Genomic DNA, 144,179 nt, shown 5'->3' with positions numbered 1-144,179 from the left:
CCATAAAATTATTTTCGTTGCTACTTCATAACTGTAATGTTGCTACTGTTATAAATCGTAATGTAAATATCTGATATGCAGGATGTATTTTCATTGTTCGCGACCCACAGATTGAGAACCGCTGGTGCCGTAAAATTGGTTTCATCATGTGCTGTTTTGCTTAAAGCCATCCAGCCTATCAACAACACTGAGTAAGGACTTCCTGTATTTTGTGGTCAATATTAAACTGATCTGTTCAGAGGTTGGTAGGGACATCTTCTATTCATAAGGCATTTGGTTTCTAAAGACGAAAGTGACACAATACACTCCCTTACCCTTAAATTCATATATTGAAATCCTAACTCCCAGTACCTCAGAATGTGACTGTATTTGAAGACAGGTCTTTTAAAGAAGTAATTAAGGTGAAATGAGGCTACTAAGGTGGCCTCTAATACAATATGAGGCTGTTAAGGTGGCCCCTAATACAATATGACTGGTATCTTATAAGAAGATAAGATTAGTCCTAGATGGTTTGGCTCAGTGGATAGAGCATCAGCCTGTGGACTGAAAGGTCCCAGGTTCGATACCGGTCAAGGGCACATGCCCGGGTTATGGGCTCAACCCCCAGTAGGGGGCATGCAGGAAGCAGTTGATCAATTGTTCTTTCTCATCATTGATGTTTCTATCTCTCTTTCCCTCTCCCTTCCTCTCTGAAATCAATAAAAATATATTTTTTAAAAAGTATTATACCTTTTTAAAAAAAATAGAAGACAAGATTAGGGCATAGATACACACAGAAGGAAGATCATATAAGATATAGGGAGAAGATAGCCATCTACAAGCCACAGAGAGAGGCCTCAGAGGAAACCAACCCTGCCAACACCATGGTGTTGGACTTTCAGCCTCCAGAACTGTGAGATAATTTCTGTTGTTTAAGCCAGCCATTTTTCTTCACATAGATTTGAGTTACTGTCTAATGTCCTTTGATTTCACCTTGAAGGATTCTTTAGTATTTCGTGTATGGTAGGTCTCAACTTCATTCATTAGTTTCTAATTTACTTCTTTATAAAAGACGACCATGAAACCATATGAGTGGCTATGAAAATCATTAGGAATTACTGATAAAATGATAAAAAATAATTACCTTGTGGTAGAAAAAATATTTCACATTCTTTGGAAATACTGTAGTTCTTTTATTTTGAACCAATTTTAAAGGTTTTCCTGTTTTTAAAACAAAAAATATTTTCTCTAAGAGTGATGGAAAAACTCTTCCTTAATGTAGCAATACTAATAATTAAATTATGAAAACCACTTTAGTCTTACATTATGAAATAAATTCTTTGTGAAATCAAATCTGGGTCTGTAAACAATGGTGTTTGTTTAAAAAACTGAACAAATAATGGAAAGTTTGAATAAAGGCACATAATTCTTGAATGTTGAGTAGTAGGCCTGTCTTTCATAACTCTCTTCAAAGTGTTTCATACATGTTAACTTAAACTTTACAAATGTTCACCGGTAGATCATTTATCTACAAGTATTTGCCAGTAGATCATTTATCCAGAGATAGGAGATGGAATTGAAGATATAACTGAGAGAGTTTGGAATCATCATTTTCTTACCAGAAGCAAATGTTTTTTCCCTCTGAATAGCCCCGGACTTTTAGAAAGAACTAGTAGGCATTTGCCTAATAACATTTGCATTTAATCATAGGCCAAGAAGACTCTAAATTAGGCTCCGGCACATGGCGAGAGTGTTCAATGGCCTTGCATCATAGAAACATGTTCATTGCAGTGTACAGTAATCCCGCTCTATTTTTGATGGTGTCCATTACAGAGGCTTATTTCCTTGGCCACATAGGCAGGGAGGCAAGTCCACTCCTTCAGGCCACTGAGAAACTGATTGCTGTTACAACACATCCGTTGATAATACTGGGCCAGGCATGCACTGTAGATCTTACTCAATGAGCCTATGGAGCCTCCCCTTTCAGCATGACTCATCAGGAAGTTTTTTTCAGAAACTTAGTGACTGTCTGTGAGGTCCAGCCACTAATGATCTACCTTCCTATGCAGGCAGAATGTTATCCCTTAGCCAAGGAAAGGAATCCCCTCCATCAAGAGTCCTCCTGCTGAGTTTTTGGAGGGTTAAATGCCTAGCTGAGTGTCCACTACCAGGGGAAGCTGAAGGGGATTTGGTTTATTTCTCCACTCTGTGGAATCCATTTTGAAAACTATCAACCAAACAGATTAACAGAACGAGTTCCATAAGCTATTCGTGGATTCCACTCATAGGCCTGAGGGCTTACACTGAAGTCTTTCCTATCTTGAATGTGATGCATGTGAACAGGGAAGAGTAAAACGACGCATTTCTATGAATCTTGGCATGTTATGAAAATCAGGTCTAAAGCTAACCCAATATGATCTGTCAAGGGAAGTCTGGTGGATAGAGAAGCTATTTTTCTCAATGTCTCCTCATCTAGAAGGTTACCTGAGGTCTAGTTTATTTACTTCTTCCACTAGGTGGCAGGACTTTTAAGCATTGTTGCAAATGTGTCCCAGAAAGTTCTCTTGTTCTAACAGAGAAGTTAGAATTGTCAACATTTGATGCAGGTCAAGCAGTTTAACTGGATTATGCCTCTGGGTGTCTATGATGACCTTGCTCTACAGTTTATTGTTCCAGGCAAACATGCATTAAAAATGTGTTTTTGTTTTTGTCATCATGTCTCAATTGCAGAAATGATTTAAATCGCAGATCTTTGAAACATCTGTGGTTTCTTATTTTCAAGAGAAGAAAGGAGTGCACGCTTGACTTTGAAATGACAAAGGGTAGAATCTTTTGTTTCCATCCAAAATGGCAAGGGAGAAAGATGGAATGCTAGTGTTGGTGGAAGAAGGTTGGAGGGTTTGGGCCTGAGTAAAATGAAAATACTTAAAAGCAAATAAGAATGATAATTAGGATGTCACAAATACTACAAATATAAGAGAAATTCAGTTGATTCTGTGAATTAGGATCTTATAGATTATTGGTTCAAATTAAGCTTTGCTTAAATGTCACCACTGAATTATGGCCTGTTGGGCCAATGATTCAATGTAAGAGGCATTTGGGGTGATCCTGGCTAATTGAGAAACTAGTCAGGATGCTTTAGAAATCATGTCATCAAATACAAGTGGAAAACATTTCCCCAGCTATCTGAAAATAAACTGGTGAAAAATGAAAAGGTCCAATTGCCATAAGCCCTTTGCTTTTGTTATGGGCAGATGTGAATAGCATCTCTCCTTCTCAGATAACTGGAGCTTGAGTTACATGAAATGAACCTTTGGAATTAAGTTGATGGGTGGTCTTTACTTTGGTTTGTTACTCTAGCACTTGAGTACCAATACTTAATATTCATGATTAAATCCAAGGAGGAACATGCTTGAAATTACAATCTCCTTTTGTGTTTGGGGAAGAATCTAGTTTCAGCCAAACTTTTCATTTAACCAACATGTTTTAACCCTTCTGAACGGAGAAGGGGTGGATTTCCAAGTACTATTAAATATTTACCTTTGGTTCACTTACCATAGAATGTGACAGGTTTGCAGATGTGTTTCCAATACAAAGACAAGGAACCAGTTTCTCTCTCTCTTTCTCTTGCAACACAAAACCCCACAAAAGTCTACATAGTGCAGATACAGCTTTTGGGAAAGTTCAGGCTCAGAAACTCCCCAAACATGTAATCTATTGTCTCCTTGGCCACTCCTGTGAATGTCTGGCTTTCACAGACAGGTGCCCTTATTTATAAACACCTCCCATGAAGACAGCTAAGGGTGTAAGGTGTGCCTGTCAGGGTGAGTGATGGGTGCCTTATGAGTGAGTCAATGGGGGATGGGCGGGGGCGGGGGGGGGGGGGGGCGGGCGGGGATGGTGGTCAGGTGAAACCTGAGCTCTTCTAATCCCTTGGAACAGGACCTGGAAGCTCCTCCTGCCACTTCCCCCTTACAGCCCCTGGTTTTGTCAGTTTGGGAGGGTGGAAAGAAGTAAGTAAATAGTGTGTGTTTGTGGAGGGAGGGTGGGACAAGGAGTTGTTTGGGGAATTTAATCCCAGCCAGTGAACTTCGAAAAGCTTTTCATGGCCAAAAACAAAGCTATCAGGGTGGTTCTTTGATTTTCATGTCGGTGGTCCTTACACTCTACTAGGCAAGCCTTTGACCCACTGCCCTGCATCCATGTTTCTTCCTCCTGCTCCTTTTGCCCCTTTGAAACTTTCTGGGTGGAAGTCAGGGTGAGTTAGGGAAGTACTATATGACATGAACAACTTGTGTGAAGTCTTCTCAGCCCGCTGTGAAATCCCTTCGCTGGCTTTTGAAACATTGGGTGGATCTTCCGCAAGGGGGAACATAGGTTGCTTTCATACTTACAAATAAGAGTATTCTTTTATCCTTTATTTGGAATTTCTGTTAGTACCCACCAAAGCCAACACTTTGTGTCTGACAGTTTAAATAGTGTTATAAGTACATGCCTCTGTATTCAGTTTATCTCAAGAAAGGAAACTTAATTTAGATAGCATTAATAAGCTAAGCTTCTCTGAGAGGCAAAGCACTGTGTAAAGAAGCTCAAATGTTGTAGAGGAAAGGCTGAGGAAGTAGTCACATTTGGTTTAAATTTCTGTTCCAGCACTGATTGCATTTAAGTGAACTTAGACAAGTGATTATACTTTGGGCCTTAGTTTTCTACCTCTGTAAGATGGGGATACTAATATCTCTCTTTTTAAAAATATATGTATATATTTTTATTGATTTCAGAGAGGAAAAGAGAGGGAGAGAGAGAGAGAAACATCAATGATTAGAGAGAATCATCAATCAGCTGCAACCCAGGCATATGCCCTGACCGGAATCAAACCGTGACATCCTGGTTCATAGGTTGACACTCAACCACTGAGCCACACCAGGTGGGTACTAATATCTCTCTTTAAGTGCTGTGATTAGATGAGTCAGTGAATGGTGATAATAAAATCAGATTATCAGAGCTGGAAGAACGTTGGAGGACTCAGAAGGAGTTTGAGAACCTAAAGAGGCCACATAATGTGCTCATGGGGAACAGGCATGAAAATCCTGATTATTTGATTCTTAATCCATGGAAAGGGTGTCTGTCTCAGCATACGCGTTTGTTTGGCTGGTTTTCTCTCAGTTGCTACTCTTGGTTGACTAGAAAGATGAAAGCCAACACTGGGCTTTTTTGTCTACTGATTGGGAAGAGAGGAGGCAGGCGAATACAAATTGGAAAAAGGAAAATAACCAAGAATGGCCTTTCCAGGGTGAAATTTCCACAGCAGCTTCTGTTTGGGGCAAATATTGGAATATTGACTCTTGAATTTGTCCTTTATCCTGCCAAGTAATGATAAGCACAGACTCACTGATTTGAGGAGCAATTAGTTCATCTAATTTGTGGGAAATTGGAAGGCATATTTCTTAAAGCTGTATAAGAGACTGTCTCATATCTGGATTTGTTTTGATTATTGTATAAACTAACTCATAGTGAGATTCCTTGGACTTTATAACTATGGATTAAAAATTAACAACCAATCTCTGGCCCATATCTTCCCTCTAACCTGTGTTTTGCATCTTGTTCCAAGAGCCATGTCCCTGCCAAGCATACCAGACACGGCATCTGCATCAAGGATTGGAAAGGAGTGTTTTGCCCTGAATTTGAAGGTGTTATTTTTCCCATGATTTGATTTGCCTGGCATTCTTTGCCGGGCATTTTTTCCCCCTTTTCCTTTGCAAGGAAAGGGCGAAATGAGGAGCGTTGGTTGCTGACGAAGTTGAGAGGGCGCTGAGGCTGGCTGGCTTTATTACTTTTGGCAGATGCATGGTGTGATGTGGTTTTATTTCCTATTTGCAGAGCCTTTCTAGAAATCTGGGCTCTGTTCTCCAGTGAGTCCTCCTTGTCAGCTTATATATATTCAAAAAAGAGAGAATGCAAGTCCCAAAGAAGGAAAGGAATTTTAAGAAGCAGATTCTTAAACAGAGGACCCCATAGAAAAGCAGTGGAATCAGAAAGGATAGAGCAGAAGACGATCGTTGGCATGTAAAAATGTCCTTTCTTTCCAGTTTAGAATTTATAGAATTTGCATGCATCATGCCTCTCTCACAGGCCAATGTGTGGATAATAATGATAACAACAGCATCAAATACAAATGACCTGTGTGTGGTACGTCCCGGTTTATAAATGAGATGTTTGCACATTGCTGTTTCAGAAGGAATGAAGGAATGAAACCCAAAGGCAACTTTTTGATGATTCGTATTAAAAGCCCTGGAGCTAGGGCTGTAGGATGATGGGCCATCGTGGCACAGAGGCGATGACACTGGACCTGGCATTGGGTGTCTGCATTTGGCTCAGCTCAGGCATTAAAGCCTGGAATAAGGCATAAGCCCCACCCAGGCCTTTTGTCCTCACCCCATATAATAAAAGGCTAATATGCAAATTGCCCCTCGGGAGTTCAACCGACCGGGAGTTCAACTGCTTGCTATGATGTGTGCTGACCACCAGGGGGTGGTGCAGAACAAAGGAAACCCCAGCCAGCAGCGGGCAGCTGGGGGAAGGAAGGCCCCGATTGGCCCTGATGTCTGGGCAGGCCTAGGGACCCTACCCGTGGACAAATTTCATGCACTGGGCCTCTAGTCTTTAATAAGATAAAATGATACTAGATGATCTCTAAGCATGCTCCAGGCACTAATATTCTAGTTCTGTGACTCATTCTCCTGGATGGGGAGAAAGGTCCATCCTAAATGAGTGCCCTCTGGATGGCAGAAGGTGGCTCTGCTCTTCGAGGACATCCTCACAGTGGCAGCAGCTTATTGGGAGGGTCACAAAGCCATTATCTTGTCAAGTATGCAGCTGGTTTGAAAAAACACTGCTTTCATCACCGCCATTTTAATTTTGAGATGGGAAATCCTCCCTGATGAGATTTATACAGGAGCATGTAGGGCACCTGTTGTGTAACTGCCCAGCAGTGTAACTAACTAACTAACAAAACAGGAGTTGCTTACTGGCTGCCGTAAGGCACATCTTCCTGAACAGCTTCAGCCTGCACAGAAATACTTGTTATGTTACTGAAAGAGAAGTTTCTGCATGGGCAGGCGAGTGCAGGGAAATGAAGAGCGTGGGCACAGACAGCAAAGGACAAGCTAGCTGTGCTTCAGTAGTGATTTGGGGGGTGAGAGTGTATGTGTGAGTGTGAAAGAGTGTGTATGAGAGAGTGTGTGAGAGTATATGTGCGTGTGTGTTAGTGTGAGTGTGTGTGAGTATATCTGAGAGTGTGTGAGTGAGTGTGTGTGAATTAGGGATGGAAAGAACAAGTGTTGTACATTCAGAGTTAAAAAATAAAAAGATTGGAATGTTGATTCTTTAACTCAGGACATATGATTCTTCTACACATTTGTGCCTTTTACACACACCTTTAAAGGATTTCTTAAAACCGATGAGAACAACTAAAAGTAGCATGAGAAAAAGAGGGAAATATACAGTGAAAATATTTCTTTAGTAAAGTGATTTTCAACTGGTGTGCCGCAAGAATGTTTAAAACATGCAATACGTGACTATTTAGTCAGAGGCACTGACCTCTTCCCCCTTAGATTGCCAAATAAAAAAGTGACAACAGCCAACACAGCCATCTTGTATGAATGAATCAGAATTATACCAATGTTTTTGTCAGATTGGCAAACAATATATTTTTTGTCGTGCCACAGAATATTAGTAATTAGTTTATGTGTTCACGAGATGAGCAAGGTTGAAAATTGCTGCTTTAGTAGAATATCAGCTCCTGGGTTTTGGGTTTCTAGATACAGTATTTCTCCTTAGTTTCTTTCTTTCTTTTCTTTTTTTAAAATATTATTTTATTGATTTTTTTTTTTTACAGAGAGGAAGGGAGAGGAATAGAGAGTTAGAAACATCAATGAGAGAGAAACATTGATCAGCTGCCTCCTGCACACCCCTCACTGGGGATGTGCCCGCAACCAAGGTACATGCCCTTGACCGGAATCGAACCCGGGACCCTTCAGTCCGCAGGCCGACGCTCTATCCACTGAGCCAAACCAGTCAGGGCTCTCCTTAGTTTCAAGAACAAAAGTGTAGCATGTCGTTGGGAGCTATATCTTCCCCTCTATGTCTACTATGTGCTTTTCTAAAAGTAGCTTTTTATTATTCATTTTAAGGATCCTATTTCAGAAGCAAACATTTTAAAAATAAGCTTTTATTTTGGAGTAGTTTTAGAATGAAAGAAAAGTTGCCAACAGAGCATTCCTACATATCCTCCCCCCTTTCCCTTGTGTCGATACCCACATTGCCACAGCACCGCGGACAAAACTAGAAATCGGTATTGGTAGATTTCTATAAACTAAACTCCCAACGTGTATAGATTTCACCTGGTTTTCCACTCATGTCCTTTTTCTGTTTCAGAATGCCACATTGTACTTAGCCTGCCAGGTTCCACAGAGGCAGATGGAAGGGCCTGGGGAAACGCCTGAAAGAGGGGCTGCCTTTTACCTGGATTTTCCACACTGATCTAGAGGTAGCGTGGCAGAGTGATCAGCTGGGCTCCGCTTTTCTGACCAGGCACTAGTTGACCCCAGGCTGGCTTTGGCTGCTCCTCCTTGGTAATGCCATTTACAGATCTCTATCAAGGCGTTCATCAAGCTGTATGCAATCTCACTTACAGATCATGGGAGTCATTTAGCATCAGAGCGACATCGACATCGGGGCGGGGGAGAAATGCTGCCCATCCGGCCAAGGTAGTCGTTTCGTAAGGGTTTGGTGGTATTGAGTGAGAGTCTTGGGGGCCTTTATTTGTAAGTAGACCTAAAAGTGTAAGCCACATGAAGCAAGGGGTTGTTTCTGTTTTGGCCACTACTGTCTTTCCAGGTCCCCCTGCTGCCTGACTCAAAGTAGGCTCTCAATAAATATTTGTTGAATGAACAAAGGCGTGAGAAGGCGAGAAGCTGCAGAGCTGTAGGAACACCAGCAGAGACAGAGCACACCACATTTGGCAGAGGAAGGGCCTTTGGCCCTCTCGGTCCCCACCCAGGTGGCCTTGGCCGTGAAGAGGAAGGAATCCTCTCCAGTGGGGGGCAGTTGGGAGTTCTTCAGCTGTTCTCAGCTGGAAGGCTCACTTCACTACATCACACCTGGCTATATTTCAAAGATTAATGAACGGCGTCTTGTCAGGTTTAATATATTGCGCTTGGGGAGTTTACTTTGACGATGTAATCATAAATTCCCTGAGCTGCGAATTACACCTTAAGGACTTAAATGAAGTTCTAGTGAGAACCGAAGAAACAGGAATCACCGTAAAATGTAAAAAGTGCCGGTTTTGAGAGAAAACTGTAAATTTTCTAGGACATTAGGTTTCAAAAGAAGGATCACACACAGACTAAACAAAGTAGAAGTCATAAAAATTTAAAGACACCACAAAACATAACAAAAATAAGATCCTTTTTAGTTATGACAGAATTCTAAAAGGAAACTTATACCAAATTATGCCACCCAAGCAGAGCCATTAATTAACCTAATGAGAAAATATGTTCCATTTCCATGGCCAGAGCATGTCAGGAAGCCTTTGACATTTTAAAATAGAAAAGAAAAAAAGAAAGGCCATTGCACCATTCTAAAAAGTTTTAAATATTAACTTATCAGTGAAGGAAATCTGAGGTACTTTTGATAGTATCCTCCGTGACCCCCTCAGGGAGATTTTTGCAACTGTTGCATAAATAAAATGTGGATTACAAAAGCAGTATTGGGAAAAAGAAGTTGGAATCAGGGAACAGTCAGGAAACTAAGGCTCAGAATCTTAAGTGGAAGCTTAGCCACTGGCTTTGGGCAGAACTTCACAAGATGAACTTGAGCAATGTGGGGAGATAAAGCAATGACTTCCCTTCAACCCTGTCCCCCCAAACCTACGCTGACCCGAATAAAGACTAAAGCAAAGCATGGAGATATAAAAGTATGTATTCTCAAACAAAACAATAGCAGCAAACATTCCAAAAGCCAACCCTCTTTCTGTTTTTCAGTAATTCTATTGGTTCCACGATGAATGTTGCTTACATTACAACCACAGTTGTTTCCTGTCCGGATGGGCATTCTTCTATCCTCCTCCTTCCTGAGCCCCTTCAGTGCCCCACTTTCTGAGTGCAGGTGAGATCTGCTCTTTTTTCCTTCTGAGAAATGGAGACAATAACATTTCCCATATATTTCCCAGAAGTGGTTTTAAGGATTTGTGAAGTCATCTGAGCAGAGTGCTTTGAGGTCTTCATATGAAAGGGGCTGTAGGAGTCTAACATATTATTAGTCAGCGTTATTCCATTGCTGCGCAGTCTCGTGCTCGCATAGTTACCGTCAAGAAGGTATTAGTCAGGGGTTTATGTATTTCTCCCCAAGATTACTCTTAAAACTGAAATTGCAAAGTGGTCCCAGTTGTGAAAGTTGAAACCAGAGTAGGTACGAAGCCTGTAGGCCTGAATCACAGGCGTCCCGGAGGTGTGTTGTGGCCTGGACAGGCTCCAGGTTCCACCTTCTCTGGTGACCTGTGGGGCAGCGTGCCCTTTTGCACTTTCAGAGGTGATAGACAGTTAACAGGGGCCTGGCAGCCCTGGAAATTTTGCCTCAAGGTCTGAGGTCAGAGATGTTTTTCCAGCCTGTGCTGGGAAGGTAGTCTAATTATTACTAGCCCGTTGGTCCTGCCGGTCACATTAGGAGGTTAGCCATTTGGTTCACTCTATGTGAGTAGAAGGACTGACTCGTAAGACCACCATTTTTCAGTCTGAGATATCACTGAGCTGTCCCTTTGCCTCCCTTCAGGGGAAACCATAAAGCCACTGGAAATGTTCAAAGATATATCTAGACTCCAAGAACTCAGTGCTTCTTGACCTGGAGTCCATATCTGTACATTAAGAGCCTGGCTTTCAGAATTTTTGACTTGTCCAAAGATCATATTATTGAACCAGAAAATTAAATGAAGGCTGAGGGGATTTAATCTTTTTAAATGTGAAAAAATGCTGAGGATTTTTATGTGGAAGTTGCATCCTGATGATGAGGATGGAACATTTTTAAATGAATTTAAATCCTAAACTCTAGATTTGTGTTAAGTACATCAAACTTATTGACTCTAGAGTTGTGGATTATTAGATCTAAGTTTGGAGACAGTGGCTAAAATTCTTTAGTTCATCTGACTGAATCTTAGTTCTCAAACTTCAGGGTAATTAAGAATTCCCCGAGGGCCCATGACAACACTGAATGCTGAGCCTCATCACTGGAATTTCTGGTCTGGGTGGGGCCTGAGGATTTTCATTTTTAACAAGTTCCCAGGTGATATTGATGCTGCTGGTCTGGGGATCGTGTTAGAAACATGGGCTGTAAAATCTGGGGTCTAAACTAGACTCTTACCACCCTAAACATGGTCCCAGACCAGGGGATCAACATCACACAGGAGCCTATTGGAAATGCAGAGTCTGGGGCCCCGCTCCAGACCCCTTGTATCTAAATCTGCCTTGGATAAGGTGCCCAGGTAATTCGTGTGGACATAAATGTCTGAGAAGCGCTGTGCTCGAGGCCCCTGTGTGTTTGTGTTTGTCCAGTAGCCTGCGATTGTTCTGGATTCTTGGGATGGGAAGCTCTGATTCATGTGACCTTCACTTTGAATACAGCTCCGGTTGAACATGACCAGGCTTTTCTTGAGAATCAGCTTTAACACAAGATAGCCTAGGATTCTACTCAACTCTCACTCATGTCTCAGCAAAGAGTGGACTGAGACCTATACAAATGGCCAATGAACAAAATCAAGCGGCTTAAGCACACGGACTTGCTTTTACCCACAGGAGCCAAAGGCACAAGGAGGGTCTCTGGTACTTCTGTCAATATGGATAGGGTGACTCCTTTTGAGCCAGAATGCTATGAACCAGACAGAAGCTTGTGGGTGTCCACCTTCTAGCCCCGTTGTCCAGTTCTATAGAGCAAACACGTCCATGTTGCTCTTGGCAGGGCTGGCTGCTGCTCTCCCTGTGTGAAGGCAGGTGTTCCACATCAAATAACACTGCTCTGGACCTGAGCAACACAGAGAAAAATGTAAATGAAACTAAACAGTTATGATAAGAACCAGTCGGCCACCCGGTCCACCCTGCCCCGACTCATCCCACCCCCCTCCGCTGCCCTTCTTTGCTCACTGAGCTGAAATGCCTGGGAGTATCTTTAGAATTTCAAATGCTCTTTAAAAAAACCAGACTCAACAGACGTGGGAAACAAGGGCAGATTTATTGAAAACCTGGGCACAAAGGACTTTGCCCAGAACAACCTATCAGGATATACAGTTAAGGACAGGTTTAGAGATTATAATTTACTAAATGTGCAGGATTTGGCTACAAAATCAAACATTTGGTGTGTCTTTCATGGTTTTGCATTGTTTTAGCAAGTCATTCATTCAACAAGTGAAAAATAGTGGTAGGGTCTGTAGAGAAATTAAAAAATGAAGTTTCTTATAGGGGACATAACTGTGAAGATTAAAAAAAGGAGTACAAAGCTGAGAGAGTTCAGGACCAGATGTCCTAGTCAGCAGGAAACTCTGTAAAGAATAGAGTGTCAATCTCTGAGCTAGAGAAGTCATGGGCTACAACAGTATGAGCAGAACCTGGTGATTGGGATTGTTGACATGCTTTCACTTGATGTCACTCAATTTCACTCATTTGTGGGATTAATGATCATACACCAACGCCTGCAGGGAGAACCTCAAAGCCAAGGCAGCTGGAGAAATGAGGATGGACTGGTGGTAGTGGCTACACATCACACAAGGCCTTCCCAATGCACTTAAAGTGAAACCCCCAACTCTTTATCAGTGCCTACAAGCCCTTACATAGTTGTCTCCTGCCTACATCTCCAACCTCATTCTTCCCTTTGCTTCTAAATTTCCTGCTAGTCTGGCCTCCATGACCGTGACCAGTCATTACTGCCCTCCGGGTCTTGATTTTTGCTTCTGTTTGGGATGCCTCTTTCCAAACTCTTCCCCTCCTCCTCCTGAGATGGGAGTTCTGTGGCTCCCTGTTTAAAGCAACTCTCACTCCCAGGTTCCTCTCTATGCCATCACCATGTTCATTTCCCTCTTAACTGTTCGATTTTTCAATTACTATGCAATGAATAACTCCAAAAATTAGTGGTTAAAAGCAATTATTTCATTATATCTCTAAGTTTCTTTTGGACAGAAATTGAGAAAGGCTCAGTTGAGTGGTTTCTGCTTGGAGTCTCTCAGGCGACTGCAGTCAGGAGGTGACTGAAGCTAGAACAGCATGGGGCCAGAGGGCCGGACCTGGCTAGACACCAGTGTCATTCATGTAGTCTCATGGTCTCTTCAGGAAGAGCAGTTTTAGTTTCTTCTCAGCAAGTGACCTTGGGGGAGTCCAATTGCTTGTATGGTAGCTGAAGCCATAAATTCTTGTGAGACTCAGCATCATTTCTAGTTTTTAATGGCCCTGATTCAAGGGTAGGGGAAGAAGACCCTACATCTTGATGGAAGATGACTCTAGGAAAGCATGTGGGAGGGGAGATCTTGCTGCACGCAACCTTGAAAAATACAGTCTGTCACAATACCATTTATTACCATGTGTAAGTATAGTGTTTATTGTTAATATCTCAATTATATCTCTCTCCTTAGAATGTATGTTCTCTGAAGGCTAGAGCCTTGCCTGTCTTGATTATTCCTGAACCACTAGCCTAAAGTGATGTGTAATCATTGTTTAATCAAGTGTTGAATGAATGCCCCAATAACCAGGACAAGTTGATTCTCCAACTCAATTCTTTCATGAAACTAAAACACATCATTTGTGTAATGGTCTTTCCCCTTTGACCCACCTGCTTTCTAAAGGATTCACCAATAACTACACAGCAGCAGTAAGACGTCTCCCCTACTTGTTCCTTTTAAGTTGACACTTTTCCAATGCTGTTGAGTTCTCATTTGAAACAGATATTCTGAGGCTCTGGCTGTGTTCCTTGGCCTTCTTGTCCTAGGAGCCCATGACCCAGACCTAATTCTTATAGATGCAACCTTTGCTAGTTGGGTACCTTCCTTCCTCTAGAGTTCTTCTGCTCTATCTAGTGTTACTAACACTCTAAGTCCTCTAGTATAGGGCAGTGGGTATGTCAAGGGCCTTTTCCCTACAGATAACTAGTTGAATAATTATTGGATCACATTTTTACCTGATCATATAGTGAGACATTTGGCCACTGATTAGCTTTCCTTATAATTTTCCACACCTCAATAAGGAACTATTTGCTGGGCATTTTTTTTGGCTCCCTTTAAGTTTTTTTCTTCAGTGAGCTCAACTTTCTATAACCTGTACCTCAAGTGTTTTGTTAAATTGCTTAGAAAGTCATTTGGGGACACATGGAATTGAGGTTGAATAGGTCCAAAGTTTTTCAGGTGGATTTTTTTTGTGGGATCTCATGAGCGCATTTTAGGGATGCTGTATGTAAAATGCACTTAGATAGTCTCCAGAGGAAGTGTAATGAGTGTCTTCACATGGTGGTTTTCAGATGAGGATTCTTTACAAATATTAGCATTGCTGTTTTTCTTTTATAACGAAGATATAAGCAAACTGGACAGTAAAGTAAGACTGACAGTGTGAAGTTATAACCTTGAAAATCACCATATTCCTGTTTTGCTTTTGTAGCAACATTCAGGTTGTATTTTTTCATTAGGAATTCAACTTTATAGAACATTAATCGGAGACATTATGTTTGGAGCAGTATGACAATACCATACCATCACAAGCCCAAGTTATCTGCCTGCTAATAACCTTTTCTGAATCTGGTTTTGTATTTTGTTGCAGCTGCTTCTACCTCTAGTGAAGTAGTTCATAAACACAATAACAAAAAGAAGAGCAGGAATTTTGAACTGCAGTTGAATAGCAGGCCGACCAAAGAGATTGAAATCAGGAGCTAGTGACACGAGGTGGTGGTGGAAGATATTGTTTGCTGGCCCAGTGCTCCAGTAGGCCTGAAGATGAGATATGGGAAGAGCAGGGATCTTAATAGTGCTCAGATGACAAGTAATAATGCATTTATTTAAGGGACTAAGTCAAAGTCTCACCTGGAACCTTGACTGTAACACAAGATCTCACCCTTTTCTCTTGGCCCAGGCCCCAAGCACAGATCTTAAGTAAATAACCAAAGGGGATTGGATCGAACAAAAAAATTTGCTTGCCTGATAAGTACTTTTAGACACCAGCAGTGTTATCTTTAATATCTGCACATTATTTCTCCTCCCATGTTCTCAGCATCTGGAGAATGGAGAACCTGCTCTATATACACCCCACAGGGCCCAGACTCATCTTCAGTAACGACTTATTAATTGATTGGTGGATTATTGTAAGTGTTCTTCCTTAATGTGATTGTGTGAGGAAATCAGTGTTTCCTGGTCCCAATGTCAGGTTTATTGTGTAAATACAAAGAGAGAATGTATATAGAAAGAAAACCTCCAAATTTCCTCTTCTTTCCCTCCTTCCTCCTCTTCCTTCTCTTTTTTTCTCTCTCTCCTCCTCTTTCTTTCTCACTCTCTCTTTCTACCTCTTCCCTCCCTCCTCCTACCTTCCTTCTTTGATTTTTCTCTCATTATGGAGATGAAGGATTGGGTTTATTTTATTTTTGTTTTTTCTCTAACTCTGCTGGTCAAACTTTCTTCCGTTTACATTTGTGATAAGTATAGCACATTGATATGAATGTTTTTTTTGGAAATCCAATACTGTAGAGGAAATCAATTAGGGGAAGCACATCAATATGAGATCCCAGGTCAAAACAAGTGGAAGTGAAATACTTTAAAATAAGCTCCTAATAAACCAACAGAAACAATTAAAATTATTTCTTACAACGAAACAAGGAAGTATAGCGGCCAGTCTTCACATATATTCATGGTGGAAGGGGAGTTGAAAGTAGGTAAAAAGTGTGAGTTCAGGCCCCGAATGATAGCACAATACCCTGTGAGATGAATGCAATAGACCCTCCACATGACTGCCGTGCTTGAGATGCTGCACGCCTCGAAAAGCCCTGTGGACTCTGTTTTTACCAAAGTTGGTAACAAAGCAAGTCCAGCTAGATAATGAGCAAACTTACCAACAAAGCATGACTGCATTGTGAATTAAACTCATCATCAGAAATAAATGTTTGAAAACAAGATGAGGATAAATATTATCATGAACTTGGCAGTCTCATTGTGGGAGGCAACACAAATACCTAGAAATTTGAAGTAATTAAGTCATTGTAATTTTAATTTGTGTTTTTTAAATGAATAGACAAATTTAAATAAACTCCAAGTCTCTCTTCTTTTCTCCTTACCAGAAATAACCAATATTGTCTATTTTGTCAAAGAGATTCTGGGACAGTTTGGACCATCAGACTTCTAATACATTGTATTCATATCCATGAAACACTATTTTTTAAAATATATTTTTTAAATATATGATTTTAGAGAGGAAGGGAGAGGGAGAGAGAGATAGAAACATCAATGATGAGAGAGAATCATTGATCGGCTGCCTCCTGCATAACCCCTACTGGGGATCAAGCCCGGAACCTGGGCATGTGCCCTGACCGGGAATTGAACCATGACCTCCTGGTTTGTAGATCGACATTCAACCATTGAGCCACACCATGAAACACTATTTTGAAAGCACTTTACTGTGGTATCTCCTTTGATGTTGGCAAAAAATGTGGCAGTTATCCTTATATCCAGTTTACCAAATATGAAATAAGCTTAGATGACAATTTCTATCAAATGTTAGCCTTCTAATTGACTTTCAAACATGACATTGGAAAGACCATGATCAGTGACTACAAGATTCTGACTCAGTTTCCATTGTTGGTCCGGCAATCCCACCCCCATGCCATTATATAGTCCAAATTATCTTGGGGTATGACCTATGAATACAGATTAATTTATATGGTTATCATTAATCTATAGATAGTCTATATTATTGGAATAGCACATGGCCTTAAATTACATTCTTAAGTCAAGTAAGTATGAGAATGCCCATACTGACCCCTTTACTGTCTCATTGTCTTGCTCTCTTTGAAGCCATCCTTAAAGTTCAGGTGTATTTCAGCTTCAGTCTCCATTTAAGGCTTTTCCTCTTGTACATGTCCATAGAAGAAAGAAGACAACATTTAGTTTAATCCTGTAATTCCTTATCTAACAACTTGTAGGTTAACTTTTGAAAGAGTTGGAATAATGGGTAAAATTTCCTAAAATTTTGGTACTCACAGTGGGTCTGTGGGGCAGGAGCTTTGAAATGACCTGGGAACTGATTGGAAATGCAGACACTCAGGTTCTGCTTCATATCTGTGGATCATACACCGGTTTCCACAGGACCCTCAGGTAACTGTTAAAGTGCCAGAGGGACTGGCCCAAAAGACAGAGTGCTAGTGACCAGTGCTAGTGACTAGGACTGGGGGTTGGGGACCTGGCTCAGACATAGCATCTGAGGTTAAGAAATGAGCACAGCCCCGGTTGGTTTGCTCAATGGTTAGAGCATCTGCCCAAGCACCGAAGGTCGCAGATTTGATTTCCAGTTAAGGGCAAGTACTTGGATTGCAGGTTTGATCCCTGGCCCTGATCAGGCACTTGCGGGAGGCAACCAATTGATGTGTCTCTTTCACATCGATGTTTCTCTCTCTCTCCCTCCCTTCCTCCCTTCCTCCCTCTACCTCTCTCCCTTCTGCTCTCTCTGAAAAGCAATGGAAGAAATATCCTCAGATGAGGATTAAAAAAAAAGAAAGACATGAGCACAGTCTTTCAGAGGTTTGGTCTGGAGTTTGGTGGGTGATGCCTGCTGTTCAAGGTTTGGGGCACTAGAGGGGGGCATTGGGCTGCACAGCTAAGTGAGCCAAGCCTCTCTCCAGGAAGCAAATGGATATCTTAAAATGGTGCACTATTAAACTTTGTTTGGATCTCTCATGTTAGATTGACTCTAGTTACCAAGTAATGACTGATATTTATTTAGCAAGAATTGTGTGCCAAGCACTGTGCCAGACCCTTTACATGAATGGCTGCATTGAATCCTCAGAGCTGCTATTATTGCCTTCGGTTACAGATGGAGAAACTGGGCTCTGGGAGGTCAGGAAATATGTTTATGGCCACACAGCTGAGTAGTGACTGGAAGTGGTGGAGGATGGATTGGTGGGGGCTCTGGCTGAGCCTGTGCTCTGCACCTCCACACGCCTCAGCCTTCTCTCAGCTTCCCTCCTCAGCCCTCCAGGGCAGGCCCAGTGAAATAAACAACTGTGACTGTTAAACAATTAAAATGGAAGAACAAAGAAGGAAGTTAACATGCTGTACATTCCTAACGCATGTTCTCTGTGAGGTGGGAGAGCACAGAGGGCATGTGCACAGGCTGGAAAGTTATCCTGTCCAATAGGGGAGCCATTCGCCAGGTGTGGCTACAGGGCACCTGCAAGGTGGCTGCTATGACTTTGAACTGAATGTTTAATATGCTCATTCTAATGCGTTTCTCTTTAAAACTGATACTTGAGTCAGTTCTTGGAAGGCTTTTAAGTATGTCTGGAACACCTTGGGTATGTGAATCTACTTTTTCAACTGTCAAGTGTTTTGATAAAAAAATTTCCTGGCTGCATTAAGACATGCTGTAAGTGTAGAATATACACTGGTTTTCAAAGACTTAGTATTAAAAAAAGAATATAAAATATTTTGTTAATGATTTATATATTGATTACATGTTGAAATGATCATATTCTGGGTACCTGGAGCCATATAAAATGTATTATTAAAATTATCTCCACCTGTTTCTTTTTACTCTTCCAGTGTGGCTACTAGAAAATTTAAAATGATACACGTGGCTCACATAATATTTCTGTGGGACTGACTGTGCTGCTTCAGAGCCAGATTGTCAGGTTCAAATCCCCACTCTACCACGTAGTAGCCATGGGAACTCTGTGTCTCTCCCCCGCCCCCCATTTCTTCCTTTGTAAAATGGTGCAGGAGTAGCTGCCTCACATGTCTTTGAGAAGGTTAAATGAGTTAGTGTTTGTAAAGTGCTCATTGGATGGTAATTCTCCGGGAGTCTTTTGTGTTTCTGCACATCTTGTAAGCAGAAGCACCGAATGCCTTTCTTCTGAACTCTTTTTTCAAGGATACTTGTATAGCAAACAGCCTGGGAAGACAGAGGTAGCTTCTCCCTCTAATGCAAAGGTCAGGCAGGTCTGTCTACTGTCCATTATAAAAGATTGGGTATCCTAACCTCAAAGTTCCTCTTTTGTAACTCACCCACAGCATGTGCAGGTATCACCTGGTCCTTTCTTTGGGAATTGGGGCTCAGAGAACTAGTTACTGGTTATGGCTACTGCTGTGAGGAATAAACTCCTCTGAACCAGGAGTCTTGTGTCCTCTGCCAGCATCCTTGAGCTCATGGCAGGCTAACTTGTTAGCTACGAATTACAGTGATATCGTAGACCCTTCACAGTTTTTGGCAGCACCTAGAAGAGGTGCCTAGTACACAGTCCCCTACAAGTGTTGGGTTTTATTACCGTGACCCCCACTTATTTCCACTGGTTTAGCTGAATCACTACTGTCTTATGCCTTTTGTGTCCACTTCCATTTAGGGATAGATCTTTTCTTCACTCTGTCTTTAGCCCTCCGACACCTTCCTTAGCTGTACCTTCTCGCTATGATTACTTCAGGTGGCATGTGGTAAGATGGTTAGGCAGCCAAATGGATTTTATTTTCTCCCTTTAAATAGTATTTGTTATTGCTCCGAAGTCTTCTCTTCCAGGAGAACTTTATAGCACGACATAGAAAGGCACATAGTGGCACTCTCCTGCCCTGGTTCCTTATCTGTACTTTCTCCAAGGCAGAGGAGAGATTGGCACATGATGAGTGCCAGCCACCATCACTTCTGTCTGCCAGCGCCTCTCTCTGTGTGTGGCGGTTCCTCTGCACTTGTTCACGCTCAGAGATGTGTGCACACGTGATCACAGTGCAGTTTCCACACATGCGCGATGGATTTCAACTGTACTATAAAACTGTACCTGGAGTGAAGCACTTTATTGGTTTTGGTGAAAGGCCAATGTGAGAAATTTCAGAGCAAAGAGTATGTTTAGTATACCATTTGGAATAAGCTGCAGGATCAAAGCAAAGTCAAAGGGCATGGGAAGCCTTTCACTGTGAATTATCTGTGAGGGATTATCAGGCACACACATCACCAAAACATCTTAACTGAACTGTCTGAACTGCCTTTCGTGCTGATTTATGAAGAAGCCAATATAAAAAGATACTCTTGTTTTTACGTAAACAACTTAAATTTAATTAAAATCAAGTAAAATTCAGCATTCAGTTCCTCAGTCACACCAGCCACCTCTCAAGTGCTCCATTGCCTGCTGTGGCCATTGGCTACCGTGCTGGCCAGTGCAAAGGCAGGGTGTTTCCATCATCACAGACAGGTCTTTGGGCAGCCTTGTTTGAAAACAATACGTAAATGTTTGAACCAGATAGGCAGTATTGTTCTATAGTAAATAGCACTAAAAGTTGCTTCCAGGCATTTTGATATAATTCTCAATGTGTTTACAGCTTTAAGTTACGTGAATATATCTTGGTGTTAAGATAAAGGTATAAAATTTTATTTCTGAAAATTCAGTATAACACAGAAGTTCATTTTCTTTTCCCCCCCAAGGTTTATATCTTTTAAGAATGTATTTATTCATAGTGATATTTTTCTTTCAAACTTTTTTCTCTTGGTAGGGGTTGTTCCGTTTCTGTTATTACTACACACAATTTTGGCAGAATTTACACAGCCTAAAACAAACATATATTTTATTTTATGGTACATATTGCTTTAGCAACCCAGTTTATTTTGAACAGATAGATGGATTCCAACCTCCATGAAAATATTGTCCTTGTTTGGTGATTATGATGCTGTTGCCGAAAATAAAAACAGCAGCTGTAGTAACAGCAGCAAGTAGCCTCATGACGATGACGGAGCACCACACACAAGGAGTTACTCTGTGTTGTGTACATTCCACTCAACTGAGCACAAGCCTGGAATGAGGATATAGGACACATCACTGTTTGCTTTGGAGGCTGACAGTCATGTGTCCATCAAGTCTTTTCCATGTTCCTGTTCTGTCCTTGAAGTTAGCACAGTCTATAAACCATGCTCTAGAGCAGTGGTTCTCAACCTTCCTAATGCCGCGACCCTTTAATACAGTTCCTCATGTTGTGGTGACCCCCAACCACAAAATTATTTTTGTTGCTACTTCATAACTGTAATTTTGCTACTGTTATGAATTATAATGTAAATATCTGATATGCAGGATGTATTTTCATTGTTACAAATTGGACATAATTAAAGCATAGTGATTAATCACAAAAACAATATGTAATTATATATGTGTTTTCCGATGGTCTTAGGCGACCCCTGTGAAAGGGTCGTTCGACCCCAAAGGGGTCGTGGCCCACAGGTTAAGAACCACTGCTCTAGATCCTGTTCTTCAACAATTGGCCCAGGTACCAGCAGCATGAGCCTCACCTGGGAGTGTATCAGAGACATGGAACCTCAGACCTCCTGAATCAGGGTCTGTATGTTAGCAGAGTCTCCAGGTGACAGGTGACAGGAGGCATACTGAAGTTGGAGAAGCACTACTTTAGACAATAAAAATGAGGCCTCTTTGATTTCTGGGCATGGCATTATGGGTTGAATTGTGTCTCCCTCCCTCCCAAAATTTATATTTTGGAGTCCTAAGCCCCAGTATCTCAGAACGTGTCCTTATTTTGAGATGAGGTCTTTACAGAGATATTCAAATTAAAACGAGGTCATTAGGCTGAGCCCAAATTCAGCATGACTGGTGTCCTTATAAAAAGGGAAAGTTTGAGCACAGAGACGTGTACTAAGGAGACTAAGTGAAGACACAGAGAAGACAGATATCTATAGGTCAAGAAGAGAGGCCTGGAACAGGTCCTTCCCTTATCACCCTCAGAAGGAACCAACTCTGTGGACGCCTGGATGTCAGCCTTCTAGCCTCCAGCGCTAGGAGACAATCAAATTCTGTTGCTTAAGCCACCCAGCTGGTGGGACTGTGAGGGCTGCCCCAGCAGACACGTGCTTACGCTTTCTTCTCTATCATGAATTGTCCACCTTTTAGAGAATATTTCCCAGGAGTTTATGCCCTGTATCTGCCCAGAATATGGTATCTATCTGTCAGGTAGGGTGCCTACAATAGTGCTCTTGGGAACACAGTTCATGGAAGGAACAATGATGTTTCTGACAGTTGCAAAACTAGGCACTAAGGACCCTGGAGGGAGTGGTGGCCTTCTTGCAACAGTGCACTTCTCCAGCACAAAGGATACCCACGATAGATCAGAAAGTGTTTCATAAATGTAGAATGAAAGTTTTAGGAGACATTAAAGGGTTCAAAAACTGCCTTATGACCCAGCAATTCCACTCCTGGGTATATATCTGGAGAAATTCAAAATGCTAATTCAACAAAAATGTATGCACCCTTATGTTCATTGCAGCATTATTTGCACTAGCCAAGATATGGAAGCAACCCAAGTGCCCATCGATGGATAAGTGGGTAAAAGTGGTGGTACATTTAATTTAGACAATGAAGTATAACTCAGTCACAAAAAAGAATGAAATCTCACCATTTGCACCAGCATGGACAGACCTAGAGGATATTATGCTAAGTGAAATAAGCCAGACAGAGAAAGACAAATGCCATATGACTTCACTTACATGTGCAATCTAAAGAACAAAATAAAAGAAAAAACAAACAAAATAAAATAGAAACAGACTCATAGATACAGAGAATAGACTGATGCTTGCCAGAGGGAGGGAGGGGTGTTGAGGGACTGGGTGAAAGAGGTGAAGGGATTAAGAAGTTCAACTTGGTAATTACAAATAGTCAGAGGAATGTAAAATAGAGCATAGGAATATGGTCAATAATATTGTAATAACTATGTGTGGTGCCAGATGAGTACTTGAAATATGAGGAGATCATTTTGCAGAGTATATGATTGTCTAACACCTGAAACTAATAGAAAATAATATTAAATGTCAACTGTAATTGAAAAAAAAAAAGAATGACAGTATGTGGATAGGAGGACCAGAAAAAGACTCCAAGAACAAACACATCAGAGAAAGTAACAAAGAACCACAGAGAGCAGAGGAGAAGAGGCTGGGAGACTAGAGAAAAATGACTAAGACTGTCTTTTCTCATTGTTTAGCCACCGCCCATTAATGCAAAGGAGTAGTTAACGGGCTCCTGTCTGAGATTTGCAATTTCAAATTTGCAATACAGATGTATCCTGGGATTAGGAATATCTAATAACAATACCTGTCAGAGCGGGCAGGAACCTCAGTCTCAATTTATACATAAGGAAGCCGAGTGCCAGTGCAGTGAAGGACTTACCCAGTGTCACCCAGTTAGTTACTTGGGAACACGCGGCCAGGAGCCACATCTGACAGTCTTGGCCCAGGATTCTGCAAGTACACCTGGCACGCATGGCTTTGGTAACTGTAGATCACAGAACAGGGTATCTATGATCATCTAAATTGCTTTACATGAAGCACATGGATTTTGCATCAAGTAGTTTTAATTATAAGGCTATAAATATATGAAAGGGATCTGACGACATCTTATTAAATTGCAAGAGTGAGCTCAAGTAGTTTCTGCTGTGGGCACAGTCCCAAGAAGAATGAATTTTATAGTCAGGAGCCACCCGGGCTTCTTCCTCCCTCTTCCTGCCTCCTCCTTTCCCCCTCTTAAATTCTGTTTGTTTGTTTTAACCATAGAAAATATTGTATAGAAATCAAACATAAATTATGAAAATGCAGAAGAAATATTTCATCCAAGTTGTTTTTCTTCCTTTTATTCTGTCATTTATTTGAATGATGGTAGGATTTAATCTCCAGAGAAAACTCTTTGGAACTCCAATAGAAAACAACAACTATTTTTTTTCTGATCAGATACTAAGTGTGGCTGCTACTTTGAGTTCTATTTCCATTAGAAATAGTAGATTATTCTAAAAAATTCTTTTTAAAAAGTGTGTGTAAAGAAGCAATTTCATCGAACTCTCTCACATTAACTATCAGACTCCTGGACAAACTAGAAGCTGATAGTTTTAATAACACAGAAGTGAGTATGGCTGAAACCGGTTTGGCTCAGTGGATAGAGCGTTGGCCTGCGGACTGAGGGGTCCCAGGTTCGGTTCCGGTCAAGGGCATGTACCTGGGTTGTGGGCACATCCCCAGTGGGAGGTGTGCAGGAGGCAGCTGATCGATGTTTCTCTCTCATCGATGTTTCTGGCTCTCTGTATCTTTCCCTTCCTCTCTGTGGAAAATCAATAAAATGTATTTTTTTTAAAAAAAGTGAGTATGAAAATTCTTAGGGACAGCTGTGGGAGTAATGGCCTCTTCCATGGGGAGCCATGTAAGCAATTTAAGGGTTACATATCAGGTTCAGAGGTAGGGTCCTTCTGACTACATCTTGCTGTGATCACGTTGGCATTCAAGGCAATGGTTTTCTCTCCTGTTCTCCTGAAGATGATCTCCATGTCCCTTTGTAATTCTACCATGTTATCTCCCTTTTCATCTGTGTCTTATTATATATGTAGCTCAATAAGTCTAAAGGAGGAAAACAGAAACCACTTCAAATGTTTGCAATGCAGGGAATGTAATGCAGGGAATTGATGACACTGGTGAGGGCAGAGCTAAGTCCATCAAGGGACACGGAAGAAACCCAGGTCAGCAGCAGCCAGAGACCACTTCTGTCCCTAAGCTGTGACACCTTGCCATTATTTTCTTCATGGACAGTATGCAGGAGCTGCTCTGAGTCTGCCAGGGATTCTAAAAGCAGGAGATATGCCCTCTGGAGATTTATAATCTGGTTGGAGAGCCAGATATGCACAGGAAACCAAGAGCGTGATTAAGGACTAACTGGCTGGGAGAGATTCTAAGACCTGGGAGGGCAGAGCCTCAGGAAGAGAGTCTCTGGTGTTTCCTGTGGAGGGAATGAAAGGAAGCTTCTCATGGTGTCACATTGCCTAACTTAAAGCTTCAAGAGTCACCTGAGCGAAGAGACTCTGTCTGTGAATAAGCTTGTAATACATTTTTTTTCTCTTAGACATAGTCATCTCTTGTAGAGAAATAGCTTCTCCTCTTGACGGGTCAGAGCTGTATTTATTCAGGGAGAAAGGAGACCTAGATGAAAGTATTTGGTTCTCCTAAAGAATATTGGCAGAGTTAATATTCATGTTCAAAAGAGCATATCTGAGCTTATAGAAATACTCTCGGTGGGGCTAACTGGAAGCTAAGTGGCAAGGTCAACAACATTTTGGGGTATCTGCCACCCCCTTTTTTGTGCTCCTCCCCTTCCTACATGCTTCTTCCCTTCAGGTTGGGTAGTCAGGGCTCTCAACTGCTCTTCTACACTCTTTACTTATTAATTCTTACTTACTTCAAAGGATCAGGTTGAAGTCACTTACAATTTAGAGTAAATTGAAATCAATATAATATCTATGGCTACCTAATCTATCCATACAGTGAAACTAACCCTTAACATTGGCATATATTTGGGGGATTAACATTTTAAAATTAGAATATGAAAAATGACAAAAGGCAAGAATATTCTGAAGTAGTTTGGGTACAGAATATAAAAAAATTGATGTTCATATAGTCAGTATGAATATTTAGGAAAACTTTTAAATACTAAAATAAAAAATTTTAAAATAGCACATGTATATCAGGTCATAAGATAAAGTTTAATACATTTGATCACGTTAAAGGGCACAAAATACAGTCAGTCTAACCAAATTTCAGGCATGCATTTACATAAATATATTAAATTAAGAAAAGAAATTATACACTTAAACATCCTTTTCACCTAAAAAAAATCATTAAATCCACAGATCAACAATAAAAACCAATTCTCTGCATTTACCACTTCAAGATACAATTGTTCTATTTTAAAGATAACACAAATACACTTGTTAGAATTTATATGCATTATACATATATTATATATTACATAGATAGTGTGTATACATATGTAGTGTTTGTACAGATAGATAAATATATATACATGGGTGTGTGCACATGTACAGATACACACAGATGTACTTTAGGCCATCTGTACTATTATTGCTTGATTCTAGTGCTGAGCTGAATTAGAGTTGGTTGGGTGTGATCAGGGTCTTTTGCTTCAAACATATTCATCATGCCCATTGGGCTCACAATCCCCCACTATCAATGTCCTTGTCTTTTCTATATCACATAGTCATACTAGGCACTTCAATAAATATTTGCTGAATTAATGAATGGCTGGTTGACTGAATAATAGAAGGTTGGTTAAAAAATCAAATTAATTCAGATTTAGAGGGATTATCTGAGCCAATGACACTGCATGTTACTTTTCAGAAGAACATTCATAGAAATCCCAACTACTACATATATTAACTCTGCTGCCTCAAACCTGTACCTGCTTTTATACTTGCTCACATAGCCTTCTGCCTCTTATTAACAGGAATTCCAGCAAGGATTGGTTCTGGTAGCTTCTGTGTGTGAGATTACAGACGAATTGTTGCTCTAATTGTCAACAACCTGAAGGAAAATGAACAACTAGAAAAACTAAAATGTATTAGAAGGATGATAAGTTCTTTAAAACTGCACAAAATTCTTTAAAACTGCACAAAATCAATCACAGATAAAGCCTCGAAAGATAAGGGAGTTTCTTTTCAGATTTGTCTTTTGCTTAGTAAGGATAATAATTCAGTAAATTTTTTCATTTTAATTAGATGGGTTTCTTTTAAATAAATAGTTGTCTTTCACATATCCTAGGCAATCAAGCTCCAAAAATTCCAATATACCTCAGTGTCATTTATCCTATTACTACATAGTTCTTGGTGAAATGCATGTCCAAAAATGTCCTGTAAGTGTAATGAGATATGGGAAATATCTGATACCTGATAAGGTCATCAACTTGATTTCTCAATAATAGTATTACAAATAGACTGTATTAATGTATTAAATCATATTAGGCTCTACTATAAATGAAATCTTACTTTATTCTAGGAAAGTCATGCCTCAGATTTTAAGAATATGAGGTAAAGAAATATCCAACATATATTTTGGGCATAGAGTATACCAAACCTGATTATACATTGTTCATCTGAATGGAAACTATTGGCTAGCTATTTCTTAGTTCAAAAGGAAATGTACAAGAATTAGTTTTTAACTGTGAAGACAAAGTTTATTTTATAACTTTGTCTTCACAATTAATTAACTAGCTATTATGAATTTCCCATCACTGTTAATGTTCTGTTCTTCTTATCTTATGTGCTAAAATGAAATGTCTTTTGAACTTCAAAGATTATAGCCAATTGAAATAACTCACCAAACTTTTAAGTAAATTTGTATATATAGGTATATATGTGTTTTGATTTTAAGTAAATTCTTCATCTACATATGCAAAAACATCTTGACTGAAACATGGTGTTTGACTTTGGGATGTGAGATATAACTTTAGAATTCATATTGATATTTTGGGGGATTTTTTGGTAAGCCACTATGTAGTCTGGCTTAAAAAAAAAAAAAGCAATAACAGGTTTTAAGCCTACTTTTGTGTTGATACAAAGGATCCATTGCTTATTTTTTATTTTCCAACCAATTTATATATGAGCTATATCAAAGAAAGCAAAGTAAATGATGGACCTATCTTGGGTTTGCATTCAATGAAAAATTTAAGAAAAGTGCTAATCTTCTAATTGAACAAATCTCCTCATGGCAGCTGGAGAAACTACTACTGAGATTGACAGGAAATCGGCACTACGCCCCTCCCTCCCGCTTTCATGAATACATCTTACTCGCCTGCACACCTATTTTAAGGCAACTTCCAAAACTTATGAGGAGATATTTAAGAGAAAGGAGTGTTGAAGTTGGCTAGGACTAGCGTTTGACAGGTTCTATGATCATGTTTTCAATATTTTTAATATTGAAATGCTTCTATTCTTAGGTTTCCCGCCTTCTTTGACATCTTATGAAATATTGGAGGTATGACTAATTCGTGTTGGTGTGATGAAGAGAAAGAAGGTAAGAAAACAAACATATATTTCTTTTGGCTATTCTAAAGAGGAACTTTGCAGCTAATGCCAGCGTTCGCGATAATAGGCCCACTAACTTCCTGGGGGTGGTATAGAAAAACACACATTTCCTGGGCATGGAACTGTTGTTTGAGTTCCCTGCAAATTCAGGTCTCAACTGGGGTGGGGAAAGGAGACTCTGCCAGAGTTGGCGACCTGCTCCAAAGGCTTCTTTAAACCAGCAGTCGCCAACCTTTCGGACCTGAAGGACCACCAGGGGTCCAGGGACCACCGGTTGGCGACCGCTGAGTAGATGTTAATGGTTGTTGCCTGAATAGGAAATAGCTACTAACTTTCCTTACTGTCGGCTGAAGCTCTCTCCTGGGGATATTTTTGTGTCTTTCCTGCAGCTGTGATGGAACACCAGCTGAACTGGAGCATCTGGGCTGGTAGTCATTTTTGCTTTTGGTCACTTCTTTCAATTATTGTAATAGATCAGTCTTGTATGTTTATCTATTGTTCTTCATGGTACAGAGTCTGAGCAAATGTGACATCAGGAGACAGTATTTTTTCAGAAAATTAAATAAAAGTCAATAACCAGCAAAATCAGTAGCAGCCTACCCCAGGACATCTTCATTATGGGTGTATTGGGGACGTCTGTTTTGTTAAAAAAAAAAAAAAAAAAAAAAGAGACAGAGAAAGAGAGAAGGGAGAGGTTAAAAGTTAGAAAGCTATATGGGGGAAGGGGCAAAAGGAAAGAGAGGAGAGAGAGAGAAGAGAGAGAAATAGTTATCATAGGTAACATTCTGTAGAGATGCTCAGAAACTTTATTGATCAGCCAACTACAGCTGCCTGTGGTATACTTTATTTTTCCTCTTACAAATTTGGACTTGGTTTTTCTTTTATGTTTTAAAGCTAAGAAAGTTTGACTAGTAAAAGTTTAAATTTATGTATACTTTAGAAGACTCTTGTTGTGCCATCTAACCTCATAACTTATACCTAGCACGCTTCGTTGTATAGTACATGATTCAGAGATAAAAACAATCTTAAAAAGAAATACAGGGTGTCCCCCTCAAATGTATACATACCTTGGCAGCTAATAGCTCAATTTTGAAAACTTTAATAAATACTGCCTTTAAAATTATTCAAAGTGTGGGTATACATTTTTTGGGACACCCTATATATTAAAAATTGTTAGTACATCATTATGTAATTATTTTCAAAGAAAAAAATCAGAAGAAGCGCCTGTTCTGAAGTATGTAAATGAAAAAGAGTTTTCTATTTAGGTTGTGTGCATATATTGAATGTGTAGGTTTCTTTGCTCTTTCTTTACAAGATAGTCCATTAATCTGAGAAAACATCTAAGTATTCTTTGTGATAAAATAAAAAATATATTTTACAAAAGCCGCACTGAAACAAAATTCAAAGAAGAAAAGTGCTTTTTATCATCACTCAAATTTCTGAAATTATCTGTTCTTTTTCACTTTAATGATGTGCCAATTTCATTTTCTTCTCATTACCTTATATAATTGGCAAGAAAACAAAATTTTATTAACTAGGACAAGAGTGTGGTAGAAGCAGTGGCAGGAAGTTTTTTTTCCAATTCTTTCTAGTCTACCATAGCAGCGTTTCATATTAAACTGACACCCACATATTAGAACAGATAAAGGCATAACAATATATATATTTCTATTTCACTGTTTCATCTTGATCTCACACGCCTGCGTTCACAAGGACATTTCTTCCATTCTGACTGTGTGCTTTATGAACTGAGTTGGTGGAGATGCTGCCATTTGTGGGAAGAAACAGTAACTTTTCCTTAGCTCCCACTTTTTAACCAATTCCTATCTGTCTCTCATTATGAATCATTTAAGACAATTCTCCGGTCACATATTTAAAAAATCTACTTGAAATAATAGTTCAAAAAATGTTTGAAATGACCACTGAGTTTAAAATATGTAGCTATCCATATGTCCAGTTTGTGTGGCTCAGTGGTTGAGCATCTACCCATGAACCAAGAGGTCCCGGGTTCGATTCCTGGTCAGGGCACATGTCCGAGTTGCGGCCTCAGTTCCCAGTGAGGGGCAAGTAGGAGACAGCTGATCTATGTCTCTCTTTCTCATCTATGTTTCTATCTCTCTATCTCCTCTCTTACTCTCAAAAATCAACAAAAAATACTTTAAAAATAAAATAAAATCTGTAGGCATCCATTAATCACTGCTACTTATGTCTCTCCTAAGAACAGAAAGAAATGACTCCAATGAGTTTCCTTTCTTTGCTTGGGTATGATATCCACAGATCTTGTTATCTTCTTTTTAGAAGATTGTGTTCTTTCATTCTAATGACTCAAAATAGAAAAAGCACTGACACTTGGGGTACATATGTTTTTCTAAGTCATCTTCCACTTAGGAAAGGACTGTATAAAAAACCGGGGTCTGCTCAATTTAATATAGATATTTTTAAATAGGAGAACTAATGACAATATAACACCTTGTCTATGGGAAATATTATTTTGGAAGAGATGGAAAGATTCAGGATGTAAGAAGAAACACTGGATTTTCCAGATTTTACTGAATATATAGCAGTATCCTTATTGTTTTCAGTGAAACTATGACCAGGAGAATGTGTAATAAAACTGCACAATTTGACAGATTCAGACAGCCGGCTCCCTCACAAAAAGTTCACATTTTGTTAATGTCACCACATTGAATAAGGGATGATTAGATGGTAAGGTCCATTTACAAAAATGGTTGTCAGGACATTTTTTTTTAAATTGTAAAACTTTCTGTGATGGAATTCAGTAAAAGGGCTATGAAGAGAAAGCAATGGAGACAAAAGACTGCTATTAACCTACAGATGCAGGCTACTGCAGGGTTCATTGCAAGATTTGTCACACTGTTGGGCCAATGCAGTGTTAGTGTGACTAGAAGGGACCACCCCTTTTCTGGGGTAAGAGGGCAATTTGGTCTCCATGCTCATTTAATTCTGAGACTTCTTTGAATAGACTGTCAATTGAATCTAAATTGTGCAAAATTATGCATGCACTTTTTAATGCAGCTATTGTTCACTAAGCACTGAACCAAGATTTCTCAACCCATTTCCATGTGGCATGAGGTCACTTGAAACTTAAGTAATCATATATGGAAGACAAGAGCAGTGTGCTTAACCAATCTTTCCACATTGTGGCTTCTGTATAAATGCTCACTGTGCTTTCACTGCAACCCTTCCTGCTTTAAATCAGTAGAGAAATACTAGTTACAAGATTTTATTCTTTTTCACTGAGGTTCCTGTTCCTGAAAGGAAGGAGCAGGTTTGGGAAGTCAGCCTGCGCTGTATAATCTATACCACTCTCCAATTTAGATTCTGCAGGAACAGCTGTTTGCTGGAGGGCAGCCTGTCGTGGGCGTGCGCATGTCACGGGTAGGTGTTTTTTTCAGTAGTGCAAAGAGGCCTTATAATTTTGTTATAATCCAGACATGGAGAGCTGGCCTTGAAAACCATTAAGAAAAATGTCTATCAGACTTGTTACAGTTGTGAGTGAGAACAGCATTTCTTTGAAAACCTGAATAGAACATTTACAGAAATTTATTCATACATTAACCAAAGAGGAACTTCATTGAGATCTGGAGGAACATATACATGAAAAGTCATATTTGGCAAGAATTATTATATGAAAAGTTTGTACAAGGGACAGCTTACATAGCCAGGATTTGTTTAAAAGCGAGTGAACTCTTCTCCAGTGAGGTTCGGTTGATGTGCAATCTGTTACGCTCTAATCGCATACACGGACAGTCTTGCTACGGTGAAAAGCACTTTACAAACGTTTAATGCTGGCATTTTATAAGGACTGGTTGTTTTCTTGCTTTTTCATCCGTCGTTAAGGATTACATGTTGGCACAAGGATACATTGCTAGATTAGATCCACAGCACATTTAAGACTGTTTGCTTTCTCACTCCCCTTCTTTCCAATTAAGATGGTGAAAAATGTAACTTTAGTATTTTACAGGACAGGGTAAAGGTGTTTCATCTAGGTGATGTCTATATTATAAAAATAAAATAAAAAATATAAATATGTAACACAAACCCAGTGCCTATTGTTAAATAAAATATACAATAAAAGCAGACCTTTTAGGAAGATTGGTTTTAGAATATGCTGTTATGATTTAATTATAAAACACTTGAGAACAATCTTAATATTAAGCTAGAGTAACCAGATTTCTCCGCCAAAAAAAAAGGAAGTGCATAACATTTTGTAATTGGATACAATGATGAAAATGAAGATTACAGTTTTAAATCAAGTTGCCCATTTAGAAATTCATCAGGGAGTTCTGAAACATTCTCACATTATAGTCCTTTAATATAAAAATATTGCCTTTTTTATTAGATCCATCAGATTGCACAGTAATGGTTCAAAACTCCATTAAAGTTGACTTTAGTTATTACAGACAGAAAATTCCTGGGAAGTCAAATAATCTCTTCTGGTAATATAAAAAATCCCGTTATCAATTTACAATGGAATTTCTGTGTAAATTACTCCACACAAGGAAATATATATATTTTTAAAACCCATCTGTTATGCAACCATACATATAGGGGTTGTGAGTGTGTGTACGTGCGTATGTGAACAGACGTGCCAACATACACACACAGAATCTGCACATTTCTGGAAACTATTTTTAAATTAATAAAAAGAAAATGAAATCACAGGAGTGTGTAGCAGGATAACAGTCTTTCTTTTTAATGACAGGATAAAAAATAAATGCCCATTGGAAAGGAATAGTCAAACAGTCCCAGAAACTATACAATGTAACTTGTTAGATCCAGCAAATAAGATGTCATGTCAATGATCTGATCAAGAATACCTGCCCTGGTCACTCTGCGGATGTTTCTGTCCACTTGTTCACACTGAGGACCAAGGTATCCTTTCTTACAGAGGCACTTGTTGGGTCGAACACAGACACCTCCATGACGACAGGCTGGCTCACATTTTGCTGGGAGGAAAAGAAAAGAGCAATACAATCACACTCAACGTCGTGTATGTCAGAAACAGCACAAGTCGTCGTTGAGTAAGGGAAGGGAGGGAGAGGAGGCAGAAGCCAGTCACAGAATAATCCAAAAGATAATAAAGACAAGAAGGGAAGAACGCTTTCAAACCCAAAGTTATTTGCAGACCAGACCTCAGCAGAGAATGGGAGACCTTGCCATAAAAGCATAGATCATGGGAAACAATTTTAATCCCTTGCAAAACAGACTCTTTAAAACAAGGATTTCAGTTCTTTGCAAGACTCGGCCCCACTAGGGCATTTCCATGTAATTCTATGTTCCTATTCCCCCAGGGAGGACCTCAGTGTGGGAAGGGCCTGGCCCATGAGGGAGGCCATGGCTTGAGCATCTCCAAATAACATAAAGGGATGGTCAGGTGTCAGTGTCGGTTTTGATGCAGTAGTGAGCACTTGGACTTCCTAGGACCCCTCCTCATTGCTCTTACGAGGTACCCAGCATATGCTGCCTCTCAGAACACATGGAAGGTCCTTCCTGGATCAGTGCAGTTGGCCAGTGAAGGATGTTCTTAGCAATCCTTTTCAGGGCTACTCTACAGCACAGGATCTCTCCATAAAAGGACTTTCACCACTACAGTATTGGTGGGAATGTAAAGATTTACTGCTAAAATGAGATGGAGAGAGAAAATTGGGTATATAACTTAATTGTCTTTTGCTGATAGGATAAATCTGGGATGTACAGCCCTGTAGGCAGAATCAAATTCCTTGAATACATTTCCTTATACTTTTAGGGGACAGGGTCATTTTAACCTTTGCAACACATTAATCAAAAAGGGGTCTGTCCATTATAAACTTATGGACAATAATAGATACAGAGGCAGAGCTGCCTCAAACAGATTGTCAAACTGCAGCGGGAAGGCCGGGGAGGGTTGGGGGGCAGGAGGGAGGCGGGTAAGAGATCAACTAAAGGACTTGTATGCATGCATATAAGCATAACCAATGGACATAAGACACTGGGGGGTAGGGGAGGCCAGGGGATTGTCAAGGGCGGGGGAAAAAAAAAAGGACACATATGTAATACCCTTTGTAATACTTTAAGCAATAAAATAAAATAAAAAAAGGGGGTCTGTGGTTGACACATGGAAAAGGGAGAACAAAAAGGAAATAGACTGTTCTCTCTTTTAAATTTGTGGGAGATGAGTAAACTATGTGAGTATAGGAATAAAATTCTTGCTTGGGTCACAAATATCACAAATGGTTTAATCTTATGAAATGGTTCTGATTTATCTTATATGTTTAAATTATTTAAATTGATTTACTGGGAAGATTAAAGTACTTTATTGAAATAAAACTTAATGTTAGCTCAAAGAATATCTATTTTCATTTATATCACATATTATTATTAACTAGGGGCCCGGTGCATGAAATTTGTGCATGGGGGTGGGGAGGAAGGGGGGGAAAGTTGGGTCCCTCAGCCCGACCTACACCCTCTCTAATCTGGGAGCCCTCAGGGGATGTCCTACTGCTGGCTTAGGCCTGCTCCCCATGGTTCTCTGCTCTCTGCGGACCTGCCTGCTTGATGCCACCGCTGGCCCTGGTGTCTGCTCTCTGTGGGGGCCTGCTTGCCCTTCACCACCAGGGCCAGGGGCAAGCAGGGCCCTGCTGTCTGCTGTCTGCTCCCTTGCTGCGGAGGACGTTCCTGCCCCCGGCCGCTTGTGCGCATGCCGACTTGGAGCGCCTGAGTCCTGGGGATGTTCCCACCCCACCCCCAGCTGCTCGGCACCTGTGCGCATAGGCCCGGAGTGGCCAGGGGTTGTTCCAGGACCCCAGGCACTCCGGGCCTACATGCGGGCCTACAGGCTCAGAGCAGCCTGGCTCCTGAGGACGCCTGTCCCCGGGACCCAGGCTGCTTGTCACCGGTGCACACGCAAGCGGCTGCCCTGCCCCTGGGCACTTGGTGCCTGTGTATGCAAATTAATCTGCCAGCTTTGTTGGGTTAATTTGCATAATCACTCCTGATTGGCTGTGGGGGTGTCACGAAGTATGGTCAATTTGCATATTTCTCTTCTATTAGTGTAGATACCTATTATGGTATATGTATAATGTCACCCATATAATTTGTTTGCCATCAGTTTAAATGTACTGTTGCTAGAAGGCACTAAATAAATATTTGTGATCTAGTAGTTTGAGAAGTTAGGCAAAATGCAAAGTAAGGAATAAAACAGAATGGACACAATATAGAAGAAGCAGAGAGAATGCATATTGTCAGGAATCAAAGGGAGCAGAGGGGAGATATAGTCTCAGAAATTAGAATATTAGTGCATTTGAACATTGATAGTATAGTAACCATAGTATTAATCAATCATGAAATGTTATTAGTGCTGAAATAATTTAAGCTTAAAATATAGGCTGTATATGTAACTTTAAATATTGGCTACTTTTTGTCATACAATATACAAAGTAGACAAGTTATGGTTGTAATTTTTCTGAAACAAATACATGTTTAGGGTAAAGAAAAAAGTTAACATTTATGAATTAAGAATGGGGCTTTTAATTTTCATTGGCAAGAGATACTTTAATACTTAAAATAGCAGAGGTCAAAATTTTTATTGTACGTAATATATATATATATATATATATATATATATATATATATATATATATATGCTGGTTGTTGAAAATTCATTTTTCATCCTTATGGCAATCTTTTCCCCAGTTTTATTGAGAAATAATTGACAGACATCGCTGTATAAGTTTAAAGTATACAGCATGGTGCTTTGATTTGCATAGATTGTGAAATGACTACCACAATAGGTTTAGTTAACACCCTTCATCTGATATAGACATAAAGAAAAGAAAGGGAAAAAATATTTATCCTGAAAATGCATTTTCAACATAGATATCTTAAACTCAGTATCTAAAGTTATGTAACTTTCTTACTTCATACCAAGTAGGATTTGAACATCATGGCACGTAACTGAGGAAACCCCTCGTTAAAGGATAGAGGAATTGGAATAAACCTCCTTCCTCTCTCTCTGAGCATCTGCACACCTAGTTGATGGTTCACAAGGGAGTGGCCAAAAGGATTAAAAAATCTCATATATGCCTCTAGGCAATTGTGTTTCCCCCTTTTATTTAATAATGCCCACAGAAGAACCCTATTTTTAGTGCACTGTAGCCAGAAAACAAGCAGTTAAGTTTGAGAGGCATTTATGGGGCGTCTGGAAAATGCTGACACTGGGAGAGGGGCTCTGCGAACACGAAGTCCTTGGCTGGTGGGAAATCTCAAACTCAGGACTGGGAGTCTAGATGATCTGTTTTTAATTTTTACTTTTGGAAAGGATGCAATTATTTAAAAGTCTTTTATGTTTATGACTAACGTATATATGTGAAATGTTTACATTAGGAAAATGGGAAAGCTTTCATTTGCTAGTTCAGGAGCAGAGTGAGCATTAATATTATTGTAAATGACTGAATGTTGAATACTCCATAATTCAAGAAGAAATAACCTGGTGTTAAGTTCTTGAGTTCCCAAGGACTGTCCCCTGCCCAGTCTTTCGCTGGGACAATGGAAGTACTGACCGATTCTGCAGAAGTCGCCCTCCCATCCTGGGCTGCAGCAGCACACCCCCGTGGGGGTACAGTAGCCGTTCCGACAGAGCCGGGAGCATTCGGAAGTCAGCATCTGGGCCGGTTGGACCACTGCTCGGCACTCCTCGGGCACTAGAGGTCTGAAACAAAAGACAGAAATTGGTTGAAAATCAATACTGGAGTGAAATCTAGTGATTCTGTAGCTCACAAAGTATATCTCTTGCTTTCTAAGCAGACCCTTTTTTTAAGTGACTTGGAAAGATTGACAACTTTTTGGGGGGACAACTTTCTAGGGATAGAAAATACACACCAGAGAGGAAACAAACTAGCCAGTTTGAACTAAAGAGGACATTAGCAAACATTGTAAGAAACTTTGTCATGATCAAAATTCATTGATTAAAATATAATTATGCTACAGTGATATTTTATATTTGCTGGCTAAAACTTCCTAGCAATTACAACTTTAACAATATAGATGTATAGACATTAAAAATGTTTATTTCCAGATATACAAAATTTTTTTGTAGTATCTGAGATACGTTTCACTTGTTATTGGAATATTTGGCATTATCACAAGGCTGAGAGTATTTAGCAAAACAAATGCTTGTAGCTTAAAAAGCTTGGAAATCCATTTTTGTTTCAATTTTACATTTATTTTGAGATACATTTTTAGGCTGACTTTTTTGCAAAGGATATTATATTACACTGTGTATTTGTATGAGTGTGTATCCTACTGACTCAAAATTTCAAGTCTTTATGCAAAGAATTATATATATATATATGTTTACAGTAGGTCCTCGGGTTACGTCGGAGATCCGTTCCTATGGCGCGACATAACGTGATTTTCGCTGTAAGTCGGAACCCCCCTACATAAGCACCTACGTCACTCACATGAAGCACATACACGAAAGTAATGCAGTGAAACAGTAAAAAAAATTTAAAAGAAAGATAACAATTCCTGACCTTTACTTGTGGTAAATAAATTATCAAAAACATAAAGCACATATGCACATACGTTGAAATGATGGAACTTTTTTTTTTTTAATAAATGGAGATGGCGACATAACCACGAAAGGATGTTCGTCCTAACCCGAGGACTGCCTGTATAGACACAGATGAATGTGTAGATACACATTTTAAAATGTTTAATTTTATCCTGCTATGAAGGAAATGAATGCTATTAGTAGCGAAGAGAAACATCTTATCTGCTGAGTAAGAAGTCGTAGATTTTTTTTAATTGCTCTATAACTGCCATCATTTAGGGAGGGATCAAGACGCCTTCCGAAGATTTTTATGGTTCTCGCTGCTTTTGAAAGAAGAGGCTGTCTTTCAAGCTGAGTCAGGCTGGAACCATGATCACAACTAACTACCCACTGTCTAATAATCTTTGGGGAAAGACATGTGGTGGTACACTTCTCATCAGGAACTGTTACCTGTGCCCCAGTGTGATGAGAAAGCTCTTGTTGGTTAAGGAATGTAAATAAACGCACCATCACCAGTCAAATGGCCATCATCAGGATGGCCAAAGCGGTGGGACTCCTTCAGTAGCATATCAAAGAAAGTGATAATTATAGGTCACAACCACCACAAGAGGTAATGAGGTAGCTTTCTGAGAGAAGCAAATAATTAGGCCCCTTAGAGTCTCCCCGTTCCTGAGATAGGTTGTCTTGTTATGCCCCTGTGAACAGCAATAATTTGGAGGTTGACCTAAGGCTGTTTCTACAATGACTCAAAATCATATTAAAAATATATAGTGACTTCTTTTACTTCTCTCAGTAAAAGTTCCAATCTGAGTTGAAAGTACTGTGCTTTACAACTAACATGACAATTCAGAAAACCCCCTTAAATCTATTCAATCCCTTATTTAAATCTAGAAATGGTCAATTTCTAGAAAGACCCCTAAGGCATTCCATGGACCGAGCATATTTTTACTCAGAAAACATTAATGGATATTTTCCACGTGCTTCCCAAGGGTGTCTTTTGGGGATGAAGGGCAGGGCTGGATATGGTAGAGAAAATACGAAAAGATTATGCCAAGGGAAGTGAGAGCATGATCTCTGACTTTTTCTTACTGTTGTTGACTAGTCCAAATCTGCTCTCTGTCTTCCTCAACTACAGTTCTTAATCTGTGAGACAATGGTGGTGTCTTTGACCATCAGTAGAGCCATTTGTTCAGTAGCCAGGAAGTTCTTCCAAGTCATAGGCCACGGTCATTTACCAGGTGGCACTCAGTAAGCAGTGTTGTTCAAATTTTACTGGTAACTAGAATTCTGTTATCCAGTTCCACTTGTTATTCACTTGTTCACCCTTTTTTTGACCCATTAAAAAAAAGACCCAGAAGTAGAATGTATCAAAAATATATTACATGTTATACGTCATGCAAAACATGGAGGCACACAGCTCATGTACTACTCGACAGTATGGCTTATGCCTGAGCAGCTGAATCTAAAGAGAAGACACCATTTAGATCAGGAATGTAAGTGGCTCCGGTTAAAGGACAGCAATCAGAAGATGCTGCCTGTTTGAGGCAGAGTGCAGGGAAGTTGATTCCCGTGGGAATTTGGCGAGGAAAGGAAGGCAGGCATGAGAATAGGGGTCCAGTTCTGAAGTGCAGTTTTTCAGGGTGGGTATCCGACCCTTGTTTCCACACTGACCCTCCAATTAGATGCTTTGACTATTTTTCACCATATATTCATATATGCGGACATAGAGCTTATGCGCAGAATTCTAAGTTGTTTTTCTGCCTAAGATTTAGTGAATACTTATCTACCTATGGATGAAAATATTTCATATTTGGGCTGGTTTACTTTAGCATATATAAGATGGTATGGTTGTCATATATATAAATGTTATGACTCCCTTAAGTTTTTATTTAAATGCCTAGGAAAATCATCTTTTTCTTCTTTTATAAAGTTGACAACTAACATTCCTCACTTAGCATGTCCAATAAATCCTCTCTCTTTTAAACTGTTAGTCTATTGGGAATACCTTCACTCAAAATTACATAAAACATAGCCCGTTTCTTACAGAACTTCACTTCTCTTAAGGAATAGATTATCCTCTCCTTTTCCCTTCCCAATTAGAATAAAGCTTTGAGGACAAAAACTACATATTCCAACCTCTTCAAGTCCAGTCATTACTCAGGCAAATACTGTGCTCTTCACGGGGATAAGATATAAACAAAACAGAATCCTGATCCTCATGGACAAACCATGGGGAAGACAGACATGCAAATGCAGACTAAACCAGTGTGAGCTTTGTTACGATACAGGCACAAATGAAGTAACACAGGAATACAGAGGAGGCAATAATTAGCTTACGATTGAGGGATGTTATAGAAAGATGACATTTAAGCCACCAAAGTATTTTATCTCCTTCAACTACTTATATTCATAGGTGCTAGGAAAATACCATATAGGCATTCAATGGATGTTTATTAAATTGAACTGAATGCATATAGTAGAAACTTTCTCAAATACTTTTTCTGATATATAAACTCCATGAAGATAAACTCCCAAATTTTGATGTTAACACTTTTTGATTCATTTGTCAATATTGAAAAAAGCAAGTCATTTAAGCAACAGATTTTTAAAAAACCCAACTAAAACAGATGAGTGAAAAAATGATAATATGCAGTTTTTTTCTTTAAAAATTATACCTTCCTCTAGAAAATATCTTTTTCCAAATATATGTGACTGTTTCATGCAAGATTAAATCTGCCTTTATCTTTAGTACTACAACATCTGGTGATACTTTCCTTGCAATAGAAGTATAAGGTATTGAGAAGGTTTAGACATCTCCCACCATTCCAGGCAGGGGAGAAATGTGGGAATTCCAAGAAATGCTTTTAAGAGTTTTAACTCTTAACAAATGAGTGTCATCTTGAAGAATATGTTCTTCACTATTTATATTCTCCATTTTATGTCCTTTTAACAAATGCCATTTGTAAGTGGTAATTCAATCAAGTTTTCATAGCAATCTATATAATTATTCTAGGAACTGGTATTCCAACATTTAAATTTGGTAATTTAAGAAAGACTATAATACACAGTACAAAGCAGAAAATTCCTTTGAATGCTGTGGTCATAGATCATATCTCCAGGAAATAAGATATACATATAAGAAGAATTATATAACCATTTAAAAATAACATGGTCATTTAGATATTTCTTTCCATAAATTATTATATAACATTTTCTATTTATTTTGGAATTTGTGATGGCTCCACGTAGCATTGTATGGATTCCATAAGCATGGTTTACTCAAAAACATAAGCAAATCTTGGTAAAGTATGAATAAAATTCCAGTTATGTTTTGGCTCTTACCATATATTATGTATGCATGCTTATCCATTCATTAGAAATTTTGACTTTGCTCTCACCCCATTTTTTGGTAATATATCTTTAAAATGTCTTACAGCTTAGAAAGGATTTGCTGGTTAAAAAGATATTGTGCATCACAACATAAAATGTAGTACATTAAGAGTAAAATATACCCTGGTAGATATATCCACTTTTTAGTTATTGGATAAGTAGAAAAATAACGATAGCCAAACTGTGGGACATGCTTCCTTGTCTTTAGATTTCAAATCCACCATGCTGAATGGATTTTTATAGGGCATATACTTGTTCATGACCTCTAGTGTTAAGAAATTCTGTCATGTTTGAAAACTAGTCCCTAGCGGAGCCTGTGTCCCTGTTAATAGCTGAAAGGTCAATGGAGCTGCTAAACAGTTTGTATTACTGTCAGGGTGGCCATGAAAACACCGCCTGCAGCAAGAGACTTGGCAGCTGGGTCAACAGGCGCTGTGGGGATTTATCAACCTAGGGGGGCCACTTGCATAAAACTTTGACTGATGAATTGGGACTAGACTGGCTTATTGGGCTAAAGCCTCTCTATTATGCATGACTTTCTTTGGGATGGCAGAGCTGCCTGCCGGCTCCCTGAGACGTATGCAGAGGGTAAACAGAACCGATTTCCTCTTACAAAGTGATTTTTTTTTAAAAAAAGCACTCTTCAGCATCCAGTATTAATAAGGAGTAGGATGAAGATATTTTAAGAAAATAAACAAAGGGCAGTAAGTGGGGCCGTGGAGGGGAGCGGCAGGGAGCAGGCAAGAGGAGCAGGTTTTGATATTGGTCACATAGGAGTCTGAGGTACAGCATTTCTGTAAAATGACCTCTCAAGCCTGGAATTTGCATTGTTCATTTATAGACCCCTTAAGGGAACGGTCTGTGGGACTTGGTTGGGTAGCAGATAAGCAGTATGTTAAAATACAGCACAACTGGGTACATGGTAATTAAACCAACATGATTAGAAATGATTTTGTTATATAAATTCCTGGAGAAAGAACCCCAGAAATGTTTCAAAATTAAAAAAAAAAAGTCATTTGCTTTCAGTTCATCTGAAACAAAAATGGAAGAATTTTTATCAAAAGTGCAAAAAACCCCAAAACATAATAAAGCTTGGAAAATGCATAACTCTTTTGGAATTCTCTAGTTTCTATCCCCCAGGAGCACTGTTTGCCTCTGAAAAGATTTCATAAAGAACAAGCATCCAAGGCATGTCTTGGATATTTGAAAACTAGGTATGAAGAGCTCTTTACAGCTCCATGGACACCTTTACCCTAACTTTGGAACTAACACAAACTTAAATGTTGAGAGATCACCTGAAAATAATCCTTCAGGGCATGGAACGAATACCAAAAATACTCAGAGTTTAATATTTTAAATGCAGTATTTCATGACCTCCATAGCACTCTGCAGAAAGGATGTAGGGCAGCATGAACTCAGGACCATATCAAAAGCGAAGGGACACACCACGGGAACCCACTTGGCCCAGGGCCCACACTAAGGAAGAGTCAGAGACGAGACCAATGGACTCCATGTCCTATCAGGCTAGATCTGCTGCTGCTCTCGGCCAGTCTCAGGGGGCACGACAGTGTGAAACTAGGATTGTGGCCCAGCTCTTGTGCTCATGGGGTTGGAGTCTTTTCTGGAACTGCTGGCCGAAAGAGCTCCCAGATAGGGCACACAGAACCCATACTACAGACTTTGGGGGACCCAGTGTGTGGGCCCAGCAAGCGGGTGGTTGGGGTGGACTTGATCCTAATGCGACTCCACCATGAGATGTAATGCTCCACCTCAGAGGATACCAACACAGAGGCAAAATGTTCTGCTTTTTCTTTAAATGACTCCAGAGTTCTGGTGAAGCCTTAGAGAAACCTGGTTGTGTTCTCATTGAAGTTTCTTTCATGATAAATAATGGCATTTGATTTTTTTTTTTATCCTCACCCAAGGATATTTTTCCATTGATTTTGAGAGAGAGAGAGAGTGGAAGGAAGGGGGAAAGACAGAGAGAGAGAGAAACACTTATGTGAGCGAGACACATCAATTGTTTGCCTCCTGCACATGCCCTGACCAGGGCCAGGGATAGAGCCTGCAACAAAGGTCTGTGCCCTTGACTGGAATCGAACCCGGGACCCTTCAGTCCGTAGGCTGACACTCTATCCACTGAGCCAAACTAGCTAGGGCAGCATTTGATTTTTATAAGAGGTTATCTTACCACGCTCTTCTGAGAAGGCCGCCCCCTGGAAATGATTTAGCACGTATGTAAGTGACTATGTCGCATACCGCCTCAGACCACATTGTCCTTAGGGAAGTTTGCCTGCTTTTGCCAGAGTGACTTAAGAATATTGCCGAAACCGGTTTGGCTCAGTGGATAGAGCGTCGGCCTGCGGACTGAAGGGTCCCAGGTTCGATTCCGGTCAAGGGCATGTACCTGGGTTGCGGGCACATCCCCAGTAGGAGGTGTGCAGGAGGCAGCTGATCGATGTTTCTCTCTCATCGATGTTTCTGACTCTCTATCTCTTTCCCTTCCTCTCTGTAAAAAAATCAATAAAATATATTAAAAAAAAAAAAAAAAAAAAGAATATTACAAATGGCCAGAACCGGTTTGGCTCAGTGGATAGAGCGTCGGCCTGCGGACTGAAAGGTCCCAGGTTCGATTCCGGTCAAGGGCATGTACCTTGGTTGCGGGCACATCCCCAGTAGGGGGCGTGCAGGAGGCAGCTGATCGATGTTTCTGGCTCTCTATCCCTCTCCCTTCCTCTCTGTAAAAAATCAATAAAATGCATATATATAAAAAAAAGAATATTACAAATGGTTTATAAACTCCCTCATCTTTCTTAAATGTGAGTGTGCGTGTGTGTGTGTGTGTGTAGGGAAAAATAGAAACAAACAAATCCTATGGTAAGAAAGTAACTTCTGTGACATCTAATATAGAATATAAAATTTTTATCATTTGTTGTTCCTCTCTTCCAGGGCCAGGAGTCAATTCATGTTTGAAAGATATTCTGAAAACATTACAAATCTGGGACTCCTCCACAAGAAGAGAGTTAACCTGACATGGATTTTGGATATGACAAGAAATGTCTATATATTGTTTTTTCAGTTGATGAGGCTCTTTCTTTCATTTCTCCCTCCAAAGTTTTAGAAAAACACTTTTGCTTTGAAGCAGACACTCTGAACACTGTGAGGCCAGTAATTAGCCTGTGTTTGCAAAATAATCCCGCTCACATACACGAAACTGTCTACTTATATAGAAATTCAATTCATCTAGGCCGAAATACTGTAATAATAAACGTTGGCATCCAAATCAAAACAGAATGAGGCTCCCAACAAATGTTTATGAAAACATTTGTTTTCTTACAGTCAGTTTGATTTGGAAATGTGTGCCTCTGCCTGTGTACAAGGACCGTGTCTTTGGGGCTCTGTTACTCCCCCAACCTCCTGAAAACCAAACACACATCTTAACCCTGGCCCCACACATGACACGACTCACCAGAAACAGGCACCATAATGAGAAGTCAGGCCTTTCAGGTATGTCACTCGGAGACCACCCTATGAGAGGGGGCCCTCAGATCACAAAGCCAAGGTCCCTTATGGCAACCCTGGTAATTAGACACTAATAATGGGTTGAAGGTGTAAAATTCACCTCCATGCACCACCAACAGACTAAACAATCCAGACGAAGAGAGAAAGATTTTCCGGAGGAGGAGGAGGGAGAATTCATTATACCACTACCAGGAAGCTTGCAAATGCAGACCAACTTTGACAAACATAATGGAATAACAATGGCTATTTTGAAACAAATGGCGTTAGATCTGAGTGAAACCCCCAGACCTCATTAGGAATCATTAGAATGCTGGCATTTTATGAATTAACATGAGTTTGAATTCCGTTCTTCATAGTGCCAACTTCAACAGTTACCGTGGTGTCTGACATTTTTTTTTTCATTCATTACTTTGCTTTTCACAAAGAGAACATTGGTTTCACACTCAAGGAGGAAGAGAACCCCTGCTGGGCACAGAGGGTCCTTGTCTTACTGTGAAAGCAAACGTGTGCCTTACGTGGAGAAGGGATGCTATCACGGTGGGACGATGCCTAGATGCGATGCTTCGGACAGACAGTTTAGAACTGAGTATTCTTCTTTTTGTTCTGAAGTACCTCTATTTTTCTCGGAAAAGACAGTGTTTTGTGGTAAAAGGACAAGGATCTCCATTTTGTTAGTGACTTTTTCAGAAAAACATACACAATTTACAACTTGGGAAAATGTTTCTAAAATAGAGCTAAATTACTGCTTTTAGTAAACTTTTCAGGTTACTAGAATTTATTCTTCTAAAAGACTTGAAACAGGAATTGAAGTGTGTAAATGGGCTTATGAAGATAAGTTAGTGTAGAACTAATCTGAAGTTCGTCACATGGGGTAGCAGGGCTCCCACGACTACTGGTGTCCAACAATGGTCATGTCCGTGAGGATACCTAGGTTCTGTAATAGTTGTTTCCAAATTTGTGACCAATTTCTATTTGACCGTATATAGTGTTAGCAGCTTCTGAGAGTCCAATTTTATCCATGAAATTAACGACTGACTAATTATGATTCAAGATAATTTGAACGCTGTGTGTGTGTGTTGTGATTGGTGGGTGGAGAGGAGCAGGACAGGGATAAATATACTCTTTAAAGGATTAAAACATGCAAGTCTCCTTTTTGCTGAGGTAAATAACAAAACACATTGTCAGTTTTCATTTGTTTAGTCACAGAAGCCTGCACGCGAGCTGTGAACTTCCAGGGAGTTTTGAAATGAGGCTCAGATGTTGAACAGCCAAAATAACTTATCCTGATTACCTACCAAAAATCACAGTGAGCAGCTGCAATGTCTGCCAGCATATTTCTAGTTTTCTCAAAAGACAAGGGGGCAGGAGGGGGGGGGTTTGGTTTCATTGTTTCTCCCAGGAGAGCTGAAGCCACTTCCTCATACATCCAGGTCCTCCTCACATTTAACTGAGGACTCAACTCATTCCACAAACATAATGCTGCCCTCCCCCCCCCCCCACCCCCCCGCCCCGACAACAAGAATGACCTGAATGTGTGATAGCAATAAGGCTTTTGAGTTTCAGCATAGTCCAGTCTAGCTCTCACAGACTGGGGCTGAGGGTCCTCTCAGGACAACTGTAGCATGGGGACAAGGCATAGGCAGTCATCTTTCTCAGTTGTTCATTGTAATTTGTCTTTCACTAATTTGAATGCACTAAAATAATGTGGAGAAGAATATTTCTTGACTCAAAGGAATACAAAAAGAAATCTCACCTTTTGGGATCTATAATTTTGTAGAGTTTTCCATTGTGAGTCTGGGTCATACTTTTGCTACTTGATAGAATGTAAATTTCCCCTATGTAGAGAGAAATGCAATAAATTAATCCACAGTATATGTATTTGTACATGTGTATGTGTGTGTGCTCCAATGCGCGTGCACACACCTACCCATACACACACACACACACACACACACACACACACACACACCCTCAGGAAATCACCTGCCTAAAATCTATGACAGAGTCTCACACGTCTGCCTTCACAGCGCACCCAGATTCCGCCCACTTCTCTCTGTAGTCCACTGCTACTCGCCTGCAAACAGGTATTAATTTCTCACCTGGATTATGGCAACAGCCTCCTAAATGATCACCCTGCTTCTAGCCTTGTCCTTCTGTGTCCTCTCTCAACATACCAGCCACAGTGATTCTTGCAAACCAATTAGATCCTATGAGCTGGATCACACTCTTGTTTCGATAGCCTCCAATGGCTTCTGATCTTTCTCAGAGCAAAGCCAAGTTCTGACAGTGGCCTGTGCTGTCTCCCCTCACCCCTTATTGTTCTGCCTCATTTGCAATGCTTTGCCTCCTTGTTCACTCCTTTCCAGCTTCACTGGCCTCTTGGCTTTGACCACACAAGGCAGGTTCCTGTCCCAGGCTCCTGCCTCAGGCTCCTGTCTTTCAGTAGATCCCCAGTGGGTTCACTCCCCCTCCCTCCTTCAAGTCTGTGCTTAAACATCATCTTTCTTGACTATACTACTTAAAATTCCACTTGTCCCAATCCCCAGCAATCTATATCCTTCTCCACAACTAGATTTTTCTCCTAAGCACTTATTACCAATTGACACAGTATATATTTTTAAAATTTACTTTTATTGTCCTCCTTTAGAATATAAATTTCATGGCAACAGTTTAGATTTTTCTAAATCTGCTGCTGTATCTGCAACACCTAGAACAGAGCTTTGCACAGAATATATTTGTAGAATGAGTGTTGAATGGCAAGTTTTATCTTGATTTATTCTGCCCAAGACAGAAAGGTTTGATTACCCTGTTGTCACTGTTAATTGATAATTTGAGGCTAGATGGAATTGGGGTACTCGTCTTTTTAATGTTTAGCTTTTTAAACAATATAAATAAAAATTTGGAAAAACAGAAGGAGAGAGACCCGGTTGCTCAATCCCAACTCTGCCTCCCTAACTCTCAGTGCTAGGCTATGTTCATGATGGTGAAATACAACAGACAGCAGACCCTGTCAGGAGAGAACCACTCTTGTTTACTTATTACCAGTACCTCCATGTAATTCAGTGTTCAGAGTGGATCACATGAATAGGGAACTAGAATCTATACTTACGATTACATGTTTATAACATTTATATTTGGTTCTCATTCGTGAAATAGTTCTTGATTTATTCTATACTTCTCTATTCCCCTCTATTTATTGTGTATTAAGAAAACCCTACTACTTTCTTACTTCTGAGATGGATGTGACATGGCTTGTGCTCAAAACTTACACACAACAGAAAAAGTAAAAATGAAAAACAAGGTAATGTAAGTAAAAAATGAATATTTATCTTATCAAGTTCTTTAGATAGTTTACCTCATTTGATCCTTCTTACAAACCCATCCTGATTTTATAATAAAAAAAACCCGCACATAGGCCTGGCCAGTGTGGCTCAGTGTTTGAGTCTTGACCTATGAACCAGGAGGTCAAGGTTCAATTCCTTGTCAGGGCACATGCCTAAGTTGTGGGTTTGATCCCCAGTGTGGGGCGTGCAGGAGGCAGCCAATCAATTATTCTCTGTCATCATTGATGTTTCTATCTCTCTCCCTCTCCTTCCTCTCTGAAATCAACAAAAAAATATTTTAAAAAACTACATAGGAAAAACAGACTTTTAATACTTTTTGTATCAAAAATTCCAAAACTTATTTCCTTAAATGGCTCTTAATTAAGCCCAGTTTCACATTAAATCAATATTCAGTGAAAGTATATTTTTAATTATAAAGTATACACGACATTGTAGCTTTGGGGAAGGAAGGATTGTATATGTTTTATTTATTGGTTCTGCTCCCAACATAGTATTAAGTGTAGACAGACACTTGGGTATTTTAACCAGTGATGCTGCTGCTTATAGGATGATTGAGGGTGAATCATTTGTAGCAAGGTCTAGGGAAATCTAAATGATTCAGTCACAGCATCTAAATATTCATCTCTGACTCTGGCACAAGCAAGTTAATCCTAATTTGTATTTTCAAATAAGAGTTGGCCAATGAAATGTAAATTATAGTACAGAGAATTTAAGAGAAAAAGGGTATCTTTCTGGGTCCTATAAGTGGGGAAGGAGAATATCAAGGGAAAATTAATTGTAAAATGCTTCTAATGCTGGAATAAGAAAAGGACAGATTGGATTTCTCTTCTTTGAATCATTATATTCCTGTGGCTCTGAAATATGTGTTCTGTGTTTCAGGAGTCTTGTCTGAGTTCCTTGTTAACCTAAGTAAATGGCGTGTAACGATTTCTGACAAATCCTTCATTTGGTGCAGGAAAACCAAGTCTGTACGGTTAGAGAAAATATTCTGATTTCAATGGGAAATGGGAAACACAACTCTTTCTTAACACTGAGAAATTCATCCTTGATGTTAAAGGGGCATAGTTGCCATTTTTCTTTAAAGGGAAGTATTATGAAAGTGACATTTATCTCTAAAACTTAAAATTAGTGGCATTTCTACTCTTTGATCACATTCTAATTTTAACTTCTTTATGTAGACATTATGATAATACTAGAGGCTCAGTGCATGAAATTCATGTACTGGGCGGGGAGTCCCTCAGCCAGCCTGTGCCCTCTCGCAATCTAGAACCCCTCTGAGGATGTCTGCTTGCCAGTTTAGGCCTGCTCCCTGTAGGGATTGGGCCTAAACCAGCAGTCAGACATCCCTCTCACAATCCGGGACCCCTCACTCCTTATTGCCTGCTTGCTCACTGCTTCTTACCCTTCTTACCACTCTGCTTGCTGCTCCTTCCTTAGTGCTGCAGCAGAGGCAGGAGAGGCTCCCACCACCACCACTGCACTCACCAGCTGTGAGCCCGGCTTCTGGCTGAGTGGCGCTCCCCCTGTGGGAGTGCACTGACCACCAGGGGGCAGCTCCTGTGTTAAGCGTCTGCTCCCTGGTGGTCAGTGCACATCATAGCGACTGGTTGTTCTGGTAGTTACACCATAATGGTCACTTAGGCTTTTATTATAGATACCAACAAATAAATTGTAAGTTATTCCATAGATCATCAATAAGAAGATCATTTCTATTCTGTTGCAAAGCAGATCTATAAACTCAGATTATTTTGCACAAATTTTATGTCCCAATGGACATAAAATAAAAATTTGGAAATAGAGGATAAGTGAAATTTGGATTGCAACAAATTTTTAATTTATTCCAAGAGGCATGGATAAATGGGAAGGTTTTCAGATAGAGAATCTAAACAAATGACTCAGATGCATCCAAAATATCCGTAGACATTTAAAATTTCCCTCTCTTCGGGACTCAAAAGTTCTCCTTTTGTTCCTGTCTCCCATTTTCCTGCTTTGGTGACTTTCATATTTCTGGAGTGGAAATCGGATGTAACAGCTCCCCACAGAAAGGTTATTGAAAGAACCCAAGAAATAACTGGACCATCTGAAATCTCTCCAGGTGGTCATCTTTGCTCTAGGTGACATTTCCAACACAGGAGGATGAGAGGGTGGTGTTTATTCTTCCGAGCAGGACAAAACCTCCAGGCAAAGGAATGAGAAGGGAACTTAATAGAAAAAGTTTGTACGGTACCTAATTCATCTTCTCCAAATCCCAATATGTGACCTGAAAAGTAGCCTCGACAGGAACCACCATTGCCGAGACAGAGTGGTTTTTCCTGCCATTGCTTGGTCCCGGGGCTTTGCTGTAGAGTTAAGAAATTCCTGCAACACAAACACACCATAAACCTACAGTGAACACACTCCTTTGCTTAAAAAACACAAGCAGTTGTCTAAATTAAAACTCAATAAATAATTGTTGTGCCATAGGCCTGGCTTCTAAAGGGAAAAATATTCTAGCCCATAATGTGTGTGAATGCTGTGAAATTCCCAGGTGGGGAGAAAGTACTGAAAGGTAGTATTTTGTTCCCCCAGGGCACTAAAAGTACCTGAGTCTGAGAAAAGCCCGCCCCTTCATCCAGAGAATGATACTTCCTCTCCAGGACTAGATTCCATGCTGAGCTATCAATCAGAGAGAGGGGCAGGGGGAGATAAAGGGGTCAGTATACTTTTCTAGTTCCTGTAGTGACCAAGCAAATCAGCTCTGTCATGCGCCTGAATGCCAGCGACTTGGGAAACAAGATTCTGAATTTGGGTTTCATCACAGAATTTCTTATAATTATCCACAACGTGACCTTAACTTTAAACTAAAATGTAATTTTGGAGTATTCCTACCACTTGAGACTAATTAACTTGCCCAAAGTCCTGAAAATCTGGCAAAAGCAAAAATTCTCAGCCTTCCAAGATTATCTTTAAAATATTTATAAACTCATATAAAACCATAGTTTTCAAGTTACTCATTATCATGGCAAATTTATGGTAAGGATGAAGGGAAGAGCCTACGTAATCTCAAAAGTCCTGAGGACTTCTCTGCACTACAGAAAATTATTATTATTATTATTATTTATAATTGATGAAGATACAACGTCAAGGTATGGTTTATTTTAAACCTGTTGCTACAATCATTTTATTATATTATTCCAAGATTTAATGTTTGTGGTGTTGGACACAAAGAAAATTATTTTAGGAACTTGATCAAGTCTGTTTAAAAAGCATCTCTTAGGTAGTTTTTCAAACCTCCATACAATAGGGGAACTAAACATAAATAATATCTGTGTGTTTGTCCCAGAGCTGACCCCCAAAGGGAGACACTCACTTGAATACTTTATGGCAGCCTGACCCCTAATCAATGTATATGTCATTCAGTATATCAAATTGTGGGATCAGGACGCCTACCCATCACGGTCTCCAAACACGTAGCTTCCATACAGCCTTTCCGACTGGCAGCCTCGGTAAACAAACCCGCCAACCAAAGGACCACTGCTAAATAGCTTGAATTCTAAAAGTGATGGCTCACTTTCTGGAAAGAAATGGACATAGCATTAGATCAGATGAAACATATTTTCATAAAGTAAAAGTGATGTCGGCCCAGCCACAATTATTCCAGTCATTTACTTTAACTCTGAAGTGTGTTCCATCATGCATGAGGTGGAGCCTTGCTATAGATACTTAGTGAAAATAGTTGCTCCCGTTGCTTAACTGGTATAAATTTAAAGGGCTTCCACGTACAGCTTAATGAAATGGGAATGCTCTGACGTGCTTGCTGTTATTGTAACTGCCAAGACTTAGAAAGTTTTTTTTTTTTTTTTTATATTTTATTGATTTTTCACAGAGAGGAAGGGAGAGAGATAGAGAGAGTTAGAAACATTAATGAGAGAGAAACATCGATCAGCTGCCTCCTGCACATCCCCCACCGGGGATGTGCCCGCAACCCAGGTACATGCCCTTGACCGGAATCGAACCCGGGACCTCTCAGTCCGCAGGCTGACGCTCTATCCACTGAGCCAAACCGGTTTCGGCGACTTAGAAAGTTTTTAATGCAATTAGAATCTGGATATTTTGAAAATCATAGTTACTTACTTTAGAACCAAAATACTTAAAAATAATACTTAATTTTTTAATATTGGATCTTTTTATAGAAATGCTTCAGCATATATTTAGTAAACTGAGCTAGACATTATATAAATTGTTTAAAAGTTCACACTTTAATGAAAATAAAAGTATAGTGCATAAAAGGTCTTTAAAACCACATTTACACATTTCAAACATTGTCACTTAGTCAAGTATATCTTCATTTAAAATATTTAATAGGGTTGTGTAGTTAACAAAGCCAAACGCAGTCATTCCCTTTGAATCACATGTATGGACATGACCTCACTTTTTTCACACATGTCATGATACACTTAAATACACATATGCTAATTGCAGTGAAAAAGATCTGTAGTTGCAAATCGATCTGAAAATTACTTATTACTCATTAAGTACATTATGTGCTTAATATAAATAAGTCACTATCAGCAGGCAGTATTTTAGGCATAAATGTGCCTGGGAAGACAGCAATTTTAAAGTCCCCCCCTTCACCATGTGATTATGATGAATATGATATTATAAGAAGTAGAAAAGATAGATTTTAAATAACCAGTACTCTGAGATGTAGACTATTTGGAAGGTAGCTATGCTCACCACTACACCACCAACGCCTTGGGGTAGACTATTTGAATGATTGAGGACATGAACTCTGGAGTCAGGCTGTTGAACTCTGGGGTTCAAATCCAGGCCCTGCCACTTTATGTTGCGTGGGATTTAATCTTTCTGTCTCACTTTCCTCATCTGGACAGTGTGGCCTAGTGCCTATCGAATAGGGTTGTTTTGTGAATGAAATGAGTAAAGTTTATAAAGTGCTTACTGCCAGGGCTGGCTTGTAGTAAGCACCGTGGCTGTGCTTACTTGTTGTTGTTTTCAGTTTTATTGAGATACAATTGACAAATAAAATGGTAAGATATTTATTTATTGTTGTTTTGTTAATCCTCACCTGAGGATATTTTTCCATTTATTTTCAGAGAGAGTGGGAGGTAGAGAGACAGAGAGATTGAAACATAGATGTGAGAGAGACACATCGATTGGTTGCCTTTGCACATGCCCCGACCAAGGCCGGGCATCGAGCCTGCAACCGAGTTACATGTCCTTGACTGGAATCGAACCCGGGGCCCTTTAGTTTGCAGGCCGACGCTTTTTCCACTGAACCAAACTGGCTAGGTCATAAATTGTAAGATATTTAAAGTGTACATCATGGTGATTTGATATATGTATACATTGGGAAAAGATTCAGTGTGTTTTTAATACATAAACATAGGGCTGCCAATATTGTAACCATTTTCAGCTGAACCCCAATTAATGTGCTTGTAGAATTTAGCTTAATCTACAAATATAGCTGGAATTCCAGCAAGCTAGTGACTCATTAGATTTTTTTTTTCCAAACCACATTATTCTTTGGTTTGGCTTTTGTAAGATGCACACACACACACACACACACACACACACACACACACGAATACCTGGAAAAAAAATAAAGTAAAATAACCGAATACCACATGAACTAACACAGCTGCTTCATTCCTGGTACTGAATATAAATATCTGTATTTAATGAGTAAATAGAAGAAGCAATCAATTTAATAATCTTAATCTACTGTGTTCCCTAAATCATAATATTTGATATGTTGCTTCCTCCAAAAGGAATAAATACTAAAACGTTGAAAGATGTTAAGTATCTTTGACTTCAAATTATCCAATTTTATATGTATCTCTAAATAACTCTAGTAGTCACGTTATTAAAAATAATGTCTAAACATCACATTTCCATGACATGTCTTTGCAAGGCTATTACCTTGTTTTCCCTAAGATAAACACATTTAAAAAATTACATTCTTATTTGAAACACTTATAATTTTCCTAATTGCTAAGACTAGCATGCTGGTTATTGAAAAATTCCTTACACTTAACACTTGTTTTTTGCTCTGCATATAAGATGTTAAGACAAGTTCCCCCTTATATATTACATAAATAGAAGTTATTCATCTTGATTCTCAGATGAGCAAATATGAACGGCTAACTTTTGAAGGTCCATTACATTTTTTGGACTGACCGAGCACCATTTAATCTGTGGGAAAGGTAATTACCCCAATGGAACCCTGGGGACTTATAAGAGTTCCTGGACCTTTAAAAAGTGAGCAATTTACTCCTTCGCCACTGTTAGGCCAGTGTTTTTATGCTTTCCCAGGGCTCTTTCTGCAGAAATCCTTTTCTCTTCAATTTATATTCTAAAATAAGATAAAACCAAACTAAACCAACAAATGATGCTCTACTCACCATAATCTTTCCCCTTTATTATCTGTAGGATTCTGGCTGATGACCTGTTCTTTCCATTGGAGTCTGAACAGAGTATTGTTAAATTGATGTTGATGTCTGTGGGATGTCGATCCACGGCACATCTGTGTAACAAAAGGGGACACCCATGAGTTCCTACCTGTGTCTTCCACGCTCAGACTGGAGAGTTCTGACCCAGAGGCCTTTGTGGGCTGGCGGATCCTTTGGGCGATTTGGTTTGGATCCGCTAGAAGAGGCCGAAGGAAACATCCTGATGTGTTTATGGACTCTGCTGAAGCTTAATGATCTCTAGAGAAGAGTTTTTAATTTCTCTGGGTATCTCCCTGTCTTGTGAATGTGCACACTGACTTCAAACACTTGCTAGTCTGTTATTAAGGAATATCACATGTACAACAAACTGGTAAAGTATAAGAATCAGCAACAGCCCACATTGGCGACACCCAACGTAAAATTAGCTGTAGTATTAGTTTTGTGTGTCTTCCATGGAACCCCTACATTCTAAAACTCAGGCTGCTCTAACAAAGGAAAGCGTACACTCCAATTTAGGGAACACAGTAAAGCTGGTCCCACAACCATTGAGGTCTTTTAGTGGACTTTAGTCTTCATGTTCTGGGCCAGAATTTTTCTGTGACTTACGTCACTGACTATAAACTCCATGAGAACAGGAGCCACTTCCACCTTCATCTCTGTATTACCTAGTTCCAACCTGGGAATATAAAGAGAGCTCACTATTTTGTTCAATGGTTAAGTCATGAGGAGTTTGGGTTGTGGGAAGAATAAAGTTGAATACTATAATTTTGAAGTTCTCACAAATGTGGAAGATGGTGTTGCATTGTTTTTAGGTTTCCCAAACTTTGTCATTATTGATACTTTGGTGGGTGGTGGTGGTGGGCAGAGTGCTGTCCTGAGTATTGTAGGACCTTTAGCAGCATCTCTGGCCTCTACCTGCTAGATATCAGTAGCATGATCCCTTCCTCCCAAGTTGTGAAAACCCAAAATGTTTCTAGACATTGCAAACTCATCCTGTAAAAACCACTGTTTTCGGTAAAAATATATAGGTATACACATTAATGACTTAAAAACAAAACCCTTGGGGAAATTAATAAATTAAGAAATAAAACAGTCTGGGAGTAGGTTCTGGGTCTTGGGCAACAAAACAAAAACTGTTGCCTCCAAATGCCCCCATCCATATTAGGGAAACTATAAGCCTGACCTGCCAGAGATGGGTTAGCTGTTCTGTGGCAACAGTCTCTTAATTTCCCTCTTTAATTCAAGGGTTCACAGAATACAGTGCCTGGCAGGGATCATGACATCCACATGCTGTGACTGAAGGCGGAACTGAATCCACGCAGGGTGAGAAAATTTTCCTATTTTGCTTTTCTTTTTCAGATGAAACTATAACATAACAATAAAAAGGTTTGTCCTGTTTCTGGTAAGAAAGAGCAAATCTGGAAGAAAAGGCCAGGTCTCCCAGTGGTTTCATTGCTGGGGGCCATGAGGCTTTTCCTCTGGCTGAATACTAGGTCCACTGAGAACCACTTGACCCTTCGAACCTTTAGTTTCTTATGTAAAAAAGAGGCTGAGAGTGAAGCTTCTCTGTATGATGCTGTAAAGGCAGAGACATGTTGTTATATACTTGTCCAAACCCATACAAGGTGAGACACCAAGTGAACCCTAGTGGAAACTGCGGACTTGGAGTGATTATGATGAGTCGATGCTAGCTCCTCCACTATCACAAATGGATCACTCTGGTGGGGTTAGCAGTAGTGCGGGAGGCTCTGCATGTGTGGCAGCAAGGGTATGTGGGAGATCGCTCTACTTTCCAATCAATTTTGTTGTGAACTTAAAACTGCTCAAAAAAAAAAAAAGTTTAAAGTCTTCAAAAAAGGGGGAGAGGGGCTTGATGACAGCCACCTCGGAGCACCCCTGAGAGGCATAAGGAGATAAGGAGCATAAGATACTTAGCTCAGTATTCTGCACCCAGGTGCTTCATGAAAGGCAGCTTAATGTGTAGCCAATAATAATTATTTAGCTTCCTTTCTGCTTTATTAAATGTTCCAACATAACCTTGGAGGGAGGCATGAGTGTGCCTCCAGCCCTCTGCCGCTGGGGGAGGGGGCTCCGCAGCACCGGCGTCCTGCCCTACGTCAGGTCTGTAAAGTGCCTCCCACTGTGTTTTTACACTGAGGGTCCAGGACCCCCGGGGAAGGTTGCACGAAAGCGCCGGCGGGACTGTGGTGACTCAGGCTGCTGGACTTCAAAGTGCTGCTTTGTGGTGGTATCTGCGAGCGCTGAGCTACAGGAATGGAATGTGACGGTTTCCTCCACATCCTGAACCCACCTTAAGTATTCCCTGTCGCCCAGATTTTAAGATCTGCTGAGATGCCAAAAAGGAAATGAACTGTAGACGTGGACTTTGATGGAGGGGAGATGAAGGGCATGAGGGATTATAAAACTAAAAAGTTCGAAAACTGCTCACCTTGCACACAGTGAACACTCAATAAACATTAAATAGCAATAATACCTTAGCCAGTAAAGGAGTCGATGTGGCCGATAGCCCTTAGCATGACCAGCAGATCACGGGTAGGACAGGGTAAAGTTTTCAGCACAGAATGACTTTAGTAGACTTCATAGCTTTTTAAAAGTGTACCCCAAGCTTCTCCCTCTACATTCTTCTTAGGGTTCCTTTCTTTATGGTTCATTCTAGTAAGTGGTCAGTATTTCATTTAGCATTCCTTTAGTATTTGTAATTTGTTTCAAGGAAAAGAATGCTAATGTTTAGTCAATTCCTTACAAGTTGGTACTGTATCATATGTATTAAGTGAAGTGATGAAAATAAGAACTCTAATTTATTTAAAATCTACCACGTGTGTCAGACACTGTGTCATGCTTTTAATCATTGCAGCATCCTTGCAAGGTACCACCCCCATCTAAAATGTAAGGAAAGCATCGTTTAGACCAGCGGTTCTCAACCTGTGGGTCGCGACCCCTTTGGGGGTAGAACGACCCTTTCACAGGGGATGCCTAAGACCATTGGAAAACACATATATAATTACATATTGTTTTTGTGATTAATCACTATGCTTTAATTATGTTTAATTTGTAACAATGAAAATACATCCTGTATATCAGATATTTATATTATGATTCATAACAGTAGCAAAATTACAGTTATGAAGTAGCAATGAAAATAATTTTATGGTTGGGGTCACCATAACATGAGGAACTGTATTAAAGGGTAGCAGCAATAGGAAGGTTGAGAACCACTTGTTTAGACGGATTTAAGGAGACAAAAGGTTTATTATCTCTGATTATTCAGATGGAGTTTGAATCATGACACAGGTCCACCAGTGCTTCTCTAATAATAGCCCTCCAAAACTTGAAGGAGATTTTTCTGCATGAAATTGTCCTTTTTCATGTCTAATCTGCCTCCTAAATCTTCTTGGTGCGTTAAGAGAGGAGAATGCTAACTCCTGGCTCGGACAGTGAGCCTGTGGGATTTCAGCGGCACAGCCTTGCGCACCACTCATGCTGTTCTGGGCCTGGACCCGTCTGTCTGTCTTTTCTCAGTTCCCGAGGCCCAGCCTGGTTCACTCAGGCCAGCGGCCGCGGGTGCTCTCACCTGCCTGGATCGTGGAGGCCGTGGGCAAACACTTCGGGGGGCTGGTTGGTGCTGTTGAAGTGCGGGTTGCTCCTGGGGATGGAATAAGGCACGTTGCACATGTCTGTGTCCACGTCCAGCCGGAGGACAGAACCCGTGAAGTCACTGAGAAATAGGAGGACGACATGAGTGCTTTCGTTTTGATTACTTATTTCACCAAAACCAAATGCAGAGAGGTTGCTCTACAGATCGTGCCCCTGTTTGAGACAAAATTATTCCCGTTCCCGTTCCATCTGGTGGGAAATAAAGCTAGGGGCAGTCTACTTTCAGACAAGTGGCCACAGACTGCACCCTCGGAGGGGACTGTTGTTTGCGTCTGTCCTCTTATTTTTCTGCTGACCCGTGCATTTTGTCTTCCGCAAGAAGCTAGCTCCACGGAGTATGTTTGTCCATGCTGCGGAGTGGTGGCCGCAGCGTGGACACGCAGAGATGAGGTGCTGTTTGCGTCTCAGGGCTGCATTAGTTCTCTGCCTTCTCCCTCTGCTTCGTGCATTACTAGAAGAGAGTGCTAAATACTGGCTCGGGGAAGGATGTCAACACAGCCGTAAGTGGTGTTAGGACATAGAAGTGCAGCGACTTTAAAAATATATCACATCAGCGTGCTCCTGAAGGCCTCTTCACGTCACCAAGGCAGGCACTGAGAACCAAGTTAAATATTTAACCAGGGGATTCAACTCAAAGACTGCCTTTCACCCCCTGGGCCCGACCCTTTCTCCTGGCATTTTCACATCAAGTGGGAACCTGCTCTTTCTTCCTCCCTCCCTCCCTCCCTCCCTTCTTTCCTTTCTTTCTTTCTTTCTTTCTTTCTTTTTCTTTCTTTCTTTCTTTCTTTCTTTCTTTCTTTCTTTCTTTCTTCCTTTCTTCCTTTCTTCCTTTCTTCTTCTTTTTTTTTTTTTTTTTTTACCTTAACCCATCCATTTCTTCCATATCATCCAGCGTGATCATCCCATCGCCGAGAATGACGTACAGCAAGCCGTGGGGGCCGAAGAGCAGCTGTCCCCCCAGGTGCTTCCTGTGCAGCTCTGCAACCTCGAGAAAGACCCGGGCGGTTCTCAGATCAACCTGATGGGGGTTTTTCCTACATCGGGGGCAGAAACAAGACCGTGACTGTTAGAGCTGGAAGGCGCAGCCCCTGGAAAGTCACGCGTACACACCTAGGGAAGCAAACACCTGGCCTGTAAATAAGGAAACACATACTTGAAATGGGGCTAATAAAAGCCACCAACAATTACGTTATTTTCCAACGTTCAGAAGTGGCGTTTAGATTGCAAGGTAATTGAGGAAAAGTGCCCAAGCTATCTTTTTTTGTTGTTGTTGTTGTTTTTTCAGTTTTCCTTAAAGACATGCATGGGGCTTTAAGCAAGATGGAGATTGTGGGGTTAATTATTGCCACCGTGTGGCTATCCATTTGTAACTTCTAAACAAAAAAAGGATGAAGAGATCGAGAGAAAATGAGATGGAAAAATAGGTTTGCCTCCGTGCACTTCAGCGATACCTGGACACCGTGTACTCCACAACGCGAAGAATGTGGTCATGCGGCCCCATAGCCCAGCGTTCCTGGTTGGTGGTGTAAGACACATACAGCTTTCCGTTCTTCTTGTAATTGGGGTGGAATGCAAGGCTTAGCAGTCCTCTTTCATCTCCTCCCTGCAGTCAAATGAAAAACACAAAGAATCGCAAAGTTAATTATGTTCTTTATTGTGTTTCAACTAGAACCCCCGAAAGAGTCTCTTTCTTTCTTTCTTTTGGATAATCTTTGCCCAAACTCTTTTCTTTTCTTCCTTGCCTACTGCACAAAAAGGGATTATAAAACATTTCACTCTGCGGAACTCTTTAAGGGTTAGAACAAGCCCCTCGTCTCGCGTGGTTATCTATGCACAAGACCGTCGCATTACTTTTGTCAAGTGATTTGTGCCTGTGATCTTGGGAAGCTAGGAAGACAAGGTTAAGTGCTGGGAAGAATTCTCTGCTGGGTTACCATGCTGCTTGTCATCCATGGAAGACAAATAAAAAGGTTCATAATCAGCAGTCACTTCTAATCCAAGTCTCCAAAACCTAAAACACAGTGTGGGCTGCCAACTCCCACTGTCTTGGCAATATGTTTAGAAAACAGTTAAATTGCTTGTGTAATATGTAAACCTTTGTTTTACCCCGGAGGCATCTGCATCGGTTGTCACAACGCTGGTGGTCTGTTCATCATCGCTAGGTAATAAGCAGCCTTGGTCTCTCTACGTAGAACAAGGTATTTTCACATGCATCCCCTCCATGCTCAGAGATTTTCTTTATAGAAGGATGGGGAAACGGGAGGAGAGCGGAAAGCCAGGGCTGGGGCGGGGGCGGGAGAAATACTAGAGGGGAAAGGGGACACTAGGAAATAAAAATCCCAAACAACTTTCTTTTGTTATTATATGAATGTCAAGGACTGTGTACATTAGGCATGCCAAATGCTGTAACAATTAAAACATCATCATGTTCTTAAATAGAAAGGCATTTTATCTTTTCTGCTAATTCAGCTTGAAACTCAATATGGTCTTAACATTTGTTTTATCCCACAAGTAGTCTAGGAATTTCTATAATGAAATCAAAGTATCTAAAATTATCTAGATCAGAGACTCGAGTCCCAATTCTAGTACGGCAGCAAGCATCTCCTCTGGAGTCTGATGAGTCATCCACAGAGGTGAAGGCAGTGACCACAGACATGGACAGCTGCTAGTACATCACCTTCCACACACCAGGTCCTTAAAAACGTGTCCTCGGGCAGAAAGCTATGCATTACTCCTTAGAAGTGTTCAAGGAGGGACAAATCTCTACCACTGCAATTACTTCACAAAGTGATAATGGAGGCACGCTGGTGCTTTTTTTGTCCCTAGAATAGCATGTGTTCCTAGCAAAGCATAAGACTGTACATAGTTTGTATTCTACATGGATTTGAGTATTTTAAGTTTTAGGCATAAAAGCTCAGTTTTAGTAAACATTGTTGATTGATTTCCTGGAATAGAGAAAAAAATGCTCTCAGATATGTGCCATCTAAAGTGGAAACACCCACACTTTAAGATGGTATAAATAAGAAAGTCAATGCAAATATCCCAGAACTACCAAATCATTGTTCAAATGTCAAAAAAGTCACCCTCCTCATTTGCATATCACAATATGCTTAATATTAATTTAAATTAAAAGAACAATCTCACTGAAGGGTAAGGATCTAATGACTATGATTTTATGTATGAGCCTCGATTGCAGGGATTATCTTGTAAAGATGATTTTAATATGGAGTTGATGTTTTTCTGTTTACATCTTCGTTACACAAATATCTCTGCCCTTTCTTATGAGACTTTGAAAGCTGGGGTGTGTAACTAAGATTCGGTTATAGAAAAGTCACTGCACATTTAAACCTCCTTGACAGATGCATAAGGAGGCCTGGGGGTGGGATTTAGTGTGTGGCTACTTCCTCTTCTGTATAGATTTCCCTCTGAAGCTATGAGTGCAGAAAAAGGGCTGCATGCCCACTTCACAACTGTTTGTGTTCCACTCTAAGAAGCTTTTGTTGAAATTAGTTCTTTTGTAGTCTCTAATCAAATCATCTGAAATACAATTGGAGTTGGATAGCAACATGGTTTAAAACTGTGCTGGTTGCTTTTCAGGAATTAGGAATGTAGAATTCCTGTACTGTGGGAAGACTGATGGGAAAAGAGATTTATACAAATCCCAAGTGTCACCTATCACAAGCAGGCAGCAAGTAATTTACAAACACATTAGGGTTGCCTCTCGGGAGTATCCAAAGCTACCATGAGACCCTGGTTCCCCTCTGCTTGGCTCCCGCAATACTGCATCTACTTCTAGACAGCCCCACACCAAGCACAAGTGACTCCTCAAAATCAGATGGTTGAATGATTTGAAAATAATGTCCCTATGCACTGTGGAACTTTGAGATTAACGCATGTTTCAGAGTAAATCATAACCACTCCACCCCTGTCACCCTTAGGGACTGTTAATAAGTAGTTAACTGCCACTCCAATTACCATTCAGCTCTCAGGAGAAATTTCACAGGGTCAACAGAAGAAAGGCAAAACCTCCCCAAAGAGTATTGGTGACTTTGGTATAAATACAAGATCAGATCTAGTCTTATAGTTTGAGGATACTCTTTCCTGGTAGACAGATCAAAGTTCTAACCAATTGGCTGAGAATATTCCTGGTCTCTGAAGAAAACAAAGTATGTAGCATTTGAAAAAGAGAAGTATTCACAAAATGATTATGCCAGAAAATATTTTTTCTTTTTAAGAGGAATTGTGGAGCATGGTCTTTCATTGTGACATTATATATTTTTAAAATATATTCATAGTGATTTCAGAGAGGAAGGAAGAGGGAAAGAGAGATAGAAACATAAATGATGAGAGTCATTGATTGGCTGCCTCCTGCACACCCCACACTGGGGATGGAGCCCGCAATCCAGGCATCAAACCTGGGGCTCAACTGTGACTTCCTGGTTCATAGGTCAATGCTCAACCACCGGGTCACACTGGCAGGGCTGTGATATTATTTTGAAGAAAACATTCCCTTCATACTTTCAGTAGGGATCAAGATAATTTTTCCTGATTGCTGGCCTCTTTAAAAATTTGCCTTAATTTCTTTTAAGGAATGTATATTTTAGGAAACAGGACTGGGCAGCACTGAACCGGAAGCAGCATTTTTCATTTTTGCGTAGTTTTTCTTAGTGACCTTTTGGCAAGTGACTGGCTTCAAGTTCAGTAGTCTACAAAACAGCCCTATGGCATTGAGAAATAAATGAAACATCCATTAAAGTAGACAATGCAGTGCTAAGTTCAGGATATTCCTTGTTACTGCCTTGTCCAAAACAAAAGTTTGTATTTGACGTTCGTTCAACAAGTATTTATTGAATACCTTACTATGTGTTAGGCATTGTGCTGGGTGCTAGGGCTAAGACAATCAATAAAAACCAGCCCTATGTGGCTCAGTTGGTTGAACACCATACAGTGCACTAAAAGGCAGTTCAATTCCCAGCCAGGTTGCGGGTTCCATCCCCAGTTGGGGTGCATATGAGAAGCAACTAATCGATGTTTCTGTCTCACATCGATGTTTCTCTCTCTCTCTCTCTCTCTCTCTCTCTCTCTCTCTCTCTCTCTCTCTTTCTCTCTCTCTCTCTCTCTCTCTCTCTCTCTCTCTCTTCCCCTCCCTCCCTCTCCCTTCTTCTCTCTAAAATCAATTTTTAAAAAACTCTGTTATTAAAAAAACACACCAACCCCTGCCCTTAAGGAGCTTAGACATGGAAGCAGATAACAAGGTACCATTCTCAGTTGTTTTATTCCCACCGCACTTTCTTACGATGCTGACTTTGGGGGCAGGCGAAGCAATGCTGCACTATGAGAAATGTGCACGACCCAAAGACAAGTAGTAAAGAGAATAAAGAAAGAATCTGGGTAACTTTGACACAAAGGCTGATTAGCATATTAACACCTGAGGTTTCTGCACTCAAAACTTGGTAAGAAAAAGAAAAAAGCTTGGCTGTATGAAAGCTCAATTACATGAAGAATTAGGCAGTTTCTGCAAAAAGTAAGACCATCTTTATTTTATGTACATGACACAGGTGAGCAGGTAGGAAGACCTCCCGTAGAGTTGTCCTCTTAATAATGAAGGAGCTTCTGAGAATTGCTGTAAGAACAGCGTGGCGGTAATTTTAATTCTCTGTGAAACACAGACTGTATTCTAAGGCAAGTCATCACATTCCCTTTACTGCTGGTCATTCCCGTGCCTACGGTTTGCTGGCACACCTCAGGAAAGGGACACGAGGACTTGGAGGCTAACACGGCCCCTCCTTGTGCACACCTTGGCTTCTCTTGGGCAGGAACTTTCTGCTGTTCAAAAAATGTGAAATAGGCTTGGTAGTTCAAACTCAATACCAGGTTGTATTCGTCTTTCTATTGCTGCTGTAAAAAAATCACCACAAACTTAGTAGGTTGGAGTTCAACGTGGGTCTCATTCTGGCTACAATAAATGTGGGAGCAGGGCTGTGTTCCTTTCTGAAGGCTCTAGGGGATCATCCATTTCCTTTTCCAGTGTTTAGAAGCCATCGGCATTTCCTTTTCGTGTCCCCTGTACTCCCTCTTCAAAGCCAGCAACAGTGGACTGAGTCCTTATCACATCGCACATCTCATGCCTCTGACCTCCTCTTCTCTCTCTCCCACTTTTCAGAATCTGTGATGCCATGGAGCTCACCCAGGTAATCCAGGATAATTTCCCTACGCAGTCTTTAACAATTTTAATTCCACTGCGACCTTGATTTCCCTTTGCCATGTAAAGTAACATAACATGTTCACAGGTTCAGGAGGTTAAGATGCAGGCATCTTTTGGAGAAGGGTATTATTCTGTCTACCACTTGGCTATCTTCATCTGTGTTTAAAAAAAGGATCTATTTATGGCTTACTTGAAGCATCTCGGCCATGCCCAAAAGTGAGCACCCTGATGAAGAGGTGGCTGATGAAGTTCACCTAAAAGTTTACAAGGAGTTACTAAGGAAAGCTGTCACTGTTAGCATTCACTTCAGAATGAAGCAAAAGCGCCTTTCAGAATGAGGAGGAGGAGGAGGAGGCAAAAGAGAAGACCATCTGGTAACATGGGCATGTGACACTTTCATATAAGAACTCTGTCAAGAGCAAGGCTCCTGTGTTGTTAATCAAGAAGGTTAAGTTCAACGTTAGTTCTACTAACTGGCAGATTTTAAGCTCATGGAAATGGTATTATTTTGCTTTGTTCCTAAGTTTTGAAACACTGTAGAGTATTAATTTCTTCACAATTACTGGAAAAGATGAGAAGCGTGGCTTTTCACTGGTTCCAAGTCTAATTTGGTCTCAGAAGAGGAGTCAATCCCCTGAGGATCCCCAGTTAGCTTGGGGAGATAATGCATGATTTGTTTCTGTGATAGAATGAAAGACATATTTGGTCTTGATCCCCAGTTTCTGAGTGAAGGGACTGTTTTTGTTACTCATAACGAACCCCTGTCAGCTTTATTGGAGTTTATGATAATGAGGTAACTCTTGGTGGGTCCCTAGAAATCTTCAGGATGGGGCTGGTAGCCAGAGGAACCAAAAAAATGTGATTACAGGATTGGAACTTTCAGCCTCACCTGCACCCCACAACCTGCTGGGAGTGGGGGAAGCACTGGAGACTGGGCCCACTCACCAATGGCAGTGATCCAATCAATCATCCCTCCATGCTCCTCCCACAAGCAATGGTGTATGGAGCTCTGGGCTGGTCAACACATTGAGGTGTGGGGGTCGGGGAGGGGGGTGAACCCAAAGAGGACATGGAGGCTCTTCTCCCCTCACCCCCTATGCATTGTTTTCACTTGGCTGTTCCTGAGTCCTAGTCTTTAAAATAAATCAATAATAGTAAGTAAAACAATTTCTATTATTCTAGTGAATTACTGAGCCCAATATGGGAAACACTGAATTTGTAGTCAGCCGGGCAGAAATGTGGGTAGCTGGGGCACCCATTTGTGGTTGGTGCTTGAAGTACGAGTTATTCTCCTTTCTTTAAAATTTCCTCTATTTTTCCAGATTTGGCTTTTCTTTCAGACAAGTCTTTCACTTATTCGAGTTATTCTCTGGTTTCCTGATAACCAAATACTAAGGATCAGCTCATCTCTTCAAGGCCTCTTTCTGATTAATTGTCTTTACTCATCACTCCGTGTGCTCTGAGAAAGTATATATGATTCTCAAATGCTGGCAGGACCCAAGCTCACCTGCACCCCCCTGTCCCCCCCGACAAAGACCACAGCCTTCTTCAAGAGGAGAGCTGCTAGAAGATACCCAGCAAGTCAGTGTTTTTAGGAAGCATCTCACGGGGTATTAATTTCTGGTAGGTAGCAATCGGTCCATGTCACGTGTGTTTAGGATCCCACATTTTATCTTCCACAGGTAGCAAATGCAAACACAGATTAGCAAAGTGCAAGTGGGAGAATGAAATATATTCTAGATGGAGACCAACTACCTGAAAGCCACACTAGCTTTCTTCACTGACTCCTGCCCACTCTTCTCAAACATGAACAAAATAAATCTGTCACCCTGGGTTTAAGTTACAACCTACACAGAGGGAAGACTTGAGAAGTGGTTATTTCCTAGAATGTCCAACTTCCCAGCTGTTGCTTATTCCCTACACTAATGCTCTTTTGACATGTCAAGCCTATGGGGTAAGATATATATGCACACTCAGTTATATACTTTAAAGTGATTATGGTCACAATAGTTGATGTATGTATGTATATGATTTATTTTACATAAGCTTTATCTTTGTCAAATGGAATTGAATTTCATAACTGTATTTTTCCCTAGGCTCTTTACCTGTTTGAACTATGATATTTGATACAGTATGGTATATTGCTTAATGGATTGCCATGTATCTCTCACCTTGTCTAGGTGGTGGTTAGCTGTGTTAGAGCCTTTACTATCTGCTGCCCAAGGAATCCAATATGATATCAGGGAATGGCTTGAACACTAGGGACTATTGTCTCAATATGTGTGAAATATTAATAATATCAGTGGTTTTCCAAAATTCAGTTCTCCAAAACATCTTTTCCAAAAGATAAAATGCTTCAATAAAGTTAAACTGTGAAACATCTATTTGCAATAATAATGTAACAAAATAATAAAATGACAAAAAGTCTAAACTTTTCTCAGAAACAAAATCCTAGCACTAAACACTTTTTTGAAGAAGGAAAAATTATAGAAAAATTGGCAACACACAGAGAAAGCAAAGCTCTTATGCTTGTGTGTCTGTTTAGGTTACATGAAAATAAAGAAAAGGTTTAGCAAAAACTACAAGAATATTTATGGGAATTAAAAATGAATACAAATGACAATTTGAAAAGCTCTGTAACTACACTAACCTCATCTATTACAACTACAGGTTGAATACTTCTTAGACCTCAGATTTTTAAAAGTGTACATTTCTAGACTGACTTGTAAAAGGGTAAAATATTGAGCAGTTATATTGTTAGACATGGCAAAATTTCAGGTGTGTAAATTAACAACTAGATCAATTCTCTTCTAGACTGTAAGCTTCCTGAAGTCAGGGACTTCATGTTGGTAATCCTGGTGCCTTACAAAGGATCTCATCAATAGTAGAAGCCATATCAGAAAAGGTAACATGTATTGAGCACTTACTATGTGCCAGAGAGGATAATAAGTAATTGGCAAGCATTATCTTCTTAAACTTTGTAACAACTCTAGAGTTTAATGCTATTTTATATTATCCTTATTTTTGGGGTAAAGTATTTGAGTAACTTTCTCAAAATGCACAATCAGAAGTGCCAGAGATTGTGATTGGAGAACAAATACTATAAATCATTGTTACATCACCCCACCAAGTGTATTCTAAATGAAGAAATGAGCTAACAAAGAATGGATTGTATTCCCCCATCAGTGCCCATTGTTCACGGACTGGGGCAGGACTGATATAGTCTCATTTGGGTTTCCAAAGCTCCACAGGGGAACACAGTGAAGCTTACACCTCAGTTATTTTAACTTGTGTGAGATATCATGAAGCTTATATCTGTTATTTTAACACAAAGGTTAATTTAGGGTTTAGGGCGATGTGCTGATAAACCGACAATCTGGCAAAGAATTGACTTGTGTGCTCTTCCATGACGTAAATACTGTCCCCACGGCCGATCTCAGATGGGCGACTTGATGTCACTGACTGGTGTGTGCAGAGCCAGGCACAGTTAGCTCTCGCAAGCCTGTGACCACCAGTGTAGAATTTCTATTCTCCTTCAAACCTCTTTGATTCTTTCCCTCCGTGATTATTCTGCCCTTTTTTTTTAACTTGTTTGTCACACCTGTTGCTTTTAACGTGAGGCACCCAAATCTTATTGTGTATTAACCCAGGGTTTAAAGAATTAAATAGATCATTAATTAAACAGGAAGAAAAAGGTATCTCTTACTGGATTTTTAGATGAAACATACATAAAAACTAGCATATCCCCCAAAAATAAAGCAGAACACTCAGCAGCCCTGACAAGGAGTTCACCTGGTTGTTTGATGGGGGAGAGAGGCAAGTGAAAAGTCCTCAGTAAGACTCTTTCTTCCCTCCCAGAAGTTCACACAGAGAATTACAGGAGGCAATGAAACCAAAGTCACTGTGTAAATTCCAATGTGGCATTTGAATTGAAGATACAGTTATTACAACAGAGAGGTAAGAGCCATCCTTAAATTCAATTGATCCATCTAATAAGATTTTGGACGGGAATGTGATTTGGAGGGAGAGAACATGTAGCCCTACATTTTAATCCAAAGAGGAATGCATTTAAATTATGTAGAAGTATTATTATCTTGCTGCCCACCACCCAAAGAACTTTTGGACTTCAGAAAATTGCAGGCATGGAAAAGCACATTTATACTTATTTTTAGCATCAGCCTCACCACATAGTTTTGATAAAGATCTGCCCCTATCTCTTTGGGAAATTTAGAGGGTATATGTTACCAGTGGCTTATTAATGAATGATTTGCAAGACTTGAGGTAATCCGAATTTTTATTTCAGAGTTGAAACATACATACCTGGCCATTGAAGGAATATTACTTTTTTTTCAGTTAAAAAAATATGGAGATTATATACTGTAAAGTTAAACATAATAATGTCTTTATAAACAAAGAAAGAGGGTAATGGAAACAAAATCAACCCCAACATTTGTGTGTTCTCTAATAATACTGATGGCAAATCGCAATATATTTTCTGCCCACCAAAAACAAACTCTATACAAAAATGCACTTCCAAGATTTATATTTGCATTCTTAATATTGGCAAAGTTGTGAAAATTATCTCAGAGAAATATTTTCACATATTTATATAAGATAGTGAATACGGATTCAGTTTTGGATATCCAATTAAAAACTAATAAAGAATAAGAGATTGCTCAAAGAGTATGTTAAAATATGTACATCCATTAAAAAACATACATATCCCCCAAGTTAGATAATGCCACAGAATAAAGAAAATATTTGCTTATGTTTGGGGAATTTCAATTTTTCTTTATCTCACTCTCTTAAGGATTTCCTTCTTAGGATCATTCTTAAAGTATGACTATTTCTAAAAATTACTATATTGACAAATATGGGGCATATCTTTTTGAAAAGCAAATAATTCCTTTGGAACAAGGAAGACAATTTAGAAAATGCATTAAATTAAATTCTTCAAACCCCCAAATTTATTTTACTTGATGGGTAAGAAGAAGAAGGTGTCCTTTGATTGTCTTACAGCTTGGAAATACCTTTCTTAGGATGATTGAGTCTATAATAAAGAAAAATAATTGTCCCAATTTATGAATAAAAGTCTTTTGAACCCAAGGACTATTAACTTGTATAAGAATAAAAGCAAATTTCTAATGTAATTATTTGTAATATTTAATTTTTATATTAAAATTAATAAAATAAAATGAACTCATATTATTTCATTTACCATCTTGATAGCTAAAATCTCTGCAGCACAAAGTCTGACCATTTTGTTTTAAATCTTAAACCCCCAAACATAAAGCATTTCCTTGATAGTTTCACCTGACTTATACCTTTGTAGTTTGAAAAACATTTTTTTCTCCTATCAGAAAATGGGATACTCAGGGTCTTTTCTATGAAAGAAAGATTACAATATTAAAGATAAACGCTTAACTATAGCAAAGGGAACAAAATTGTTTTTAATGAATTTGACCTCTTCATTTTATAAAGTTTGTTTTTTATGATGTGTGGCTAATATGGTGGTCATGCAGCTAAAAGCATTATCTTCACATCATTATACAGAAATACAACACTGGTAGACTTGAGTTTCCTAGTTGTGTTTCACTGCTCTTTGTTATTGCATATTTCCTATTGTTACTCTAAAGAAGAACTCAAATTGACTTATATGAGAACAAACATTAATCAATTAAGTAAGATTATTGCTTTGAAAAAGAAACCTTGAAGAAAAGAAAAAAAACTCCAACAGTTTAGACCACCAAGAAGCACTAATAAATTTAAGAAAATATGAGGTTTCCTCTATGTGACTTCTCTTGAGAAGTTATGCAATAGATTGCTGGAACTTCAAGGTCAAATAAAAATTATGGTACTTTTAAAATTATTTTCTGAGTAGAGTTTGTATTTATGTGATTTATATGTCAATTAAACTTGTAATTTACCAAAATAGCAAAATCAAGTTCTTTGACTCTCTGGTATTTTCATTAGTCACAATTTTACAAAATGATCAAATGCAGAGTTCTAGCAACATGAAAGGACTAACATAATGATTAACATAAATATCCATTTTTATATTAAAATTATCTTACATTAAATACCAAAATATCATTAGTTACAAGTCAACACTTAGAAATTAAACATTTGCTATGCCAGATATCCAGTTAAGCAACTCTTTTTAATGTTTGATATATTACATATTTATGCTAATTCTGAATGAAATAAATTAACATATACTTCTGAAAATGCATCTTTACATTAAATTATGTAAAATTTAAAATAGAAAGTGCTGTGGTTCCATGTTTTCTGTAATCAGGAAAGTATGATATTATTCTGCTAAGATGAACTAAGTGTGGAAATTGCATAGTACAGGTACCTGAAAAATCTGGAGTCCATATTAAAGATAGGAAAGTAATTATAAAGTCAGAGAAGGATTTATGGAGAAAGTTTAAAGGGGGAGGGGCACTTGGATTTTTTATGTTTAAAAAACAAATCTGAGTACCTTTAACTGCCTTAACCTCTTGAAGATTTATTTTAAGGAGGACAGTGTCTGGCTGTTCACCCTTTCCATGGAAATTTCACCAGTAGGTATTTTCAAAACAAAGGAAGTATGTTCCTTATACTTCTGACTATAATGGAAAATATACAGTAAGTAGCTAGACATAATATAATTTTGGACCAAAAGGAAGAATTTGAGGGAATTTCTGATATTCAAATTGCATGAGATTGTGTTCTTAGTTAACTGAGGGAAGAGCCAAACAGTGACAGATCAGTTTTCTAATATACTCATAATTGAACATATATAGCAATTTGGACAAAACTGATGGCACATGCATGCTTTCCATCTTAATTCACAGGATCGCCATGCAGAGACAAGTTCCTGGTTCTAAATCCCAGGGCAATTGAAGTGTTGCACTCTCCTGACTGCCGGCACCCACGCTCTTCGGCATCTACAGTGTCATGACCATTTGTCCTCACTTGCTGCACAGCTCCTGCTCTCAGATCCCAGCTCTCACTCAGTCATCAGGGGCAAATATGGTAAGCCAATTGCTTCCGTGACATTGTGCATCAAATTTCTACTCATTCGTGTTTACAGTATGGACTCGGAGACTTAGATTGCAACTTAGCTCCTCTACTTGTTAGCTCTCTGCGTCTCAGTTTTATCATCTTTAAAATGGGGGACATTTCTTATCTCATAGATTAATGGGCCAGACACGCTGTTGGTGCTCAATAGAAGTTAGCCATTCCAGTATTACTATATGCCATGGCTGGGCTATTGTATTCTAGGTGGAGAAAGAGTACAAAAGTCCATACACGCCCCCATTCTTGCTCTCTGACTCTGAAGAGTTCTATCTGAGGGCACATGTCAACAGAGTGGAACAAATGTGGGCTCTGTGAGAGCAGAGCTGGGTTTGCGCCCTTGCTTTTTGACTTACAGTCTTTGACTTTACGGAGGTAATTTAGCACCTTTGAGCTTCAGGGCAAATGAAGTGGTGAGAAAGGTTCCACTCTCCTGCCTTTTTCTATTGTAAATGAATTAGAACTTCTACATCATAAAGTTTCTTTTTATATGAAAAATACACAAATTGAAAATTTTAAATCACTAGCACTCAGCTGGCAGTATTAGCTGTTTACTTCTCAGCCCTTTTATTCCTCATGGTGGAGGGCGGGGGATGGGCATGTAGCTCATGGACATGACAGTGGACAGGAGTGCTATCCTTAAATGTCATAATCATTTTTTCATTTATTTTTCTGTCTATAACCCCAAACCAAAATGCCACCCTTGAAATGTATAAAGTTGGCTCTAAAAGAAATGATAATTCAATTTTTCCTCCTAAGCATTTACAGTTTTTTCATTGTGATAGGAAAAACTGTGTGTGTTTTTTGCATTTTGATGGCATCAAGTGGAACACCATAGTTGGATACAGTGTTTGATTTTTTTTCCTCATCTGATGGCACATGTGGCAAAGTGACTTTAGGAGTGACACTCTCTGTGGGGCCATTGATGATGACACTTAGTCTCCTTGGGTGTGACATTTGTAGTAAAGCTGCTTGTTTTACTGTACATTTTTAATATTTGAAATAAAAAACAATTTAAAAAGGCCTTTTTATATATAAAATCTAAATTCACAGACTTATTTAATTGTGTAAATAAACAAAGATACTTGTATTTATGAATATAAAAAATTTAAACACAAATACATTAGCAGAAGCTACATAAATATTTCAAGAATCATCATATAGTCAACAAAGTAAATTTCTAGAAGTAGTAATTCATCAGCTCAATTATGAACACAAATTTATCAGCAGTATAAAAAAACTGCCTCATTCTACTCTTTCTTAAATATTTTTAGATGCAAAAATATATTATCTTTTATGTTACACCTATACTACTATGCCTGGTTAGCGGGAATCAGGAAATGTAAAATTACCCATCAATATTAATATGCATGATATAAAACTTTTAAAGTATTTTTTTCTTACACTTATAACCAAAATGTAAGGCGATATTGATGTGACTGTTAAAAACCCAGGTTTCTGGGAACCCATATTTTACTGTTGTAAAAATGATTTTACAAGTTATCTTTTTAAATTGGAACATTGGCAATCTTTCTATCACGTGATAAACAGTAGACCATCACGGATACAGAGATATTATTTTGCATACTACCATACATCATTCCAGAACATCTAGAGCAGGAAAGGGCCTGAGATATGACAGCCCTGATTGCTGCCGGGTGACTTTGGCATCTGTGGCTGTTGAGCTGGTTACAGCACAAATTCTGCTAAGTTTTCTTTGACTCAATGAATTTCCGGATTTAAATCTAAATGGACAAGATAAAGGACAGCTCGTTTTTCTTCTTTGGCTGCAAGTCTTTAGTTTCTACTGGCTGCGTCCAATGATAAGAGCCTTACCCCACTACCTTCACACAGGTTTGTAAAAGACAAACCCCATTGTTGTACCTTGCCTCCTGAAAGCAATAACAAGAGAAAACTTTCTGACTCTCATTACCTAAAACATACGACCAAGTGATTAACAGGGAACACGAAACCCTTTCACAAGATGGCCCCAGCCTCTCTTTCCAACCTCAATGCTGCCATTCCAGCTCGTGTTCTTGTCCTGCCAGTCAGCTGACTCCCTGGGCTTTCACAGCCTGGTGCCTTTACATGCGGTTATTCCCTGTTTGGATCCCCACCTGGCTGCTCTGCAAGAACTCTTCTGCAGCCTTCTCTGACCCGAGTTCAGCACGTCCCTCTCTTTTCTTCCTAACACCTTCGGCCAGGACACCACACTAGTCTTCCTGCCCCATAAAGAAGAAATCTTGAACGGAAGTCATGTCTTATTAGTCTTTGATTATATCCCAGCACTTACCACAATGGCTGCACCTAGGCAAATATTTATTGAGTGTATGAATAAAAGACTATAAGACTTATAGCTCCATCTCATGTGATATATATCTTTATTCCACAGTCTTCTAAGGCTCAATTTTATCAATGAAGGCATTTGAAAGAGTTAATTTAGAAAAGGTGCTAGCATAAAGCTTCAGAAGTAATAGGATGTTAATGACTTTCATTTGGTATTAGTAGAACAAAGAAGTATATTGCTAAAATACACAATTTAAAAAAGGCCTTCCTCTGACAGCAACAAGTAATGGTCTATAAAATGATAATCTAAAATTATTTTTTGAATTATAGACTAATTCAAGCAGTAGTTCAGAAAAAAAGGTAATTATTTCCTATTATGAGTTTTAAGAAAATTCATGCTTACCTACCATGCTGTTTTTCATGATAGAGGTGTAAAAGAAAACTAAAGGTAATATAGTAATCTTAGAATTACTTCCTAGGATCAATGTCACTAGAAAACATCAGGTAAGGTATTAAGGGATAGCTAGACAATTTTTTTTCTTCATAACTATTTGTCTAGAGCTTCAGAGCAAAAACACTAATAAAAGCCAGTCATCATTATGATGTCATTCTCATAATTTCCTTAGAAATAAACTAGCAAGTACAAAAAATATTTATAATGTATGACATCATCAATGTGCCTTTCCATTGCTTAACCTTTGGGTTATATTTAGTGAGGCTTCCTGTTTATTATAAGGAATACTTTCTGGGTAAAGTAAAATACATTCAGAAAAGCCCTCTGAAGTAAAATTATCTTTGTAAATCACAAGTGTACTGATGTAGCTTAAACACTATGGACTGAGACAACTGTGTGACTTAATCCAGAAACCTATGAAAAGCTGGTCTCATTTTTATAACCTAAATTCTTTGGAAGGTATTTATCTGTTACTGAAATGGTTTCAGTATCCAAATGATATTTGCCTACCGGTATGGCACGGGCCCTGAGTGACACTTGCAACACACCAAACTTGTTGGAGAAATTAGTGCTCCGATGACATTTATAGTTATAGTTGTTGGTGCTCCCACTTTAAATCTATAAAACATTCACGGCAATTATCCACATTCAATTTATAAGTAATTACAACTTACACAGAATAGGAGACAGGAGAATTAAGTTTTGTGTAATGAGACTGCATTCTCAACCCTTCCATTCTTGCATATAGCCTCTTAGATGATGCACTTCCTCATTTATCCCGTACTGCAACTGTTTCATCTGGCAGAGTTAGTGAACGGCTACCAGTTTACAGTTTCTCCGACATTTTACATGCTCCCCGTGGCATGTGTTTTTTGGAGTATGACATGGACTTGGGAAAACAAAAGAACGAAGTTTCTTCACATACATTAGAAGAGCGTAATCCTTCTCCATAAGTTCTAATATTTAGACTCCCAATTTATTTTGGTAGAAAAATTCAACTTCCCACCCATCCAAGGGATTATCTCACCACAGGTGAGCCTTTCTACCAAAACTTTTATGAATAATGTATTTTCACCTGTTGACTGCCTAAGACTTAAAAAAAGAAATCTCCAATTAATTCTATAGCAGGACACTCCATCAACCAGCATCAAACTGGGGCTCCTAGCAAGCCACACTTAACTTCCTTTACAATTCATAGTGCTCGAGGCTAAATCAAGCTGTAGCTTCTTTTCTGCTTCAACAAGCTGTGCCAAGGTTGACCCACACTTGGGAACAGAGGCTGACAGGAGCAGGAACAGGATCCGGGTCTAACTTTGTGTGGCTTTACTGGGCAATGCTGGTAGAAGACAGCAGAAGTGGGAATCAGTGCTGATTCTGGAACACACTGTCTTCAAATGTTCACAGGTTGGATTTTGGATGGTTGTTGGATGGATTTGCATTACCAGAGTCAGACAGACATAAGGTTGAATCCTAATTTCTAGATGTAGATTATTAGGGCGAGCACTTAAATATTCTCATCTATAAAATAAGAATAATAATACCCAGATTATAGGACTATTGCAAGGATTAAATAGGGAGTGTCTTGTGAAGTCCCTGAAACTGGTAGAACTTCTAAAAGGTATATGGCCTTCCTTATCAAGGAAAACATGTATGCAAATAGAGTGTAAGATTTAGCTTTAGCTTTGATAATGCTAAAGTGGCCTATGGGCCAGCAGCAAAAACATTCCATAAGTTATCAGGCACCTGGAACACCTAAAGCAAGCACTAGACCCAGTAACTTGTATGGCTGTGTAGGGGGAGGATGACAGGATTGATGGTGGGAGGAAGGAAGATACTGAAGCACCAGCTTACTATAATCTAGGGCAGCTCCACATAGAACCAAAGAACTGAAAGGGGCTGAATTCTCCTTTCTTGTGTAAAGCTCAGTGATTTTTGAGCTTATCTAATAAACTTGTAGTTCTTACTTGTAGGAGGCTGAAATATCCTCCATGGAGGATCAAGCAGGACTGCAGCATTAAGTCTTATACTAGTATACAATGAATGCATCGTCTAATCTGAAGGTATATAGGAGACTGGCTGTGTGAGATTTGGATCTGCCAGCTACTACATTTAGTCCCTTGATCTGTTTGACCAGCACCATTGTGGGGTCATACTTCATACCGAGAGACAACCCTTCTCCCCTACCTCAAAGCACTCTACTTATATGAAAGCAATGTTTATGGCACTGTAGCCTTCCTGATACGTGAAGGGAATATTACTAGGATACCGAAGGAGTTACTGCATGGATGGCTGATGCCTAGACAAACACACATAAGTAGGATTACCTGGTTAGTCAGCAATAATCAATGAATGGTATGAGGACTAGCTGAATAGGACCCTTAGGTAAAGTGACAAAGCTGGGTATATTACCAAAGAATAAATCACCCTTGTCCTTGATTATAAAATAAACTTTGATCGTTCATTTTAAGCCAAACTGTCAGGGAGCCTAAGAGATAAGAGCAATGCCTTGAACAGCAATGGAAGGAAACCTAGTCGAAGCATCTTTCTTTTTGGTGTTTATGTTTTCATATGTATTATGAGAAACTCTGCCCCTGTGACTGTGGAAGCCAATCTAAAGCCTTACGGGGGTGTGGTGGGGGGTGGGGGAGAGGGGTAAAGGGCTCTGACAGCTGAGCTGCACAGGTGGCTTTGCTGAGAACGCTGTAGCCTTATGGTGAGCCAGAGTTCTCTCTACAATTTCATTCCTTTGTCCCCTTCTTTCCACTTAGTCATTTACGCCTTTAATAACTTTTTAATAGTTTATACCAAGTCTATAATTTAATAGTCCAAGTTGTTATTAGAAACTTTACTTTTAAGTACAATTTAACTTGGATAAGCCGAGAGATAATTTCTTTCCAATAATTCCTTTTAGGAACATTTCCTATCTTTCCTTTGTTTTCAGTATTTCAAGTGCATCTTGAACCCCCATTTATTCCCCATCCTAAATCTTTAATCCCTAGACAATCTACTCTTTTGAAAGATATTGACTTAACATACTCAGGATCACAGAAAACAAAATATTGTATTTTAAACAGCCTTTTTTCTTGAGCAACTTTGACTGATTTTTTTTTCTAACTTTGCAACATTTCCCCAAAGACTGCTTCTCACTAATTTCCTGGCTCTTAAAAAATTCCTTTTCCTTAAGTTTGGTGTCATAATAATACTTCTTAGGGCCTCCAGGGAGGATGCTGAACTTAATTATATTATGGCCACTGTAATTTGGTGGGTCAGCCACACTTACTTCCTCAACCAATTTATATGCTACTCAAGGCGAAACCAAGAGTAACCTCTCTTTATGCTTAAGCAACAAGCTGTTCCAAGAAAGCCGTTGTTTATAGTATTGAGAAACTGTTCCTCCAAGCCACATCCCAGTGTAATGTGCAGTTGGCAAAAAGAAGGTTGTATGTTGTTCAACAGGGAAATCTGTCTCATTCGACCACCCAAGAGGGCAGCAAAAATAAGTCACCTAGTAAAGGTGGTCTTTTATACAAAGGTCAAACAGAACTTTACTGGAAACTTTGGGTGGACTGGAAAGTCCTGGCTTAATATAGTGAACTGCATAATTTAACATGTGTTCAAGTTTGACTGTATAAGTAAAGCTTATTGAAAGATCAATGTATGCTCAATTATGCTTTTTTTATTTAAAAAGCAGTGGTTAAAGGAAGAAAAATGAAACAGGATGGCTTGTACAAGATATTGCTTCCTAATCCCGACACAACCCTACATCAGCCCTCTTCTTACTCCTGCTCCCCCTCCCCTCTGCTTTTCATGGCACTTGCCTGTCATACAGCCACCTGCTTTTCCTGATGACTGAAAGGAGGAGAAGGTATGGAGAAGGTATGGAAGTAGGAAGCAAAAGGAGGAGGCTTGGTCATCATGATGCTCACAGCAGACACAAAGTGCTAAGTGCAAGTTAACTGACATCCCCTCAATTTTTAACATAGTTTTGCTTTTAGTCATTTGGTTGCCATCATCAAGGTCATTTTTGTGTCTATTTTATGATAAATAGTTAATGATCAGATGTGGTATAGTTAAGGATATTTTATAATTTCAAAATTTATGAAACATAGGCTGACCACATATCCCAGTTTGCCTGGACACAGTTCTGTTCTACATTCTAGTAAGATGGTTAAGAGACTCTTTACTCTCACAAGTATCCCAGTTTCAGTGGTAAATTCAATGGTCACCCTTACTTTAATGCATGTTTCAACTACTGAGGGGCAAAGAAGGAAAATTCTAAACGTACACTTTTAGGTGAAAATAACAGCTTTGTATAGTAAATGGTGCCAAAGGCCGGCATGTGTGTTAATGACATTAGTATGGTCCCTGTCCTCAAGGGAGGACGTATGGCAGATGATGGCAGTTAAGGTTAGCGCCACAGTAAAGGCTCTAACTCATAAAGAGCATCCTTGAGCTATTGCATATATTGCAGAAGGATGCAGTGACACAGGCAGTGGTGCACTTAGTGGTAGAGATCAGCAGGGTATTCAGGGGGTCAAGACAACAGGATTGAGATGTGAGATACGTATGCATCAAAAGCCCAGGCATGCCAGTGACTGATGGAAATCTCACACAAGTCATTTACAGGAGAAAGTTGCAGAATGCTATCAAAAGCACCTATACCACTTTCTTTTATTAACTACCCTCATAAATGGGATGCTCAAAAGTAGTTCTTTGTGCCCTGGCTGGTATGATCAGTGGTTAAAGCATCAGCCTACTTACTGAAGGGTCTCAGGTTCGATTCCCAGTCAAAGGCATGTAGCTGGGTTGCAGATTCAATCATTGGCCCTGGTCTGGATGCATGTGGGAGGCAACCAATCTCTCTCTCTCTCTCTCTCTCTCTCTCTCTCTCTCCCCCTTCCACTATCTCTAAAAATCAATGGGAAAAATATCCTTGGGTGAGGAGTAACAACAACAAAAATCGTTTTTTGTAATGATGTTCTAAAAAATTTGAAGCCCTAGGAAATATAAACCATAAAAATATTAGGATTTTTTTGATAGAACTAAAATGTTCATTTAGAGAACTATGTTAACTTTTCAAGATATCCCTAATGTGTTCAAATATTGCTGTATAAATAATAGTCTAGTGTCTTCAAAGACTTAAAGCAACATAACTTCTTAGAGAGGAGTATATTGGGAGTAACTGATTGGCCATATAAATCTGAGGTCAGACAACTTTGTCTTAAGGTTGTGAATATTTAAGGCTTTGCAGGCCATATAGTCTCTGAATGGCAACTCCTCAACTCCACTGTTGTAGCTCAAAAATAGCCATAGATAATATGTAAACAAATGGCATGGCTGTATTCCAATAAAACTTTATTTATAAAAATAGGCAACAGGCCAGATTCTGTCTGTAGTTTGCCAATCCTTAATCTAAGTCATTACTACATAGTATGTCTTAAGTATACTTTACTCTGGCCCACAAGCTATATAATATCCATATATGTGGTATAATTTATTGCAAGGTTTAAATTATTTCACTATAATCTTAAATTTAATTTCCCCAAATCCACCATTGTAACCACAATGATCTTTTGTTAATTCTTTAACATTACTAGAACAAAAAGAAAATTATTAGCTCCGTTTTTTTTAACCATGGGTCAACTTTTATATTCAGAAAATCTTCATAAATATATTGCATTTATTCTTTATTTCTTCTATAGAAATGAAGACTAAAGTAAATAGCATTGGCTCTGATCATTTATCCCAAATGAGGATCAAGACTGAGAAAATATTTTATCTCTGTTCAATCTGATTGAAGAGTCCTTATCTTAAAAAGAGAATGAGAAACATCCATCAGATTGCATATTAACAGTCTAAGCAAATTAATGAAGTTTAAGAATTCTTAACCAAAAACATAAAATCCCATGATCCCTCAATGAAGCTTGATTCTGGAAGTTACTATTTTCATGTGGGCCAGATTACAAAACCAGAGATTTGTTTTCAGTGCCCAAACACTCTCAGGTTTTGCCTTTCTTTCTCTGCTGAAAGCTATTTTTACTTTTCTAAACCCAAACATCCTCCAGCTTTCTCCCCATCAAAATCCGCACTAGAGAAAAGAGCTGAAATTTGTTCTCACTACACTAAAAAGTCCGATAAAGATACGGTCTGCTTTCTCAGAGACATTTGCATTTTAACACAGACTAAGCTATAAAAATCAGACCGATGATCTTTAATAAAAAGAATATTTCATACCTCTTTATTTTTGTAAATAACAATTTTAACTTTTTCTTTATGTCTAAGTATCCTCCTTTAAAAAAGCGATCTTGCCGAAACCGGTTTGGCTCAGTGGATAGAGCGTCAGCCTGCGGACTGAAAGGTCCCAGGTTCGATTCCGGTCAAGGGCATGTACCTGGGTTGCGGGCACATCCCCAATAGGAGATGTGCAGGAGGCAGCTGATCGATGTTTCTCTCTCATCAATGTTTCTAACTGTCTCTATCTCTCTCCCTTCCTCTATGTAAAAAATCAATAAAATATATTTAAAAAAAAAAAAAAAAAAGCGATCTTGTCTGTATTTTGCTTCGCACATATTTTATCCTGCAAACAACATTAGTTTCTATTTCATATCGCTCTCCCTTAAGAAATCTCATCTAATTGAAATATCATTGAGCAGTGGAGACAACTCTCTTCTTTTTGATACTTGGGGGCATCTTGAAAGAAATAAGTTTCACCCGGGGTGAATAGCTTGGCAACAAGCAGTGCCACGTAGACCTTCCCTTTATGTTCATGGAAAAACACTGGTCTCCTTTGATTAAGAGCATCTGAACAACCGACAGGTACAGTCCCCCTGCCGCGAATCCATTAGTCGCGCTGTCTAGCCCTCGGGTAGGTTATGGCATGAAGTTTTTTCTCCATGCAAATCTGCTGCTGCTCACCCTGCTATCAGTTTCTACTTCTCAGAAAAGCAGCCTTGAGAGTCCCCTCTATCTCCTCCCATGTTTCTAAGCCACTGTTCCCTGCTGCTCAGAAACATGAACATGCTGGGAAAACCTATAGCAAAACATCAGGCGTGTTAAATAAGGAAGATGAATTTTACATAGCATTCCATGTCAGCATGGCTCTCTCTGTGTGGCTGACCCACCTCAAATGACCTCACCTCTGCCGGTTTTAGTTTCCTTGACTGTAGAATGACTCCAGAGGTCCCTTCGACTTCTAAAAGTTGTATGATTTTGTGACTAAAGCACTTAGTGACAGCTATTTTCTTTGAAGCTCAGGAGCTGTTTTTGCTTAATTTTGCTTTCCCAGCTCTGTCCCTAAAAGTTGATATTGAACTGATGGCCAGACAAGTGAGTTGCTGAAGCACAGCGCTGGGATCTAAGCAGTCCACAATCTCTCCTACGCAATTCTGAGCCCCAAAAGCTTTGAAAGGCTGTTTAAAAACATGTTTAGTGCAAATTCATTTGCCAGAAAAACTAGACCTGAACTGTGGTGAAGCAGTTTAAGGTCTTTATTTATCCTACTCAGTTGGACTATTCAGATGTTTTTCTGCAGATATATTAATATTAATAATAATATTATGAGGTCCTATCCCAGACCCCACCAGGGTTGTCAGGTAATGCATCCTATGTGAACCAGATTGACTTAGTATAAACCTGAAAATCCCCAAATTCTGAAACTTACCTCGTCTTAAGGGTTTCATGTACAGGATGGTGAGGAATGGCAAGCTCAGTATATATTCCTAATGATGACCTGCGTACCACAATATCTCAAACGTTTGCAGCTAAGGAGAAACAGTGTTTGGTACTGTTTTCATGAAAATTTCAAGTACGTTCTTTGAAAACTGGTATTTTTCACCATGTATCTTTTCAATTATTAGTTAATAAAAATATTCAGTTAATAAAAGGTCCCCATTCCCTGTATGGATAAATGGTAAGTTTATTCACTTTAGTATTTTGTAGGTCAACACTGGGAACAATGAGATGGCCTCATGCCAAATAAGGGAACAAGTAAATGGGGAAGTATTTGAACCTGCCTAGAAAGTAACCCTGAGACACTAACCCAAAAGCCCTAATTCCCTCCATCTTTCTAATCTCTATCTGTTTACAGTTTAATTCACTGTAATCCATCAACACTATAGAGACAGAATTTCTGGACTTTTCCCAGTTCCTCTGGCTCAGTTAGAAGTCCTATAAACATTAGCTGGATGAACAAATCCACCAATGAATGAATGACACACCTACAGTATCTCCCTCATATGGGGCTGAGCCATATTATTCTTGCAGATCCACAAAGCACAAGGCAAACAGTCAGTGCACTACTACACAGACACCTTCGGAAAACAGATGGTTTCTGAACTGGATTCCACAGCTCTGTCAGCTTTCTGATCAAACAGTATGAAGCTTTATTACTGTCTTCTGGTTTACAATCCTCTGGCTGGATCCCTACCTGGATCTTCCGTGAATGAAAAGCCGGTTTCAAAGGAAAATGCTTCCCATCAATGGACATAATCAGGTGGCAGAGAGAATACTCTGACAAGGGGCCAGTATGGTGTTAAAAAGCAGAAGGGTCAAATCATTTCAACTTTCTACACGAATACATTGAGCATTGCTTTTAGAAGGAATGACTGTGACAGGCAATGGTGTAATATATGCTAAGGAAAACGAGGACTTTAGTGAGGGATCATGAGTACATAGGCACGCTTTCAAGCAGAGAGGACTAACGGGAAAGTTTGTCATATACATAGGTAGCATCATTCCTACTTAAAACTCAGACATAAGACATAAGCTAGCTTTTTTTTTATTAAAAAGAAATTAACTTTTTATTTTTGACTGCTTATTGAATATAGTTAGCATTAATTCAAAGAATATGTTTTAAATGTGACAAAGGCTTTAATGAGAAAATAATTGACTAAAGATTTTCCTGAGATAAAAATACACACATTCTTGGATAGAGTCAGAATTTGTGCTTTTTAGATTTTTTCTTTTACTTAAGGGAATAAATAAGAACAGATTTTAATATGCATATTAAATACTTAGCAATGGCATACTAAAAGGCTTATGTGAATAAGTGACAATATTACTCTTTAGTCTACAGCACATTAATCACACTAGTATGATTAAAGACAAGTTAAAAACATATCATACTTGTTTACCAAAGTTAGTTAAATTATACATAATGGAGCTCAACATCATTGTAAAGAAGCTGTGAACTGTAGAGACAGAGGTTGTAAAATATTCCAGAATTATATGTTTCAAAAACACAAAACTTTATCATTAAATGCTTTCTACTCTCTATTTAAGCATTTGCAGGTAGACCCCTACATACTTCCGGTGTTCTTATAGGTTTGGATACAAACTTGACAGTACTCACTAATTAATATGATTAATGGATGTGATTGAAATAGAAACTTTACAAAAGCCTTTCAAAGTAAAGAGAGAACTGGGGTTATATAGATGTGGTTTTTTTTCAGGACCTCACCTATTTTTTTTTTTGAGGGGGGGGGTGAGTTGAGTCATTTTCTGCAACTTAGAAGTTATTAAGTCAGTCTTTTTGACCCCATTGTTTCTGGTGATTCAGCAATGCTTCCTGGTGCCTATTTCATTGGTACATCAAATCTAGGTATATTGGTCTACAAATCTTAAAAATGAAAGTAGACATAAGCAAGAAACTAGGATTATGTGGACATTAAGAAAGTACCATCCAATCAGGTATATTGTACCAGCAGAAAGCTTTAGTTAGGTTGCTTTTTGACCCTGAATGTCCCTAAAGTGTGCCACAGAGTAAAGTCCAGTAGTAAGAAGCATGGGGAGGCAGGAAGGCAGGCTTGAGTAGTAAGAGCCTGGACTCCAATTTAAAGGAATCTTATTTGTCCAAGGAGTAGGGAAAGTCTGCTGGTAATAGCATGTTGATTTTCCTTTCAAACTTCTGTGCTTTACAGCAGCGATTTTCAACGTTTTTTCTCTCATGGTATACATAAACTAATGACTAAAATTCTGCAGCACACCAAAAAATATTTCATAATTTTTGCCGACCTGACCAAAAAAAGTATAATTTTGATTCATTCATACCAGATGGACATTATTGTGTTGGCTGTTGTCAATTTTTTTTTTTAATTCGTATGGCACACCAGTTGAAAATTGCTGCTTTAGACTATGCTGATCACTGCCCGTGGCTGCCAAGAAGGGCACATACCCAGGCTAATCATGGTAGCACATGTTCTGAAACCCAGGAGTGGCATAGGTTCTGCGACTTCTGTTGGGACTCATAGGGAAAAACAGCTCTTGCTCCTCTGGGTTTGCTAAATTGGTAGGATGTGAGCTGGAGCTGCTACGGTTTGTGCCACAGGAAGAAAGCCTGACCAAGAATGAAGCCAACACAGGGGCAAGTGAAGCCAGGGCAGGGGAAGCCAAGCCAAGAGTTATTTTGTTTTGTCTTTTGATTAAGCCCATTTGAATTGAGTTCTGTTTTTCTGAGGATCTTCTCTCCTTGCATTCATTTTTCAATTCTTTCTAGATTCAGTTCTTAAGCCGCCTTGCCCTCCAGACCAGAAGCTCCCAAAACCCCTCCCAGGGGAAGTAGGACAGTCACAATAGCCTAAAGAAACCACTGCTACCCCAGGAGCCTAACACGCTGCAGGGGCACTGGCCATAACCGTCCTCGCTGTCTCCTGTAGACGGAGACCCAGAATCCCTCGCTGAGTGTGTAAGACCCTTTCTGGGTACTGTCTCTTGACTCAGGTTACATGTCTAGCCTGATCTCACTCCCTTCATGATGTTTCCTCCAAGAAAGGTTCTTCCCTCTTTTCTGCCCATCCCCGTTAGCAGTCATTCCCTATGTGAGGTGCCCCATCCTCAGGGGGAGGGAGTTACCTGCTCTTCCCATTGGACTCTCCCAGACTTTGCTTATACCTAGCTTTGAGTATAGCATGTACCAGGTAATTTATTCTGGTTTCTCTCCCTGTCGCTTATCCTGCCCACCGTGCCTTCCTGGGGAACCACCTTCCACAGTCCACGTCCTGTGTTTTGGGTTGGATTCCAGAGATGGCTCCAGAGATGGGCCCTGTTCAGTACCTAACACATATGATGAATGTGTCTCCTAGTCCTTGTTTAATGGTAACTGAACAACACGTCTCTAAACATTGATACCATGGAACAGGCTATAGTAGTTAAAACCATCAGAATTTTTGACAAAACAAACACACAAACAAAAATCATAGAGTCATATCTCAGCAGTGTCAGGCATGATGACAAAGAAATGCTTTTGGTAGGATTAAAATAAGCAAACACTATGGGACAGTTTGAATATTAGTGTCTTAATGTCTCATCTATTTTATTCTAACTATTGTTTTCAAATGTGTTTCAAAATAGTGAGTTTGACTGCCATCTTTTTCAAGTAAAATCTTCCTAGGGTTATCAATGCGTTATGGCTACATTCTGTTTTACTATGACGTCTTCCAGATCCAAAGATAAACAACTGGGGGTGGGGTCGGGGGCAGAGGACACTCTGGGCCGATGCCTGTGTACTCCTCACATTAGTGTCATCAGTTTAATATTCCCCCATCATTAAAAACCTGTTCTCTGTCTGTTGACAACTCTTCTACCATTGAGTTTCACTCCTGGGTGGCATTTAAGCTATATTTAAAACTTACATCTTGTTTATATACACTCTTGAGCCAGATCCTTTGGTTTACAGGAAAGAATGTGCTGATCTCTTTCCTTCCCCCCTAAAAAATTACTGAAGTTAACATTAATTGCGTCTATGACTGCTTATTGCTGATCTCCTCAAAGGGTTGATATCAAATGCAAAGCTCTCGCCACTTGACTTTGCTTATGCTACAACATGAAATATAAATCAAAGAGATTATGGAAATATTCCACATTTAGTCTATGCACTTATATACCTAAACATTGTCTGCTTAAAAATTAGGTGTGTAATTTTTTTTGAAAAGTTTATCTTTAGCAATATTTCATTCAACCACCCACTGTTCTATTATATATATGTGAATATGTAAATATGTATATACATATTGAAAAATCATATAATACCACGTATAGACAATAAAACTGAGCAATGAAATACCTTTCTTTAGGGAAGAATTAAAAATACTGGCCCATTAAATGCTATTCAAAACTAATGGGAAAATTAGAAAAATTAGACATTCATGGAACTAAAACATAGACATTTAAGTCTATCTAAATTGGGCCCTGGCCATTAATGAAAAATTAATGATCACTTTGTTGTTGTTTTTTTTAAGAATAGTTTACTGATTTTTAGAGGGAGAGGAAAGGAGAAGAGAGAAACATTGATCTGAGAGCATAACATTGACCGGCTGCCTCCTGCATGCCCCCTACCAGGGATCAAGCCAGAAACCTGGGCATGTGCCCCGACCAGGTTTTGGGTTGGGTTCCAGCAACCTTTAGGTTCCTGGGAGGACACCCAACCAACTGAGCCACACCAGCCAGGGCGATCACTTTGTATTTTATATCCTGTAAAAAGCATTACCTCCCAATGTTTTCAGTCTACTATAGCCTAATAAAGGTATATCTTTTCACCCAAAACTAATCAAAATTCCTCTGTTTGATCATTTTGATGTACATTATTATCCCCAAATAGCACAATAAAACCTTGCTCATACTGATACAACATAAGAATTGACAAAAACTTTTTTCAATAACTAAATATTTTGTGAAAAAAATTTCCTCTGATGCAATATCATTATTCATCTTTAATGTCTCTTATATATTTTCAAGTGCCACAATGAATTCAAATTAGCAAAATTACTGGGATTATGTCTTCTACTCTGCTTTCCCAACGGCACTCAAGACAGTCATGATTTGACTATGAATCCATTTTGAACTCACTTCTATTTCAACTCATGAATTGTTCGGTATTTAAAATTAAAAGGTGGAAATAAAAGGCTTACTGGCATGCTTCATCTGGGGGTTTTCACAACAAATGTGTGGTTAACACTATCTTGTGGGCACAGGAGAGGTCTCTCTTTTAATATGATATCCAACCATGTGACTAAATGCCTCCCAGAAATGTAGAATTAGAAGTGCAAAGGTTGGATAAAGTCAAAGGTCAAGCCCCTACAGGCAAGAGGGGGCCAGCTTCCTACCAAGTTTCTAGCAGGCCTGCTTCCCTAGGGCACATCATAAAAGTAATTTACTGACAACTCACCTTATCAGGGGTCATTTGGAGCCTCAAGTCTTCTGGAATTCACTTTTAAGAAGCATGATTAAGTGGGGACAACTATTGGCCCTAAGAGTTTTTATGCCAAGAACAAATGTCTGTCAGAATTAAATTCTTTGTGTGTGGTGGTTTCAGACTTAAAAAAAGATGCGTGACCCAATGAAAAGCACATATATTCTATTCACCAAATTAAATCTTAAATGAACATTGGTTAATTGATTTGTTTTTTTTGTGTGTGTTTTTTTAAATACTCCAGAAATCCAAATAGCCACAACAGCCTAATAAAATGGAGAATGTATTTATTACCAAGTCAGTTAAATCCTTTTCAATCTCTCCTAGTCCAGTTTGCTCTCACACTGGAGGGAAAATGCATTCACGGTATTTCAAAGAAAAAGGAAGATGCCACTGAAGCCAAGAAAGTTAACGTACTTTAAACATTTTGCAAGAAAAGCTATTTCCTGATTAAAACAAATCTCCTGTTTTCGTGTTTTTGATAATTTTGACATGAAATATTTGGCTTTAATATTAGGTAGAGATGGTTTTTCCACATTTAAAAAAAATTACTAAAGGTTAAAATATGTGTGCACTGGACAAAATTAAAATAGATTACCTGCCACTGTGTGTGGGATACAGCTTGAATCTACGCAGCGCGTGGAATCGAAGCCGGGATGTTCAATTGCAAAGCACACATCTCAGTAATAACAGGGGAGGAGGCATACAATTTCCAGGAACACCCACAATGAAAATTATTCTTTCCAAACAGAGAATTGTTTTGGAATAAGTTAGGTTAATTGGCACCACGAGGTTTCTCCCTAGGAAACAACACTGAAATCCTTACATGTGCAAGTGAGAGGATCAGGCCTTCCCCTCCCTCCCTTTTCAGTTGTGCATGTCTAGTTTACTCTGTCCACAACCAAATCAGCTTTTGTAGATTCACATGCAGGTAGAAAAGCAGACAGCTCCTTCCCCTCCCCCCCCCCCCCCCAGCTTAATTTACAGCCTGGAAGACTGACTAGGTACATGAGGTTCAATGGCCAACAATAAAGGAGAAAGAAACTCACTGAGGGTATATATCTGGGAATTTCTACCCTTGAGAGTGAATTATGGGTACTTTATAACGCAGGCCATTATTTTATAATTTAAAGAGGTAGAGATTCCCTACAGCATTTGCCTGTCCTCCTTATCAGAGGCCCCTAGTTTTGTCTTCTATCGTCAATTTTAGTCCTCTTTGACTTCAAGATACCTGATTTGGCCTCTTATATGCCAAATCCAAGTATAATTATCCTCTTAAAAATAAACATCTGACCTCCTTTTGCTATTTAAATGCGCAGTTCCCCAAGGAGGAACATGAGTGTACACACTGTCTTTAGTTGTGGTAACCCTTTTCACGAATTATCATTTACATCTGGCACAGAGCGAGCCCTCTTCTTTACATTACCACAGTTGCTATTCTCCTGTAACTTAAAACTTTCCACCAGAACCCATTAAATGTCCCGTGTTGCTAATGTACTGTTTCAAAATTTGTATTTTAAAACTATGGGAAAGAAGTATAAATTCAGTAAACACCATGTGTACACAATGCTTACACTTAATAGGGTCAGTTTCTAAGTATTCCTCCAATTATTGACCCACTGAACATTGGAATAGAAAGGAGCTCCAGCTATTATAAATCCTCTCGTTTGACGATGAAGCACTGAGGCTCCAGTGGGCAGTGGCTGGCCCAGGGGCACAGTGCATCCGGCAGCACTAGTGCCAGGAGTCAGTATTCTCCCCACCATGTGCTCCTACTCCTGCCCCTCCCAGTCTACTCTCAACACGGCTGCTATTCCCTTGTTTAAAAGTTTGTCAGATCATGTCACTCTTCTATTCAGAATCCGCCCATGATTCCTCATTTCACTCAGAGGAAAAGCCAAAGACCCCCCACTATCTGACGCCCACTTCCCGCACCCACCAGCAAACCGGTGCTCCACTCTGTGCTCTCCCCTCCGACCACTCCTCCCTCTCCCCTCACTCAGCTTCACACTGGCTTCCTCCACAGCGCAGCGCGCCAAGCACTGCCCACTTCAAGGTCGTGGTATATCTTCACCTTCAAACTTGGTTTGAAAACTTACAACCCTGTAATCGCTGCACATTAAAGACATTCTCCTGCCGTTAACTGAAAACCCGCAGTCTTGCTTATGCTGAGTGACTCTGCTTTTAGAAGTGTAATTGGAGCAATGGTGACCATACAGAATGGACAGTGCACCTATTTGCCGGGGAGGTGGGGTGCCTGGTGGGCTCTGCATTGGGGGATGCTGATTGGATTTCTGGACCAGAACTGGGGGGAAGGTGTGAGGGGGGGTGGGGTCAGAATAAAGCAGAGTAAGCAGCAACCTGAACCTGGGCAAGCATGGACTTCCCACATCAGAGCCACACTGGCCACTTGCACTCCTCTCTCTCGCACTGCTTTCTATTTTCACAGAATTTTAGAGCTAGAAAGGACCTAAGGTGTCCTTTAGCCTAGACTTCAAAGATGAGGCTTCAGAGATCCCAGACAGTTAAGCGAATTGCTCCAAATCATTCAATGACGGGCAGAACTGGTGTCCTGGTGCAGGCGATGGATGAGTGCTATGGCCAGACAGTGGCTAGTTCTCCAACTGAGGTGATATTTCAGGAATGTGACACTCTAGGATCAAAGGTGTTGACAGCTGATGCTGTCACCAAAAGTTTTACTCAGTGGGACCTCTAATTAATTATTTACAAGGAAAGAAGCTCACCTCAGCAGTTTTTTGGTTTGTTTGTTTTTTGTTTGTTTATTTGTGTGCAGAGGTGTTATATGTATTGATATTTAATCAAAGCCAAATCTTAACACCTCCCCCCCGCCCCCCACCAATACACACACAAAGACACATTGTCTCTAGGTTGCAATTAAGAAACTCATGCAATTAAGGAACTATGCTAACTATCAGGTAAATGTTTTTGGAGCAAGCCACATTACTGCATGTCACAGAATCCGTACTAAGATCAGCCCCCGGGTAATGTTCACAGCAACCCCGGGCGTAAATACATTATTAATGTCATGAGGTCAATCTGATCTTCAGACCCCTGGAGATTTAAACAGAAACTTTAATGGTGGTACAGCGAAAAGCCACAGGCTGCATAGGAGAGAATGAGCTATGCGGCTTTTTCAACCTCAGGTCACAGGCTGGAGTCCAGGCGAGGCTAGTAATTGATAACTTATGACAGATGTTTGGTGACCTGTGTGTGGTGGGAAGTCAGTTCAGGTTTTGTTTCACTTTTCCTGAACAGGTGTGTTCACATCCATCCACAAAGACGTTTTCACTGTGGGAGCCTCATCACCAAATCTTTCATACAAAGGCTAAACATTTAATGGGAATTAAATTTGCTTATCTTTTTGTCCTCTTAAGACTAGTGCTTTCCTAATTTATTTTTCCAACCTCAAGCATCTTCCCTTCACACTGTGTACACAATTTTTTTCCTTTTTTCTTTTTTTTAAAGGAATTCTTCTGAATAGTTTCAAACTGTTGGCTAAGGGTTCTCAGAGCAGATGTGTTTTCCCTTATCTAGAAATAGCCTGGGGACAGATGTCACTTTATTTAAGTTTGTGATCCATTTGGATCAAAGGTGCTTTAGGATAAGAGGCTGGTTTAGAAACAACTTATTAGAATTTTTTTTTTTAAGGCAAGAATTTAGCTGCTCTTAAAGAGAGAGCCAGAATATTTGATCTTTGAATAGTCGAAAAGAATGTTCCTTTCTCAAAAATTTTGTGGCAGTATACAAACCTTTAAGATCCTTTATCATAATGTCTTATTTCTATATTAGCTTCCGTTTATTGGGTTCAATTCTATGATCAGATTAAATAATTTCAACTGCTAGTGATGATGGAGTTAATTTAGACCAAATTCATTAATGTTTTCCTTTTCTGTTCTTGTCCTACCCTATATATGTATGGTAGAATAATGAGTATATATTTTATCTTAAACACATAATGATAAATCTTTTTAGAGATTTTCCGTGATTTGGAGTTCAGGCTTGTGGAATTACACAATATTTTAAAATGTAAATTTAAATTGTATATGCCATGCCGGGATAGAATAAAAAGGATATTTACTCACAGGGGTGGGAACCTTTTTTTCTGCCCAGGGCCATTTGGATATTTATAACATCATTTGCAGGCCATATAAAATTATCAGCTTAAAATTTAGCCTGCTAGATCTGGTCAAACATTTCATTAACTCACCCCTAATGCCTTGGCAGGGCCAGACCAAATCGTTTTGCAGGCCTTATATGGCCCACAGGCCAGATGTTCCCCACCCCTGCTCTAAACAATTCAAATTTTACCTCCCTTTTGGTGATAATTCCTGAGAGTCACGGTGACCATATGCATTGTCACCTGGTATGACAAAGTCACACTAGGATAGAAAATTAGGTGATTTAGAAAAATCTTTTCTCATTATAACATATTGCAGAATGGTCTCGGTAAATGGCACCTTATTTTCCAAAGCACAGTTTGACTGAAGAGTCCGAAGTTGATTTTAATTTCTAGGCAGTGATCCAGTTTTAAAAAACAGTCTAGATAGGTCCCTAGTTCTGGCCCCCTTGCCATTAGGATAGTTCAACATAATCACAGACGTTATAGACTTTAACTAAATGTCAATGGATGAATACTACCAACACATAGATTAAAATACATTGTAGTAATTGACATATTTGTAATAGATAAATATATACTGTATAAGTAAATCTATATATTTATTATATAAACATAAAAATGAAAGAAGCCCGGTAAAAACAAAATGCTATGTAAGCTCCCAAAACTGGTCATAGAAAGGTAGAGACAAACCAAAGAGCAGACATGCTTGCAGATTTAGGAAATTTTCTATAAAATACTGAGCTAATGTGACAGGAAAAGTGTCTGTTGTAGGCTGAGCTCTGGGAAAGAGGTAGCTGAGGTCATACCATGTATATATCCTTATACCTGATCTACAGCACATTCCACGGACACATTAAGTGATGTTTGTTGTCACTGTTGTTTAACTTAGATATCTTCCTTTAAAGTTCTCCCTTCCCTGACTTCCTGGAACATTTTACTGATCTGCTTTAAAAAAAATTGTTTGTTGTTTGAGTGGTACACTCTCCATATCATGACATTACATGTTAATTTTACAGCAGCTTGCCCAATTGCCCCCTCCCCAGACCCCGAGGTTCTAAATCTGGGCTTTGAGCAGTCATTGCTAGCGGGCAAAAATACGTGCCTTCTTAGTTTTCAGTCCCAGTATATTTCCTTTGCAAATCCCACAATTTATTAACTCTAGGGCAGATCAACACAAGTCGTGTTCCAAAATAAACACACAGAAAGACATACATTATTATAATATCCAGGTTTAGAAAAACTACTCTGAAAGCAAGGAAGTTCTGATGAAAGGTTGCTGCCAGACTCCCGGGTCAGCTGGTGTGTGCTTCATCATCGTTAGGCATGCGCTCTGACAAACTCCAGGACCAGGGGCTTTGGCTGAAGAAGGTAGGTAGCAATGCCCTACACTTAATGTGGAAAGGTGATGCTGGGAAAACAAAGGTGTTGCCTTTCTCTAGTGATGCATTCAAATAAAAGTCTATTCTAGATTTATCTGTTTGATTTAAAGAAAAGCCACACACATCCATCAATTTAACTTTGTTTCCATGGGATTGCCATATAGTTTTGGTGCAAATGCTAACGTCGTCACAGACTTTCCATATGTTATTATTCAATCCCATTTTAAAGGGCACTGTTGCTACCGGGAGGGTGTCGTTCACAGTGGCCACGGGAGCTTGTGAGTGGGTCATTCACGGAGCTGACTCATTCTCCTTTCCTTCCCCTCCTTTTCATGTTAGTAAGATGGATGATAACAGCTAATGTTTATAGACTCGTGTGAGGTCTTGCATGTAAAGTGTTAGGTGAAACCTTTTATTATTTCCATTCTACACATGAAGAAACTAAGCCTAGAGAGGTTAAATAGCTTGCCTAGAGCCAAAACAACAACAACAACAACAACAACAACAACAACACAGCCCCTGGTGTTGATACAGTGCCTGGAACCCAGTCTGGAACCCATGCCCTCAGCCTCCTCATTGTCCTGAGCGTGCTAACACCAACCGTCCAATCTCTGCTTCTGAAATGTGCTCCTGAATCTGCCCCATGCAGTGCTGGTCTTGGAAGGCTGGTAGCAGCAGGGCCTGTAGGGTGAGCATGGCCTCAGACAACTGCCTTGGAAATCAGCCTTGGTAACTTACTAGCTGTGTTATCTTGGGGAGTTGACTTATCTTCTGGGCCTCAGTCTCTTCATCTGTGAAATGGGCTATTCATACCTGCCTCACATGTTTACTGTAAGGATTACAGAAATGATCTATGTAACAGCTTAGCCAAGTAAATGCTCAAAAATTGGTGGTTTTGATGAGTGTGGAAGACAGGATGTCCTTGCTAACAAGATGTCTTGCTTGGAGACTGTAGCATTGGGAAAGAAAAGCTATTGAATGTTTCTAAAAGGGAGGGCTGTGCTGCCTTCTACAGTTTAGAGACAGTTTTGTGATGCCTGCTATTTCCTCTTCATTAAATAAAATAGTTACTGGAAAGGAAAGCAACTCATCATCAACAGGTCTCTTTCTCTTTGTGGTCACATACAGTGAGATGGTGGCTGCCAGGTTCAATCAGATGTTTGTTTGTTTGTTGTTGTTTTTAAGGTGGCAGAGACGGTCTCAGGGTCCAGATTTCTTGGTTTTTCACTTGTTTTAAATGATTACCACAGGGCTTGTCAGATGTATAGACTCTATTGCCTCTGTCCTTCAAGTCTTAGATAAATGTGAAGACATGAATGTAAAAACGTTCCTCGCCTCAGCTGTGACTCAGGAGGCTTATGTGGGAGAAGGTAGGCCTTTCTCTACTCAACTGGAGGGACACTGTATACATCGCTTCAGTAAAAGAGGAGGCACGTTGGAAAAGAAATTATAGATTAAGCTGGCTTATTACACTGGCATACACCACATAGATGCACAATCATGGTTATAAAACTGTTTTATCACTAGAATTGCCAACGCCACAATTAAGAAATAAGAAAACTAGAAATGAAAACTGATGTAACCAAACAGAAGATTACACTGAGATTATTTCACATCACAAAGAGAATTTTTGCTTTTCTCTGTGGACACTCATAGATTTAAAATAAAAGCTGATTTAAAATTGAAAACGTTTTTCACAGAGTACAGGACATTTTTACGTAAAGTGTCAGCAATACTCAATAAAATATACCTGAGTTCAATGCCATATCATTACTATCCTGACATAAAAAATAAGTGTATTAAAATTTTTTATTTGTAGATCTATATTTTATCTACATTTTAACTTAATGGTTTGGAACCAGAATTTTAAACTGCAAAAAAGAGAGAAGACATTGAAAAATTTTTATTTGGGGGAAGACTATTCAATTAAAAGTGGTAGACCGCTTTTGGAATGAATTTACCTAATGGTTATTTCCAGCACTATAGCAATTCTCTTTTAGATGAGGTTTAACAGCTTCAAATGCAGTAATTTGAGCCAAAACAACAACAACAACAAAAAACTTTTCACATTCCCCAATGGTGATTCGTCTCTTGTAATGTTTACCACACATACCTTGCTGCTTTCTGTTAGCGGAGCACACCCAGGCCTGTAACAATTTTCCCAAGGAAGCACTTGAGACCTGGCCCAGTCATCACCATACGTACAGGTGAGCGTGCTACGCGCTCAGTACTACTGTAGAAAGCAAATTGCTTCTAACTTAGGCTCTGATTCATTTCACTTTCACAAAAATACACTAACGTCTCATAAGATCGCAAGCTAAAGACAGAGGGAAATGTGAAAGGTTAGGTCTCTGACTAACTTCAGAAAAGCAGGACACCAACCCCACTTTCGCTGCCCGTGATTATGCGAGTGATTTACAAGCATGTGAAATCAGAGGCCGCCCCGTCGGGCTTGCCCCGGCGCACCCTGTGTCCTCCACACATGCTCCTGGGCTCGGCTGCTGTCTCTCAAGAGCCTCACCTCAATGGGCTCAGTCACCCGGACAATCAGCAGCTTTCAGCCTCACGTCCTCTCCTCCCCCGTAAAAGGGCCACTTCAAAAAAGCTTCTTTTGAAATGAGGATCGAAGTAGATAGGGAGGGACAGGAGTCCAGTCACACTTGTCCCAGTGACAGACAAGTCTTTCAGCTTTGTCTGCTGCGGGCTGCAAGCCGAAGGGCCATGGCTGTGAGCCTCACCAACCTCTGACCACTCAAGAGAGCTCAGGGGCAGAGAGAAGGCCTGCTGGTTTCTAAGGGCCACCTGTAAGTGACAGGTGACGGCTGGTCTTTGCTGCTGTGCACACACAAAGCCAAGGGGGACTTTCAGATCCTTGGTGGTCAGGAGAAGTTTGGTGAAATCACACAAGAGAAATGTCTGGTGTCCTTGTCATTTTTTACAAGGGGTTTTCAGGTATTTTTAGCAAACTACATATTTAAGGAATGATAACAGTTTTATCAACTAGATAAACACCAGATTCCAAAAAGGAACAAAACCAGGAAAAATTGAATGAGTAAAATCATCGTCCAATTAGAATTGCTGAGATTTTTAAATTAAATACCAGTTTTCAAAAATTTATATCAAGAATCTTACATGCTGCCAAAGTTAGCTCATCTCTTCAATCAAAGTGAACTAGTAGTATGTGGAGGCCAAGTAAATGACAAGCGTTACAGGACAAATGACAAGTGGTGTCCAACTATTAGATCCCAGTGGTCATTTCAGTATTAGGGTTTGGGCATAGGCTGGGCAGATAAAATGCATCTCATTCAATGTGTGTCTGAGCCAGGGTTTGGCTCAGTCTTAGACCCAGGGTTTTCAAATTGGGTACATATCAACATCACCTGGAAAATCTTTAAAAACATACCGATGCCTAGTATATTTAACCCCAGATAGTGGGCAATGGAATTTTTTAAAGTTCCCAGGCAATTTAACTGTGTAGTCATCCTTGAGAAAACACTGGTCTATCTTTCCCAAGGACTTGGGATAAAGCTGGTTCTGGTACCTGCCCCACGTCCTGACTCAGGATTCAGACATAAGCTCAACTTAAAGATTTCAAATCACCAATGTCTTGGAATTTTTCCTTTGGGGATAACACAATAACAAATAATGCATATGCCTCCCCCTTACACACACACACACACACACACACACACACACACACACACACACACACACAATGAAAACTTTAAGTTTCCTCACCAGTTGGACACTTGAGCCATTCTTCACCGTGTCCCTGCTGGTGGTTAGCTTGTACAACGCACTATCATCAAAGATCTGTCTAACCACCGCATATTTTAAAAACATATTTCTGATCCACTCTTTACTTGGCAATGTCACAAACCGCAGTGTTCCAGGAGTTGAGCTGTTGTGAATGAAGTTATCTCTTCCTAAATGAAATGGCAGTTTAAATTCATATGGCATAGAATTTATTCCATTAATCCAAAGCCACAATTTATTTTCTAGAGCAAAAGGAAGCCAATTCTTTCACTTATGCTCTGCATTTCTGCACAGAACTTTCGCTCCAGGCAACTAGACAGTTACACTTCCAAGTACTGAAATCGCCCACAATGTAGGCAGCACAGCCTGGTGTTTAACATAAGACATCACTTTTAGCCTCAAATAGGACCCGCTTAGGGAGGAGCTGTCTGAGTTCCCTGAAGGACTGGCTCTTTGCTGGCTATCATCAGGGCTAGAATAAGGAGATAACCAAGTCAGGCTCCTTGCCACAAAAAGATCAGTCCTTTTTCATGTGCCAGGAATCACTATCAATTCTTAATGGACAATTAGCAGGAAAGGAATTCCAGATTTCCTTACAGCCAGCACTAGCTTTAGAAACCCTTATAATCAGGAATTCCGCTTCAAGTCTGATTTAATGCACTCATGCTGGTCATTAATTAATATCATGGGGGATCCCACTGTGGTTTGTCTTGTTTTCATTTCAAACATATGAAGGTCAGGCTCAGTATATACATTATTAATTCTGTGATCTGAGTATTGCCATCAATACTGTGCTCTGTTAAAACAGCTTTATTTTCTCTCTTGGGATTTTAAAATTGAAAGAATAGTAAAGAAGTGATATGCATAGTAATTTCTGAAAATTCCTATTTGCATTACTTATGCAAAATGATTATTAACAAACAGAACATTGCCATGAGCACACTAACTATTTATATATCAAGAAAGCCTGAAGCATTACTGTGAAATAGCTGTGAAACTATCTTCTCTTCAGAAGTCTCTGAAGGACATACCATGAAAATCAGTGGTAGGATCACCTCATGAATGCACTGGCACCTGCTCCAACATAGCTGTAGTTGCCTCTTCTCATGCTTCCAACCCGTGACGTGTGACAGGAGTTCCAGGGAGACTAAGATAAAGGCCAGTGGTCGTATAACCTCCTTGAGGTGATAAGGACGTGATCTCATCACTCACTATCCAGTATACACTAAAATATCCATGTGATAGATTGGTATCTTATTGATGTCACAAGTGTCAAAGATGAATAGAATTTAAAATATTGCCCTTTAAAACATGGCATATTATGTAAGAACTCATTCTACAGAGGATAATGGATTTTGAAGTTTATTTCAAGCCTGGAGCTCTCCTAGGAGAGGAGGGCCATTCTGAAGAATTCCCTGAGGCCTGCCAGTCATGCATAGGGCAGAACCATTGCACTGCTGCAGCCTGATGTGTGCAGTTTTATCATGTCTCAATATCAGAGAAGATAAACTTTCATTCAATATCCCAGTGAATGGGCATAAATTTAAAAAGAGAGATTCTGAAGAAACTCTATAAAAGGAAGACAGTTAAAGTAGAAATAAGAACACCAGTTTGTTGTTGTTTCTTACAACAAAAATTTCAAGTATTCTTAGCTCATTTCTTTTATTTACACTTTATCATATGTATCTTTTCTTTCTTTTTTTAAAATATTTTTATTGATTTCAGAGAGGAGTGGAGAGGGAGAGAGAAATAGAAACATCAATGATGAGAGAAAATCACTGATTGGCTGTCTCCTGCACACCCCCACTGGATTGACCCGGCAACCCAGGAATATACCCTTGACTGGACCTGGGACCCTTCGGTCCACAGGCTGACGTTCTATCCACTGAGCCAAACCAGTTAGGGCTCATATGTATCCTTTCAACACCAACATTTTTACTAAAATAACATTAGAAAACTATACATTAACCTTGAAAATATTTGAAAACATTATATTTTAGAGCAAATTGACAATGTTGCATGTATAAGGTGGATGCCCTTCAACTCAGTAATGCTCCTTTTATGAATTCTAAGAAAGTCATCCATAAGAATGACAAGTAACCATGATAAAAAAGAAAAGACTAGAGTCATCCCAAATGTCTCATAAAAAGGAAATGAACTTATTGAGAAAAATTTTCAAATCTGGTAACATATTCATGATATATTGTTAGGTGAAGAAAGAAGGCTAAAAAGATGTTTGTTTATATGGTTTGATTTAAATTTTATTTTAAAGCTTTTTAGTATAAAAACTATCAGAAAGCATCTTCTTTTGTGAATTTCTGCATTTATTAATATGGACCTGTATTAGCTTTGTACTCAGGAAAAATTCATTCAATGTTAATATAAAAAACTGGAAGGAAGTATATCAAGATGTTACTAGTGGTATTCTTTAATTAATGGGATGATAGGCAATGGTTTTTTTTACATGCTTTCCCCAATTTTCTCTTTTCTGGAGAGCCTGCTCAACTTGCACAGTAGGAAAAATACACTGCTGTTGGGTGATGCACTTGAGGCTGCATCTTCATTCTTTCCTCATTAGGGACACTGGCAGTGACTGATCAGAACACATTTCAGAATGTTTTGATTGAACTCTGATGTGCAAAATTCTAATGCATCATTTTAAGAGACTTTTGATTATTTGCAGTGAATTTTAAAGAAAAAATTTATTGGGAGACAATTGAACCTACTGGGCTAAACAGATTTTCCAAATGATCTGTGTCTTGGTGCCAAAGTCCTTTTCCTTAAGGGACTGGAAGTACCATAAGGCACCTCTCTTGGGCAGTATGTCTTGGTGACGCTGTCACACATGAGGCTGAGGTGGGTGGTCCCAATAATGTGGCATTTCCTATATTCTAATTAAGTCATTCTAATTGTTTCACATGGTAGGTACCAAATATATAGATCTGAGGAATATATTTTTTCCAACTTGTTTGCTCTTGTTTTGATGTTCTTACCTGTGACTAGAGCAAGGAGGAATTTATTTCTGTATGAGAAGAGTATAAATCCTCCTTTAATGTTTTTGCCAGTTAAGAATTGAAAAAGATAACTAGTTCTTCTCAAGTCATATACAGCTCTTCCCCAATCACATACAGTTAATTGTTTCATTCTAAAATAGTCATTAGTTGTTCTATTGCAGAGGTCCTCAAACTTTTTAAACAGGGGGCCAGTTCACTGTCCCTCAGACATTCCACACATGTGCACTGCGGGCCCGGGATGAGTCGGCTGCTAAGCAGGACAGGCAGCGGCGGCAAAAACACCCAGCGGGCCAGATAAATGTTTTTGGGGGGCCGCATGTGGCCCGCGGGCCATAGTTTGAGGACCCCTGTTCTATTGTCTCAATTTTAGAATGCCACAATTTGCTTTATAGCTTAATACTGCTAATACTATACTGCATTACTCTCTTCTGAAACAAATTTGGTAATTTTATTTACATACCTATTAGATTACTTAACTCAAATTGGAGAAGTGGGAAAGAAGGCAAAAGCTGTGCTAATATATTATAAAGATGGCTTGTTATAGATAAAAATATTTCACTTACCTGTAAAAACATTATACAAGGAAGTCACAGTATAAGTAGCATCTTTTATGACACAGGCTCAAACACAGATGTGATAAAGAATGACTTGCAGTTGCCAAAATAACCGAAAGACCTCTTTGTTTGTATTAGCAAATGCTGATATACAGATCTACAATTGCAAGTATTATGCCTATTAAGTAACATTTCAACAAATACTTTATAAAACCAAGAATGATTTTGAAATGTGTAAATTACACAGGGAAAGCAGGTCCAAGTACCAATCTGTTTGCACCGCTTAATAGTCACCAAACATCATTAAAGGGGGGAGGAGGGGCAGGCAGGTGAGGACAACTGTAATAGTGTCAGCAATAAAAATAAAGTTAGGAAAATTGTCATTGTGCCGGTTCAGTTGTCATAGTTATTGTTCCTTTATGGTGTTTCCTTATTTTCTCCTTAAACATTCTTTTATTATAAAGAAATACCTGTAGCAAGGATAACACTAAAATAGAATTAACATAGCCAGAGCAAAGATAAATAAAAGTTAAAAAGCCAACCTTTATTCCACTTTGAACAAGTTTGTGAATGTCCAAATAAGGCTCCTTGAAAATGTCTCCTTCAGGGGTGAGTATCTTCACGTAGCCTTCCTTTTCCAGGATGAAGAGCCGGTGGGAGCCGTCCCCACTGTGGAGGGCGCTGACCGGCTGGCGCAGCCCGCTCACAACCTCCTGAACGCAGAAGCAGTTGTGCTTGTGCTTTCTAGACAAATGAGAGAAGCCGGTAAGCGGTGCTTAAGGTGAAGGGTGGAAGGGATGCACTTAGCATCCTTTCAAAATACATTTCCTCTAGGAAGCAATGGCTTGGATGATCCTGAAGGGCTGCTCACCCAAGGGCACAATCGTATTCTTTGAAATTCTTTTCAATTGGGGAGAAATAAAACTGAACAGCCCCCTATCAGAAAGTAAAAGAGAATTTCAAAACGTGTATTGGAAATATTGAGGGTAACGCTTTGTCAAATATGTGATTGTCTAACCACTATGCTGTATACCTGAAACTAATACAAAATAATATTGAGTGTAAACGGTTAATTGAACAAATTTAAAAAAAAAATTTTTTTAAAGAACTACCACTCACACACCACCTAGCTTCAAAAACTACATATATTTTAAAACTTCATAAGCTCATTATCTCATCTTTCACTGACTATAATTAAAATGAGCTTTACTCACAATAATTAAACATTATAGAAGGGTGCTCGAGAGAAAGTTCTAAGATCTATTTATAAAACTCTGATTGGCTAATAATAATGTGCATCATAACCTAACAGCAAGCATACATTTCAAGTTAAAACTATACTCATAAAATTCACATGAATCATAGAGAAGCCAAGCTCATAACAAGATTAGTAATCTAAGTATTAAAAGCATTTGTACTAATATGACGTCAGAGAAGCAAACTGCTATAAAGAAAAAAAAAGCACGTGGAGGGTTATAGCTGCCAGACATAAGCAAAGAAAGATGAGCCACTTTCAAAGCCACAAGATTTGTTAGTTTCTTTTAAAAGAAGGTTACAGAGCATTATCTTTATGAACCTGCTGATCTCCTCCACTTTGTCATATTCTTCCATCTGGTCCAAGTAGTTAGACGCTGGTCCTCTGATTTGTTTTCTTGGAAAATCTGGAAAGCACAACCCACCGTCTTTTTTTGCATAGTAAAAGCAAAACTCCTCAGCGGTAGTTTGAAGGAAACCTTTAAAAAATGTAAAAAGGCTCATCAGAAATAGTACCGTGTAAAAACATCCTGTTGGAAAGATAAAAACACGAGGAAAGATTTTTTTAGGAACCATATGAATAGTCTAGGAAAGTATATAGACAAAAAAGAAAGAAAAACTTTTTTTGCTTGGGATTTTCATTTTTTAACCAAAACTTGAGACGTTCAGTAAAAGTGAAATTATGTCATATTGGATAGTTTAAAAGGCTCATATGAAATACACATTATACATTTCTTGTTATTGCATTGATTTATTTTCAAGCTTCTCCAGTGACCACATGTTGCACTGGTGAGCGTATCCAATCACTGTTCAGCATTTTTTGCCCTAGAGTAATTCCTAAGAAGAGTAAATTAGAATCAAGAAAGAGAAAGACTATCAGGTGCCAGTTTGGGCCATTTTACAATTCTTACTATATTTGTCACTCACATATGATTAAAAAATAAATCTAGTAGCTATCACAAGGTCATTATACACTGTAATGAATGACTGACTCATTGTGCAATGATTGAGCAATGAATTGATATTGTAACAAAGCCATCATTTTCAAATATGTAGGTGCCGTTTCCTACCTTCACTCACGGGAGAAAATGACTATTTTGCAAAACAAAAATTATATTTAAAATATCCTTTCAATTTTCTCAGGCACAATAGCTGACATACCACCCTTCACTGAAAAATAATTATAATAAGCCAAAACAAAAAATGCAATATAGGCATCTGAAAGACAAATAATTTTGCTTACATAGTAACAATTTTTATGAAATAAACAGCTATCTATAATAATAAAAGCGTAATATGCTAATTAGACCAGACAGCTGAACGACCTTCCAAACATCATTCCAGACATCCTTCTGGACAAAGCCATGGTGGTTGGGGACTGAGACAGAAGTGGTTAGAGGCAATCAGGCAGGCAGGCGAGCAGTTAGGGGCATCAGGCAGTCATGCAGAGTGGTTAGGGGTGATCAGGCAGGCAGGTGAGGGGTTAGGGGCGATCAGGCAGGCAGGCCAGTGAGTGGTTAGGAGCCAGTGGTCCTGGATTACAAAAGGGATGTCCAATTGCCGGTTTAGGTGGGATAGGGCCTACACCGGCAGTCAGACATCCCCCGAGGGGTCCCGGATTGCGAGAGGGTGCAGGCCAGCTGAGGGACCTCTCCAATGCACAAATTTCGTGCACTGGGCCTCTAGTATTTGAATAAGATGAGGACTTTATGATCAAATATAATTTTGACATTACTTTTAACATTTGAGTTAATAAGGTGTTGGTTTTTTGGGAGGAGGGCATATTAATTAATGATTCAGTTCCATATTCTGATGATTTCTGCTATCAAAATAATTTGTTGCTACTAGAATTGACTTTTTATATGAAATATATGAAGTTCTAAATTCCTGCTTTTGGTCTCATACCTTTATTATGTTTAATGTTTTGATTTTTACCTAACAAATCAGATTATCATGTCTCATCAATACTGTGATAAAGGCATGTGGTAATTTAGTTGACATTCAGAAGTTGTATAATACATTCTAGTTTGCATGGATTTCTAAGAACAAGAATTTGGGGACAACCAAGTGAGGCTTATCAATGGATTATGTAAGATATATTTCTTTTCCGTGAGCTTGACCAAAGTCCCTTCAAACCTAAAACTACTCTTGGGAACTGAGGGTCCCAAATGGTTAAAACTTGATATAGATTTTTGACCTAACTTTTGGGTAAAATGTATCACCCCTAAACTTCTGAGGCAGATTCTTCAAGGCCAGTATCTGATTAGGTTACTGAGAAACATCTTATCTTTGGGCACCAGGCAAGAAAGAGCAGATGTCCTTGAGAATGTATGTGTGTATGTGTGTATGTGTGTGGGGGTGGGGGGTGGGTGGGAGGTGTGGACAGAAAAGGAGGCAGGGCAGTTGGGAAGGGTGCTCCTTTCGGGGGAGGGCAAGGCAGCTGGAAGAAGTTACCTTTGTTTAATAAAAAATCAGGAATTAGAAATTGAAGAGAGGGATGACCGCTGCAACATTTATTCATCTGCAGCAATTCACTGTTTGCAAAAGGTCACTTTTCTCCTCCAGTCTTTAATGGCTAAGCAGACAGAGGAAAGCTGCCTAGGGTTGTTCAACAAGTCTGCCTGAGGAAAAAGAAGGAACACTGAGCTGCTAAATCAAACTTTTTGAACAGTTTTGGGCTAGATCTTTTTATTTTCAGAGATATATACTAGTATAGATATATATATATATATATCTCCAAAAAATATATATATGTATATATATGTAATATATCTATATATTTATGTTACATATACTATACTAGTATATATTTATATTATATATGTTATGTATAATATATCTATATATTTACACTACATATAAAATATATGTTTATTATATATAAATTGACCATCAAGCAGGAAGAACTCCATGCATTTAGGAACACTGTCAGACTATGGACATATTTATAACTGAATGTATGAAGGAGAAATTTTGTGTTAATGTGATGTTTGCCTCTGGGTCATAGAAAAACTTCAAAGCACAATTCAGAAGAAATTTTGATTTTGGTTGTTTGCTGTTGTTGTTTTTTTAAGTCTGCATTCCAGCCTTACAGTCTGCAAACCAATAACATCTTAAGGGGAAATGAAGGAACAATGCTGGTGGCTGATTCCATTTTTATAAGGAATTATTAGCTGGGGACAAATGAGGAAATGAAAAATCATTTTCAAATGGGACATCAGAAGATTAATGGTGCCGATTCATAAACTCCATGGTTCCTGGGGGTACCACACTCCTTTAGCAAATTAAAGACAAAACAAAAACAGAAGGTTCACAATGAATTACTCTGAGTTTTTTTTTTACAAATTCTAGACTCACTGAGTCATCTACGTGTGAAGGAGGAAGCCTACTCAGAAGACTTTTACATAAAAAATTGACATGTTTCTTACAGTTATGATAGTTTAATTGAAATATCTAATACTCTTTGTAATACTTTACCTTAAATGATCTGCTTTGGATTGTTTAAGGTAAATGGAAAGTGATGAATAAGATATCTTTTTCTGAGAGGAGCTGAAAGGGATCTCGTTCAGGACACTGAGCTAACATTTATTGCCAGGGAAGATGTAATTCACCAAATGGTACCCTTCTTTGGAAAACAGAAGCACATCTTACTCAGAGTGCTTAGCTCACCTTGGATCATCATAATATGATCAAGTCCATTAATAATGGACATTCACTGATTATTCCAGGAGCCATATTTTTTGTTTAAACTCCTGATCACTTACCAACTATCTTGGGCCTGGCACTTTTCTCTGCTGGATCATGAACCCAGTCCTACGACACCAGGAAGTGCCCTATAAAACATTGGCATGTGAATAAATATTCTCAGGAGAGAAGTCTCAGCTCTAGCTTTTCTCTCACTCAGCATGTATGCTGGAGAAAAGCTATTTCTCCTCATTACATGTGGTGTTGGTCATGATAAGGAAAAAATGGAAAAAAGAAAAATGCCCAACTGTCAATAAGGCTTGCACTCCAGAGCACTTTTCTAGTAGAGGTAGTAGATTTGATGTGTCCATCTGTTCGCTCTGGTTTGTGTCTCGGGGACTAAGAAGACACATGGGTGAGGTATCTGACTGGGTGGTCGGGAGTGGCTGTGGACTAAAGCAGCTCAGTGGAATCAAATCCTTGACCTTGGCCTCATTAGCAACAGGATTAAACCAATTGAACTAATTGTGTACAGACATTTCACACTGCAGTAACCTACAGATGACGTCTTAGAGTGATAAACATCATCTTGATAGCAATGAATGGATGAATGGAAGAAACAAGGCTGTCGAGTGTGGGGTGCCATCACCTAGTGAACAGCAAAGTACCCACTCTGTCAGTCATAATTCAGGCAGAGGAGAAGACCTGTGGTGTTCAGAAAGGAGCTCGTGTGATGGGTTTTTGTTTTGTTTTGTTTTTTGTAATTTTGGTACTTTTTAGAAGTTTTAAGAAATTACCTCCCAAAGTAAATTCACAACTAGCTAATATTATGATTAAGAAAACTCTAGTGTATCCTCACTTTTGTGACTTTTAACTTAAATTCTTTTCTCATGGGATGCGGAGGGCAGGGAATAAGCAGGCCATGAATATTTCTGCATTACAGTTTCTAGAAAGTAGCTATCTTTCGGGTGTCAGTGTATTGCAAAGTGACCGGTGTGTTCTTAAAACCATGAAGGTGAAGCAAAGGGACGGGTCATTTACATATTTATTATTTTATATATTGGGCAAGGGAGGAAGAAATGAAGGTGTCTCTGGAATTATTTTCACCCCCTTTCAGCATTTGCTTTAGCAAAATACATACCTTAGGGCACCTTCCTCTTCATGTTTTTGATTTGCAGAAAGATGAGGTATTAAAAAGCATAGTCCAAACATGTTAACTAGTTTCTTATTAAAAAAAAATCACAAAGTAGCTGTTTTTTTTGTTTGTTTTGTTTTTACCATTTTGAACTTCAGAGAAAAGTAAACCATGTCACTAAATAGACTTAAGGCAAAAATATTACAAACTTGCTTTTTAAGCAACTTCTGAAAAATCAGGGTTCTAGAATTCTAGAGTCTTCTGGGTTTGGGGGAAGGGCGGAAGGCAGGATCATCATCCTATTCATCATACTTTAGGAAATGGTAACCTGTGTGCCAAGGATCAGTCTGGCTAACAAACTGGTCAACATAAGGAACACAAATAGTGTGATTACAGCTTACTTTGGGGACCCGTATTTAGAGCGATTATTTGCATTTGATGGGTCCAGAGGAAGGCCCCCTCTGCGAGTGGCTGCAGCCTGTTAACCTGTCCCTGGGAAGCGCCCTGGCTGCTCCGTCCACCACTGGAGTGGAGCTTTCATCTGGTTATCTTTCAAGGCAGCCTGGGTGGCCACCAAAAGCACTTGACATCTTGATGCACTTCAGCAGTTTTACATATATACAAACTCGGTAGAAAAATAAATTTGTCATTCGTCACCACATATGTTGATCTGGGGAGTGAGGTGCTTGCCGCTCTGGCTCCTGAGCTGTTTGCTGTGCTCCCTCTGACAGTGGGTATCGCTTTCTGTTGTTTGTTTTGGAAGCTAAAATAACTTCAGATGCCAGGAAGACCCCCCATAGATGAGTTCCCAAATACAGCCTGGTTGTCTTGAACTCAAGTAGATGGAGGTAGATGAAAATGCTAAGTGTTCATATCACACTCAGCTTATGGTGGTCAAGGCGAACCTTCAAGACTTGAGATTTGCAGCAGGCCTTTATGGGACCTAATCTGTTATCGCTTCTCAACAGGCCATCGAGGCAACTGTGACCTATTCTACTTTGCTTTGGGGAATGTGATAAAGAGGGAGAAACAGCTGGCTTAAAAAAAGCCTTCGAAACATGACTGTAGTTTATAAAGACAATAATAATATTTTCACATTGAATGGGTTTAGATCCATGTTATGCTACACCAAAGGAAGCAAGCAACCCTAGTCAAAATGTTTTCTTAGGTTATTAAGAGGGCTCTATAAAAAAAATGCCAAAAAAAAGGGAAATCTATACTTTTGGGTCAGAGAAAAAAGTGAAATGTGCATAGCAATGAAAAAAAAAGTTATCTAAGTGCATCCCAGAGTTCTGAAAGCTTGCCTTTTCCTCCAGTGCCATGGGGTTTTCTACACTCTTAGCTCCTGATTTGTTTGTGTGTGACTTTGCCTAACTAAACTGAAGCTGCCTCCTTAAATTCTTTTCTACCTCTATGTTGATTCTTCCAACTAAACCAACAACCAAAGTTTACAAACATTTGATGGTAAAATTAATCAATGCCCAAGAATGTATATGCTTATTAGGGTCCAAAACATGATAGTGACCAGGTAGACTTGGATGGCTGTCAGCATGAGAACTTTTCTGTGCACCCTCTCACTTTCTCACTGCACAACTTGCGGGGAGGCATTTCACGCCTCCAGAGCCTCAGGTGTCCTATCAATCAAGTGGACAATTCCTACCTATCTCCCAGGGTTTTTGAAGCGCAAATTAGTCATCATATGTCAAAGTGCTTTGTAAGGCTTTACTTTTTTTTTTTTTTTTGGATTTTGAATTGTATCTTATTTAAGGGAATACCTTAAAAGTCAGTGGACAATCTGCATTTACGTGTCCACTGTGTAGAGGGGGAGGCTGCCTTGATATTGATGTAGATGGGTAAAGGGGAAACCAGTAAGAAATTTGTACTGATAATCTAACACGTGTAAAGATCACCGACTGTATTACCGATTTCACAACAACAAAAAGCAGAACATTTCAACCAAACCAGCGTACTACTTGTGGACCGAAATGACAGTAATCCCATTTAGCAGCAATAAAAGTTTTCAAACTTGAAAAGGTTAGTTATGAGGAAAGAATAGGTTTGTTGAACAATGAGATACATTTTACACGCCTGGATGCAAGCACTGAAGGACAGGCGTCTTGGAAGGACACTCAGCAGTTGATGTAATGTGCGCGTTTTTACCTGGAATGTGGCCTCGGCAAGTGTAAAAGAATTCTTTGCAATAGTCTTTGCAGAGCAGGGGGAGGACTAGGTCTCTGTCCAAGGCTTCCCTCTCAGGTGAGTGGAACAGGTTCTGAGAATATGGAGAGCAAAGCGCACATTTGATTTCCTCCAGTAACTTCCCACATTCGGTGTTGTTGTTCACAGAAAATATCTGAAAGCCGTAAATCAGAAATAAACTCCTTTTTAGTGGTTCGAAGTTAGGGTTAGTTGCTTTTTATTTTGTAATCAGGTAACTAGAAAAGTGTGACTTAGCCAATACAGCTGTCTGAAAAGAACTGCCATGTGAAGGTAGAGAATGCCTTTATAAGGATATACAGGTCCTCTCTTGTGTGGAATGAGAGAGCCAAGGGGAGGGGATGGACAAAAGGCTTCTTACTCTTGCAAATCAAAGTGGTTTATCTGCCTTTCAGGTGTAAAAAAATTAAATGACAATTATAGTGAGACCCTTTATCTCTTTATCACTTTACTCTGCTTCAAAGTGTATAGTGACTGATACTTAACTTTAAAATTCCAAATACCTTTATCCACTAACAGGGTGTCTCCCAAAAAACGTATACACCTTGAATGATTATAAAGTCAGTGTTTATTAACATACAGTTCATTTTCAAAATTTAAGAGAATCTACAGAAATGAGTGTGTATATATATTTTTGGGGGACACCCTGTATATGTAAAGCAGAATTAAAAAATATATGTATGGTTTATTTGTGTCTTGAAATTCACTCCTGAAATTCCTAATTTGATATTCTCAAAGATGTTAACTTGAATTACATTTTTCTAATTCTAATTAATTTTCAATTTAAAATTGCATAGGGAAATTTTTCTAAAGTGGGGAAAAATTTCTCCCTTTCATGTTCTATAAAAATAATATCTGGAGCTGAATCAAACGGGTTTAAGACCCATTTTTATTATTCATTATATCTTAGCCAGGAAAAACTTTCTAACCAGCTCCTCAGGTATGTTATATGCATGAATAAACTCAAGAGTCTAATAAAAGTGCTTTTGTATAGTATTTAATAAGTCTTGATGGGAAAAGGCATGCTTTTATCTTTATTTATACAGTAGTATGTCTTTTATGTCAATAAGACCAATTTGGGTGTCATTGATTCACTGAGGTTAGGTCTCAGTGCCTTAGTACTAACTTTGAAAAACTGATTTCAGGAGTTCCGCTAATTAATATAGAGGAACAGTATCAGCACAATATTTGAGATGTGCTGTCTAAACCAATAACTGATTTTTCATATTGAAAAAAACCCTAATGGGATTGAATCTTCAACATTTTCCCAGTTTATGTAACTATATCTGTACCTAATCACTTCTTTAGAACTATGAACTGGAGTTAATATTTTAATATATAGATTATTGTTTAAAGCAAATAGTTCATTCACAAACTGAGGTTCTAATTTGAGTACATCGTATGGCTTCTATTTTTTTAGAATAAATATATTCTAGATGATCACAAAATTTGGATCTTCAAGAGCAAAGCAACTTAAATTCCATAGAAGTTACCCAGTTTCAGAAAAAAATTTACAATATGTTGTAACTATCTACTATATTCAGAAGTCACTTCTAATCAGAATTACATGTACATTTTAATTTTTATCAACTTATTTAAATGACAATTGCTTAAATGGTTAAAGTTTTCTAAAAGGAAACATACACCAGGCACTTAGAATTTGCATTCCAAGAATGTTTTAAATGTCTTTTATTGTCCATACTCTGGCAGACCTCACCAGATCCATTCAATATTAATACTGTTCAACTTTGTTCTGTTTGTTTATCATACAGCAGTCCTCTAAGAACAAAACAACTGCAGGATGTTGAAACCACCTCCTTTGCTGGCGGAAAAACTGCAATGTAATTACCTTTGGTTTTATGGAGAATATGCACGCTTCCATTTTTTTATAGCTGAAACAAAATGATCCCCATATACTCTCCCAGCTGCTGTCCAGGAAGAGCTTGAAGTTAGTGCCTAAAGAATTTTGTCTTTTATAATTTTTGGAATGTGTCCTGGCCACAAGATCTCTCATCAAAAGTTTCAGAAATAGGATTCAATAAATTATCTGAAATCAACTATAATATTATTCTTTGTAAAGTTTCATGCTGTTCCGGCCCAGCAGGATGGTAACATTTTGCTCTGTGTGAGGTCTGCAGTGTAAATACCCATTTGAAGATAGATAGAGCCATCATTCTGGCTTTGGTTTCAATGAACCAATAGTCTTACTGAAGTCAATTAAACTGACTCAGCCCAAGCTGCAACACTGTTTTAGACAGATGTGTACTGCTGTGTGTGTGTGTGTGTGTGTGTGTGTGTGTGTGTGTGTGGAATTTTTTCTTGTCAGCCTATGTGTCTGTGTCTATACAGATCCTTAACTTTATGTCTGACAATGTCATCAATCTTAAGAAGAAATTTAAGCTAATTTCCTGTTTCGATTTCTAAAAGCCATATACGAAACCATCAAATTATAGTGGTTTAAACTAAATATACTTTGGAAATCATGTAAAACTTGGAAACATTATTACAGCATGCCTAGTAATGATTGTGGCTGTTGCTGACTAATTTATAACATCTGGCAGGTCATCCTTTAATCTTGAGCCACATGAAAGTAAAACCCATAGAAGAAAGGTAAGATCAATCCTGGAATACACAGTGAAGTGTGGCCTACAACTATAGCTTATCAACAAGTAGTAAAATGGGTGACAGAGACCTTCTGTATTTCTCCTTATTTATCAAGTAACTAAACAAAGAGCATAGAAAGGCCCCCACATGGGTTTGATGAGCGGACAAAAGGAGAAAATACATGACAGTATATTAAGATGTCACCTTAAGATCACTTGGTACATAAAAAGTTATTTCTAAAAATCATATGCCTACAATGTTCTTCAGCTGTTGGGTAGAACACATGGGTCTCTGGACTATAGTGCTGGATTATGTCATTAAAGAGTTCAGTTTCAATTTTAGGCTAATATGTAAATAGATCATTGTACTAAGGCAGCTGTTAAAGGGATCCCAGGATGAGTTATTTGTTTAGTTGGATGTGTTCAACAATAGGCTTTGTCCCTGAAAGAGCCAGAGCAAACAAATGATTGTAAAAGGGCACACTTGAAAACAATTACTTTTCACCCATTCCTTGACAGCTTTGGCTGTGAAACCACCCAAGGTAGAGAGATCTTCTATGCTTCTGTGGCTACAAGTTAAGTTTTAAAAATGGGGGTATTTCAGTTGGTAGCTGTTTGGATTTGGCAAATGGGAATTAGATCCTTTTAGCATGTTGTATTTAAGAGCTGCAAAAATATTAAGACAATATAACTTCCTAAATTTTGGCAGTAGTTATTTATAACAGTAGTTAGCCATCTCATTACAATGCTCAAAATGATTAAAATGTACAAAACATTAAACTATATTTAAATAAAAAACATAATGCCATGGCTACAGAATTGAACTTAATGCTAGTTCATTACATGAAAGAATATGTGTGAGACTGGAAACTGGACTTACTGGCACAGCTGAGCATGCTCAATACTCCTAGTTTGCTATCTGTCTATGAAGTTTCTTCCCATAGGGAAAGGCTACTCCTATATTTTCTTGAAAAGTTGCAGAAATCTTTCTGGGGAAAACATTTTTTTCCCCCACAAATAAAAAAGGGTCCTTTCAAAAAGCCATCATCTCTCCTGTCCATATATTATGAAATAAGACCCTAACATATATTATAAACCAGGAAAGGTTAGGGAAAGAAGGGAAACAGTGATGTTTATTATAAAATAACATATTTTAAAAATTATTAAAACTTGAGAGCTAACATAGGTCAAGAGTGCATAGGCATAACAATATCAAATCTCTGAGTTGCACAATTTGAGTATTGTTGGTTTATAAACCATTTGTAATGAAACCAGCAAAGTCTAGTGTACCACATTTAATTCACACACATTTCCCAAACGCGTAGGGGTTTGTTGGAGATTGGGAGCACGTAAAATGGGAAGGAATATGGTTAGCTAACGTGGCAGATTTGCTTCCTAAAGAATGATTTCTTAAAAAAAAAAAAAAAAAAAAAGCTTTATATAACTCCTCTTAGGGATTATCATTCCCATCAGCGCCCCCCTCCCCCAACTCCAATCTCCACTACATTTAGTTAAGAACAAACTTTTCATTCCTCATGTTCATGTTTAGTATGGCAGGGGTCTGCAGATCATGGGTGTACTCACAGTATACACTGTACACAGGGAGACTTGATGGCAAATATTTCTAAACCTTCCTTTAAATTTCCTGCTTCTTTTGAGATCCTGGTAAAACCCTGCAGATGATGTGAATGTAGCTCTTCTGTCATTTAATTCAAGTACAACACAGGAGCTTAAGGACATTGTTTTTGAATAAAATGCTGGAATATCTGTTTCCTGAATCTCAGACCACTGCTGCATATGGTAAGAATAAAGAGCGAGATGCAGCTGAAAACCTGCAGCAAGACAGTTCTCACTCATCTGGGAATAGAGGGAGTTGGACAAATGCTCCCTCAAAAGGCATGAACATTTGGACAGAGCTGGGGACTGAAAGAGAATGATGTTCTCTAGTTTCACCCATTAGTGAACCAACTAACAAACACAATGGTGTTGTTGTTATTCTTTTGCCATAAGCAACAGGACTCTGTGTGTGGGCAGCAGTTTAGTGGGGAGGAGGATAAGTCGACCCCTTTTTGTCCTATTGATTTTTTCCTATTTGCATGACTTGAGCAAATTAAATGATGCAATATGGCTTTTTGTTACAAAACAAAGTGAGAGATACCACCCAGACACATATGTTGATTCGTAGGAGCTGTTTACATGAGAATAGAGTGAAATCTACCGTGAACTGAGCATAAAAATTAGATTCAGCCTGGGTATTTATTTTTTTTTTTATTATGCCTGGGCCAGCAAGACTGAAGCAGAAGTTTTCCAAGAGACTCTCAGACCTTGACAACTGCAGTGTTGTAACAGAGGAATTCTTAATTAAACCTAAAATGGGGAAAGGGAGGGGGAGCAAAGACACCTGATTGTTTTTTTCACGTGCAGTGATTGTTAATGACGTGGTCCCCCAGGCTTTCTCCGGAGTACAGTAGACCGCACACATTACTGCATCCCATGGCACGAGAGATGTTGCAAACTCAAACATAAGCCTGCGTTTCCAGTCAACCAACACTATTTTCCTATTTCTTTAAACTTATTAACACGAGGAAAATAGAAATGCCTTACTCCTGACACAAGTTTCTGGAGGAGATCGTCCTGGGCAACTAAATACCAGGGGAAAGCCTGAACTGATAATATGACCAAACATTACAACCAGGGATGGGGACTCGTCTCCGTTTTATGTGACAACTCCTCCCCAGCAAAATCTTTCGCCAGTTTTTCGGGTTCTCCGCGGGAGTACCAGGACTTCCCTTTTCGCTATTTAACGACTGTAACGTTAGACAACCCCCTCTGACGGGGCTGGGGATCCTAAACCAACCATGCTTCCTCATCCTTGAGATGCAGCACTCTCCCTCCCCGAGCACGTGGAGAGAGCTGCACACATCTCCTCACTCCAGAAAAATAAACCGGAAACCACAGCCACCTTAATTTACAGTTTCGCCGCAGCCAATGCCTATTCGATCCAAAACACACTGTTAATCGTGATTCTTTTAAAATATGTACCCAGCCCCCGAAGGAGGGTACCACGGAAGCGCCTTTCTTCCGAGACAGGCGGTTTTGCACAGCATCCCGACCGCGGACTCCGGGGGGCGGGCGAGGTATCTGCGCAGCCGGGAGGAACACACACCACGCGATCACGCCGGCGCTTTCGAAAAGTTACCAGAAAGAACTCCCCAGACGAACGCCGCCCTTCTTACGGCCCCCGGCACTGCCGGAGCCGCGGGGAAGCCCACCCAGCCAGCATGCCAACCTCCCAGCGGCGAGGCGGGTGCGTGCCTACCTTGTGATCCAGGCGCCCCGGCCCCGGGCTGTCACTCCTCAGGCAGCAGGAGAGCCGAGGGTAGAAGCCACCGCACAGCATCTCTCCCCCGCTCAGCAGCTCCTGCTGGGACATCATGCGCCTGTCTCTCCTTTTCAGGCGTTTCGGGGGGTTCCCGTTCAGGCACCTTCTCCTCCGCACTCCGCTCGCTTCGCCTCTTTCCCCAAACTTAGCATCTCCTTCGAAGAAGCCCAGAGCCACGGCCAGCAGCAGCAGCTTAAATGAGAGCATCTTCAGCATCGTCTGCCCGGAGCGGCCGGGGCTGGGCGCGGGCGAATGGGGGGAACGCCACTGCCCAGCAGGGGCACTAGGGCGCAGCTCCGGGAGGAGGCTGCGGGGCGGCGGGACACTCTCGAGGCCGAGGGAGGTGGCGGGGGCGATGCAACTTTGCAAAAAAACGAAAGGCGAGGCGATGGGTCCAGTGCCTTGGGGGAGCCCGAGGAGCGAGAGAACGTGGTGCGGATGACACCGTGGACAGCTGTGCCAGTGTCAGTGGGGTTAGGGGCTCTCTGCCGCGGCGGGGCAGTGGGAGGAGGAGAAGGAGTTGGAAGAAGAGGAGGAGAAGCCGGCCACAGAGCTTCACTTGTCCGTGTAACGGGAGTTGTGTAGGTGAGACAGTAGCAGCGACAGAACCGGCGGCGGCGGGGCAGGCGAAGGCAGGGCCGGCGCTGCGCTCTAGATGATGCTGAGGTCTCCTCTGCCGGCGGCTGCAGCTTCTCACGCAGCCTCTCATGTTTCGTTCCCTCTTTTCTTCTTCTTTTTAACTAGCGCGCGGGGAGGTGCTGCCACCGCGCGCCCCTTGACGTCACCGCTGCTTGCGCGCCTCCGCCCGGGCTGGGGGAGGGGAGGGGGCGGCCCCGGCGCGAGCGCGTCCCCCGGGCCCCGCGGCCTCGGGGATGCGCGGGGAGGGGTGGCGGGTGGCGGGCCGCGGCGGCGGGCGGAGGTGGGGGCCCGGCGGAGCTCCCGGAGCCAGCCTCCTCCGGGGCGCGGAACCCGGCGCCCCCGCCTCCGCCGGAGCTCCGGGTGGGGGCGTCCCCGGCCCGGCCCGACCCTCCGCTCCGGGGCTCGGTCGCGGCCCCGAGAGTCCCCGCCGGCTCCTTTCTCCTGACCGCGGCCCCGCTGCGCGACCCCGGGCTAAGGCGGCCGAGCCGAGGCTCCGAGAGAAAGTGAGTAGGAGCGGGCCGCGGGAGGTGAGAAGGGAGGGCCCCTTTCCGAGCCTCCCCACCCGGGCCCCGGCCCGGCCCGCCCCTCGCCCCGGGAGGAGGACGAGCTGAGTAGCTGGAGGTGGTGGGAGGGAGCCCCGGCCCCTTTCCTCTCCTGGCTCGCATGGACACCCCTGTCCCCGGGTCATTTTCAACGTGAAGCTCGAGTCCGTAAAGATCTTCCTGGGGGTCTGATTGAGAGGCGGTGCAACCCAGGTGCTGCGAGCCGCCGGGCCGAACGGGTTTGAAGACTGTCCCGGGACGGATGCCCATCCTCGCTAAGGTCCCGCGCGCTCCCGAAACGGCACGAGCGCGCGCGCGAGGTGGGGTGGAGTGGGGTGCACGGCGGGGTCCGCCCGCGGGAGGGGTGCCCCTGGGCGGGCTGGCTCGGGGCGTCCCCGGGAGGGCCCCACCTGTGCCCTGGAACTCTGCCAGGCCCCGCTGGCGATCCCCGGGAACGCAGACACGCAGGTTCCCCAGCCCCAGGTGAAGGAGAGGCGAAGAAACTGGCCGAGAATCAGCTTCATTTTCAATGAAAAAAAAAAAAAAATCCCGGGAAGAGTTCCCCGGGGGTGTCAGTACCGAGGCTTAGTTCTGACGGACGAATTGCTAGCAGGTTCGTGGATGTCCAGAAGCGGGGCGCCCCATATGTCCCGTGAACCTAAATAAGCGAAACTTTCCCCAATTAAGAGTCTGCCTGAAGAAAGTGTTTCTGAAAAGATCTGTATGCTATCAAGAGGGGTGGCTTGACATTTTCAGGATCCCTGCAAGCTGGCATTATAGGCATGGCACACAAAAGGTGTGCTTCCTGCCGCTTGGGTGTTTAAGAGGGGAGACGATTTTCTGCTAGAGGGATCTTGAAGAGGAGATAAGGCAGTTTTCCCATTTTGGCAATGGAGGAAATGTTCGCCATATTTGGATTTGCTTCACTTCTGGGACATAGATTTCACCAAACTAACATGAAAGTTGGTGATGGTGGAGATGGATAACGGATGCAACCAATTCCTGTTAGTTAAAGTGGGTGCTGGGGCTAGATAAGGCTTCTCTGCCCTTTTCACTTCCTGGGTCCAGATTTAGGAGTGGAGCTGCCCCCTCCCCCACCCCCCCTACACACACACACACACACACACACACACACACACACACACACGGTAACCAATTGGAATCTCTGAAAAGAATCTGTTGGAATATTTGGTCCAGTCCTGAGCTCAGTTAGGGCCCCCTATAACAAACTGACCCTTTCTCCCAGGGGCTGTTGGACAGCTGTTGGACTCCGGTATACATGTGATCCCAAATGTGTCTTCTGATCCACAGATGCTTTATCTGACATTTTTCCTGATTTGCAGATTTCTAATATAAAATAAAGCATAAAGTTATAAAGACTTTAAACTATTATGTAACAAATAGCTCTGGAGATGAATCCCATCAAGATTGAATCACACAATCACATCTAATTAGGTTGTTTAAAAACCAGGACCCAGGGGCCTAATCTAGGTTGCATTCCACTATCCAAGGCTCTATACCCAAATATCACCTTAGCGGGTTTTCTGTTTTCAAAATAAAAATCTTTCTAAAATTATATTTCAGTGGTTTGAGCGCTTGCTCTAAGGCCGTGGTTCTCAACCTGTGGGTCGCGAACCCTTTGGCGGTCGAACAACCCTTTCACAGGGGTCGCCTAAGACCATCCTGCCTATCAGATATTTACATTACGATTCATAATAGTAGCAACATTACAGTTATGAAGTAGCAACGAAAATAATTTATGATTGGGTCACAACATGAGGAACTGTATTTAAAGGGCCAGAAGGTTGAGAACCTCTGCTCTAAGGGATGAATCCATCTTAGTAGTTTCAAAACGGGCCTTCCTTATGGTTGTACTTAGAGACTAAGGACACTTAAAGGTAAATTAATTTTGGTTTTAAAAAAATTATGAAGCTGTTATAACCCATGATCCTAAGTTTCAAGAGAGAGTTTGGAAAGGATTACAGAAATGAGACTGTCACGACGGTCAATACATCGGGTCAGTGATGATAGAGGAGCTTATTCTCAGCGCCACTGGTAAAATTTCCATATAGTCACCAAGCAGCAGTATACACATGAACTAACTTCTAATTCTTGATTTTGCAGAGGGAAATTGCAAAGTTCACCTATAGTCAGCTTGACAGCATCATTGTCTAGGAATCAAGAATCAACATTGGTTATTTCCTAAGATTAAACCTTGAAAGCCCACTTGGAGGCTGCACAGCCTTGTGCACACTTGAACATGAAGAATGGCCTTCTTCAGCTAAATCATCAGAAGTGGTGAGAAGAAGAAAGGACCCCTACCCGGCCAGACTCATCCAGACAAATTAAATCAGTCTTTTTTAAAAGCAAGCTGCACGAGGATGGCCAGATCTCCATGTTCTGCTTGCACCAGCACTGAGCAGCCCCATCCAGGACTGCCAGCCACCTATATGCAGGTGGTGCCATGAACAAGGGCACCTGGCTGAGGCAGCCAATGGGAGCTGACATCCTGCTGAGCTCCACTCACCAAGCAGACTGGACTGGTGCATGGTGTCTGCCCAGGCAATGCGGCTCCTTCTGATTTGGGCCAAGGCACCCTGTACGGGTTAGGAGCAACTAGGACCCTCCCACCCCCATATACCAGTCCTAGCCAGGATTATATTCCTTACTTCAGATAGATTAAAGGTTCTCTTGAACATTTTAGGATTATTGTAAAAGATGAAATATTTGACACAATTGAAATTGAATTGGTAAAGGTCCAAATATTACCATGTATATGAATTATGTATCTATATATTTATATATGCACACACTTATAGTATGTTGATACATACTTCTATGTATCAGAAGTTAGCACAGCTTAAATTTGGTAAATGTTTAAAATAAAATTATTCGGGTTATTGCAATCAGTTTTGTATATGGAGTTCTGGACTTCACAGAAATATACAGTATTGCATTCCATTTCTACAAATATATATTAAGTGTCAGGGACTGTGCTAAGCAATCTATATACAGTAATGAAAAAAATACAAACACCCTGCCTCTAGGTAGTTAATAATCTAGTAAGGAAGTCGGATGATAGGTTCATAAATTTATGATTATGACTTGTGGTAAGAGTTATGAAAAAATGCCAAAATGGAGAATATCAAGGCACACTTATATCAGATTAAGTGACTGGAAAAAGCCTCTCTGTGAAAATGAAATTTCAGCAGAGACCTGAGAAGAGTCAGAAGGAGTTTATGAAGTGACTCCACCCTGCCATTGAAAGTACAGAAGCATTAGAATTCAAAATAGACTGTGATACATTAAAGGGAAAGTACAGAATACACTCGATAACTAAGAAAGGAGAGGCTACAGGCCAAGTTCATAGTGTGGATTATAGACTAGGTAACTAATAAAGTTATACTCATGTATTTGTCATTTCCTTTTACAATACCCTTTCTTCTTTCCTACCCTATACTCATAGATTTTTAAGTTCTGGCTTTTTACTCAATTTCTAGGATTTATTCAAGTTCAAATAGCATTTCAGCCATTGCATCTCATTTAACCAGCACTTACATTCTATATTTTCATTTGTGCAGCGTTGATGACTCAGATTTTTTTCATACATGGGAGTCGAATACCCATGAGATGGTAAGCTCCACCGAAACAGGAATGACGTTTCCTTCTTCTTTGGTGAACCCAGAAAAGAGTCTAGTTCAGTCTCATCCTACAGTGCCAGCCTCCCAATAAATGCTGCTGACTGGCCAATCTTGTTTGACTTAATACTTTTTAAAGGTTTAGAAATGGAGGAAATATTTGCATTATGACATTTTAAATTGTTAAACAGAAAGGAAGACACACCACACATTATCACTAAGGAATTTTCAGGAGCCATTGCTATCAAGCGTGGTTCTGCAGAGGAAGGGCAGCAAACAAAACCAAAGAATAAATATACATCTTTTAAAATTAGAGACTGGTTGTAATTCAAACACAGTGATGCAACATTAGGGCTGCTGGTAGGGTTTTTTTTTCTTCTAGTTATTCATTGTCTTTCAAAAGTTGGTACCTGCTGTGTGCCAGACCCTGCTCTGGGCACTGGGGACAAAGCAGTGAACAAGACTTGTCTCGTGGAGCTCACATGCTATTAGGGAAGAAAAGTAACAGACAGTCTGCCAAGGACGAGTGCTACAAAGAAAGGAGGTCACTGGGAAGGAGAGTGCGGGGGTTGGGAGAAAAAATGTTATATATGGTTATTACAGGTATACACTGGTTAACACGGGACATGTTCTGAGAAACGTGTTTGTGCATGTACATAGAGTGCATGTGTGCAAACCGAGTTGGGATAGCCTACTACCCACCTAGGCAAAATGGTCTAGCCCAGCCGTGGGCAAACTACGGGCCGGATCCGGCCCGTTTGAAATGAATAAAACTAAAAAAAAAAAAAAGACCGTACCCTTTTATGTAATGATGTTTACTTTGAATTTATATTAGTTCACACAAACACTCCATCCATGCTTTTGTTCCGGCCCTCGGGTCCAGTTTAAGAACCCATTGTGGCCCTGAGTCAAAAAGTTTGCCCACCCCTGGGCTAGCCTGTTGCCCCTAGGCTACAGGCCTCTGCAGCATGTCACTGTACGAAAGAACACGAGCTTAAATCAAGCACAAGAGAAAATGATGCAAGCTAGAGACACGATAAACGCCGATGAATAAAGTTGTTGCCACCATCACACACAAAACATTTTTTTTTTTTAACTGGTAGAAGTAGAAAGAGTACACTCTAAAACAACAATAAATAGTATATCATAGGAAACACATAAAGAAGTAACATAGTCGCTGATCATTATCAAGTATCATGGACGCACAGACTGTACATGCTGTACTTTTAATGAACTGGCAGCGCCGTAGGTTGTGTACACCATTGTCACCACAGACACATGACTAATACCTTGCGCTGTGACAGACATGATGACATTACCATGGCTAGGATGTCACTAGGTGATAGGAATTTTTCAGCTCTATTGTAATCTTACTGGACCACTGTTGTGTGTGCGGCCAGTCATTAACTGACGGTCGTCAAGCAGTACATGACCGCACATTGTCAGGAAAGGTGTTGACAGAGGTATGGGCACAGACTAGGGCATGGGAATTAGGGCAGAAACTGGAAGCAGCAGGCCACTTGCTTTCAGATGTTGGCAAGCACAGGGAGGAGCAAGTCAAAGACCATGAAGCAAGCATGCTTGGCATGTTTACGGGTTAGTAAAGGGACCCATGTGGCTGGAGCAGGGTGGGTGACAGAGGAAATGACAAGAAATGAGGGCAAAGAAGGAGCTAGGAGCGTGGCTGGCATAGAATCTTGTAAGCTATGTTGTGGACTTTGGCTTTTACTATGAATGAAATGATGATCACTCAAGGGTCTTGCCAGAAATAGAGACTCTGCTATTTCCTATTTCCACGGAGCAAATGAATTAAGCAGAGGAATTGGCTAAATGGGTATCGGGAAACTGAAAAAGCAAAAAGAGAACACTGAAGTACAATGGTAACCGCAGGGAGCAGCTCCCACCCCTGGGCCCTGAGGAACAAGGGCTAATGGAAGCTGACAGGAGGGCCCTCGTGGGTCGGAAGAGATGGGGCGGGCACAGTAGTCGGGCAGGAGTTCCTTACAGTCATTTTTCACGTTTGCCCTTCGTTGTGAGTATTGATCCTGATGACATTTCCCCTTCTGGCACCAAGCCCATAGAGCTCTGCCCACCACCTTTTTTCCCCCAGAGCCATGCCAGGGCCTTCTTCCCAGCTCTGCCATTCCCCTGGGGAACCCCGGCTCAGAATGTTTTTTAACTTGTGCTCCAACAGCAACAGTTACTTCTTTTGTTTATGCTAGACAGTGTGTTAAACTTATTTAGAAAACACACAAAAAATCCCTTCTTCTACTTTTTTGCCTAGAGGGTAACACCTGGCTGCTGTGTATTCTGAATGTAAGGATGGGGAAATCAGTGGCAGACTTTTCAATAAACGCTTCTGTTTTCAGCCCGGTGCTGAACGCTGCTGCCCATCACACCTGGCATCGCCGAGCCTATGACCCCTTCCAACTTCTGAAGGGTTAGAATGGCGCCCTCCTGAGCTGCAGCCTCTTCATATTTATTCTGGGTTTTGTCTTTTCCTAGTCTGCTTCACTCCTCCACTCGCCTTCCATCTTCTCGAACTGCGTTGAAATAGTTCATCTATTGGTAAACTCCCTCATGTTTTTCTCACTATTCTCTAGTTACCCCTCCCCTTTGAACTGGTAGATTCCTATTTTAATGGGGTCTGAGGAGTGAGAGGAGATAAATTTATATGCTCAGTTTATAACCTTGAACTGGCACCAACCTGGTTGGAAAATAACGATCTTGTTTTTATTCATCTTTTTTAAATGTACATATAGCTCACATTTATTTCACTGTTTAAATATTAGAAGTGTTTTGGGCCTTTTTTTATAAGTTTGGTGATGTTTTGTGATCATAAATATGCTGTAGGAACCTAACTCTTGTTTATATCTAATTAGTCTATGGGAAAATTGATTTGTTTACACATTGTTTCACTTAAAGTCATAGTTTCCAAGAACCTATTAATGATGTTAAGTGAGGATTTAATGTATATTGTGAAATGATTACCACAATCACACATCCATCACCTCACATAGTTACTTTTTTGTTTTGGTGTCATGAGCAATGTCATATTTTAAAATGTATTGATTATAAATTTTCCAAAAAAATATATATAGTTTGGTTAGGTTGTGTTGCCTTTTCAAGCTTCCTTTCATGATATTTACTCTTAAAGTTACTATGTTGATGTAAATAACTGTGTTTTAACTCATTATATCATATGAAATAGAATTGTAATTCTATAATTAATTTTATTCTGTTTATATTTAATTCCTTCATAATTCATTATAACTATTTTGCTAAATGTAATTCATTATAAAATAACTTTTGGAGACTACATATTAATTATGCCTTATTTCTTATACTTTACGTATTATATTTACTTATTGAACTGCATACAATTTTATTACTAGATATAAATTCCCTAAGAGCAGCAGCACCAATTAGCAGGTGGCATTTACCTGGTTTCCTGACAAATAGCTGGCGTTTACTAAGTGTCTGCAATTGGTCCTTAATCGTGTCTGAATCATGATGGAATGATGTCTGAATTAGGTGGAATCTATCTGCAGCATTCACTGTCTCTGGCCACAGTTGCAGGGGCTGTGATGGCCACTGTCACCAGCCCCTTTTGTGCAGATGGCCTTGCATCTCAAATGTGTGTTTGAGTCTCCAAGACTGTGGTGGGTGTGCCGTTGAACATCCTCACTCTGCACATTGACTAGAGCTGGTGTCAGTGAGGGAGACTGAATTGGGGTGGAGACCCCTTGCCATTGCATCAGGAGTATCTTGTGAAGATTTCTTGTGATGGCTGGGAGTTGTGTCTCTTGGAATTGAATCTTGTCAATTAAAACGTTTTTTTAAAATAGCCTCACTTAATGGTAGTGACTTAAACTGTTATTTTTATAGTATGTGCTAGAGTTTTTCCTTAGTAAATGTCAATTTCTTATAATACTGTACCTGAATCAGCTGCAGTGTGTAATTTGCTAATACGTTTTCCTTCGATGGAATTGGAAGGGTGAGTTAATGGGACCAGAGGGTGTGCAGAAATGGGACTTAATTATAAAATAATGGAAAACAGTGGCATCATGAAATTACCTCATAAACAGAGCAATCACAACTGAGATGATTCAGTAATTAATGATTACATCAATTAAATTAACTCATTTGTATCTCAACCCTATGTAAATGATGTAAGAAAGTATAATACCTTAGCTATGTAAACAATTAATAAAATGTGGAAGACATTATAAATTCACAGAATTGAAAGCCCACACAGCTATAGAATTAATTACTTTTGTGTGCATTAGGTGTTTTGGAAACTAAGCATTACTTTTCTGGCTTTGACTCATATCAAGACCACCCTGTAGGAAAGTTTAATTCCTCAATGAGTATCTATGTATCATTTAACTACATGTTTGGCAACTAATCCACGAAAACAACCTATGCAAATGAATGTTTACTAATGATTGAATGAAAACGTGCTCTATTTCTAGATATGTTTAATTCAACGGTAACGTAAAAATGCTAAGACTTATTTATTCAATACAGGCCACCTTAATCAAGATACAGAACTAATCCTTAAAGATACTAAGCTGTGCGCAATTGCAACAATTTAACAATCTGGCAAAACCATTTCTTTAAAATATAAAAGAGAAATTCAATATGAAAACAGTTACATCAAACCTAAATATATGCTCATTTAAACATTTTCAAATAAACATTTAAAATATTATTTATCTTATAAATAATTGCCCTGGAAAAAAATGGTATGTTATAAAAACCTTTATCTGGTAGTTAAAAATGTGGATTTGCAATAGTCTTGTGGTTACATGGTCTGGAAGGGGACAGATATACTTGTGAAAGAATGTTCTCTCAGACTGAAACAAAAATTTAGCCATTAAATTTTAGGACCAAAGAAACCATTACATGTAAGGCAACCATATATCTGATTTGATAGAATTTGATATAATTAACAAAATTATTTGTGTGGTGTGGTTTGAGACCACAGAGCCTGCCTTATTTTAAAGTTCATGAATAGCAGGTATCCACTTATTTTCAAAATGAGTGGCTTACTTATAAAGAAGTTCTTCAGTTCTTTGTTGGAAATATGTCTAAATTTTATGTCCTACCCAAGGGCCTGAAGTTCCGCAAACATTTTCATTTATTAAATGTTGTAAACACCTGGGCATTTTGTAGACATTACATATATTTTCACATGCATAAATTTAGAATAAATGTTGGATATAAGAGAAAGCTTTCTAACTTTAAAATCTACGTGTGTGTCATAAAACCATAGGTTCCTCAAGATTCAACTTTTGGTGTTTTGGTTTGTTTACCTTACATAAAATGTGTTTTTTTTCCCTACTTAAAATATCTGAAATATATATTCTTAAATATTAACCAGTTCTTGAAATATATTTGGAGAGTTATAAATGTAAATTAACCGAAATGTCAGGATTCCATATTCTTTAAAACAGATGATTATTTTTTCCTTTTTGGTAAAGGAATGAGGAATTGTGGGTTTATTTTTGGGAGAATGAATCCAAAACATATGGAGTCAGACTTTATTTTCCTATGAAAAATAATTCTTTTCTAATCACCACATGTGCATTGTTTATTGCTTTTAAAGAATAGCTTAACATGATTAATATACACCTGAGTAAGAAAGGTTTTATTTTCAACCTGAAAAAGTAAGAGGCTCTGCATGTGGGACCAACCCAAAATACCACGTGCGGGCACGCACGTACAGTGCGACGGAAACTTCGTGGCCCATGTGCAGAAGTCGGTATTTTGTGGAAGAGCCGGTATTATAAGGCTAGATTCTAGCCTTATCTTATTTCTTTCAAAACTACCACTTTCCTCTTTCTTTATGCCCTCTGAGATGTAATGCATCTCTCATGTCCTTTTGTGCTATTCTATTTGTATAAGTGAATGGCTATTTTTTTATATAGGTTCTTCTAAGAGCTTCCTTTCTTCAATACCTATGTGGCATTTCCCTCAAGTCTTTGAATTCATTTGCTCAATTATTTTTGTGACATGAAGTTTTTTCTGTGTGAAAAGTCAATAGAGAGAGTGTATTTGATGCCCTGGTAATTGTGGCTCAGTTCGTTGAGCATTGCCCTGTGCACCGAAAGGTTGCTGGTTCAATTCCTGCTCAGGGCACATGCCCGGGTTGTGGGCTTGACCTCCAGTAGCAGATGTGCAGGAAACAGTGGCAACCAATTTCTCTCTCTCTCTCTCTCTCTCTCTCTCTCTCTCTCTCTCTCTCTCTCTTCCTCTATCTCTAAAAATCAATAAGAAAAATCTTAAAGTACGAAGAAGATATTTTAAGCCCTTACTTTATGCCAGGTGCATATATCATCTCATTTAATTATTGTAGCAACCCTACAATGAAGTAGATACATTTTACATAAGAAACAAAACCTCAGCGAGCTGACGAAACTTACCCTGGCCACGTAGTTTGGTGCAAACACAGACATGTCGAAAGATCATTCTCAGTCAGTTCCCTGTGGTGATTCCAAAAGCTATGTTATAGTTTTACCCTAAACACAGATGTCCCTGCATTGTGCTCATCTTCTCATTGCCAATCTGAGACCACACCCCTCAGTATAGGCACTGCTGGGAGTCCTCAGTGCCTGCTTTATCATACACCTTAAGCCTGAAGTTCATTGCGTATATAACATCTTGATCTCTGTGGAACAGACAACTCAGCCTGTTTTTCCATATTGTCTCCATTTCCATTGACCCCTTCCTTCCCCACACCTCCCCCACCGCCTTCTGAGATAACACCCTGTGCTTTGTGGTTACCTCTGGTTTGACATTCCTCTCATTGACTACATCCTCTCTATTAATTATATATGCCTCATAACAATATCATCACAATCTTAGCAGCTTAAAAAACTCCACCTTTGTATCTCATAGTTTCTGTGAGTTAGAAGTACAGGCTCAGCTTCAGTGTCCCTCGATGCTGCTATGAAGGTGGTGGCTGGGGTTCCAGTCTCAACTAAGGCAAGAGTGGGGGAAGGGTCTGCTTTCAGGCTCCTGTGGTCATTGGCAGCTTTCAGTTTCTTATAGGCTGTTGGACTGAAAGGCTCCATTTCTTCTTGACTGTTGGCCAGAAGCCCTCTTCAGTTGCTAATAACATGGCCCTGGATATGGGTCATCTTACCACACAGCAGCTACTTATTTAAAACCAGCAAGGGAGAGAGGGTGTCTTGTCAAGGTGGCCATTACAATCTTGCTATGTGATGTAATCACATAGATGTCATCATGTACATCTCATCATCTTGGCTGTATTCTATTGGTTAGAAGCAAGTCAGAGGTCCCACCCACTCTCAAGGGAAGAGTATCTCACAGAGGTGTGAAAGATGCCCTGGCCTGCTAATACTTTCTTAACCAATACCATTTCACTCATGCTGTTTAGATGGAGGTGAGGCCCATGCACACAAAAAATAAAATAACACAGAGGTAAGTGGCCTTTAAAAATATAGACAAGTAATTGTCTAATCTAAAACTACCTGGGAATTTTTTTGTTTTACCATTACTTCATTACTAAATTAAAATCCACTAGTCCTAGCTGGTTTGGCTCAGTGTTAAAGCATTGGCCTTCGGACTAAAGGGTCCTGGGTTCAATTCTGGCCAATGGCATGTGCTTGATCCCCAGTGTGTGTGTGTGTGTGTGTGTGTGTGTGTGTGTGTGTGTGTGTCTGTGTGCGCGCGCGCGCGCAGGAGGCAGATGATCAATAATTGTCTCTCATCATTGATGTTTCTATCTCTCTCTCCTTCTCCCTTCTCTCTGAAATCAATAAAAAAAATTTTTTAAATTTTTTAAATTGTTTTATTGCTTAAAGTATTACAAAGGGTATTACATATGTGTCCTTTTTTCCCCCCCACCCTTGACAATCCCCTGGCCTCCCCTACCCCCCAGTGTCTTATGTCCATTGGTTATGCTTATATGCATGCATACAAGTCCTTCGGTTGATCTCTTACCCTCCTCCCTCTGCCCCCCAACCCTCCCTGGCCTTCCCACTGCAGTTTGACAATCAGTTTGAGGCAGCTCTGCCTCTGTATCTATTATTGTTCATAAGTTTATAATGGTCTTTATTATCTCTGAATGAGTGAGATCATGTGGTATTTTTCCTTCATTGACTGGCTTATTTCACTTAGCATAATGCTCTCCAGTTCCATCCATGCTGTCGCAAATGGTAAGAGTTCCTTCTTTTTTACAGCAGCATAGTATTCCATCGTGTAGATGTACCACAGTTTTCTAATCCATTCATCTACTGATGGGCACTTAGGCTGTTTCCAGATCTTAGCTATGGTGAATTGTGCTGCTATGAACATAGGGGTGCACTTATCCGTTCTGATTGGTGTTTCTGGTTTCCACTGACAAAATCAGATTTTCATGTCTAGTGTCATGCTGATAATGTTAAAGAGAAAATATTGAATCATATATTTAGAGAAATAGTGCTTGTTATTCCCTAATAATAATTCCTTTGGGAGCTGGGGGTAAACTATGAAAACTAGAAGAACCTAACTTTTAACTTTTACTCATCAATATGTAACTGTTAAATTGGGTTTTATACTATTACCTGAATTAGCAGAGCTAACACGCATAAAGAAGAAAGTCCTTAAGACAGTGAAAAAGCTGGGATTTTAATTATTTTACAAACAGAATACTTTTTTAGTGGCTACCCATTTTAAAAGAACCTTAAAAAAATAGAGGCCTGTCCCAAGTTGGATAAGCAACATTACTCTGATTGAAAGAAGCAAACGATTGTGTAAAACCTTTCCATTTTCTCAAAGCTTTTGTGTTATGAAAACCCCCTGCATGCTTTTTCTCTAAAGAAGTTTTCTTTTAAAAATCCACAGGCATTTTAAGGAAAACTTCATAAACAAATGCTTTCCTGGCCAAAAGGAACCCTGCGCTATACAAACCATGGAGAGAACCAGGGCAGGAGATGCTGAGTGACTGCGAGGCCAGGCTTCAGCGCCTCTCCCTGGATGGCTCCTTCACGCTCAGAGCTCCCTGGAAGTCAGCGAGAGGAAATTAATGCACCACCCAGAGCAGAGAAAATTGAAATGTGCTGAATTAATATTTTGGATCATGAAAGTCACTCAAGGAAAATTCTTTCAATAGGGTGCCAACCAGAGTCTGGTTATATAATTTTTGTATAAACCTTATTTTTTTCCCCCTTGAAAGGAAATTTGGGGTTTTCTCAGAAAGAATAATGGTGCTGTTTAACATCCCCAGAGTACAATGTGAATAAGCTAACTTTACACATGTTTTTTTTTCTGATTATGAAATAAATACATTCTCAATGTAGAAAATGTGGAAAATACAGAAAACCACAAAAGAAACAAAAATCATCATAATCCCTTTCTATACCCCACCCCAAGATAAAAACTGATAACATTTTGGTATATTTTTAGAAATTTTATTGTTTTGAAGGCAAAATTGATACCTATTATTATTGAAAATTTGAGTATATTTTATCTGAATGATGGGTATGTATAATTTTTAAGTAGAAAAGTCCTTTTTTAAAAAAAACAAAAAACAGACACTTCATAACCTATACAGGCAAGCTGACATTGTATCCTGGAAAACAGTCACCTTGGAAAGAGAACCAGGTGCTTACTCTGCCGATGCTTGCTTCACTCACAGAATTTCACATCACTCTCTTGGAATTGCTTTCAAAACCATTTTATAAGCCACAAGACAAACGCCTCTTGTAACTTTATAATCTAAATGCTCTTTAAAACATTTCTTTATTTCTTTTAAAGTTTCTCAGGTTATCTAAATCCAGAGAAACAGAGTTACTTGTAGATCATTTGTGGGAAACAAATGTCTTTGAGTAAATTACTATGGTTTTTATAAGTGTGTTTAAGGTAAGTTGAACCTCAGATATTTCTGCTAATGTGAAGTGACATCTTGCATAAATAGTCCATAATTTTATATTAGTCATTGGTTTCAAACTGTGCAATATATCTGTTCCTGTGACATTTGCTAAAGAACAGCTCAGCAGTTACAACACTGACAAATTTGAAATTCAGTTCTCAGTGAAATGCTGATGGAGGCAAACCCAATCTCCTTTAGAGGTTAGTCATTTCAAGCACAGAAGCTACAAAAGTTCGTGAGAGGACTAAGGACACAGGGGACTGCATTAACATGTCTTAGCTAACAACCATGAATGGCATATCGCTGTGGCTGTGAGGTAAAAAGACTTGATGCATAAGGGTGAATGCTAGACTGTCTCTAAAATCACACTGGGTAGCAAGTGGCCAATGGATGTGGTGGTTGGGTGGTGAAGAGTTTTAAACTCCAAGGTCTACTGTGAATGGAGAAGGTGGGATCATGAGACACAAAAGAGAGGAGCACTTTGAGAAAAGGACCCATGCGTAATTCAGCATTGAACACTATGATGACTGCCATCTTGAAACTCACCTTCTTAGGTGTCTGTGGGGTCAGGACATTCTAATTCTTTTCTTACCTCTCTGATTACATTCAAGCAGACTATAGTCCATGGATCAAGAACTCTCTCCAGGCCCTAGCTGGTTTGGCTCAGTGGATGGAGTGTTGGCCTGCACACTGAAGGGTCCCGGGTTCAATTCTGGTCAAAGGCACATGCCCGGGTTTCAGGCTCCATCCCCAGTAGGGGGTGTGCAGGAGGCAGCCAATCAATGATTCTGTCTCATCATTGATGTTTCTATCTCTCTCTTCTTCTCCCTTCCTTTCTGAAATCAATAAAAATGTATATTTAAGAAAATTCTCTCCAGGAGCGTTAACTAATTCCTGTGGAATGTTAACTAATTAGTCATGTCCATACCTCATGAAAGCATGGTTACATGCTGTTCCTGGTCTGTGTTCAGGGGGTGTGGTGGTAGAAAGAACCGTCTGGTAAAGGGCAGAGGACTGAAGATTGAGATTTCCACTGTGTTATTTGCTAGCCTATGTGTCTATGGCTTGTCTTTGGAACTGGTTTGCCAATTTCTTGAAGACCGGAAGGTATTTTGTATCCAAAGACATCCCACACAATAAACACGTGATCTATCACTGTCTATCGATTTTCTGTTTAACTTTGCCATTGCCTAGGAAAGGCCCTGCACTTATAATTTATATCCTCGGCTGCTTTACCTCTGCCGTGGCATCTGGAGAAGCGATGATCAGCTGCGGCAGCTTTTCTTCCCCTTTGACTGTATGACTCAGTCCGTGTTGTCATCGTTCCCATTAGTAGCCATTCCACATGACTCAAAGGGAAAGATGGAAAGGAGTCTCACCCAAGACAACATAAAAGCAAAGATAATATCATAAATTACAGCACTCACTACAACTCCACAGGAAAAGTGGTGATTCTGAGAAACACAGTTGTTCCGTTTTCGCAATTTATTCCAACGACTCCCTCAGCCCCATCATTCTTTTTTTTTTCTTTTTTTTTCCTTCCAGAGACTATTTTCTGAATGAAAGAGGAGAGGGACCAAGATGGTCTTGGTGAGTGACAGCTGTGAGGCCTGTTATGATAATGTCCCTACTATGTGTATGTTTTCTGGAATGTCCTTTGGAAATTCTGATACTATTAGCCAAGAACCTCCGAATTAATGCAAGAATGTCATGTGCAGGGCCCGTTACCTTGTTTAAATTAGCAGCACCCTAAACAAACTAAATTATTTTATAAATGACATTATTACCAAGGACGAGTATTTCTGGTTAATTTACAATTAACTCATTCAAAAGATGTATTATTTAACTTATTTATTAAATGAACAAAAAAAATCATTTATTAATTTAAACTTGGAAAGGATACTAACACTCATGGGCGTTCCTAAGGCTGAGTCTTAATTGTTTTCTTTTCAGGGTTCTGCAAAAAGAACACTTAATCTTGCAGTCACATTCTAGAGAAGCCATTTATTTAATTATATTTAATTCTGCTTGCTTGAATGATTAAATATTTTACTCACACAATATCCACAACTGCTGCTTTCCCTTTGCTGCTTTCTAAGGATAATGGCTTTTTAGAAATAAAAAAATTGGCATGATTTGATGATCCTGACCTTTGTGATGTCACTTCTCTTACCACGATAGTACTTCTTACGTTGTTTAGCAACTTTTGTTCTTTTTCTCTCCCTTTCTACTAATAAAGGGGAGTGACCATCTCTCTCTCTCTCTCTCTGATATATATATATATATATATATATATATATATATATATATATATATATATATATTCCCCCCTCCCCCCCCAGTGGCTGGTATCATCCCTGTCACTTTTTACCTGAAACTTCCTTTAAAATAGAGATAAAGGAAATAGTACCAGCTTCCTTCAATGCCTGAACTTGAGGCAAGGGGTTTGGGGTATGAATAAGACCCTGCCAGCCTGGGCAGCAAGGCTCAGTGGTTGGGCATCGACCTAAGAACCAGGAGGTCACAGTTTGATTCCCAGTCAGGGCACATGACCAGGTTGCAGGCTCAATCCCCAGTGTGGGGCCTGCAGGAGGCAGCCGATCAATGACTCTCTCTCATCATGGATGTTTCTATCTCTCTCGCCTTCTACCTTCCTCTCTGAAATCAATATATATATATAAAAGACCCTACTATAATATAGCTAAGAATTTGGAAGAAGTTGTGGAAATCTTGACTCAGGACTCGAAAACTGTCATCCTTCCACCATGTGAACTCTGTGCTCAAGTAATCTTAAAAATGTTCTATCACCAACCCTCTGTTTTATAACAGCTTTAAATATTGAGACTATAGTAAGTTTAACATGCAAGAAAGATTCATCATAGCAGACAAAAGGTAGCTAGCTACTCATTAGGTATTTGAGTGCTTCTTTTCCCTATGGATTAGCGAGCCACGATTCTCCATGGGTCTCTTGTATGTCTGCAGGTGCTGAGAGCAGACACTGAGTGCCTAGTTCAGAGTCTATCTTGTCAAGGATATACTAGTAGCAAACAGCCTTGGAAGATGCAGTGTCTCCCTCTGGGTGCAATAAATGAAGCCCATGTCTGATGCTCATGACATGAACTAAGGTTTATGTTGTGATTTTTATGGCAAGTCAATGTCAAGCCGTATGAAAGGTCTGAGCATTTACCCTGCTTGCAAACTAACAGATTATCCTGCCACAGAGACATGACACTTCTGGATCAGAAACAAAGGACAGTTTGTCCCTCACGCCACTGGCAGTACAGTCACGTGCACTGAACGGTGGGGACATGTCTGATAAAAGCGTAGTTGGGAGATTTTGTAGTTCTGTGAACAGTCGTTTGCAAATCTCCATTGTTACATAGCATTCCAGTATCTGAACTTACCATAACTTAAGGATTTATTCTACTGTTGGTGGACATTTAGATTCTTTGTAGTTTTAGTTACTCTCAATCATGCTGCTAAGAACATTCTTGTACATGTCCTTTTGTATTCATATGTAGGTTCCCCTGTTAGGTATACATCTAAAAATTAAATTCCCCAGTCAAACAGTATGCCCAACTTTAGTAAATATTACTAAATAGTTTTCTAAAGTGATTTTTATCAGTTCATGCACTCAGTTATAGAGAGTTTAAGTTGCTCTTTGTCCTTACTAACGTTTGGTTTTGTTATGAGGCTTTAATTTGCTCCTAATGACAAACGAAACTGAGTACCTTTTCATGCTTATTAACCATTTGGATATTTTGTGTGTGAATTTCCTGTTTAAAATTATTTCCAAATTTTTTACTGAATTACCTATCTTTTTCAAACTGATTTGGAGTTCTTTATATATTCTCGATATGAGCCATTTCTGTGTTGTAAACTTCTTTTCCCACTACCATGTGGATGATCTTTGCACTTTCTTAATGATGCCTTTTGATGAAGAAGAATTCTTAATTTTAATGAGGTCCAAGGTATCAATTTTTTTTAATAATTGGGAAGCATGAAAAGTCTTACTGAAGGTAGAGTTTGTGACCTAACTGATGAGGCCTTGGAAGGAGTTGGCATGATATTGCTGTAAGCAATAGCAAATGTTTGAAGATGTTGAAGATTGCACTGAGTAATGATATATACAATGGGTTGAAAGACCGGAGAAGAAACTCTAGTCTTGGATACCAGTCAGAAGCTCTTAAAGTAGTGATGGGAGAGCAATATGTCCTGAACTAGGTTGACTACAGGAGAAGTAGAATGAGTGAGTGTAGGACATATTTCAAATGAGCAACAGAAACTACCTGATTAATGATGCCAGTTGCACAGGCCAGAACATGGAGTTGTCCTTGATACTCCCATTTCTCTCACCTGTTACATCGATCACTCATGATATCCTATGACGTCTACATGCCTGAGAGTTTTTGAATCCCTCTTCCTCTCCCTCCCCATTCATTATCTTTGGCCAAGACTATTGCAGTAGCATCCATATTGGCTCCCTCCCTCCTTTCAGACCATCCTGAACACTACCAACTGGCTTGTCTTTCTAAAATGCAAATTGAATTATCCCGTTCCTCTGCTTAATTTCTTCAATAGCTCTTCACCATTAAAAACAAAGTTAATACTTCTTATATGACTTGAAGACCCCTTAGATCTTTGCTTCAGACCATTTTTTGTACTCAGTGTCCATCCCTACATGCAATAGGCTTTCTAGTCAGATTAGAGATATGACATTTTCCAAATACACTATGCACTTCTACCTTGCCTACCTGACCAATACCTGTTCACCTTAAAGTCTCAATTCTGGTCTCTCAAGCATTCCCAGAAATGCCTGAAAATTTCAACACTTTTTCTCTGCATTACGTACATTGGCCAATTAAAGTGGTTATATTATTATATCCTGGTAGCTTACATGGACTAGAACATTGGTGGTACCATTTCAAAAAATATAGAAGTCGGGAAAATCTGCTTTGGTTTTTGTTGTGTTGGGTTTGAGATTCTGGAAGGACATCTAGTCAGGAAGGCACAACAGGTAGCTGGAAGGAGGGAGTATAGGTGAGATGCTGAGTTCAAGCATGCTATTTTTGCATTTGGAGCCCTTTAAAATTATAAGGATGTGAAAGCTTTTCAGAGGAAGAATATAAAACAGAAGAGGTTGGAAGGCATATATTCCCTTGTTACTTTGAATAGAACTTCTATATAATCTGCAACAATCTCTACAATTTCAAATACCTTTAAATTATATTTATTGCTCTGATGATAATAGCACATAAAATATTTGTAAAACATTGAAAACATATAAAAAGCAAATCATTCAGACATAGCTGTTCTTAACATTTTTTCTTTCCTGTCCCCTTGCTAAACAAATGGATTTTTATTTCAAAGTTAGGGGATCATTATGCTCCGAAATTCTTGGGTCCTGATTTTTGTTTTGACCAGTGAGCTAAACGACCATTGCTCTGGGCATCCCAGCACTGGGACTCTGATACCAGCTCAGCTCTGGGCTCAATTTGGACTAAAGTTTAAGCCACTTCATGTCTCTAAGCCATATTTTTATTACTTGTCGAGGGAGAACTAGATGGCTTTTGTGGTCCCTTTTAGTTTGGGGCTTGGTAACTCCATGTCTGATAGCCTTTCTCCCCAGTTAATTCTGGCTACTCCTGAGGTTGGGCTCTCTGGTCTCTTTCTCCTAAACAATTTCCTTCCTCACTCTTTGTCAGGCCTTGAAGTGACTCATCAGCGGCTCCTGCCCGAGTTTGCCATGCCTGCCTGGACTCCAGAAGGCAGCAGAGATACCATCAATGAAGAGAGATTAATGAAGGAACTCTATGTTCTACAGTGACAATCATTGGGAAGGACTTTTAAAAACGCCCTAGGAATTATCAAGGTTGGAGAAGACTGTCTACCCGGCTCCAATCCTCTCTTTTGGATGATTCAAGGATGATTCTCCATCCCTTTGAGTCTTAATTTTCCCATCCGTAAAAGGGAATAATCCTCCTCCTCATCCTCACAAATACATTGTGAGGCATAATTAAGGCTTATAAGCTTTGAGGATTTGATGAGCGACACATAGAAGTATAGCATATCATTATAACTAATTACAGAGTGTCTCTGTGTAAAAATACACTTGAAATGGCAATATCCTTACCTGGAGACAGAGAAAGGAGTTTGGAGATGGATAGAGAAAAAACAATTAAGGAGACATAAAGGAAAGAAGAAACAAAGAAGTGTACTAGAAGGGAGTAAGGCAAAAGGAAGACAATTTTAAAAAGTCAAGTAGAGAAAAGAAAAGAGAGGAACTTAATATCTCTGGAAATTAACTAAAGGGACACGTTGTTCAGGATTTATTAGGAATGTATTATAGCTATGAGAATTATTATAAACAACGATAGATAAGATATAATAGCACGTATGGCAGGCAGAATTCTAAAGTGGCCCCATGATCTCAGCCTCCTGGTGTATTCCTGTGATTATGTTACCTTTGTGGCAAAGGGATTTTGGAGACGTAATCCAGGTTACTGATCAGTGATGTTAAAATCGTGAGATTATTTGGGTGGGCCTAACCTAATCCCAGGAATTCTTTAAAAGCAAAGGATTTTCTCTGGCTGGTAGTAGAAGAGAAAGTCCTAGAGCTTCTCACTGGCTGGCCTGGAAGAAAGCAAACATCATATGAACCGCTTGTGGGTGCCGCATGGAAAGCACCTGAGAATGGCCTCTAGCCAATAACCGGTGAGAAAGTGGGGGCTTCGGTCCTACAATGGCAAGGAACTGAATTCTACCAACAACAAATAAAAAGTGGATTTATCCTGGAACTTTCAAATCCAGATGGCTGACAACTTGATTTCAGCCTTGTGTTATTTTAAGTGGAGAACAAAGTCATGCCATGCTAGATTTATGACTTACAGAACTGTGAGCCAATAAATGGGCATTATTTTAAGCTGCTAATGGAAAACCAATATAAGGGGGTGGCGGGAGATAGAAGAGGGTTAAGGGGGAATAAATGGTGATCGAAGGAGACTTGACTATGGGTGGTGAACACACAATATAATATACAGATGATGAATTATAGAATTGTACACCTGAAACCTATATAATTTTATTTACCACTGTCACCGCAATAAATTCAATTTAAAAAAGAAAACTAATATAGCATTCATGGTAATACAAGTAGGAATAACTATATTATAACATTGCTTAATCAGTTAAAACTCTTACAATTGACATCTGGGTCTCAAGTATGATTAAAATTTAAGAGTCACAGTAAAGTTGTGGGTGTCCTAACACTGATAACAGTCAAGGAGAACAAGGATCCATGAATCTTAGCATAAATACAACTGTGATCTTATTTGGTGCAGTTTTAACATGCAAGTTAAGAATAATATTGCTATACTTTTATAGGTAACATTTTTGGATGTGTATTTATATATTAAGTCAAAAGGGCTTTTAGGGGGCTGTTTGAAAGGAGGAAATCTATTTGCTTATCCTATGACCTTTATCATTTTTGTGTGTGAATTTCAATATTCTTTAATTAGGTTTCTTTATGGAAAATTCCTCTTGTAGTCAAAACTTTGTTTGACAAGTAGCAAAGTGAGCTTATTTGAATTATGTTGTATCTGTATGTTTTATTCCACCCACTAATGGAGCAATTGCCAAACAACAAAGGGGTTGCGGAAAGCAAATCAAAGACAGATTTGGCAAGGTGGAAAAACATAACTAATTAGTGTGTTTCTTCTCTGGCAGTGTCCAGCACTGATACTTCCTGTTTCATTGTCTCAACTTGTGCTAAATTTATCAAGGTTCTAGTCAACGGTAGTTTTAAGACGTTAGTAGTAAGCCTTGCCTTTTCTCCCACAACTCTTCTTGATGTCCCTTCTAATGTGAATATTGCCACCATCCATCCAGTTTCCAAGACAACAAACTCTGAGTCATCTTCTACCCCACTCTCTCCCTAAATCCTCATATCCTTAATATGGGCCTCTGATAACTTCAAAAAAATTTTTGTGTGTATTGATTTCAGAGAGGAATGGAGAAAGAGAGAGAGAGTTAGAAACATCAATGTGAGAGAGATCAAGCCTGCAACCCGGGCATGTGCTCTGACTGGGAATTGAACTGTAACCTCCTGGTTCATAGATTGACACTCAACCACTGGGCCACACCGGGTGGGTAGCACCTGATAACTTTTAATGTTATTGGATCTAAGCAAAGACTGATCTTCATGGGATGAGAGGTAAGTCACCCATCACTGTCAATAACTTGAGTTATTATGAAAAATCATAGAATTCCTGCTTATAGGACTTAAAATAATGTAGATGGTAGCTTCTCCCCTTCTACAGATTGTTTAAATGTCTCTGAAGCTTTAACTCAAATTGTCTCTCAATATCTCTTTCAGCCTCTGATTTTGTGATCATGTATCTTTCACACCACAGGTTTCCAGAAGAGCCCTGAAGGGATTCTAGTCTGAAGGAAGTAAGGAGAAGCTCTGAGGGGCTGTAGGGAGGGGCTTTACTCAGGGACTAGTTCTCATGTTAAGGTTTGGCGCATGGATGGAATCATGCTCTGAGCGAGGATGGCAGTGTCTTCTCACTGCTGGGCAGGCTGGGTAGTTCAGGGTGCTGGGCCCAAAGGGAGGGCCCATCAGGCTGGGAGAGGGAAGGGTGAGAGCCTGCGTTAGGGGGAGGGTGCATTTCTAACTAACTGGGCATGACCGTTAGTTATGACGGCATCTCAGCATCTGCTTTGCTCTTTAGCAAACACTTCTTATACCGCACTGGCAAGCATCCCAGAGTGAGGCCTTTCTTTCCCCAGTGTCTGCTGGTGGACGGACACTGCTGGTGATCCATGTGTGCAACTCATGGCTCCCAAATTTAGTGGACAAGGCAGAAAGGTGGAAGTTGGAGATCACTGGGTGTCGATTTTACTATCTTCCTCTGTGGTTCTTTAAGATCTTGATATTCTTATGTTAGAGTGGTCATCCCTCACTTAACACTTTAATAATTAGCTACTTTTATTTTGTTAATGGATTACTTTTATTACTTCAACAAATGTTTTTGGAGCATCTACTCGGTGCCAGGCACTGGTGTTCACACTGGGCCATGTGGGCCACAAAACATGATCTCCACAGTGAGAGAGTTTATCGTCTAGAGCAGGAGGCAGCTCATGAGAGAATCATTAACGTGCAGCTTCAGCCTGTGGGTTACTGCTTGAGAAGCTCGTCCTGGTTGGCATACTCTGCCCCAGACTTCTACATGTCAGGCTTCTATGCACCTTTCCCATCTCAGCTCCAACATCCCCTCCCAAGAGACGCATTCTTGGGTCACCCAATATCCACGTCCCCTCCTCATAAGCCTTTCTCTGTCCTATCATCCTCATCTACAGTTCTTAACTCCAAACCTCTCTTAAAAATAAAGGATTTTTCCTCATAATTTGAGTACAAACTAATTATTTCTAAAAACTTTATCCAATTTATCATGAGTAGTTACATAAGTTACTGAGCACTGGTTATCTAACTTACTTTCTTGTTTGTCCATCTAGCATGGTAGCAGAGACCATGTCCCTCTTGTGCCCTCTATCCAGAACCCAGAGCAGTCCCTGGGTGCTTAATAAATATTTGTTAAGTGAGCAAGTGATTGATTTTGTATATAAAGTACCTAGTGTTTTGGTGCAGGTTTGATGGTGAGGGGAGAGGCGATGTCAGATCTAAGATTTAAAGGAGAGGGAGAGAGAGAGAAAGAGGGCAAAATAGTTAGGGATGGGGAGGCAGGAAGAGGAACAGTGTGTGCAAACGGGAGTGATATGTGTAAGGAAGAAAAAGACATTCAGTGTGGCTGATGCCTGAGCTTTAAGGGGGATGGCAAAGATGAGACCGGAGAGCAAACTGAAGGCTTTTTAAATCATGTGAAGGGAAATGGACTTCATCCTTTGGGTAAAGGCGAGTGATGATGCTTTAAAGGTATCAACTCATTTAATCCTGCCAACAACCTGTAAAGCAGGTGCTTTGAGAGTCATGGAGGTTTAAGTGACTTGCCCAGCATGGCATGCTTAATTTGTGGCAGGGCAGTCACTTACCCAGGTTGTCTGGCTTGGCCTCCATGCTTCCTTTTAGAAGAATAGTGAACACTGTATGGGAAGTGTTGAAATCACATGAAATCACACCCCCAAGTGTGTTGATTGGCTGGAACACTTAAGCTGATGCTTCCAGTATCATGGGTTTTGGTCTAATAACTGGGCTAATTAGGTTTCATCAGTGCCACAGACAAAATGTGCTTCGACCTCTGTCAATAGTCTTACCAATGCTCACAAATGCATGAGTAGCACAGGGGACAGCGGGGGGAGAGAGAGCAGATGAACATAAAAAGCAGCCCCAGAAGCCCACCCTACTATGTGTCAGTAGCACCATTCACGTACTAATAGCTACCGCGCTTAGATATAATGAAAGGGATGGGGCACTTGTTGGTCATCTCTGGAGGTGGTAGGTAACTAGAAAGTAGTAAAGAAATGAATACTGTTAGAAAAGTTTAATAATATTAACCAGACCTCTGTATTCCTTTTTCTTCTTCTACTTTTTTAAAAAATATTTTATTGATTTCAAAGAGGAAGAAAGAGGGAGAGAGAGATAGAAACATCAATGATGAGAGACAATAATTAATCGGCTGCCTCCCGGATGCCCCCTACTGGGGATCGAGCCTACAACCTGGGCATGTGCCTTGACCGGGAATTGCACCGTGACCTCTAGGTTCAGAAGAGGATGCTCAACCACTGAGCCATGCTGGCCACGCTCCTTCTTCCTTATCAGAATCTACTGGCCTTTCCTTTCTGTCTTTCAAGCTTTAAGAATCCACCCTGAAGCACTGCACATTGTTTAAAACCTGCCTCATATGAGCGTGGAACTGTGTTATTCCAAAATGCAAAATGACTAGGGCATATATATTTATCATAATTTATGATATCTATTATTGCTAGCAACCTAGATTTTTCAAACCAGCTTCTATGAATAAGCATATTTCATGGACTATTAGTTCTAATATTTCAAACTTGAACTTTATAAGTGATTGGGTCAGCAGAACCATATGCCTCTCATATAAAGAAAAAAAACACCTAATAAATTGATAATGGCTCATCTCTGCAATGTTTTCTAAGACATTTGGTATGGCTTTAAGTTTTTCTTTGTCTCTTTTTGTTTACCCTGGGACTCCTTCCTTCAGGGAAAAGCGAAAGGACATATTTTGACTTGTGTTATAGGTCCCTATAAAGCTCTAGAAAGGAAGTATCTGCTAGTTTGGCACCAGGATAGCGGCATTGGCTTTGGAGTCAATGCCCCAGGGTTAATTGCCAACTCTACCACTCCCTGGCTATGAGCTGTTGGCAGGTTATGCAATCCCTCTGAGTCTCAGTTTTCCCACCTGTAAAATGAGATCTGCCTTATGTTGTGAGGATGAAGTGAAATTATACATGTGAAATATGCATTGAAATAATTGTACAAATGTCTACTATTAATATTAATCATTGATGCTGATGGGAGTAGAAAAACTCTAAAAGCCGTTTGCATGTCAGGGTAAATTCAGATTTGTTTGGATGGCTTACGTGTGGAAGTTGACTCAAGTGGGTTGTCTGGAATGAGAGGGTAGTCTCACTTGTACCGTGTATGAAAATTGTGTCATAAGAATGAATGAGGTTGGGATTAATGAGAAATTTGAGCACATGCTAAAATTTAGGAGAAAAACCTGAGAGCAACATCACATTTAACTCTCAACGTGTCAGGCCAGGGACATGTTTGAAGTATCTCAGTGATGTCTTTGAGAGAGCTTTGCAATGGTCAGGCTGTCGGTCTGAAGTAAGGGGAGAGGTTGTGACACTGACACATGACAGGCCACAGGAGTCCACAGATGACCCGAATTCAGCACATGGGCCTTACATACTTCAGGAGAGGCAAACGCATATCCAGTGTCCTGCGGATCTGTGGTCCAGATTTTTAAAAAAACTGTAGGTAGAGGATCCAGCAACAACAATAACAAAATGCTAGCAGCTATGGTGCCTTAAATTCTAAATGACCATTATGAGAGTTTGGCCAACTGAAACATTTGCTTGTCAGTAAGAGGGCTTGTGGCAGGGTACCTAGTAGCACAAGTTTTGGATTCAATAAAATCTATACTCATAATGCGGCTTTGATATTGTCTTGTTTGAGACCATTTTTGGACTAAAAAGTCTGGGCCTATTTATGCATCCATAAAATGGAGATAGTAACGAGACCCCCATAAGATTTTTGAATCCATTAAATAAAGCAGTGTCTATAAGCCTACAGTCCAGTGCCTGGGGGAAGCACTCAGCAAACGGCGACAATACTTACAGATTATTTCAAACCTTTAAAAACCTGATCTCTCCATCTATTGCTACAACACCCTTTCTGCAAAGAAAAGACTTAACCAACCAGTAGTAAAATCAAATGCTATAATTCTGATGCCATGTAATTCCTTTCCTAATGAAAGGGTAGGTAAATGAAAAGGACTTAGATACCCAATCTCTGAATAAGCGAGTCCACAGCCTGGTAAGAACCCAGGCTAAGGCAGGTGAGCGAGGTTTTCCAAGTGCTGTAGTCAAAAGGAAAATTTAAAAAACAGCCTGACAGTGCATGCCATCCAATAGCACTTGTGGCGCAGCACTTTTTGGAAAGAACTCCTAAGTGGGGCAAAGAAATTTTAAAGTAATGGAGTTTTACCAAACCTATGAGTGCGCAGAGGAAATCCTTTATTTGTTGAAGAAACGACACTCTTACTTTTGCAGAAATGGGCCAGGAGCCAGAGGGGGAGAAAAAACAACAAGTGAGATACGCTGTTGATAATAAGTAGAGCCTCTTGGGAATCACACACACAGGAACCTGCTTGCCACCTGCAGCAAGAAGCAACAGCAACAACTGGGACCTTTTTGTCATAATTGACCTATTTACTGCCCAGTGGGCCCAGCCAGAAACAACTGCCATGTTGACTGAGCAGAGAGAGGTCTGGGGGGAGAGGGAGGCCTGTAAAGGGAAAAAATCCAAAATGACTTTGGGGCAGAGGGAGGGGGGTTGTCCTTAGGAAGACAGTAAAACACTTATATTCGGAGGTGGATCAACTATAGTTCTAGGCTCTGTTTCCTGGGGAGGCTGGGAGAGGAGACCACAGGCTTAGTTGCTGTGGAGAGCGGTACTCACTGCCTTGCTTGGCTCCGGACACGGAGCATGGTTTATGGGTGAGCAGAAGGAGAACACTGTTTTGTACTTCCTGGCTCTGCTCGGCAGTGCCCAGTGGTCCAAAAGAGACACACGCTCCCTCTCAAGATGAATGGATATGAAACTGTGAAGGTAAATACGACTTGCCATACCCCTCTCTATTTCAAATACTCAATTGAAAACTAATTTTATACAGAGAGCTTTATTGTATAATAACACTGAAAAAAAAAAGTTGAGAGCTCCTGGAAGCAAGAATGCAAAGCCTTGAGAGGCCTGTAAGCCATGCTGTTATTAAGCCCCTGGAGGGTAAATAAATAGCTTTGCTCTGAGTTTGGTTAATGGAATGCATCAAAGCACCATGGCAATGAAGAGGTGGTTTAAAAAGATACGGCATTTGGATCGTTAGGCATTCTAGGCAGGCTAAAAATCTTTTCTGAAATGGGCAAGAAGGCACAGTGGTGTTGGGGATCTTGGTTTTGAAATGATGGAGTCTACCACAGTGTTGAGGAAGCCACTGACAGCAGCAAAGGTGGCTGGGAAGTTTGGTGGGAAGCATGGATGAAGGAGGCACGTGTGTGAGGTGTGAAGAAGCCGACGTCTTTCTTGCCTTCCACCTTCCTCCACAGTTTAGAAGGGATCCCTGCCTTTAGATACACTGTGTAGTGTCTTCCCAAGAGGAAGCCGTGAGGTTACAAGGGAAGGGGAAAATGAAGGTCAGGTAGAGGAAAGGTAAAAAGTAATGGAGGGCACTTTGAAATCTTTCCAAATGCAAAGGTGTAGCAACATTCAAGGCACTGAGATGTTATTCTTCCTCTCTTCACCCTTCCTCTCTTTGATATTGTTGTTCTGTGTTGCAGCTTCAAGTCGTATGGTAGCTTTGGCTGTGAATGATTGACAACTTTGGATTGTACCCAACCATCACCTAGAGCCAAGAGCAGTGAGCTCAGGCAATGGCTGCCTTAATGCAGTTTCAGCTCTTTCTATATGAACAATTTGTTTGTTTGTTTGTTTGTTTCCTTTATTGTTGAGATTATTACAGATGTCCCTCTTTTCTCCCCCCATAGCTCCCCTCCACCCAGTGCCCGCCCTGCCCCATGCCTTTGCCACCCTATTGTCTGTGTCCATAGCTAATGTATACATGCATCTTTGTTTAATCTCTTCCTACCCCACCCTCCCCTTCTCTCTGAGAATCATCAGTCTGCCCCATTTCCGTGTCTCTGATTCTATTTTATTCACCAGTTTATTCTGTTCATTAGATTCTTATTTGTCTGATTTTTACATTCAATTGTTGATAGATATGTATTTGTTGCCATTTTGTTGTTCATATTTTTTTTTTCTTTTTCTTCTTCCTCTTCTTAAAGAATACCCTTCAGCATTTCATATAATACTGGTTTGGTGGCAATGAACTACTTTAGCTTTTTTCTTGTCTGTGAAGCTCTTTATCTGACCTTCAATTCTAAATGATAGCTTTACTGGGTAGAGTAATCTTGGTTGTAGGTTCTTGCTATTCATCACTTTGAATATTTCTTGCCACTACCTTTTGGCCTGCTTAGTTTCTGTTGAGAAATCAACTGACAGTTTATAGGCACTCCCTTATAGGTAACTAACTGCTGTTCTCTTGCTGCTTTTAAGATTCTCTGTCTTTAGCCCTTAGCATTTTAATTATGATGTGTTTTGGTGTGGTCCTCTTTGGGTTCCTCTTGTTTACCTGGACTTGTAAGTCCATTTCTCTTACCAGGTAGGGGAAGTTTTCTTCATTCTTTCTTCAAATAGATTTTCAATATCTTGCTCTCTCTCTTCTTCTGGCACCCCCATCATTAGGATGTTGGTACGCTTGAAGTTGTCCCAGAAGCTCCTTACTATCTTCATATTTTTGGATCTTTTTTCTTTTTTCTCTTCTGGTTGGGTGTTTTTGCTTCCTCATGTTTCAAATCATTGATTTGATTCTCAGGATCCTCTAGT

General features: G+C 39.8%; 1 protein-coding gene and 2 long non-coding RNA genes across 6 annotated transcripts; 2 read left to right on the top strand and 1 right to left on the bottom strand.

Moving 5' to 3' along the window:
• Positions 1–25,741: 25,741 nt before the first annotated feature.
• LOC118658797 (hedgehog interacting protein) lies at positions 25,742–115,038 on the bottom strand. 4 transcript variants are annotated; one of them, XM_036314470.1, is made up of 14 exons: positions 114,267–114,545; positions 108,288–108,480; positions 101,631–101,787; positions 100,597–100,798; positions 59,472–59,623; positions 58,881–59,054; positions 57,938–58,081; positions 54,298–54,419; positions 51,326–51,449; positions 50,124–50,254; positions 46,306–46,387; positions 36,649–36,797; positions 32,929–33,057; positions 25,742–32,104 (listed from the first exon to the last, which is right to left on the bottom strand). In XM_036314470.1, the coding sequence occupies exons 1-14, from the start codon at positions 114,543–114,545 to the stop codon at positions 32,094–32,096; spliced, it is 2,049 nt and encodes a 682-aa protein (XP_036170363.1). In that variant the 3' UTR covers positions 25,742–32,093. The 4 variants fall into 4 exon arrangements, with proteins under 4 accessions (XP_036170363.1, XP_036170364.1, XP_036170365.1 ...); XM_036314471.1 differs by lacking the exon at positions 25,742–32,104 and having other exon boundaries at positions 32,125–33,057; positions 108,288–108,399; positions 114,267–115,038; XM_036314469.1 differs by lacking the exon at positions 25,742–32,104 and having other exon boundaries at positions 32,128–33,057.
• Positions 54,314–71,232, top strand: LOC118658798. Its single transcript, XR_004968370.1, has 4 exons — positions 54,314–55,668; positions 67,040–67,130; positions 68,084–68,182; positions 71,065–71,232. It is a non-coding gene; the product is annotated as an uncharacterized LOC118658798 (long non-coding RNA).
• Positions 115,039–115,195: 157 nt separating the features above from the next.
• LOC118659325 lies at positions 115,196–118,921 on the top strand. The gene is made up of 2 exons (XR_004968494.1): positions 115,196–115,471; positions 117,635–118,921. It is a non-coding gene; the product is annotated as an uncharacterized LOC118659325 (long non-coding RNA).
• Positions 118,922–144,179: the final 25,258 nt, after the last annotated feature.

Source organism: Myotis myotis, unplaced genomic scaffold, assembly GCF_014108235.1.
Source record: "Myotis myotis isolate mMyoMyo1 unplaced genomic scaffold, mMyoMyo1.p scaffold_m19_p_6, whole genome shotgun sequence".
NCBI lineage: Eukaryota > Metazoa > Chordata > Mammalia > Chiroptera > Vespertilionidae > Myotis > Myotis myotis.
This window is presented reverse-complemented; position numbering and strand designations above follow the sequence as displayed.

What these genes read in the sequence shown, in the direction of transcription:
- LOC118658797 (XM_036314469.1), bottom strand. Translation starts at nt 114,545, where the DNA reads ATGCTGAAGATGCTCTCATTTAAGCTGCTGCTGCTGGCCGTGGCTCTG. An exon ending in GTGGAGTACACGGTGTCCAG is followed by an intron (nt 59,055 to 59,471) that starts GTATCGCTGAAG and finishes CCCCCGATGTAG; the next exon opens with GAAAAACCCCCATCAGGTTG. An exon ending in ATTTGGAGAAGATGAATTAG is followed by an intron (nt 46,388 to 50,123) that starts GTACCGTACAAA and finishes CTCTCTACATAG; the next exon opens with GGGAAATTTACATTCTATCA.